The 143,175-nt window shown below is 41.7% G+C and overlaps 3 protein-coding genes across 6 annotated transcripts; 1 reads left to right on the forward strand and 2 right to left on the reverse strand.

The window, feature by feature from the left end:
- Positions 1-10,360: 10,360 nt before the first annotated feature.
- SNAP29 (synaptosome associated protein 29) lies at positions 10,361-17,656 on the reverse strand. Of its 2 annotated transcripts, none has more exons than XM_086623653.1 (5): positions 17,435-17,656; positions 15,695-15,891; positions 14,844-14,929; positions 13,834-13,917; positions 10,361-12,517 (listed from the first exon to the last, which is right to left on the reverse strand). In XM_086623653.1, the coding sequence occupies exons 1-5, from the start codon at positions 17,654-17,656 to the stop codon at positions 12,360-12,362; spliced, it is 747 nt and encodes a 248-aa protein (XP_086479779.1). In that variant the 3' UTR covers positions 10,361-12,359. The 2 variants fall into 2 exon arrangements, with proteins under 2 accessions (XP_086479779.1, XP_086479778.1); XM_086623652.1 differs by having other exon boundaries at positions 13,834-13,938.
- Positions 17,657-18,165: 509 nt separating this feature from the next.
- On the forward strand, positions 18,166-79,797 carry PI4KA (phosphatidylinositol 4-kinase alpha). Of its 3 annotated transcripts, none has more exons than XM_086623658.1 (55): positions 18,166-18,375; positions 20,739-20,855; positions 22,067-22,160; positions 22,828-22,916; positions 23,429-23,501; positions 23,771-24,030; positions 24,700-24,766; positions 26,538-26,686; positions 27,293-27,358; positions 28,207-28,303; positions 28,698-28,889; positions 29,789-29,889; positions 30,621-30,750; positions 31,823-31,955; positions 32,621-32,716; positions 33,434-33,617; positions 34,327-34,430; positions 34,794-34,977; positions 37,354-37,404; positions 49,712-49,820; positions 50,352-50,488; positions 51,411-51,544; positions 52,573-52,655; positions 52,931-53,001; positions 53,118-53,242; positions 53,683-53,764; positions 54,454-54,537; positions 54,903-54,992; positions 56,227-56,346; positions 57,921-58,013; positions 58,366-58,522; positions 58,794-58,921; positions 60,148-60,306; positions 60,553-60,704; positions 61,220-61,327; positions 62,045-62,172; positions 62,250-62,369; positions 63,028-63,107; positions 63,249-63,442; positions 64,183-64,273; positions 65,058-65,225; positions 65,779-65,832; positions 67,088-67,208; positions 67,513-67,642; positions 70,218-70,288; positions 71,111-71,183; positions 71,296-71,366; positions 71,965-72,074; positions 72,682-72,786; positions 73,246-73,371; positions 73,696-73,816; positions 74,502-74,661; positions 75,912-76,001; positions 76,563-76,646; positions 79,093-79,797. In XM_086623658.1, exons 1-55 carry the CDS (start codon positions 18,166-18,168, stop codon positions 79,142-79,144), a joined length of 6,378 nt encoding a protein of 2,125 aa, XP_086479784.1. In that variant the 3' UTR covers positions 79,145-79,797. The 3 variants fall into 3 exon arrangements, with proteins under 3 accessions (XP_086479784.1, XP_086479783.1, XP_086479785.1); XM_086623657.1 differs by having other exon boundaries at positions 34,794-34,962; XM_086623659.1 differs by lacking the exons at positions 18,166-18,375; positions 20,739-20,855; positions 22,067-22,160; ... (4 more) ...; positions 26,538-26,686; positions 27,293-27,358 and adding an exon at positions 27,887-27,926 and having other exon boundaries at positions 34,794-34,962.
- Positions 40,359-46,930, reverse strand: SERPIND1 (serpin family D member 1). The gene is made up of 4 exons (XM_009977707.2): positions 46,075-46,930; positions 42,037-42,310; positions 40,984-41,128; positions 40,359-40,569 (listed from the first exon to the last, which is right to left on the reverse strand). The coding sequence occupies exons 1-4, from the start codon at positions 46,928-46,930 to the stop codon at positions 40,378-40,380; spliced, it is 1,467 nt and encodes a 488-aa protein (XP_009976009.2). The 3' UTR covers positions 40,359-40,377.
- Positions 79,798-143,175: the final 63,378 nt, after the last annotated feature.

Here is a 143,175-nt window from a genome sequence, read left to right on the forward strand (position 1 = left end):
AGTCAAGAACTGACTCCTCTCATCGTCTCCCATCCAGAACTGAGTCTTTGTACATGTCCTGCAGTCATTCTCCATTTTAGTTCAAAATTCCATCAAATAATGTTCTTTTCTGTTGGAATTCAATGCTCCTTTTCCCATCTGTTCTTATTGAACGCATAACTCTGGGTCACGCAAAGCACGCTGAGGCTCTGGATGAGTTTCTTCTGTGGTTTTTGTAAGTTATTGCGCAAGCTCCTGAGAGCAGACTGGTAAAAAATGTAATGTTTTTGAAGAAATGATTCTAAATGTAAAGATTTTGTTGCAGAGTTGTATAATATGTAACTGTTCAATGTTTAAATTCCCGCTCGTTCTTTCTCTGGCAGGAGAAGGTCATTGTACACACTTAGCATTTAAAGGAAATCCTTTGTTATGGTGGATTTAACTCCTGACATGTTCTTGATAAAGGTCACTTTATGAATTTAGTTTGGCATGTGAAGCCCCATCCTGTATTCCCTGTGCATGGAAAGCTCTGCTGGAGATGATAGATTCTGATGGCATTTAATGTCAAAATGAACAGAAGTGTCTAGAGGCAGTAGCAGCGCAGGCTGGAGGTCTTCAGATCCCCTGCAGAGCTAATGCCATAAGGATACATAATTTACTTGTAACTTGCAAACAATATGCCTGTCTTTCCTCCCAGAAGCATTTCCATTTCAAGAAGCCGTTTCTGTCTGTGTGCAGTGCACCGACACTCGTGCTCTCTGTGCATTCGTACAGTCGTTTGGTTCTTCTCTGGACACTTGTGGTCTCGAGGGTTTGCAGCACAGATGCTGAATTACTCGCACAGCAATGTACGAGCTGAAATAGCAACTCCTCCAGCCTGGCCTTGTAAAAACAGAGGTCTGCTGGTCAGTGACGCAAAGCAGAACAAAGGGCACGGGAGTCAACGTCTGTCGTCAAAATCATGACGGATGGGTCAGGACTGCTTGCTACATCAACCTTTTTAGAAGCTGAATTCCCCCAGAGTGTTTTCTCTGGCAATTCATCCATCAAGTGGATGGAGGGTGAACGTGTTCTTTGAAAATATAAAAAGAAATGAGGTAGCTAATGTAAATCAAGTGTGCATCTATTGCTAATTTCACTAGTTCTGGAGTGACAGAGACCTAGCTTTGTAACATAAATACATCAAGTAAAATCTTGGTCTAAATGGTCTGAGTGGTTAAATGCCATTTAGGATAATAACTAGTAAATGTGCATAAATAGGATACAAGAATAAAAGGCTAGAAAGGACCTGGAGGCGTCTCCTGGTTATTACCTCTGTCCTACGACAAGACTGAATGAGCCAATGCTTTCTAATTGCAGATTAATAGGGTGATCTGGGAAATGTGGAATATATTGACTGTTGACTCTTAGGGCCCTTTAGCTATTTCCTTTGAAATAGACCCTTGACAGAGAAACCTTAGTGTTCATTTACTTAACATTGTTATATTGTCCAGGAAATAAGGCCAAGAAAAGCAGAGACCCCATTACATTTTAGAGTATAGTAGTAAACCATGCAGATGGTAAACAGACTTTTAATTTTTTATAGGGCCCTTACAATACATTTCCCCTTCTCTTAATCCTGGAAAGCAGCACTCTCTAAATTCATAAGCTATGAATTCCTGCCATCTCCAGAAGGAAACAAGTCTTTTATGACTATGCTTTCTCTGTTTGCCTGTTTCCTTTTCCCCACTGTAGTAAGTTTTCAGACAATTGGCCAAATTCAGCCATATGTGATGGAGAGGAACAAGCTCAAAGACGCCAGATTTCTGCACATTTCATTAAAACAGGCAGCCAGAGAGTGGAGAGAGAGACTTTTATTTCGAAGGAATGGCTGAAGTGGGAGTTTACTGGCAAATCTATGAAACAGTGAACCCAAATATGGAAAAAAATTTGACCAAGGTCTGCACCTTCTTCAGTTATTTTACTGTTTAGGAAATATTTTTATTCCCTTATGTCCAAATTCCTGCTTTTGTATGGATCTGTACCTTTATCTGCATTAACTTTAAAGACAGGTTCAGAAATTCCCTACTGAAAACACCATTATTTCCTGAACTATGTTCTCCCCTTCAAAACCAGGTTTTTATTAGACCATGTAATGGAATTCTGCGTGACACAAAGGCCTTGGCTTTTTTCTGTCAGCTTGTAGGATTTCAGGAAGCTAAAGGTAAAAGTCACCCTAATTTTCTTACTCTTGGCTTTCTCTGTCTTGAATTGTTTGTGGAACAGGTTTTAATGGAAGTTCTCTGCATTTCATTGTTCTTAATGACACATATTACCTGAATGTAACAGACTGGCTTTTCTGGAACTTCAGTCTTAACTAGAATTTTCAAGACACAAACACAACACAAAGACATTTCCCAGAGAGGTTCAACAACCACGTATGCTTGCTTTTAGATTTTTGAGAAAATAACAAGCAAGATGGCCGAGCTGGAGTAAAATGTAGGTAAGTACAGACTCAGTTGCTCAAGGTTGTCCTAATGAAACGTCTAAATTACCTTAAAAAAAATTCCTACCAGTACTAGCAGAAGCAATATATAAATACTTTTGCTACTCTGTCACTAGAAGGAATTTAGATGACACAATGATTAAGACAGCTGTGCCCCGTTATGCCAGTGCTTTCAGTGTAACTGATACTACTTGTATGAGGGATGCTAAATAAAGGGAGAAAGCCTCTGGTGCAGAGGCAGCCTTAACAAGCACCAGAGGGAATTTACAATCCTATCTTTTTAGAGTATAGTTAATCTTTTTAGAAATAGAAAGGTCTTCCTGAATTTAAAGAGCGTTTGGTACTTCCTGCTTTTCCAAAGGTCTGAGAGGTGCTCTGCAACACAAAAAAAAGACATCAATTTTTGGCAAACTGTGCTGTTCCAGATATGCAAAGTATCTTTAACAAATGCAAAAATAAAAGGGGGAAGCATACAAAGTGCTAGTTAAACCATTTATGTAGCATTTTGTGGTCATACTTCTTTGCAGATTTTTGGTCCCCTGCATGGAAAGAATGTGATCTAATGAAGTATTAATTTCAAAAAGAATGTGTGGAGGTCCAGTTATGCAGTAGCTTTTAGCTGACTCCCTCTTTCTACACCACGCAGTATTACGTCCAGGAAGCAAAGGAATGATTTCTAGTCCCAGTCTCAGAGTTCTCCCCTTCCGTCCTGGCTCTCCGCAAGTCATTTGCTCAGACTCAACTAGACCATGGCGTGGACATGTTTAAAATTCTGGATCAAGTAGAGCTCTGTAGCCAGAGCACATCAGAAGTGAGTCATCTTTGTGTGTTTCTATCCATTTTCATTTCATGAAGATTGAAACGTAACTGCATAATAAGCAGCTCTTCTTTTGTTTCTTTGGTTATGCAGGAAGAAGATAACTAAAGAATTGAAAGAAACAAGTTTAGTGTTAAGAAATAACCATTTTTTTGGGCCCTCCCAAAGATCCTTAAATATCTGCATGTTTCTCTTCTAGCTCAGAATGTGACTGAGACGGCACATGATGTGTTGCCTGATGTAAGAACTGTGCTCAGTTAATGCATATTGCCAAGTTTGTTCTGCAAACAGGAGCCTGATTGGCTCTGTCTGGGCTGTGACTGATCATACTCATTCATTCTTGTCATAAACGATGCAGTTGCATTTGGTGGCGATACCAAGATTCTGGTCAGCGATGGGCACGGTCCCTCTGGTTAGCCAGGCTTCCCGATTCGTGTCACTGCTGTGTCACCTCCTCAGCTGTTGGGTTACGGCGCAACAAGGCAGCGTTTCTTATACTGCTTATCTCAGATATCACTTCCTCTCTGTTCGTCTCCATTCATAGTTACATATGACATGCAGGATTATTTTCAGTTATATTTGGCTTGCATGTAATCCAACTTTCCAGCCCCTCTCGGTATTGTGTAAATACAACAGCAGGGAGAAGCAGCCTTTTGTCCCCTTTGCCAGGAGGATATGCTGAACATCAACATGGACATGTTCCTGAAGACCAAACTGTTTTCTGGAAGTCTGCTCACAGATTTTATAATCCATCTGTTTTCTGTAGAATGCAGTTATTTAAAGCCACAAAGTTCACTTCAGAGACACTGTACAGTAGCTGCTGTTTATGTTGATATTTCTGATGAGGCTCAATATTGTCTATATGCCATTATTTCTCAACACTGCCTTTAATTGCCTCTACCAAAGTTACATATTATCCCTCCCGGCTGTTCACACACAGATTTTTTTTTGTTACTTGGCAATCTTCCAGTCACTCCAACTACAGACATAGGTACTAAAACAGCAGAGTGGTTGATAAGAGTCAAAATAAAACTGCATCAGGTTATACTACATGGCCTACAGATGACTCAATAATTAACAGGGCATTCGAGAACGTCATGAGAAGTTCTCTTCCTTTCCTTAAGACTGTTCATTTTAAGGATTTGGGCAGGAACACAACAAGGTTTTAGAGGCTTAACAAATCTCTCTCCAAATGTTATCCAATATATTATTTATCACTACTCCAAGGAAGGGTAAGCCAGAATTAATGATTCTCTCAAATCCCAAATGAAAATTGTTCTTACAGGGCTTGGCTTCATAACCCTGACACTAGAGACACCTGGGGAAGCAGAGACATTCCTTGGAGACTCACGCAGATCATGAACACGGTCAGACTGACTCCACAGTACATCTACATGTGCCTAACTGCAAAGATATACGGAAGCTTAATAGTTTTAAAGTGACACTTGACATAAATACATGCCTATTTCTTAAGTAAGTATATTCTTGAATTAAGGCTCTAGCTTGTGCCTTCTAATGCACCCAAACCCCACTGACCTGTTGTTGCCCCTAGCAGCTAGTGTCCAGTGATACATGGCAACCAGCACTGTGCTGCTGTACCCCACGGTGAAGAGCTGCTTTGGTTGTGCTGGTCATCTTACCTCATTTGGGCACAGGTGAAGCCCTCAGGCTCCTGGCAGGCTGCCACTGTAAACCCAGCATAGCACATGTTAGCTTGAGTGGGGAATAAGGCCTCAATATTGCATGTCAAACATTGATTAGTAAAGCAGGCAATTGAAAAAAGTGTTTGTTTAGCTTACAGAGATTACGGAAAGGAAAACAGCTCCAGAAAGTCAAAGCTAGAAATGCTAGAGCAGTCAGGTACGTCAGATTCCTAAGAATGAGCTTCCTTTCCACCACCTTCAGCTGCAAGGATGATGCTCTGACTACACTGTCTCTCTCAGACACGGAGCTGGACAAGCAGTTGAAACACAGCTGAACAAAGAGCCATTCAAAAGGGTCGAGAGCAAGGATTCAGGCAATAAAATAAACACCTGGAGATGGAAAAAATTCTTCTCTATTTTCCCTCCCACATGTTTTGGAATCCTTGTGCCAGGAAATTATTAAATCACACAAATTTCAATAATGAATGCATTTCTTGGATGGCACATGAAATTGCTGAGGGATATGGCTAAGGAAAATAAAAACTAAGTCAGTGGTGATGAAAGATCAGATAGAGCAGCTAGACTACAATTTATACAGACTTTTATATGACACAAACGCGAGTTTGTAGCATGCTAGAGTTGTTCTGTGGCTTAATAAGGTTGGTGCATTGATAACAGGACCCTGACAAGATAAGAGTTTTCCCACCTGCGCTTTGCTTAATGTTGCAGTTCAGTTTTAGTTCATTAGATCTTGCTAAACATGTACCAAGAAAAACTAACACATCACTGAATTATTGCAACTATGTCATTTAGAAAAGAACACCCCCCTCTATCACAATACAGTATGTTTGATTAATATTTTCTTTCTGTCAGGCTCAGGCACAACTGAACACGGAGCATGCGGACGAGGGGCAGGAGGAGGCAGCCGACGCGCCGGGCATAGCAAAGCAGGCTGCTGCATTGTCACCGACCGCGCTTGTGTTGCTGTTCTGAGCACACGTGGTGAGGGGTAAGTGTAATCCCAAAGGCAGAGACTGAGGATTAGCACCCACAAATGCTGCTAGCTCCTCTCTATACTATATGACCATGTGCACCTTTGGGAATAAAAATAAATGCCAGAAATGTCAAACATTAGATGCAAAGACTGGGGTTGCACAGAAATTCTAAGAGAAATCTGGGGCTCAAATCTTAGGGCAAGCAAGTCAGATTTTACTACCTACATAATTTGAACTCATTTGGGACTGGCAAAATTAATACACTGATAAGAGCATATGGAAGAAAAGCTCTTCTGTTAGCTGTTTCATTCCCTTAGGATGGAGAGTGGGTGAATTTAAAGGATGAAGGAGCAAGGAAGAAATTGTGAAACACATAGGAAATGGTCACTGAGTCAAAGCAAACTGTTAGATTAATAACTTGATTGAATGTAGGGAGAAAAGTCAGGAATAAAAAAGCCTGGACTGTACCTATTTTACAAAATATGTAATGTCAGTAAGAAATTTTGTTGAGTTTTTGTTGGGTTTGTTTTTTTTTTTTTTTTGAGACCAAAGGCAAAAAAAAACCTGTATAATTTTTTCCAACAGCTCTAACATGCCTGTTCTTGAATTATAAGCTTTTTTTAGGCAATGTCTTGTATTTTCTAGGGCTATCAGCACCCGACAGACATTCCAAACTATAGTTTTCTTTGTATGCTGAAGGGTTAATACATACAGCATGGCCTGGTGGCACACTTCATACTCTTGCTGCCCTGGCTGACTCTGGAAGACTGAGACACACACTGGAGCTGGGCAAAGGTTTGTTCTTCCAATCGATAGAAATTCTCATGGCTCTTCAGAGTGCTGATGTGCAGGCAGAGCTCCCTGTTGGCAAACGACTGCTATCCATTAACAGAAAGAACAGATTAACAATCAATGTGTAGGAAAAAGAAGGATCATCTAGAACAAAGATGCCAAGGAGGTCTGTTGTTTTCCCCAAAAAATCCACAGCTAGAGCTCGAAGCCCATTTTCTAGAAGGTTCTGCCTTGCCAACGGCTAAGTCACAATCCACCTAGACTTTTTACATCTGAGGCAGAGCTCCAAAGTCACTGCCTGGCATTCAGGGATTTTCCTGATTTGGCAGTCTGTTTATTCTGGGGGCACCTCCCAGTTTTCTTTCAAGTGAGCCTTACTGAGCCTTCAGTGCTGGCGCCAATGCAGTTCTTCATATTTTCCCATTTCAGGATTACATAAAATATTTATTTGGAAGAAAACAAACCAACCAACCACCTACCAAAATGAAATGAAAATTGTAGAACTCCCTCATAAAACCAAACCTCTTTTCAGAAGCAGGGAAAAGGGAAAAACCATGGGGGTCCTGCATTCCAACGGCACCTCTCTGCCTGGTTTTACATACTTGCATGAGCAACTTCCTTTTACCTCCTCTTCTCCCTCATTTCCCAGAAAGGCAGAGGCTGTGCTGTAAGCAAAGTCCTGAGAAAACACAGAAAGTGTTGAAATGCCTGACCAACCATAAACAAACAGATTTGCATGAAATACTCTCTTCTAAGTCTCAAAAACTGATTCTCCATGCGAGCAGAGCAAGTTAATAATATTCCTAGCAGAAATCCAAGATCCACTGCCTTGCTCCATTCCCCACCATCTTCCACTAGCCTCTTTGCATTATTTCGCTTTTTCCATATGCAACAATAAGGTGCAAAGAGGGAAGAGCTCTCAGTTCCCATTTGTTGAGGAGCTCTTAGCACAAAGGCAGTAAAACAAAGTTATCTGAATTTTAAAATCCTGTCAACCTCTCTGGCATATTGACTTTCCCTTTTCAGAGCTTTTGTAATAGCAGTTCTGAATCTCTGCTTTACGGTATCAAACAAGATTAATTACAACAAAAAAAATTGTCAGAAGCCAAGTTCTTCCCTTCATATACAGACAAGAACCTAATTGAAGGTCAGGAGATTCTGAAGTTTTCTGCCATCACCAAATTTGGGACCACACAACAATATTACGTACCTGAAGTTTTCCAGATGGTTTTTTTTTGGCTTACTCCTGTTCTGCCCAACTCATTCATGCATACATCATTTGTGATATTCCTGATAATACCAAGCACTATGGCAAGATAACTTTTCAAGTAACAACTTGAATTATTTTATCACTACAAGTTAAAGTTTTGCAAAAATAAATGCCTATTTGCATTCCTCTTTCAGGATCAAAAAGAATATACTCAAGTAGAAATGTAGTACCCTCTTTTTATTCCCGGAAAACAAACCTCACCAGCTGCAAAATTACTTCTGTTCTGGCACAAACTTAACAGACTACATCCAGCATTTAAACAGTTCTTACTGTGGGAAAGAAGTGTCAATGAAATTGTAATCAAAGAATTATGGGAAATAAACACAAAACCTCTCCATTAACCATAAGCACCTTTATTGGCCGTCATACCATTCAACACTTATTTCATTTAATCTCCTAAATTGCTGAACTACGGTCCAGTTTAGCATTTAACTAAAAGACATTTCAATTTGACTTATATAAAAAATGTTATACCCGGGTGGCACAGAATTAAAGTACTATTAAAAAAAGGCATAGACACAAATAATCACCACCTGTGATTTTGAAAATTAAGCCCCATATATTTCAAAGTCGAAATTAACACATCTCCATATGATGTTACGCTTGTAAAAATGCCTACAAAAATCAGCTTGTTCAGAAGGCAGAGTGGTTGGAAAGTATTTTCTCTTTCACCATTTAACAAATGACATCACAGAGACCACTAGGCAGCAAAACATTTCAGAGAGATTTCACACATAAACCCCCAACACCATACAGTGTCCCAACGATCTCAGTAGGCCAACAGAGTTCAGCACAGCAATAAATCTTTGTAGTATAGACTAAAATTCAGCTACGCATCATTTGTTACAATTTTTAATTCAATTCTCAGGAAATTTAAAAATCAAATACGCTTAGGAATCTAGTAGTCAGATACTAGTTATTCCCACTTTTTTTTTTCTTGCTGTTTTTAGAATATGTCTTCTTATATCTATGTTAGGAAGGGTCTGCTACTTCCTGGTGTCTAACACCTCTTCAAAAATGTATTAGCACACTTTTTGAGAAGCAACAAAACCTCCTTTTATAAGGAAGTCTTAAATTTTTTTTTGTACTCTTCTTCTTACATTAATATTAAACTTCTACTCAAGCCAGCAAGAATAAAATTAACCAAAGCTATTTTGCTACAAGGACATCCATTCTTATGACAACATGAGTATTTAGGCAAAATTGTTTAACTTACCAAGCTAACACCTGAGTGTAAATTTAATTTCTTCTGAAAGTCCTATGCCCTACACGAAGTATGTTTTTCAATAGTATCTAAGAAGAAATAAAGCTATATCAGGAAATAGTAAGAAAAGCTACTGAAGTAAGTCCTTCATAGCACATGCAAAATGACATTTCCTGGAAAGGCAAAAATCATGTGATTTTCTTCCTTTAAATTTCCCCTTTCTGCAGGATAGAAAGTTATTCTAACGAGCAGAAAAAATACTACTCATCACCACTACGAAACAGTGTTGTCTCCTTATGTCAGTTAAACTTAAGTTCTTTATTGGCATAAAGCATCTTGTACGAAAGCTGAGAAAAGGAATTCAGTTTGTAGCAGAAATTAATTTATACCTTGTGCAATCTTTTTTCCCCACAAAAGAAATCCTCTGTGGGAAATAACCCTTTAAAACAAGGTCATTAAAAAAATCAAAACAATAAATAGAGGAGGAAAGCCTAAGCAAAGACATACATTACTGAGACTCTGAAAGAGGCTTTTAGAAGAGATGAGAATTTAGACCTCTGTGTAACTTCTAGGTTTCTAGTCTGCTTGGATCACAAGGTTCTCAAAGCAGAAAGAGATGTATTTTTTTATTCCCCTTCCCTGCCTTTGTTTTTAAAGGCATGAAATACATCCAGGATGCAGTAAACATTTTGTAAGGCTAATACAACCAAACAGTTGACCAAAAACTTGAGTTCGTTTTATAAAATAATTTAGGCTGAAAAAATGGAATAGCTTAGATCAGAAAGGCAATACACTTCACTCTTAAACCAACCAAAATTTTTGCTTGGATTCCAGCTCCACCTTTTTTATTACATATATATATATATATATATATATATCCTCCAGCTACATTTTCCCTCCGTTAACCGTAACTTAGTGGAAAAGGTCAGCCTACATCCTAGTTATCAAAGTCTTACTTTGGAAAAACATAGCTGTGAAGTAGTTGTATACAGGTGAAGGCAGATTTCACACTAAAAGGAGTGTTATTAATTACAGTGCAGTTCTTTTAGTATTCTCTTCTCTAGAGAAAATTTATAAATCCTTTCCAAGATGCAAATGTGTCTGTTAACTAATACTGGGATACAAAAAAGTACAATTCTTTTCACCCTTTTTATTCAAAGAAGAAAGTCAAATAAACTAAACAGGTATAATCAAAATTTCCTTCACTGAGGTACTTAACATTTTGAAAAGTAATGATTGCTATCATTTACTGAATAAATATATGAACTCTCTTGAGACATTAAATCATATAATTGATAATATTCTAAAAGAGTGAGAAAGAATTAATCATGGTGTACACCCAAAAAGTTAGATGATACATTGCTATTAATAAGGTTTTTCAAGTTTCCAAGTGAGCATAAACAACAAAGTGAAAATTAAAAAGCAATTAAAGGTACTCAGTAGCTCTTGAAGTTTTATGTCCCTGCAAATTGCACCATTTTCAGGGACTGAAATCAATGACATCAGTAACACAAGGTGAAACAGGCTCACCTTAAATCTAATTCACAACGCTACTTTGCTAGTAATCCCAGCAATAATTGTTTTTTCCGTATACTATACCCAAGAAGTGTAGCTTTTTTAGTGATGCATTTTTCTACAACTGAACTTTCAGGAGACACAGTAAAAGAAGAAAGGCTCAAGTTTTTAACAATTAACTTTAACAATTGGGTGCACTTTGTAGCAAGTGAGCTCAAGGTAACAAACCCCTAAAAAAGGAAAGAGGAGAGTGGGAATGCGATGTTCATGAAGGATATAAGCTTGATAGCCCTAAACACCAAGGTCTTCCTTCAATTCATGAGATAATGTGGCACCAGCTCAGGAAAGTAACTGTCTCTTCTTTGCCACTCATTGTCATTTGTGACAGGGAGCGCTGCAAGACTGACAGGTCCCTTGGCCTCTCCAAACCAAAATCACTTATTTGTTCTCAACACAGACAGCAAGTTCTCATTGTCATGTCTTCAGGCTGGAGCAGAACTGCAAGTATTTTGTTCTACAGTGCTATTTACAAAAGAATAAAACAAATCGGAAGGCCCAACTTGTACATGGAAGACTCAAAAACATTTTTGAGCTTTTCTTCATTTGCAGGAACTTTTCATACCTGCTAAGCCAACGCAGAAGTGTGAATCGTAGATGCACTTCTTAAAAACAGTCACCTTACCTAGGAAAACACAGCATTTGCTCAAGCTCTAATCACATTTGAAATAAATGTTGAAGAACAATCTCCTATGATCTGTGCAATATCAGACCAACTCTCCATTTCTAAAATGGAAGCTATTTTTCAAATAACCACCTAACTGAATAGGCTGAGAAAGAACAGAAAGTAAAAAACAGTGTCAATTTCTACAAAACAATCTTTAGGAAAACATACATTTAAGTCCTGATTTTGTTACCCAAACTTTTTGGGTCACTGTCAACCAACATTTCTTGCAGACCATAAGATACCATCAGAGATCTTTACTGAAAATACTGTAAAGGTGATAACATTTAGTGACCCAAACATAAAAACCACAGTTTGTGGGTCCACCATTTGGCAAAAGTCATCTTAGGAAAGGGAACATGCACAGGATATTATCATTACTGCATGACACTTGATATTTTTAACTCCCACTGAACAGTGCGTTCCTTAAGCCCCAGAAACACCAGAGGACAGTCACTTTGAGTTATTTTTACAGCTGGAAATCGGCATTTTTTCAGAATTTAAAATAGCTGTAGGTAAACAGAATTAGCAACACTTGTTCTGAACAAAGCAGCACATTCTGTTTCCTGCCCCCTCCCCAAAACAGAGGCAAAACGTAGTTACTTTTCTCATCACAGCTCCCAGGCCCTGGACACTGAAGCTTTGTCGATGGCAAATTCCTCCACGCGCGTGACGCACAGTTACACAGCTGAGCACGGTCTCCAGCACAAAAGCTTTTACCAACTGCTGAGAGATTTCACTCAACACAGACTTTTCCCATGTACATTCAGAAGAAACTTAAGGTATTATGCTGCACTTAAGATTATGCAATTTTAATGACAACAAAATCAATAACGTATCAGAAAGAAAAGAAACAGATCTTGTCCAAGATTTTTTTAAGATTGGTTAAGACATCCAAAGAAGTACTGACGCTGGACAAAAAAGTTGCCCAAAATCTTTTAAAGCTGTCGGACTTTTTTGTCAGTGCTTTTAATATTGACGTCCAGTGTCTCTACTTTTTTTGTTAGCCGATCCAGCATATCATCTTGCTCATCTATTTCTGTCTGCAGACCAAGAGCTAGGTTTTTCAGACGACTCAACCCAGAAGACATTTCATCTGTCAATGAAGATAGGGATCGTAAGGAATCAAAGTAGTACAAAGCATACTGTTTAGATGGGCACTATCGGGATTCCCTCTTCTCCAGAACCCTGGGTAGGAAAATGTTCGTTGAGACTGCTCACATCTGAGTGTTCTTCAATAGTGGAAACACGGATACTTTCACACTGCCACCGCATTACTCCTGAAAGTAATCACCTCCTCCTTTTTTCCTTTACAAGTTAACTAAAAATGCTTAAAACCAAATTGGATCTTTATAGTATAAAGACCCCTCTCTTGGGTCTCTATATTATTAAAATTACATACCCTGTAATGTTGACTTTTTTAAAAGCACACTTCATAGAAAATGGGGTACATCTTTTCTCAGCACAGTGTATACAATGCACTCACTATCTCCATCGCTTTTCTTTAAACTTCATGCAGAAATATAATCAATACTCTGAAGATTTAAGCAGTTAGTTATGTAACACAGATGAAAAATCCCATTTCCAGATTGTCTAATTTGGCTACAGGAGACTATTTTATTGCATGACTGATTGGTATAAGCACTTCTGAGGCTAGTAAGTTTTGCACAGCTTGGGAGTAGAACAAATACGCTTCCATTAACTCTTATGCTTGACTATTTCTCTTTGATCTACTCTTTTCTGCTTTCTTTCCAATCTCGTCTTTCTAGGTCAGCTAAACAGTGACACATGTAAACAAAGAGACACTTTGTGTATATGCTACAGAACAAAGGAAGAGAAAGTCAGCTGAATGTTTTTTAAAGTAATAAAAGAAATGCAGCAAATTCACAAATTAAATATTTAATGACTTTCAATTCTTCTATTTTCTGCAAAACATGTTTATTTCAAAAGCTGTGCACAGTTGTAAATTCTTTGGGTTCAAACTGCTGTACAATTTAATATCTGAGTTTAACTGTCAGGTGAGTTGAATGCATCTTTCCATGTAAGTTAAGCTTAAGAAAAAGAGGTAGTAAGTATCCACACTGGTATAATCTGGATGTCAATTTGAAGCAGTATTTCCTTATTAATATTACTAATCCCTGCTTAAGATTTTTTTTTTTTTAGTCTCTTTGCTCAGGGACTAAAATCTAAGTATTTATTTTTAAAGCACAAGCATGGTGTAGAAGAGTTCCTCCATGTATATAGTTTTGAAATGCAGAATACAAGCAAATGATTTTTTTAATTATCAAATTTCACATGTGAACTAAATGAACAAGTGTTTGTTGACAATATATTACTTAGTAATTTTCACTGGCTTAAGAACCAAAAATTGAAAATCATATTCCATCAAACAGCTTCAATTTTCTCACTCACCTAAATTGTTATCAATTTTCTGGTGGTAAGCTCGTAGGTGTTGGTTCTTCGGATAGGAATCCCTTTGCACTGAAGAAACTAGATCTTCTTTGCTGAAATCACTGTCTGTTAGGAGTATAAAATATAGAATATTATATAATAAAAAAAGCTAGCAAGAAGAAGTTTAGAGTTTTAGAAGGGCTATTTAAAATAAAAACACCCACACTTCAACAAAAGCAGGTAGGTTGGTAACTTCTACCAGTGGTTAGCGGTCCCCCCGGTCAAGCCACCAGAGAGTTTTCTGCTCTCTATTGGACAGACCTTTAACATTACGTGGAGTCGAATGGAGATTAATGTTACCAAAAAGCATTTCTTTACTTACAGAACTGCAACTATAAACACACCTTGCTGCCTTCTCACTAACTAAATAATGGAATCCCACTTTAAAAAGGAACAGTTACTTTGTACATAAAAGTCATCACAGAAGTCAAGGCATTGTGAGAACAGGGAACAAGACCAAACCCTGAACACTTTCTTGTGTGAATCAAGTAACGATTTCAGTATGAAGAGTTACAGTCCATGTTCAAAATAACATGGAAAACATATCTGAAAACTATGACAAACAATGATTAAAAAGAACCTCTGAACACACAAATTAACATTTTTGGCAAACATAGGACAACGCTGCCTGCACATTATGTGGATTCTTGGCTACAGTCTCCTCTGTGCAAATATAAGCACTAGATGCTTTTAAAGTCTTTAGTGGATATTGCATAAATCCCCCATAGGAAGGACTAAATAAAATCTGTATCCAAGTAAAAAATTTTCAGGTCTTCAGGATGGGTATAAAGAGTTTTAGGGGAAATAATTCCTTAGAATTCAAAGCCATGAAGGCTGGGATACAAACGTCCAGACATTAGGCAGCCATGCAAGTCAGCAGTCAGGCAGGCTGAAGGGTCTCTGCCTTCACCACTGCGCAAGTTTGCCCCACGTTGACAATGGACATGCTGTGTAAAATCAAGTTAACAAACCTGAATTATCTAGCTTCCTTAAATTTGGATGACTTTCCTGGTATTTTGACTCTTGTTCTTTACTGGACATCATTGCTTCTTTTAATCTGGTAGTAAAGAGAATAAAAAGAAAACATTCGTATGGACCACAGGCTTCATTCTGGATCCGTTAAATACGGACAGGTATCAAATTTATACAAAAGCAGCAAATCCGTTAGCCCTGATCCAACATGTGCCTTTAAAATGAACTATTAGCATTTGTCTTCAGTGAAAGCAGAACTGGTCACTTTAGTGCTGAAAATAGCATATGGAAACTTTGATATCAAAACTGAAACCATACCTTCCATCCCGGAGGCAACCTACTCCTTTCCTCTAGCGGAGGACAGAGAGGGAAGGGAAGGGAGAACTCAATCCATGCAGCATTACCAGGCTTTACATAAATTTCTCAGGTGAAGAGAGACAAGTACTGTAAGACACAGTACTTTCACAGCAATTAAGTTTTATTTACAGCACTTAAAAAAAAAGCTGGAGAAATACACATAATATTTAAGGGAAGCACATCAATGCTACACATCACAATTTCCTGATGAGACTGAAGTAAACGTGGTAATTCAGAAGACTCTAAAGACTTACTTATGTAATTTTGTGCAAGGGTTTGAATTAATTTCCCACAAATATGAAGTTATTCTCACCTCTACAAATACAAATAAAAGCAAAAACACTTTTCTCAGAGTTAAAGAAAAAAGGGAGCTAGACACCATCTCAGGAGTTTACATGACAGAATCAACAGACCTTTTAAGTTCTGATTTCTGGTGACATTTTGGAAATAACTGTGGGAGAGAAACCCCAAGTAAAATGTTTATTTTACTTACCTACTGTTGGCATAATACTCAGGAGTTCCATTCTGCTCTGGCTTGCTCTCTGGAGGTTTGGCTTTGAAGTAGCTTACCAAGCCCCCCCAAACACTCTTGATGCTGTTTATGTGCCTTTGACTAGTCTTTAAGTCCTGGTCCATTTTATCCACCATCTGTTCTGTGCGCTTCAGTGCCTCTCCTTGACGTACAAGCTCCTAACAGGAATTGACAGGAAAAGAGAAGCTAGTAAACCATGACAAACTGAAACATCAAACGTATTTAACAGACACTTTACAGAACAGAGTTCCTTCAACCATGTGGGTTATTTCTAAAGGTGTACAGCTTTTTCACTTTGCTCCTCTTCCTCCAGGGCATTTCAATCAAGAGTTGCTAGTCAGCCATAGCATTAACCAGCTATAAAATCCTCATCACTATGCAATGCCAGGTTCCTGACACCTACTACAAACAACATCCAGGAATTTTCTGTATTGGCCTTTTGTCAGGTTGACATTTATAGCTCTTCTTGATGGAACAAGCACTGCACCAGATGGGTGATGTAGTGAAAATGCAAAGGTTTATGGCAGGGAAATGAGCAAGCAGAACCATTTCTAGTTGTGAATGACACCTTCATTGAGAAGAGATACTATTTTCACATTCCTGGGATGTTCCTGATAATTTAGAATCTGAATAACCAAAGGAAAGAAACACAAAAAGAATATTTTTATACTGCAGGAATAATCTTTTAGCTAATACTAATAGTGCAAGATGCAGAAATTTTAATGTATACAATTGTATTATTTTCTCATTCAGCAGCACAAACACTATTCCAAAGTAATCCAAAGATTAATTCTAGCAGGAAAGTTGCCCACAGCTAACACTAGTGCAAAACAAAGAAGTTGTGTTCATACTGTTTCTAAACTTTGGGGAATTCTAGTTGAATATTCCCCCCCGCCCCCCTGAACAAAGCAGCAAACACATACAATTCGAGTTTGACCACAAGCCCTGTGCAAAGTCCAAATTCTTGATTCCTCATTTGTGCTTTTCTGGACAAACAAATCACGAGGCCACAGGTTTGCAGAAGTGCCGCTAAGAACCCTCTTCAGCACAAGCACCTATTGCAGACTGTGGATGCCCTCGGGTCAATTTAGGCAACCGCAATACTGACGCTCCAGGAAACATCCCATTAGCAGGTGACACAACGGACTAGACCTTTATGAGCGATGTCCCTGAGTATGAACTCTATTCCGAAGCAAGGCCAGAAGAATGAAGGAAGTGATTGATCGGGATGAAGTGAGCGCATCACCAACAACTAACAAGGCAGGCTCTTTAATCAAGAGAATTACTGAAAACTTTTTAGTCTGATAAAAATGGGCATAAACACCATAAATAATAATTGTTAAACGCAGCTGTAAACAAAACCGAGTCCTATTCTCAGTATTTTATAGACAGAAAGGCTCTAACTGGGATTTTTCCTCAAAAAACCTCCTCCCAGAAAAACGGTCTGCAGTAACAGAGGGGTATGTCGTCTCCGAAACACTAAACAACTCCAAAAAGAAATGTTTCGGGAGATTCGGGGAAAAAAAGCCGCCTCCCCTCCAGGAGATTTAGGCCGGACGCTCCTCCCGGGGGGCGGCAGGCGCAGGGCAGCCGCCGGTGCGGGCGGCCGGTACCCGGCAGCCGCCGCAGGGGGAGCGGGCTCCCTTCTCGGTTCGCCCCCCGCTCCGCCGAGCTGTGCTGCCCCGCGGGGCCGTGACCCACCTCGGAGGCCGCCACGCCGATCCGCTCGGACTCGTAGAGCAGCGAGAGGGAGCGGGCGGTGCTGTCGGCGGTGGCGGCGGAGCGGCGCAGCACCTCCTGTTGCAGGTACCGCTGCCGCTCGGCGCCGCCTGCCTCCCCGCTGCCCTTCGGCGGCCACGCCGCCGCCTCCTCCTCTTCCTCGTCCGCAGCGAAAGGGTTGTAGCTCCTTGGGAGGGCCGACATGGCGCCGCGAAGGAAGCGCCCGCGGTGAGCGCTTCAGGGAGATGGTGCGCTCAGTCCTCGCTCCTCACGGAGGCCGAGCCGAGCAGGGCAGGGTCGGGCCGGGCCCGCCCCGCTGCTCGCCGCCAACCCCCTCGCTTCAGGCCGCGCTCCGCTCCGCTCCCGTCCGTCCGCTCCTTCCGCCCACAGGCCGCCACCACTGCGCGCGCGCACCTCCCCCTGAGGCGGGGCGAGTGCGCGAGAGCGCCGCTAAGGAACCGGCGGCCGCTGGGAGGGGCCACCGCGGCGGGGGGGGCGGGGCGGAGCGGGCCGGGCGCGCCGATTGGTAGAGCCGGGCCGGGGGGCGGGCGGCGCGGCAGGGAGGGCGTGGCACCTGCGAGGGGCGGGGCGGGGAGCGCTGGAGCCGCTGCGGGCGCTGCCATCTCTGTGGTGTGATTGGCGTCCTGTGATCCCGTGGGGGGGGAGGGTTATCTCGCGAGAGGCGGCGAGGCGGGACGGCATTGCCTCGTAACATGGCGGCCGCGGCGGTTGCGGCAGCAGCGGCGGCTGCTGCGACGGCGGCCGCCGCTGCCGCGGCGACCACTACGGCGGCGGGCGCCGCTGCTCCCTGCGCGGGCGCGGGGCGGGGGAGCAGCGCGGGCACCGCGCGCGGCTTCTACTTCAACACGGTGCTGTCGCTGGCGCGCTCGCTGGCGGTGCAGAGCCCGGCGCCGCTGGAGAAGGTGAGGGGCGTCCCGCGCCGCCGCTTGCGTGAGGAGGGGCCTCGAGGGGCTGCGTCTGTGGGGACTGTGGGAGCGGTCGGAGGGGTCGGTTCGCGTGGAGACTGTGTCCGTGGGGACTCGGGGGGTGTCACGCGTGGGAGCTGCGTGTGTGGGGGGGCGTCACGCGAGCGGAGCCTGCGTGGGCACTGTGGGTGCCGCGGCGGGCGGCGTGGGGCCCTTTCCCGGGAGAGGGTTTGTGCTGCGCGGGTGCGGAGGGTGGCGGGTCGTGGCCGCGGATGGTTTGGGGGTGTCTGCGCCGCCTCGCGTGGCCCCGCCACGCATCTGGGACGCGGGGGGGGGGTTATGCCGTGGCCCCTCGGGAGGCCGGGCCTGGCGTGTCCGCCCGTGCCCGGGAGGATGCTGCCCTCGGGTGGGGGCTGCCCGGTGGCCGCGGGGGTGGGCTCCGGCGCGACAGCCGCGCCCGGGGGCCGGCGGGACGCTGGCGGGGCATTGTCACGGCGGGAGGTGTCGGCACAGCGGCCACGGCCGGCGTGTCCCTGGAATTTGTGGGACATGGTCTCGTAGGCGTAATTAGTCTGAGCCTAATTAGGGCTCGTTGCTTGGCGCGGCGTGTCTGGTTAAATCGGCAGCGGTGCGATGAGTTCAAGGTAAAAGCCGCCCGGTTGGGATAGACCCCTGCCGAACGTGGCACCGGACGGGGGTTGTGGGGTGGGCAGTTCCCCTCGCGGGTCCCACCGGGGCGCGGAGCCGCCGCCGCGGGCAGGAGGGTCGGGCGCGGTGGTGCTGGGGTTGGCTTCTCTGAGCGCGGAGCCATTGAACGTCTGAATCGCCCCGTGCAATACCGAAAGGTGACTGAATCGCTGAAAAGCACAGCTCTGTGCTGGTGGAAGGCACAGCGCCTGTTCTTGCCAGCCGCTGCAGGCTGCTGTTCTTAGTTCTTATTCTGCAAATCTACCACTGGTCTGACAGCCAGCTGTGAGTTTAAGCCGTGCTGCTGGTTCACTCATATCCAGGGCTGCTTTTTTTTTTTTTTTAAAGGTTGAGAGACTGCAGTAGGAGTTAAATGATATTAACAGTTCATATCTAGCTAAATTTCTTCACTCATGTCATTGCATATACTAACCTGATGTGGGACATGTGCATCAAGTTATTTTCCAAAGTTCATATTTCCTCTGCTGTATTTTACGTTGAGCAATTTTTGTTGTGTTACAAGTCTCGTAATTATGAAATCTGGCAGTTTAAGAACCAGAATGTTAAATTCCACTGAGCATCCAGTAAATTCTTCTAATCCTCTAGGGAAATAGCTTCCTGGTTTAGAAATTCCAAGGCAGAGAGTTTAAAGGGTTATCAATGTAGGAAATAACTCGGCATTCAAACATAGGTATTTATTATGTCAGATCTTTTTAGGTAGTATTTATTAATATCAAGGAGATTTATAAAAAGACAATATGTTTGTTGCAGTTTATCTTAAAAGTTCTGTAGGAAGACAAAGTATTTGGGAGATTTGATATATTTGTTAGATGTGTGTTTGCTAGGTATGGTAAGTAGTGAGAAAATAACTAGTTCTGGAAACTTAATATTTTATGTAAAAGGATTTGAACAAAAGTCATCCTGGGCTAGGTAACAGTTTATTGTTCAGCGGTGTATATGAAGGTGGCATTGGTGCAGCTGTAACCAAAGCTCCATCCACCCAGTTTCTATTCACAGGAATTGAGTGAACACATGCCTGCTGCCTATTTCTAGCACATCCAAAATGCCTGATGAATTAGTGGAAAGAAGGCTTTGTTGTACCAGGGATGCAAGAATGAGCTCTGTAAACTTGATCCTCTGAAAAGGTTCAGAAATTCTCGCCATGTGAAAACAAACAACTTGATCAGGTGTTGAAGAAAACTTTTAAATCAAACTGTGTTGTGGTAAAAATGTTTGACGCCTACTTGAGATTTTTCTGTCTTTTTCTAATTTCTGTCATTCATCACTCTTTCCTAGCCCTTAGATGCTCTTATTAAGATTAATGACTAAAGGAGGGTAATGTGGCCATCTGTCTTCCAGAAGATGGAAAGATTACTGTCCGCTTCAAACACAGGATGTCTAAATGAGTCTTGAAAACCACAGCCTGTCAGCTCATTTCTCTGCTGTGAAAGCATTTGCAGTTGTACTAGTGCTGCCCAGGCCCGTGCTCTAGGCTGCGGACATGACAGCTAGCTGTGCTCTGTAAAAGTGAAGCTGGGAGCTGTTTGCGTTGCTTTCCTGAGGTCTGCTGATGGATTTTTGAAAGACAGTTTTAAAAATGTTCTGTTTTTCTCTTGGATTGTTTTGACGCTTTTGGTGTTGTTCCGCTGTTCTTTCTGTCCACTATTTTTCAGGTGCAAAAACTGCTCTGTATGTGTCCAGTGGATTTCCATGGGATTTTCCAGTTAGATGAACGTCGCAGAGATGCTGTTATTGCTTTAGGAATCTTTCTAATTGAATCTGACCTTCAGGTACTTTTCCCCCTTAGGCTACCTCTATTTAACTTGAAAGATTTTGGATTAATTCAAATGTAGTCGTGCAGTGAGTGAAAAGCTGGTATTTCCTACCCATAAAAATGAATAAAAGATCAGAGATAACAGATGGATGCAGGCAGGGGAGCACAAGGAAGCAAGACAGTACTGATGAGTGTGAGAGACAGTAGTCATGGTGCTGCCACAGCCAAACTGCTGCCGTGATTTTCGGTCATCACAGCTTAAGGAGAGAAAGGAAGGACTATTCAGGAGAATTTGCTCAAACCATACGTGTCGCTGGGTGTTCTTCCCCTCATGCTTCTGAATGACACGTGTGTTCTAATATGCTCCTGCACATCAGGTTTGTAGTAGGCCTTTCCACGCCGGGCACTAGCCAGGATAAAAAGACAGACAGTGCCTATAGGCTGCATTGTATGGATGTCCCTTTTGTGTCTGCCAGCCTGTTTGTGACAAGCTGGTTCTCTTCCCTTCAGACTCTGGGTGTGGTGTTGTTTCATGCAGAAGAAAGGAAGGCCATACTGAGTCCTGGGTCTGCAGTCCTTAGACCTCACTTGACCTCATTTAGTGTTCTAGGGTTTGCATCAGGCCTGAATTTCTGGCTATTTAGTGTCTGTTTACTATGATACAGCTTGATGTTGGCCTTTTTGTGGTTTTTGTAGTATGAAATTTAAATAAGGCAGCTGTATTCATATTTCTTAGCATTTTTATGGTGTTTTCAAAGCCAGCAGTTAGTATTAATTAATCCAACTCTGTGAGGAAGGAAAGTGCTATCCTTTGGTTTGCAGATTGGGAAGCTGAAGTGTTAATGCAGATGTGTTAAGGGACTTGCATAAGGCCATGGGGTGGATCACGTGTGCTGAATTGGAACTGGCACTGAATTTCTAGCTGCCTTAAAATTTTTTGTGTCTTGCAGTAACCTAATAAATTGTTTGGAGACAATTACTGTTCTGGAACTTTTTTCTCCAACTTTTATGGGGAATGAACTGTTGCCTGGAATGAAAGGATTGAATTTATAGCACTGAATTGGTTTACTTTCATTTGCCTGTGTTAAAATCAGTTTTGCAATATTCAAGTGGAGAGATTGTGAGAAGCAAGTGTGGTTAATGTAGTCTTTCCAATCTCTGAAATATCTTGCAGTGGTGCAGTTCAGCTTTTCTTCTCCATTTTAAATAGAATATTTTTCTCTTTAGCACAAAGATACTGTGGTTCCTTACCTCCTCCGACTTCTGAAGGGACTTCCCAAAGTCCAATGGATAGAAGAAAGCAATGCACGGAAAAGCAGAGGTGATGTTCTAGTTTTTTGATCATTCTTACGGAATGCCAGCCAGCAAATAAAAATAGCAAATGTTATTCAGGACATGGAGCAAGGGGAGGTAATGGGTCCTGCTAAGTTCTTAGCTCCTGACTCAACAGCCTTTAATAGTGATTTTCTTCAGAAGAAAAGAGGAAGTTGAATAGCTCTCAGCTTTCTTATTGACTGCTTTGTGACAAATTGCTCTTTTCAAATAATTCTACGCTCAATATATTTTGTTACTAAATTGGAGAAGACTGTGTAGTCATCAGAGCAGGAGAGTGGAACCTGAGATTGTGCACTGCACCTTTACCTTTGATACTTAGTTGCTATTTAAACCAATTCATTTCTTGGTCCCTTAATATCTTTTAAAATGGATGTAAGAATACTTGTTCTCGAGATAGTAGAAAATTTAATATTTTTTCCATTACTTGAAAGCTTGAAACAATTTTAATTATCAAAACTATTATTTTAACATTTCATGCTGAAATTATGATGGTTAAAGTTTTGTATGTAATACTGTGTTTTTCTACAGTCTATCTCAGAACTGTGTGACATGGGAATCACTTACATCTTCTTACTTTGTTATTATTTACTCTTTCTGTGTTGATTCTGTCCAACAATGCTTAAGTGGCTTATTTTCTGTCTGTTACTTTGCAGGCTTGCTTCCAGTTGCAGAAAACTTCAGCTTCTGCTTGGTAACGCTGTTGTCAGATGTTGCTTACAGGGATGCATCTCTCAGAGAGCAGGTAGAGTTTATTTTAAGTTTGTGCTAATATAGTACCCAATCCTCCAGTGCTGCAATACTGACAAATGTCTAGAGAAGAGTACACGCAGCTGCTTGCTTTCTTGCAAAGAGACTGATTTCCGTAATGTGTTTACTGTTGCATTATTTCGCTTGTGTTAATTAATAGTCAAGTATCTAGAAGTTATCCATAAGTCTGCTGTTACTTCTAGGTGTCAAAGGATGTTAGTTGCTGAGCCCAGAGTTCTAGAATTCAAGTTTTGATACTGACATTAGGACTGCTGCAATTTTATTCTGCTAGTATGTACCAGCTAACTGCAGACTTACAAAAGAAGGTCTGTAAGCCGAGTGAGGACAATACACTTTTTTAGTCAACACAGCATTAAAAAAAAAAAATCTTATTTAAAGAGGTGCTTATGTTAATATTTGCAAGTTTCATTTGTTGTAGTGATCTAGTATAAGATCATGATCTCTTTACCAAAAGATATTTTTGTATATCTGTCTTGATTACTTTAGATTTTGGATGCGATTCTACAAGTAATGCAGTTCCTGTTGGGAATGTGCCAGACCCCGCAAATGCATGATAAAGGTACTATTAAAGTGGTTACTGTATTTGTAGCTCCTGCCCTCTGAACTTGTCTTACACTTTCTGATTATCAGGATCGCTCCTGAAAAGTGCCAGTTCTGTTTGTTGCTGACTGGTAAATATGGAAGCAGGAGAAATGTATTAATTTGGGGTACCTTCAGGGTTTTAACTCTACTCACACAAATAAGTCTTTGTAAGGCTGAAATGGTTTAGCACAGTGATGAAGTCCTATGTTACTTTTACTACACTTTAGATGTGTTTTTCTTTTCCAGAATATTTATGCAAGTATGCGGTACCCTGCCTGATAGGAATTTCTCGAGCCTTTGGTCGCTACAGCAATTCAGAGGAGGCTCTCCTTTCAAAGCTTTTTCCAAAAATTCCCCCGCATTCTCTGAGAGTTCCAGAAGAGCTTGAAGGAATTCGCCGACGATCCTTTAATGATTTCAGATCGATTCTTCCCAGTTCTCTTCTCACTGTTTGCCAAGAAGGAACGCTAAAGAGAAAGGCTAGCAGTGTATCTAGCATCTCACAGGTTTGTAGGACTTGCTCTGTGTTGGAGCCAGTGCTTAGATGATTTCGTGGGGTTGAGATAGCATTAAGCCTGGATGTGCACACAGTCTCTTAACACAGTATTTGACCAGATAGAGATCTTTATTTTGGTTCGGCAACTAAGTTTATTTTTGTACTTTTTGAGCTACAGAATGATCAGCAACTGTTAAACTAACATCTGTACTAATAAGTCTTCACGTGGAACAGTTGGCAAGTCCTATTCCTTCTGTTAATCTCATGAAAAAGCATTGTGGTGTATATCTGAGAATTTGGGAAGCTGTCATTTAATTGCTAAAGTTCTCAGAAGTGCTGAGGATACATGAGCTCTTACTGGTTTCGCTGGGAGCTGTGAGTGTTCATTGTCTTAAGGGGAGAATGGACTCAGATGCAGGTTTTGAAACCACAGATTGTTGTTAGCGTAGTTAGAGTACAGGAGCCTTGGTTCTGATCTCTTTCCTTTAGTAAAAAGCACTGAACTAGCTTTTAACTTCCCATTTTTGGTTGGAATTGAGCTGTTAGGCCCGGCAATACATAGTTCCTGTTATTTTTGCTTGAAGCTGTATTTTTAATAAAGTATATGGACCATTCTCTGGAAGATATTTTAATGTTTTATAAATAGTGTTAAAATTACTGCTTTTGCATGATGTTGCAGGTTAGTCCTGAACGTGGAATTCCCCCTCCCAGCTCTCCTGGAGGATCTGCAATTCATTACTTTGAAGGTAAATTATTTTGCCAAGGAACAGTGTGTGATTTGAGAGTTTTGTTGCTATTTATAGGAAATTGAAAACCAAAATCCTTTTGACCCGTTTTTCTGTCCTCTAGAATTCCTGTAGTAATTCTCTAGCACTTAACCTGGTAGGATTTTGAAAAATTTCAAGGTGTATATAGGAAGTTACTAGGTTTCCAGGCTCAGTTGTTTCTGACAGGCTTCTGAGGCACGTAGGATTTCCTGACTGCTACGCTGTGCCCAGTACTGAAGACCTTAGTTCAGCTAGGCGAAAAATATTTCAGGAGATTAGGCTGAGTAACTTTGAGGAACAGGAGGTGATATTGTGCTTCACTAGACAACTAAATTGTAGCTCTAGGGTCTGGGAGTTTGAAACCTTCGTGGCACGCTGTATCAATCTAAACCAACTGCTCCATTTGAAGTAAATGTGATACAAGTTGCATGTGAGACCCAGTAATTTGCTGAAGTGAGAAATAGTAAAGCAGACACTGAAGTTGAGTGCTCACTAACGTGCATTAATTACTGTATCATAAAATGCAAAAAAGTGAAAAATTTACAAGTTTACAAACTCTTAGCCGCTGGGTTTTGGTAGAGCTCTAGCTGTGAGGTCTGTGTCAAAGTAGGGCTTAAAAGAAAACTTTCATGAGTCAAGTTGAGAACTTGCTCCGCATCGAAGGTGTTTTGGTGTCTCTGGTTTTGTCTGGCCCTTTGAGGTTTTTAACAGTTTGGGCATTCTCTGTTTCTGAGTCATTCTCCTCTCCCCAGCCCTGGCTTCAATTAATTTCTTTCACATTACTGTTCTTTTTCCTTCATGTTACTATTTGTAGTGGCATCTGTCTTCCTCAGTCATACCATGGCATTGCAGAGTAATTCAAATATCACTCTTAAATTGCTGAGTAGGAAAAGACCTGTTTGTTGTCTGTCTGCCCTGTTGAACCAACCTATACTTCGTCAATTTTATGGTCTGAATTTAAAAAAAAAAAAAAGAAAATGGTGCAAGTTAGAGAGAGGCTATAGTAGTAGAACAAGAATAATCTTCATAAAACTATAGGTGGGTAGTGGACAACTTTGTAAGTTTTGGAATAATTTTAATTGTTTCTCTAGCAAAGTTATGATTATTGTAATCAGGATTTTATTTTCAGTACCAACTTCTACCAGATATTCCAGATATAGGCAGCTCTCATTATTTCCAATATAGTTTGTGATCATCTTATCTTCTGAAGAAGAGGAGTAATGGCCTTGTTTTTATTCTGGCCAAGGCTAATTGTTTAGAAAAAAGGACTGAAAACTTTGTTTTGTTGTTATTGTCAATAAATTGTGTTACTTGAAAGCCTGTTAAACTGTGCCGTGTGTTCATTTGATTTAATATCAGGAAAACCTTGCTGGATAGTTTTGACTTACCCTGTTCTTTGTACCTCTGTGCTTTTGAGCAAAATGGCATTTACAAATGTTTTCAGGTAAATGTACATCAGTAGTATGGGAAGATTTCTTGTCAGCGGTGTCTCTGACCTGAACACAAGTTATTGAAATTAATTCTTCCATTTTTATGTAAACATCTAATAAACAAATGTATTTTTCACCATAGTCTTCTGTCGTGATCTACCAGTAGGTTAGCTGAAATGTGTGTCGTGATAGCTTGCAAGTTAAAGACTGTACCTGTGTCAGAAATAACTCTTTAGTAGTAACTAAACGTTACTATTAGGCAGAGTTTATATATCCTCTCTTTCCCTAAACGTTTACTTCTATCATTTTTTTCTGATCAGGTTCATATCTTCCTGATGGGAGTGCACTGGATCCTGATTATTACTTCTCTACAATCAGCTCCAGCTTTTCGGTTTCCCCTCTCTTCAACGGCATTAGCAATAAAGAGTTTAACATCCCACTGGAAATGCTCCGCCAGCTGTTGAACATGGTGTGTCGTGGGTTCTTATGAAGGCTGCAGGGAGGTTGCATTCTTAGATATTCATGCTAGAAATAGATGCAGATTAAGTTTAAGCCTTCAGAATTTTAAAATAAGGTGTTTGTGTGTCAAGGTTTGTGTAATGTTTTTTTTTATGGCATTTAACATCATACTTCAGTAGTATTCCTAAAAAACTCCTGTATAAATTATGGAGAATTTGGAAAATCAAGCAAGTTAGTCAACTTCTTCCAGTATGGTTCTTGCAGACCACTCAATCTGAGGTAACTTACATACTGCTAGCTGCTCAAATAGAGGATTGTTTTCTGCGGCGAGACTGAGACCCTTTTCTAGAAGGCTTTGTTGCTGGGAATTCTTGCAAGTGCCAGAAACTACTGGCTTTGTCTGCTTCCTGCACGAGCTATTTTAGAACAGCACAGAGAGGCTCAAATATATTTGTTCTTTGTACAGCCAGAAATGCTTATAGGCTTAATTTCATCTGATGCTTTGCAGTCAAGGGACTTGTGTTTTCTGCGTATGGGCAAAATTGTATTGTCTTCCTCTCCAGTCATCAACAGGAAACATCCTTTTTTTTTTTAAAATTTTATTTTTCCTCTGTAGGTAAAACAAATTGTTGGGGATTCTCTGCTGAAGACATTAGATGCAGTTGTAGCTGAAGTTGCAGAGGTATGTTTTTAAATTCCTTTTCTAATTACTTAAATGCTTTATTTTTTTGTCTTAACAATTAAGTACTTGGAAAATTAGTCTTTCACTTTTGTAAAGCATGCCTTGCCTTTGCAAAGTGATACTAACTGTTCTTTCAGTGGTTTAAATCTAGCCTTGGACTGTGTAGAAATGGGGGAGTGAAAGAGGAATGTTGTTCACCAACAGGAGAAAATAGTTATTCTCTTAAAAAATGAACCATTTCTTACTTTGTCTGTTATCCTACTAAATTGCAGCATTGGTTGCCCAAAACTGGTTTGCCGTAGACTAAGGTCTTTGTTGCATATTGCAGTAACATTGTAATTTTTCATGTAGATAAAACCTGTTGGTTGTTTCCTTTATCTGGCTTGGAAATGACTCCTGTCCTTTAGGTGTCATTTCTACGAGTTTAGTAGTGTTACAGTGGGTGGACCTGTGCTTTCAGAGGTGGCATACTCGCTTCTGCAGGTCTCTGAGTCCTTGTTCTCCCCTTCCATGGGTGCCTGAGTGGAGAGAGCCTCAGTTTCTCTTTGCTGCCTCAGAAAGATGACAGGTTTGAATCCTCTTGTGTTGTGTTAACACCTCTGTTAGAGAGAACATAGATCTTCTCTTCAAATGGAAAGTGACTGAATCTTACTTCATGCACTGGACGGCTGTACTTTTCATAACAGGAGTGGGGGGGAGGCTGTAAGATTACTTCTGGTACCTGTTTTAAATGCTTGTTTACCTTGTGGAGGAAAACAATTATGTGGTTGGAATAAGAAGATTTATTTATCCGTAAAATGAAAAATACTTAATTTTGAATCTAGCAGGTTGCTTCTTTTCTCTTTCAGATGAGTGCTAGTACAGATCTCTATTATAAAACGTTCAGTGACCCTCTTTATCTTGCTCAATTTAAAATGCTGAGAGACACGTTATACTATATGAAAGGTATAGTGTTTGTATTTTTCTTTTAAATTTATCCTTCATTATGTTTAGGATCTGAAGCGTTGTCTGCATTGTATTGGGTGCTTGAACATTGGGGTCTGCATTTCCTGGGAAATCCATGTATGCTCTAAAATTTGTATTTTGAAATGCTTCCCTAAAAAAAGGTGCTATGGAAATAGGAAAAAAGTATTTTTAGCAGCACTAGAAGGATTAATAGATGATTTTCAATTATCTGCTTACTGGTGGACTTTGCTATGAAATTCATCTTTTAGGTAGGGGGATAAGCTTTACAAAATAACTTCGTTTATAATGTAGCAATGAATTTTATATATGGTGTCATTCTGATACATTGACTCCCATTCTTCTAGTATAATGCTATTTCCTTTTATTTCTTCAGACCTTCCCAACTCATTTGTGAAGGAAATCCATGATTTTGTGCTAGAGCAATTCAACAGCAGTCAATCAGAACTTCAGAAAATCCTTCATGATGTGGATCGACTGCACAATGAACTGAGTCCTTTAAAACTGCGCTGTCAGGCTAATGCTGCCTGTGTGGATCTCATGGTGTGGGCTGTGAAAGATGAGCAAGGTAAAAACTGCTCTTCAGTCTCTCTAATGTCTGTCTTTTTTCTTTCAGTTGTAGATACTGACAAGTTCTCTGAAAGTAGATGATGCTCAGAGAAATATAAAATAAATTTCCATGGAATACTCTTTACTGTTAGAATACAAGAGTAAAACTTCCATCAAAAAGTTGGCAAATTAGTAGGCTAGGTAGTTAGACATCTCTTCATAGAAATGGAAACAGAAGCATCTTATTGGCTGATTGACAAGGGATGATGTAATTGCTGCATTACATGCAGCTGATTATTTTCTATTTTATGTTTTTAATAATTGCTTTTAGTATCTCAAATGTTTCTCAGTCATTCTTTTAAAGAAAATGTTTTTTTTCTTCATTGCTAACAGAATTGGGAAGCTCTTTCTCATTTTTTTCAATTTTCTTTCTTGTTTAATTCTTACACATCCTCTGAATACATGAAGGGTTTTTTGCTTTGGACCTTGCAATACTTAATTTCTATCAAATGTGAAGTACACTCAAAATCAACTTCAAGCACTGTAATTCTTTAAATCATAGTGTTTGACAGGGCTGTTTCATGCAGATTATAATTTGCCAAAACTTTTTTTTCAGAAGAAGCACTAAATCTCTTTGAGAAATTGTAGTAGGAGTGTGAAGTGGATGTATTTTCTGTGTTGTTTTAGAAATTCCAGTAAGCATTGAATTGTATCTATTCTATTCTATTATATTGTATTGTATTATTATATTGTATTGTATTATTATATTATTATATCTGTTATATTATATCACTTGTGTTATATTATATCACTTGTGTTATATTATATCACTTGTGTTATATCACTTGTGTTATATTATATCACTTGTATTATATTATCTGATAAACATAAATTTTTCTGTTGGATTTCTTGTTTAAGGTGCGGAAAACCTGTGTATCAAGTTATCAGAGAAGCTGCAGTCAAAAACCTCAAGCAAAGTCATCATTGCTCACTTGCCACTGCTAATTTGCTGTTTGCAGGTCTGTCTTTACAGTATTTGACATTACTGTGTCAGTGAGTGAGAGTCTGGGGAGTTTTACAGGTTACTAGAAGAACACTTTTTATCTGCCATTTGTATTACTTTCCATCAATGTGTTCTGTGTTTGGATTCTAGAGATCTGTTGTGGAAACTAGAACTGCAGTAGACTAGCAATTTCAAAATTTTCTTAGCTCAGCTACTTCTTGAAGAATAATATTCAAGAGGTTTCTTTTTAACCGGTATTTAATTTCTGAAATATTTAGCTGCTTAGTCCATTAAAGAAACAGTTAAAATACTGGAACTGGCAGGTCACCGAGTTTTCAGACTAAGGCTTGGTTATTCCAATTTTTATGTTTTCTTGTTGGGCTCTTATTCATAGTCTTACAAGTGTGTTTTCCACCACATAGTAAATAATCAGGATTCTCTAAATGTTGGAACTTGTCCAGTAACTTTATTCTTAGAGAGTGCAGTTCATTCCGTGTAACTCCTGTGAAATTACCCAGGAAGAAAGCAGCAAGGCTTGACTGGCATCCAGCACTCTAGGATAACCTAAAAGAATTAGAGGCTTGAAATGTCTAAATCTTCTGCTAAAAATTGAATCTCTCAGAACTATAAATGGTTTGGTTTTGTTTAGTTTTTTTTGTATTGAGCTGAAATTGCAAGCTTACAAGTTGAAATAAAAATTGTGCTGTTATATTCTGAAGCTATATTGCTTTTTTTTTTGTTTTTTAGGGTCTAGGTCGTTTGTGTGAGAGGTTCCCTGTTGTGGTTCATTCTGTCAATCCATCCTTGAGAGACTTTCTTGTGATACCTTCCCCAGTGCTTGTGAAACTTTACAAGTATCATAGCCAGTATCATACAGGTACAGGAAAAAAGGCCATGTTCCAAAGGATATGCTAGTCATTGTTTTCCAACTTGTATGGCTTTTTTATGCTTTTGGATATTTTGTGGTGATACAGCTGTAGGGGGAAATGGAGATGCATTTGTGATTTTTTTTTTTTTATTTTTTTTTTTCTTGGAGGTAGAGAGGAGGAATGCAAATCAAATTCTGGTAAAAGCGTATCTAAGGGCAAGCAGTATATATAGGACTACATTTTATCCTAGCAGCGATATTGCTGCGCCTCTTCTACTGAAGCTAAGATAGTCTTATCTCAAGCACTTTTGTCTTGAGCGAGATCATTAACAGCTCTAGTGTGATACTGTAGTATTGAAGGTTGAATTATGTGTGTCAGCCTCCCGCACTCAAATCAGAGCAGTTTGCTTAGGGCTTTGTCTACGAGGGCCTTCAGAAGCCTCCAAGGACACACAGATTCTACAACCTGAGCCAATGCATAATTATCCTTATAGTGGAAAAAAAAAAAAAAATCACATACCCAGTTGGAACTTGCCTTGTTTCGAGTTATGGCTGTTGTGTCTCATCCTGCCACAAAGCCTGCTTCTGTCTTCTTGGTAACCTACTTCATGCTCTGGAAGGCAGCTGTTAGGTCTGTCCAAAGCTACCTCTTCCCCAGGCTGGACAAGGCTGCATTCCTTAGACTCTTCATACAAGTCCCGTGCTCCAGCCCCATGGCCATCTTGACTCAACTCATCTTTGAGTCTTTTTGTTGCTGTTTTTAAATTGTAATATCAAATTACAATTTCCAAAAAGAAAAAGTTCAATTTAAATCACTTGCTAATGCAAAAGTATTGTAATGCTAAAGCAGAACAGGTAAAATGAGAACTTATGGTGACTAAATTTAGGAATAGTTAAATGCACTAGTGTCTTGCATAGCTAGTGACAACACATGCACTTCCAAAGTTCTTCAGCTCAGCTCTCTGGGCGGTGAAGTAGGCTGTTTTACATGCACTCACCAGATACTGCTCTGCCTATGTGCTCTCATCTTGGGGGAAAAAGCTGTTTGAGATGGTGCTGATGTCTGTACTCTGTGTCTTAGTAGGTGGTAATGACATCAAGATTAGTGTAACCAATGAGCACTCAGAGTCCACTCTAAATGTAATGCCTGGCAAGAAAAGTCAACCATCCATGTATGAGCAGCTGCGTGACATTGCCATAGACAACATCTGCAGGTGAGAGAGAGACTGGGGCCGTGTTGGGACACGTGTTCTGTTTCCCCAGTGCAAAAGTATTGTGACCGTTAAGGAGGTGCTGCTCTGTGCTGCTACAAAGGCTTTTTGCCTTTTTTGATCATGACTTCGTTTTTCTTCAGACATCCCTTGCTTTTGTTTATGTCCTAGTTGTAAAATAATAATCCAGTCTCATTGTTTTGCTTCCCACGGGTGTAACTGATGCTAGTCACCGTTTCGATACTCAGTGGGGTTTTGTTTTCTGCCTGGATTATCACGTTGAGCAAGTCTCCTGTAACAGAAGGATTGTTACGCGCTCAGGTGTGGGCAGTGCAATGGTTATTGTTCCCTTCTAGACAGCTCCAGAGAGCTGGAGGGAAAACAAATAGTTGGTGACTGGAGGCAAGGGATTGAAGCAGTGGCTTTTGAATTTACGTTATTGCATATCCCCATCTGTATTGTTACTGGAGAAGGCAGCAGTGGAAACTCTGTTCGCTTTTTAAAATACATCTGCAGTGTTCCTAGGCAATCAGTTCGTATACTTCAGTGTAAACTTTCCTCCCTTGTACCTGGTGTGCATTTACAGTAGTGAAAAGTGAAATGTTTAATTCATGCGTTTTTTTTTCCTCTGGCAGTTCTAGCAGGTTTTCTGTTCGTTGTTATTCCAGGTGCTTGAAGGCTGGCTTGACCATAGATTCGGTGATTGTTGAGGCCTTTCTTGCCAGTTTGTCTAACCGTCTGTACATCTCTCAAGAGAGTGATAAGTGAGTTGTTAGTCATCAAACAATTTTTCCTTCACTAAATGAACCTGAAGCTTATTCTAAGTACAGGCAGCAGCATTTTAGAATTAAGTGTCTCTCAGATTAATGAGCTTGTATATGGGGTTGAGATCTTCCCATGCAAATTTTTGCAGAGCTGAGCCTTTGCTTTCATACTGAGCGGTATGGATTCATTTTTATCTGATTGAATCAGCAAATCTTGGAGTGTTAGCCAGTTTTGAGTCCTAGATTGAGTCGTTCTCTCTGTTGTATGCTTCAGCTATCTTTTGTGGCTTGACACAGCTTGTCACTTGTGGCATTTGACTTGCCTCATTTTTAAGAGGCTCACCAACCAAGAAACCTCCAAGGAGAGGTCTTATGGTAGCTGGTGTGACTGTCATATCTTAATGTTTTGCAGATCACTTTTACCTCTTTTTGCTGTTGTTTCTAGAACAGTTTGTTCATGGATTAGTGTGAATTTGTTGAATAGTTCGTTTGTGGGACTTGTTTTGGTTTTTTATTTTGAAAACCAACTTGAGCAAGTAGATCTCTAATGTTAATGTTGGGAGTAGATGGGTATATAGAGTGGCATTATCAAGGCTATTAGTAATGTTTAGTATATGAACTGTTTCTTACAGGAGATGTAACTGTGCTTGAACATCTTGATAACTGTTGAACAGTTACATGTATGGTTTGGGGTTTTTTTGTTTGTCTTTGTAACAGGGAAGCTCATTTGATTCCTGACCACACAATTCGGGCTCTAGGGCACATTGCAGTAGCACTGAGAGACACTCCAAAAATGATGGAGCCCATCCTACAGATCTTGCAGCAGAAGTTTTGCCAGCCACCTTCTCATCTTGATGTACTCATCGTTGATCAGCTGGGCTGCTTGGTCATCACTGGAAATGTAAGGAAAGAACTGGCCAAGAGGATGTCAATTCATGATCCCTTTCCTTTAGTTAAAAGGAAACATATTTTAGAAACTGCATTTGCAGAGGTTTTTTAAGGTTTTTCTTTTCTTCACCATAGCTGTGCTTGTACAATCCTCATGTCTCTGTGACATCAGAAAACAAAAGCTAATTAATAACGTGTAAGACGCTGTCCCTATAAAGAAGATTAGTCCCCCTAGAAAATACTAAAAGTTTTTTTTTTTTAAAAAAAAAGCAAACTCTAAAAAACCACCAAATTCAGTGTTTTCAAAAGTTATGAAGAAGTTTATAAACTTGGTCTATGTCCCGAATAGGTGCACGTTATCTTTTTTCACATCAGTAGTTAAATTTCAAAGTCTCGTAGGTCCATACATGGATTAATTGGAATGTAATTTGTGTCGCTGAGTGAGCAATTAATTGCCAGAACTCAGAAGCCTGAAAAAAAAGTTTTCCATCAGGAAGGTGGAGTTAAAGAACTTAATAAATTTTGTATAATTTGAGTAATTAGGAACACTAGTGAAAGCACTTCCACTGTGTGCTTTATGGAAGCTGAAACTGTTGCTCAGGTTACAACTAGATACCTGTCTGAAGAACTTTGTAATACTTGGTGTGTTTTACGGTGTTCTTCTTTAGAGAGATTGTATTCAATGAGCTCTACTTAGTGTTGTTTTGGGTTTTTTTTTACAGCAATATATTTACCAGGAGGTGTGGAATCTGTTTCAGCAAATCAGTGTTAAAGCAAGCTCAGTTGTTTACTCTGCCACAAAAGATTACAAGGATCATGGATACAGGTAACACTTCACTGTCTCTCTTAAATGTGTGAATACTCTGTTGAATATCCTTTATGCTACATCAGGGATTTTCACTTTTTCCCAGAATAAGTTTTATAATGAGGTTATAAATAATACTGTCCTCCAGAGGACAAAGTTTGCAATAGAAACGTCCTCCAGAGGCAAAGTTTACAATTAGTTTTTTACTTAAATAGTGATTGCATTCCAATTACCAGTAAAGTGATGTGCTACTATTCAGAAAAACAAAAACCTCTGAGTGAGTCAGTAGCCTTATTCCAAGAGTCACTATCAGCATTATGAAGAAAGCACTGAAAATATAAAACTTTGAGGAATTGCTTGTTCATTACTGTTCTTTCTTCTCAGACACTGTTCCTTAGCAGTCATCAATGCCCTAGCTAACATTGCTGCTAACATTCAAGGAGAGTACCTTGTGGATGAACTGCTGATGAACTTGCTGGAACTGTTTGTTCAACTTGGGCTAGAAGGAAAGAGAGCTAGTGAGAGAGCAAGTGAAAAAGGACCAGCACTGAAGGTCAGATATTCACTGGTTTTTAACTGTATGCAGCTGGGTATTTATACAGATGGCACTACTGAATATAGTCATCTCTGTGTCTTTTGAACCAAACCCATGCCCTTACACACACACACACACACACAGAAGAATCACGCTTCCTTAAACCTAAGGATGTGTTCTGATCGTGGAATATGAGTGCAGATCTGTAATGCCTTTCAAACACCTAACTAATCTGCCTGTAGTATCTGAGATAAAGCAGTGGTGTAGCTGTTATTCAGCTGAGTCTGATTTTGTGTGAGGCTGAGTAAACTCTCTGGAGTGTTCGGCTGTTAGAGGCAGAGCTGCAAAGAGAAATACAGAATTCTGACTACTGAACTCCTCTTAAAAATTCTTGAAGCGTCTTTAGATGTGACAGATTTCTCCTTCTAATTGTAGTGGTGTCGTAGGATCATAGGAAAGCTCAGGTTGGAAGGAACCTCAGGAAGTTGTCTAGTCCAGCCTCCAGCTTGAAGTAGCCAGTTTGTCTTCCTGATTAATCCTGAATTACTGCTATGAGTGGGTGCATCTTGATTTTTTTCCAAGATCCAAGTTGATGCAGGCCTGTCTGTTTAGGCTTATAATGGAAACAGTGCAGTGAAGTGAAAATTAGATATTTAATAGAAATCTCTGCTGATTTTTGGTGTGCTTTATTTAGAGAGCAAGTTTATTCAAAAAGCTTGCCTAAGAGGAGACTTGTCTCTTAGAGTGATATGTGGGGTAGGAATATTTTGCAGAAGAATAAATTTAAAAGGGAGTAAGAACATACCTAGAATCTGCTTTTCATGAAGTCTGTGGTGGAAAATCTCTCTCCATGACTTTCATAGGTTCTTTTAACCACAGGTAAGTGTGCTGAAATGGTGAAAAACAGATTATAAACATTGCTCTAAAGTGACACTTCTGAATTAGGTTCCACCCTCCTCCTCTCAGGGATGTTCTCCCACTATTTCAGTTTTGGAATCACTATGGGAAACAAACTGCTGCACTGACTTAAAGCTGCCTACAAACAGAAAAATATGGGATTGATTTAACATGGATTTGAGCTAGGAGGCAGTGTTTCTTTATTATGAAGATACTGATAGCAGTTTTTATTGGAACACTTTATTCATGGTAGAGTAGAAGTTATGAAACATATTCTGAAGACTGCGTTACTTCATTTTCAAGAAGAGTTGAAGTAGGTAAAACACTCCACATGCTGTGCTCCCAAACAAAAGCAAGGTTTTTCATTGATAGTCGTCAGATATTTTGCTTATGTTCTCTGCTTCTCAGCATACCCTTTCATGGACTTAAATTTGCTTGCTTATCGTTAAAATGCTTCAGTGCCTTGTTTTGTTCTAAACCAGATCTTTCAACCATGCAAAAGTGGCTCTGTGAGGGGAAGAAAAATAACTTCTTTTTTTCTTTTTCTTTTTTTTTTCTATTGCTGATAGTTAACACAAATGTCCTCTGAGTATGCCCAGAGATGGAAATCATTGCGTATTCTTTATCCTCAGTGCCATATATTATCACAAAGAGGCTGAGAATCCATTTTTACAACAAAAATGCTGGTAGAGCAGTGAGTTTTCTGCAGCTCTGCCTGTTAGCCAGAATCCAGGACATGATGCTGTCTCAGTTAGCTTGTATCTCTGACTCTGCAGCAGTTTGTCACAAGCAGAGGACTGTCCTGATGCTAGCAAAAAAAAAATACAGTGACTTTTTCTAGACATTACTACCCCTTAGAGTGACTTGAGTGGTGTTCTTTTGTTCCCTCCGAAAAACTTAAGGATCTGTCCTTCATTTTGCTTTATCTTGGACACTACAGGAAAGATAACTAAAATATGTTTTAGTTGGATTGTATCATTATTGTTTCATCTGAAGACTATTTGGTGTGCGCGCGCTCTCTCCCCGCAACCCTTTTTTTTTTTTAAATTGCTTCCTTTTAGTTTATTCCACTTCATGCAAAGCTGTACCCCATTAGCATGTCTGCCTTGCCTCCTCCCTGTGGGACCAGTGGTCTCTGTACCTGGTCTCTCCTTTTATAAGGAGGAAGCTGGAGAGTTGTCTCCCTCCCAGATCCAAGGTGGAGACTTCCAAATATAGAAGACCCTGTGTTGAAAGGGAAAAACATTCTTTCTATAAGGGACGTCCCAGCTTATGAGGAGCCACCTGAAAAGCTTTATTGAAAGGCTCCTGGTTGTCCTGATCCTTTGGATTTCTGAGGTGATCTCTTGGCCACCTCATGCCCATCTGTTTGCGAGATGCAGAGCTGTAATTGGCAGTGTATGTGTTTGTTTGCACAGACAGTGGGAAAGTTTCATGCTTGAATATGTCTTACAGCAGGTATTTTAGAAATGCTTTTGTAGATGTTTTGATAACTTCCTTTCTCTCTTCCAGGCCTCCAGTAGCGCAGGGAATCTGGGTGTGCTAATTCCTGTTATTGCTGTGGTGAGTATCCAGTGGTTGGGTTTTTGGAAACAGAATAATTTTTCAAATTATTGAAAATAAGAATTTTCATGGTCAAATGACTTGATTAACAACTAGTGCAGAAGTAAGCATCCAAGAGAAATATAATAGTATTGTAAAATAATAATTCTTGCTCTAAGGTGGAGGGAAACTGGTTAATAATGACATACCTCTTAAACATTTTAGGAAACATGCAAGGACACTGATGTCCGTTCCAGACTCGTTTATTTTGATGTATATCTGGTTTTGGTCTCAGATGGCAACTTTTTCTGGGGGAAAAAGATTTATTTTTTTTAACAAAGTATAACTACTAATTCATTCAAAAATTGGTGTGCAACTGTTCTAGATCTCTAACAGAAAATTTGATATGTCCCAGCTGGGTTTCCAAGTCAGTAGGACTAGTTGCCTAAATGCTGAATCTTCTACAAAAAATGTGTAAAAGATTCACAGACTAACTGAAACTTACTGGAGAACAAGAAAATATCGTGTGACTTTCTCCCCTCCTGACTCTGAATTCTTCTGTGGAATTCTTCCTGCACAGCTAGTGGGACAGAAGAGGAAAATGTATTACATACTTGCAGTAGGCATGCGTGCTGGTGACTTGCTCATACTGCACATCCATTAACGAGCAGAAAAAGTCATTCATTTCATACTCTGCCCTCACAGACGTTTTTACTGAAACTTTTCAAAGAGAAGAGCCTAGAATTAGCACTGGTTAAAGACAAAAGAATAATTCCTTTCCTTTCCTTCCTGTCTCCTCCACCAGTTTCCAACGTAAGCTCTTCCTGAACTCAGCAGCGATCACAAGGGCTGGACCCTAGCTTTACAGAAATGTGTTTATAAACGTCTTGGATCGTTGTTTTTCAATAGGTGCTTGTTTTTTTTTCATGAACTAGCTAGTCCTGTGCTGGGAGGTATGTTCTAGTGGGTAATATTTTTCAGCTGTCAGCAATGCCAGCACCAATTTGAGTGAAAGCAGTATCATGCCCTGCATATTGAGAGAAGATTAGTGTTTGTTAGAGACTTAATGTAAAAACTATGAAAGAGCTTTTCTGTTTCAAAGTTTTATTGATGATGTATTTGTTCTGAATAGCTGGTGATAACTGCATTTTTCTTAACCAATGTGACCTTTAAATAGAGTCAGTGCCAGAAGCTGAAGCAAGAGTTAATGGTTACATTATGGTTGTTGAAGCAAATATTTGACTTTCTTGCACAATGTATGAAGATCATGAGTTTTGAGCAGTAGCTGATTTGCTTTTCTGCTTGAGCTCTTTCTCTTGAATAATTCCTGTTACTTAGGTCTCAAAAAACCCAGATATTAGATGCTCCAGCTCATTTAATCATTTATAAACTAATTAAATCTGGGGCATGAATATTTCATCCTTGGAATATGCTTCTCTTTTTGAATATTCTTTTCTTTTTGAATGCAGATAAAATGTGTTTGTGAGTGGTAACGATTTCTGTTGTGAACCTTCAGTATTGAAAATTGTCCCCCCTCCCATGGTGGACTTATAAATAAGCACAATGTGAGACACAGAGAAACATCTGAGCTTCCTATTCAATATCAGCTCTTCATCATCCTTCCTCATCTAATACCAATATTTCACTGGCTGTCATGTTAAAAAGCTTTGTATATGGGGCAAATAAGTGTAGTAGATGCAAAATTACAAATGGCAGTATATGAAAGCAAAATAAAATCAGTAAGTTAAGATTGGAAAACACCTTTTTAAGAGAATTCCTAACCCTTAAAATAACTGTTGGTTTATAGCTTAATTTGCATACTTTAGCTGACATAAGACATTTTTAATATGAATATGTTTAGGTGGATGCAATATTTGATACAGAAAATAATAATAAAAATACCCTCACTGGATTGTGAGGCATCTTTTTTTAAGAGGTATGATGCAAAGGAAGGAATGCAAAGGTGAGTACATTCGTTGGCTTTAATAAATTGAACTTTGCAACTCTGTTCCTTGTACCAGGTAGGTAGTAATATGCTACAGAGTGCAGGTAGGTTTTCACTTTTTCAAACGTGAAACAGGCTTTTGTGCAGCATTCATGTTGTTTCCAGAATGATTCAGAATGTTTACAGTCTTAGTTTGACTGGAAAGGTTTTTTCCATTGAATCAAGTATAGAGTGTATTTGAATTGTTAACAGAAGTTGTGATTGCTATAAATAACACTTTTTTGTAGAGAAGATTAGGTGGCATTGAGCTGGTGAAAAGCGCATTTTGCTAGCTGCTTTCACTATACAAGGTATTCTGAGAATCTTCATGTAATTTACCTGGTTGGCCTAATTCTGATACTGCTTGTGCCGATGAAGATGAGAGAACTGTACTGAAACTGTACAAGTTAGGTTGGGGAAAAGTAGTGGATCCGTTAGTATTTCGTTCCTCCAAGACGTTTTTATCTCCTCTTACTTGGTGCACTGGTCCATAAGGTTCATGGTGTGTAAGTCTGCTGAGTGTTAAATAGTGCAAACAGAAGAAAGAATGTAAGCACTTACTCTTTTTCAAGGTAGATCATGTAAAATACCCAGGAGAGACTTAGACTTCTAAGACTGATCAGGTATTCAGGATTTTCATATTCCTATTTATTATAAATAGGCATCCTACCACAAATTTAGAGCTAAGCTTCAAGAATCCAGATAGTCTAAATATTTTATTGATTACATTTCATACACTGAAGTAGAACACAAAGTGTAAGTTACTTTGTGGTTTATTTTTTTAATACACTTGTATCGATACATGGCACTAACTGTTTTAAATTGCAGTCAAATTACCTACTGCTATGAGTCCATTCGTGTAAAGCTACCTGTGGATAATATATTTTCTTTTGATACCAGTGGCTTTTGTGTTAGCTAATATGACAATAACATTTCCTTTATGATACTGGTATATTAACGTGTGATTATACAGCCCATGTATAACACCATGTTGGAGGCCGTCTCTGCTTCTAAGACTTGGCTGGGTTGACAACTCTACCCATGAACAGGAGGCAACTGGTACGATGCTCGTAGATCAGAAACAAAAAGGGGCGGTCGACGATAAAGCGAATCTGAGTAGACAGAGGCATGAACCCAACGGTGGTTATTGCTCCAGCCTCCGTGCCTTCCTCGTTCACAGTTATTGTGCCTTGATGATTGAACTGTTTAATCAAACAAAAAAAAGGAAAACAAACAAAAAATAAATTGAGGATCTCATAAATATACTTGAAAGATGTGCTCACAGCCTTCCCCCCTCCACGTCCCACTCGTGGCTCCCTTGTGACACTCTGGCTGTTAACTCCTATGAGGCAGCCATCCTTTGGTTTTGGTTTGTGAATAAGCCTGTCCCTGACTGACCACGATGCTTTTAGTGCCTTTGACATCTGGTTAAACATACTCCTCATTATGTAAATAGACAAGGACATGCAGAGAAACCCACATCCCTCCTGTGTCCTCCAGGAAAGATGAGAAAAAATATTATTTTAGCTTATTGTGAATTATTTTTACTGTGTTGCCATGTTTTCAGGTGATAACAGTTTAAACAGAAAGGAAATGAAAAGGAGAGGAGTAAATACCCTGTCGATGGTGACTTTCTCATCCGATATACCAGAGTAGTCGCCTTTTTCGTTGAACAGTTCTTCTATTCCCATGGATCTCAGATAACCGATCAGGTTATAACTCTTCTCCAGCTTAAATTTAGGCAGAACCACTTCTCTTGTTCTAGTAAAAATAGAAACAAGAATGAAAAATCATTGAGGAGATACATATTTACATGACTCCTTTGATTTACATATCTGTTGTGGTTTGGTTTTTTGTTTTTCTTCAGCAAGGAGGATGCAGAAATATATAGGACTGATTATTTATTATAAATAAATATATTCTTATACTACTATTATAAATAATAAATCATTTATATTATTATACTACTTTTGATTTCAAAACTTGGGCAGCATTACTTTAAGCTATGTTTTAAAAAATTAATTTCCCTCCCAAAACTTTTAGTTTGCCAATTTAATATTTCACTTATTTGTGTTATTTCTGTGTGTAGGGCTTTGAGCGGTTCAGTACGTGGCTGGACATGCTTGTAATAAATGTTGAACCGTCAGATTTTCTGGAGTACTGAATTGGAGATTTGGCGCTTGTTGTGTACAGTAGGAACAGATCGGCTTCCTGAATAGCGCATCGCATCGGCTCTTCGTATCGTGTCTGAAGGCAGACACCACCTAGGCTGTCATCTTGCACAAGAGAGGCTATCTAAGTTTTTTCTCTCTTGAACTGTGATGTCCACTGTTGATTTCTGTGTGCCTTTACACAACATAGTGCTGGAATGGCTCTAGGCTGCTTTTGACATTATTCTGCACAAATAACCTGTTATTTTCATACTCCTGTTTTTCCTCCTCATTAATAAGAACTTTTTCTTTAAATCTGCAACACTAAGTACTTAATAGAGATAATTTTGTAACTGGTCCTGATTTTTGATTCAATAAATCCATCTTTTGGGTGTTTTTTGTTTAGGTTTAATTTTTTTAATCAAAATATCATGTTATCTTCTGTGCTCTTTACTTACCCTTGCCAATGTCACTCAGAAAATACGTTAAGACTTTAAACATGTACTTTTCAGCAGATACCTGTTCGTCATGCTCTTCTCCCATTTTTCCACCACTTGAGGTGCTATCTGCTTTTCTAGTGCTTTCATGCCAGAGAGTTTGTGTGGAAGCACAATCAGCATACTGATGTTCCCCACGAATGGGAGCTGGATCACACTGCAATCTAGCTCGGGGTCTGCAGCAGCTAGGAAGTTCCCTTTAGTCTGCATCATAGGAACCTTTATTGTTTGCTTCTCGTTCAGTCGGAAACTTCTCTTTGTTGTCATTTCCACTGGAAACTTATTCTCCCAAGTTCCTGTTAATACAATGCAGAAGACAGATAAAACCCCAAGGTCCTTGTTTAATAAAATATTCTCAGAATAACAGTTTACATTAAGTTTTAATTTATATGAATTGAGACTTACTGTAGAAGATTGTTGATCTCAATTAAGCCTGAATAAGAAGGCAAGTTTTAAAGTGACTTTAAATTTCCTGGCTTTCTTTCTAATTTAACGTTTGTCTGATTTGAATGTTCTGAATTACAAAAGCAGGTGAACACAAACTGGATTTGGAAGGGCTTGGTGTGTACTGTTTTTTTCTACAAGGTACCTAGAAATTACCAAGTTGAAACATGCAAAATATTTGACAGGGTTTGCACCTTGCAAAACAACTGGCACAGCTGTATTTTCTGGGAGAGCTGGTACTTGAAACCAGGCTGCTTGAGGCATCGGAAACGTCAAGCTAAGTAATGGCTGTTTTCATTTTGCATAAAAGATACTATGCTGAAGGCATTATCTTAACTTAGTCCGTTCAAGCCAGTTAACTTTCTGTGTTAAGACATCCTGAAGAATGTGGGTGTTAATTGCTTAGTTCTGTGACCCAGTTGGATGTGATTTCAGCACACCTACAACTGACAGCTTTATGCCCAAAGAATACAATTCCATGTATTTTGCAGCCCAGAAAGCTTTGCCGTCAGGGTTTGAATCTTTCTATTGGAAGATTCTTTGGATACCCCAAATATTTATCAACTGTATAAAAGAAGGTGCTTCTTTAAAGTGCGTTCCTATTGATGTCTTTTCAGAATCGAGGCTCTGGAAAAAATATTTTTTTCTTAACGGGTAGACAAAGCTAGAATTTTATAGTGGAAATAGTTACTGGTACTTCATGTTAAAACTCTGGATTTTAAGTCATCGTTGGCAAGCAAGTGCCTGGGGAGTGTGACTGTAACTGGGTGGAGAGACTACAAATTTAACCTTAACTGGTAACTTTTTTTTAAAAGGTTGCAAGTGATTCTGAGAAGCTTTATCTGACTTTGCCAAATTGACTATGAAGTAACAAAAAAAGCCTTAAATCCAGCCTTCATTCTAATAATTTCTTCATGTGTTGGGTCGATGGGGAGCAGTTTGAGAAGTGATCTGACAGTGGTTGATATTCTGAATGGAATGGGATATCAAATGGATTATGCTGTTCTCAACAAAATTGTCTCACTTCTCAGGAAACCCCAACAGCTGTTCTCAGGGAACAGAACTCAGAGGCGTAGGACTCTAGTTAGCTAAAGACACAAAGCTACTGTGGGTCAGGGGAGCTTCAGCAGCACTTTTGTCACTTCAGGAATGGGAAACAGTTAAAGAGAGGAGTTAGGGAACTTTTTTTTGAATTCACTTTTGCGGATGTGCTTGTCTTGGGGTAAAATACTGTTCTCCAGCAGGAGACGTGAGCTTCTCGAGTCAGCTGAAACTAGTTGGCCCTTAGACTTTTGTGACTTCATGTTTTGAATCTTTCCACCAAGATGTCTTTAGATCCATCTATGGTGGCAGAAGTTGTCTCCACTGGTTGACTTCTGTCTTACATTCATGGCTAGAATCTCATCAATGCAATTTTGGATCTGTCAAAATTTGTCAGTTATCAAAAGCTGCCATGATCTACCATGGTGAAAATAACCAGCTCCTACTTGATAGGAAGCTCATAAATGATTGTTCACACCTCTACAGAATGGAGAGTAGATCTCAGTTGGAGGTAGACTGGACAGCTACACGAGATAAAACTTGCTTCTTAGCAACGCGAATAGTGTCCAACAGTTCCTGATGGTATTCAGCCTAAAAGGAGCTTGAGACTTCAGGGTGTTTGTGTTTGGCAAGTGTCCGCTACGCAGCATCACTTTTACTGAGCATCTCTGTGCCTGAGAATGCTCATAGATTTCTGAGCTTTGAGGGCTTGATAGAGCTTGTCTGCAATGGTACAGACAGTGAAAATATTGTAAATAGAAAGATGTGGACAAAAATTAGCATATGTAGAAGGACTGGTGAGGAAACAAGGAAACCAGGAGCAGAATTTGCTTTTTAAAAGTTTCTGTTTCACTCCAAATGGGATTACCAGGAGACTGTCACTGTAAGTGGAAAGAATGGGAGACAGCAATATGGAATTGATCTTTTTGGTTTTGAGGGTTAGAAATTACAGCCTTCAGCAGACAGCACCAAGGCAATTCAGACTAACAGGACTCCAGGGGGACAAGAAAAAGCCGAAAGTCTTTTTGATCTTGATGACTTAAGAGTTTCAAAACTAAAGATATTTAATTTTTGGTGATTTTTTTTTTTATTATTTTGAGATAGCACAAGTATTTAATAATTTCAGAGTAAAACAAAAAGGCACTTTAAATTTGGTCAAATTGTGGGGAAAAAAAGTATCTGTTTCATTTTGCATAATGCTTTTTTTAGGATGGTCTAATGGACAGTAAAGCCATGTATTTAATATTATATTATATAATCATCAGAGGTGTACTTGAGGATACAAATAAGTTCATTTTGGATGATACTTCAGAATAGGGTATTACTTGGATCTTATGCCAATGACTGCTTCAGATCTTTTAAAGAGACAAGTGGCATTATTCAAGGAAGTAACGCCTTGCAAGTGAGTGGGAAAAGGTCCATTCCATAAACTTATGGGAATGGTGTTCCCATAAGTTCCTGTAATCAAATGCTGAGAAGGCAGGTGTGAGAGAGCCCTTGAGCGTTTGTTTCCTGGAAGCAGGGACATGATTAGGAGAAAGAAACTCCTTTATAAGTAATGGAAAGGAGTATGTGGTACTTCAAACATTGCTACCCTTTTGTGCTTTCCTTACCAGTGTTTTAACTCAACTTCATCTGATTTTCATCTTAAACAGTCAAGGACAGATTTCCTTTTGTTTCCTTCAGTTCCTGGTTCATTGGCACCTCCCGCCTCTTGCTCATTTAATACAATTTTAAAAGTTTGTTGAAAAATGAACAAGCTTTCAACCTGAGGCGGGTAACTAATTTTTAAAATCTCACCACAGACTCTTACTATAAATCCTTTTTTTCATTTTATTTGCATTTAAACTAAGAATATATTGTACAGTCTTTACTCCAAGCCTCCTTAACAGTTCAGCCTATAGTGATACATGTGGGAGCCCATATCAGCAGACAGCTCATGCTGAATAAACTGAGATATTCCAAGGTAGAGAATGTGTTTGGTTTTATCTGTAAAAGAATACTGTTTTGATTATTCTCTTCAGTCCCCTATCTGGGCTTGTTGACAAGGGCTATGCTCTGATCATATAAAAAAATTATGTAATTTAAGCTGAGATTCTTTATAGTCATGCCTCTGAATCCTGAATACTTCAGAAATGTTAAGTGTGTTCACTGAAATCAACCTGTACCATTTTAATGAAGCTGATAACTTGAAGGAGGACTGAATGTGACTAATAGCTTGCACCTGAATTAATACCTCACCATCTGAGACTCCTACAAAACTTATCTTTCTGAGGCTATTCTGCACTTGTGTGTTGGCTTTTAGTCTCGCTTTTAGACTATAAGGTTTTGGTTGTAGTGAGCATTTGCTATATTTGTAAAATACCCACTAACTTCAGGGCACGACTGGAACATTAGTGTGCTACAGAAACATGCAAAAATGGGCTAATAATAGAAATTCTTCTTAATGAGGGGGTTGACAGGCCTTTTTGAACTGTAGACTAGATTTAAGTTCAGTCTCGGATTTCTAATGAAGTATGCAATGAATTGAAAACTGAGAAAATCCATTGCTAAGATTGAAATAACAGATTCTTACCTTTAAAGTAAAGACAGTTAAGAATCATCATCAGTGTTGTTGGGTTTACGTTCACAAGAGCTTCCTTTATTAATCCTTTGGTCAGCTTCAAGATGCGTTCATTGGTTTTAGTTATGAAGTTGGGATCCGAAAAATCAGCTGGTTGGGCGTCAGCAAAGTAGTATGTTTTCATATTGTTTCTGAAGTCATTCAGAATAGAAAAGTCCTTCTGAATGTAAAGATCATTGACAGACCTCAGTGTATAACCAAAATTGCGCCTGAAGAGCCGATGAGTGAGTTTGCGGAAGAGATTGTGAACAGTCATGAGCTCGTATTTGGTGCTGGCGTTAATGAAGTCTTGAAAGCCAAGAACAGATAACGCTTCCTGATGAGTTTGACCCTTCAGACCCAGAGAAATCATAGCCATTGCAGTGGAAATGCCAACAGGAGCCATGAGAATGTTATCTGAAGAGTTGGCTTTGTCTGCCATGCTGCGGTAAAGGTTGAAGCCAAAGTTTGCATTCAGGATATTGAGGCGCTGGATTCTGGTTTTGCCTTGGAATAGCTCAAGAATATTTCCTTGCTGAATTTCAGAAACCATGTATGGGCCAGCATCAATAATGTCGCCATAGTCATCTTCACCCAGTATCTTGTCAAGATCTAGATAGTCCTCTTCCTCCTCCTCTTCAGGAATTAAGTCATTAGTGATAGTGTTTTCTCTGTGGAACTCTGGTGGTAAGTTTGGCATATCATAGGTCCCATTTTCATGTGGCTGTGCATCTTTAAGGCTTTCAAAATGCTCAGTGAAGTCCTTGACTCCACAAAATGTAGAGGTTATGACGAGAGCAAGGGTAAGCAAATGAAGTAGGAACTTCATTCTGACAAATCAAAACCTGGAAGACAACATAACACACTTGAGAGAGCACAGGGTAATTGAATTTTAGTTATCTGTTCCCTAATTTTAGGTCCACAATGAATTCTGTCACAACCGAAAGTCTATAATTACCTTATTCGACAGCATTTTTTTTTAGTGGAACAGAGCTTAATTAGATGGATGAATCTGTTTTTACTGGTAATCAGTTTTGCTTACATAATGCCTCCAGCCTGCCAAAGAATTGGTTGACCTCCTCCCGTGGAAGTCGTCATTATTGGCATATTTCAGCAGTAACAAACTTATTACCTAAAATATGTGGGACTCCTTATCTATAAACTTGTAACACTTAAATTGTGCACTTACTGCGTTACTAACGTGTGCTAAGAATGTGACGTGAACGTAAGTCGGAAGATTTGAGCTTGGTAGGAGGAGGGACTAGGCATCCACTAACGGAGCATACCAGAAGGCTGAGATGTGCTGAAGAATTTGAACAACAGATACTCTGTAGCTACGACAAAAAAAATGGGAGTTTTATGGGAGTATTTTTGGAAGAGCAAAGCTGAAATTCGATGTAATAAAGGAGATCTAGAGATTTAGCAGCAAACCGGGAAAATGATATGCATTTGCACTAAATACCATTAATGAGACTGCACTGTTAAAATAAAAATCTTACTGTGATGTTGATTAGAATGTTTTTTAAATTAGCAAATAGTCCAAAGAGCTGTTGAGTAGAAGCAGAATATATAGATACACATACCTGTACATCTGTAAATAAAACTGGTACTTGAAGAAAATATTTTCATACATGTTGTAGCAGGACTGAAGTAACTGAACTAACAGTTTAATTTTTGAAACTCTCCCCTGAACTAATTAGCCTGAAATCCTAAAAACATTTAAGATGATTATCCCATACGAAAAAATGAATTATTTAGCAACAAGGAAGGATCCACAGAAGGTGCTTTTTAAATGTTTTTTACACTGACTGAAGGACTCGAGTCAGTCTTTTTCTTATTGTTTCTTCATAAATCCCTGACTTTTTTTTTCCCCGCCCCTAGAAGTCAGGCCCATAGGACTGAGATAGTCTGTCCAATAAGCATTGATAAGTGTTTTCTGCTTTTGGCATAGAAGAATTTGCTGTCTGTAGTTTCCAACTTTACATTCTCATCTTCACTAACGTTCAGTTATTGCTTAGCTGCACTTACACAGGCAAAACATTCCCCCACTCTGCAATATATATGTCTTCATCAGATCTACCTAAAATAACAAGATGGAAATGAAGCTTACCTTTAAGCCACTATACAGAAAAGATGTGTTGAATAGCTCAAGTAAAGGGAATGGCAGGGTTTAAATCTGAACTTTGACGCTGATTTTTTTGTGTATCTCCCAAAGTAAACATTCTCTAAACCAAACACTGCTAAACTTACTTCGTCAGCCAAAATCCCTCCCTTGCCTAGTGATCTCTGCTGAATTGTATGTTGTTTGTTGAACTACTTTTATGGCTTTGCAGGTACTTGTTCACTTCTGAGGAAGATCTTTGAGCAAAAATTGGTGTGTATATAAAGTTTCAAAGTCAAGCATGCGCATAAACTTGACTGTTATTGACTAGTAAAAGCCGTGTGGCTGCTATTGTGCTGAAACAGGAGGGCATCTTACTGCAAATATGGTTGAGGCTGCTGTGGTTGTCATGGTCTGGCTTCTTGAGTCAGTGTTATATCGGTGCAAACATTTGCATTCCACGAGCAATTTTTTACCATAGTGCCATTCACTAGCTTAAACTCAGATTAATTTTACTATAATAGAGGGATTTATTTTATTTTATTTTTTTTTTTTTAATTAACAATCTACCTTATAATTTACAAATAAATCCAAAGTTTACTTTATATAAAGTTTCAGTGTAACACTGCTAGCTTTCATACCTTAAAGGAATTACTGTACAGTTAGATTCTAATCTAGCTTGAAGACATTTTCTCTAGCATTTTCTTAATATAAGTTTACAGGGACAATACGCAGTCATACTGAATAAAGCTTGCAGTTTAATGGACCATTTCTTTTACTTTCTAAACACTGCCTGTGCTTCTCACAGTTTTTAGGATAACACATGATGAGCTTTGTTATATATAAATTTGTCTAAAATTGTGTATTGTGTTGGCTGAGAATATAAACTGTGCTCCTCCAGTGGTAGCAGCTGTTTGTGCAAAAAGTATCAGAGAGTTTTAATAAATGTGTTGAAAATAATGCTCTTTTACTTGCTTGTTTAGATAGTAAATTCTCCAGAACTGATGTCATTGTGTGCGTGGGTGCAAACAATGAAAGATCCCCAATTGGTGCCTCAATGAATTTCCACAAAGCCAATAAACAATAGCAACCAGAAGTATGTTTGACTAATATTTATTTGGTTTTGAGTTCTTTTGCACTGAAGCAAAGCTGCATGGCATTGTCTTCAGCACACTTTAAAGGACTGTGTGGTCTCTTCCTCTCCTCAGTTAATTGTATACTAATAATATGTGTTCTCTTCAAAGGTTACTGTATCAGCATGGTATTATTCCTGTGTAAAACAAAGGAAATTCTTACTTCAGGCATCTCAAATGTTAGCATTTCAGATATTTTAACAATCTAATTTTCTTCAATACAGCAATAGCAATGTAATACTAGTTTTCATAGGTGTCAAAGAATATTACCTTTGTAAGTCGTAGTCAAGAAGGTACGTGAATTGATTCCTTAGTATGGAATTAAGTTATTGTAACTCTCACCATTTTCTGTTGTTTATTTTTATTTCTTTAATAGCTCACTAGACGCTTGCCACCCATCAAGGAGGCCAAGCCCAGGTTGCAAAAGCTGTTCCGTGACTTCTGGTTGTATTCAGTGCTGATGGGATTTGCTGTGGAAGGATCAGGTAGTGTAAATTTTGAGCTCACAGAGTTCCTGCTCACATTTAAACTCTTGATGAATCTGAGTGTAGCTGCAAACTGCTCACAGTATGCTGAAGAGAAATTAAAGACATCACAAAGCAAACAGCTTACATGACAGTTCTGTGGTAGGATTTCTTTACATCTTTGCTCTGTTTTTTTACAAGATTGAGCATAGTACAACTTGTTCTTGTACTTAGGGTTTTTTTTTCTAAGCTAACACAGCAGTTAGCCTTAGTTAAGTCTGAGTTTTCATAGCTAAGTTCCCAAAATGGAAGATCAGACACATGAGTACAATGGTAATCACACAGAAACTTCTTATCCATTGAGAAACTTGGAACTAGCTAAACGTGTTTGTTATGTTTGGAACACGGATCACTTGTGTTGAGTGTTTGTACTTAAGTCCATGAAAAATTGGCCCTAGGAAGTAGTGCAAAGCTTGAAAACGCTAGTTAACTTTGTGAATCTTAATATTATTATTCTTCCCCACCCCACCTTCCTCTATACTTGTGCTTCAGGTCTCTGGCCGGAAGAATGGTATGAAGGTGTATGTGAAATTGCCACCAAGTCTCCGTTACTCACATTTCCCAGCAAAGAACCACTTCGATCTGTTCTTCAGTACAATTCTGCCATGAAGAATGATACTGTGACTTCTGTAAGAATTAATTCCTGCTGTTATTTCCTTCCATAATGTCCCTCAGCGTTAAATGATATAGTCACTGTGATTTATTGAACTAGTGCAATACCCATTCAACCTGTCTTCTATTAGTGAAAAACAGCTTTTTTTACACTACTGTTATGACAGTGTACCTAAATGACTTTAGTTTTATTAAGTGTTTAGGGTGGTAGCTGCACTGATTTGATTAGACGTAGGAACCGAGTCTTTGTGGAGATGGAAGCCTTTTAATAGCTTTTCATCCATTTTGTGTCAGACAGACAAAACTCGCACTGTTTAAAAAACCAAAACAACAAACTTTGGAAGGAAACAACACATTCAGTCTTTCAAAGAAATGTTGAGTGAGATTTTTGCTTTTTATCCTCTGGCATGCTACTGGTACGCTTCTCTCTCCCTAGTGTTTGCAGGATAGATTTTACCTGAGGACTATTTATGGTAGCAGTGTAAAGTGGATTGAAGAGTTGCAGCTTATGAAATGGCTTTGGTTCCCAAATAATACAGAGATCTACCTCATGCCTAGATGTTTAGTTCTGTTACATCAAAGAATGGCACAACAGACCCATGAAGTTTAAGAAGCTGGGCTAGTTTGATGTTGTTCGAAGTTACATGCATTTAGTGTAGTAATGGAACTGTATTTCTTCATTGGTATAACTTCATGGAAACTAGCAGTTACTTCAGCAGGGACCTTGACTGCAGTATTTAATTCTGTTTAATTCTGTATTTGAAAAATCATGACTTACTGTGTCAGAGCAGGTTGGTCTTAGTCTGCAGACAGAGACATCCTGGCCTATTGTTTGCAAAGGTTGAAGAGTAAAAAGAATAATAGCTGAAAGCAGATGTTTTCAGAACAGAAACTAATGTAGTACTCCCACTACAGATAACTTTGTGTATTCATCTCTAGGCTGAATTAAATGAATTGCGGAGTACCATAATAAATCTCTTGGATCCTCCTCCAGAAGTGTCAGCGTTGATCAATAAGTTGGACTTCGCCATGTCTACCTATCTCCTTTCTGTTTACCGCCTAGAGTATATGAGGTATATATACTTTTTTACTGATGAATTTAAAAAAAAAAAAAAAAATTAACAACTTTGTATGTTCAAATCAGAGTTGCCAGACACTAGGATAAATGAGAATCAGTATTTTGAGTCACATTAACGCTCTTTTAGATTCCAAGACTGGGAATTCATCTGTGCAAAAATGCCTTTAGGGTAGATAAAAAGGATGGAATAATATAGTAGGGCCCCAAAAATGAGATCTCCTCTATGTAAGAACTAATAAAAGATGGACAAAGTTCTTTAAAGGAGTGTCTTGCAAGTGTTAATGTACCCTCTGCACAGAATCTTGTGCTTGCACCTCTGAAGGACAGAGTAGACACTTGCCTATTCTTTGAGATTAGTGTAATGCAGCAGCTGAGAAAATTTTTGCTAGTGTACTTTTTTCCTCTCAGTAGTGTGTATTGGGTTGTACTAATCAAACGTACTGAATTTCTAGACTACGTTTTTTCCTTTAAAAGTGTATTTATTACTGCTATTCAAAATGTGTAGCTGAAAGCTGAGGTGGCGGGCTAGCAGTGAGGAAAGTAGGAAGAAACTTCTCTGTCGCGTTTTTACTTTGACAATAACTGACGACAGGTGCAACCATTTCCAGAAACATCTTGGCTGTATTTTAGAAACAATTTTTTAATAAGTGATATTGCCATCATGTGCAAATTCAACAAATGCAAAGCCTGTAGAAGTGCCAAAGATCATACCGTGTTTATATATTTGTGGTGATTGTATGAGTGCATCCATCATCAGGTTGCCCAGTCCTGAGGTGTGAAAGTTACTGTCACGGTGACAAATTAGCATTTTATGATCTGAGCCCTGTTAGTTGAATGTAGAAACAAATAGCAATATCATGCTTACTGGTGACTTAAAATTACCATGAAATGAACAATTAACATGTGCGCGTGTTGTGTCCTGTGATGTTAAAGTACATAGACTTGTGCTGAAGATCTTTAAAAGAAAAGAAAAAAAAAACTTAACCAAAAACAACCCAACCCACAAAACTCTTCTTTTCCTAGGGTGTTGCGTTCCACTGACCAAGATCGCTTCCAAGTCATGTTTTGCTATTTTGAGGATAAAGCCATTCAAAAAGACAAATCTGGTAAGACTACCTGTCTAGCTTATCTTGTAACTTGAGATACTAGGAACTTACCTCCAGGCATGCAAAAGTAAAACAAATCAAGCAGCCATATAACAAAATTAATATGTTCACTAGATTGCTCTTGCTTTATTCTTGCCAAGAATGCTGGTTCTGTTTTGAAACAACTTGGTTCAGTGTTGGCTGAGTAAACATAAACACTTTTTAGCTGTTAAGCATGGTTTATAAAGCAAACCTAATTCTGATAATTGAACCTGTCACTTCTTTCACTTTCTCAGGCATGATGCAGTGTGTGATAGCTGTTGCTGATAAGGTGTTTGAAGCTTTCCTGACAATGATGGCTGATAAAGTAGGTTACATGGAAACGAAAATTTTAATTTGTATAAATGTTCTCATTTCAGTTCATGAAAGTGTGCTTGTCTTTATTCTTAAGAGCTTCATGCTTCTCTTTGGCATGCTTTTTAGCCTAAAACTAAGGAGAACGAGGAAGAGCTGGAGAGACATGCTCAGTTCTTGCTCGTGAATTTTAACCACATTCACAAGAGGATCAGGAGAGTTGCAGACAAATACTTGTCTGGTCTGGTAGACAAGTGAGTATAGATTTTATTTTCCTGTTCTCTTTTCACATTGACTGCTTAGTGATTACTTATGCAATTGATGGTAACTGTCAAGTGGATTTCTTGACTGGTACTTCTGCTGAAACATCTCCTTGAAAAATAACATTTAATAGTAATTTTAATCTGAGTTTTGAAACCCTTGCTTAAAATGTCTACGTCTGCTGTGTCTGCACCAAAGTGCCATGAAATAAATGCCGTCTCAGTTCCTATGAAATAGCTCTACTTAGCTTGCTCTTAGAGAGCTTTTGACTCTATGTTGAGCTAGGCTGTTGTAAGCTGTGGCAAGCTTTGTGACTTCCATTGAGTATGAGCTTACCTAGTGATGCTCTTTGAGCAGCTCCGTTTCTTGATACAGTAATTTCCTTCCTCAGCTCTCCATGGTTATTATGTTTCTGACTCCTGTCTTGCTCTAGATTTCCTCACTTGCTGTGGAGTGGAACTGTGCTGAAGACTATGCTAGATATTCTGCAGACACTGTCACTGTCGCTTAGTGCAGTAAGTTCCTATTTTTAGTAATGCTATTAGTGGAATAATATTTCCATATTTCTGTAGTAGAACTGAATTTATTTGGTACTTATTTGAGTTCTTAATTTGTTTTTGCTCTCATCACTGAGATTGATAAAAATCTTAATTTTAAGTTCTGTGAAGTAAGGAGTGCCTTTGCATCACTGTTCCATAGGTAGTAAAACTAATGCTAGAGAGTTGCTGTTAAAAGTGGTTCAGGAAGTCAAATTTAGTATCAAAAATAAAACACAGGATTACCCCTTATTGGTTTTAACTGTTGAACTGTCTCATTTGAAATAAACATTTGATGGTGGATTTTTGGTTTGTGTTTTTTTATGGATTATGTTTGTCGAATTGTATTCTTTCCATTCTGTGTATGTGTATCCTTATTCCTTGGATTTATTACATACTTGTATTTTTAACATAGAAATGTTTTATAGAGTTTTATTTTTGTACTAAATGTTGAGGAGGGGGCTTTGGATTGTTTAGAATTATTTATACTGAACCAAACTGGAATAAAACACGTTTCTTAGAGCTGTTCCAATTGACTTTGAGAGCAAGTATTAGCAAGAAGGCTTGGTAAATCAGACTTCTTGTTTGAGGAGAGTGCTACCTGTAGTGTTCAAGTTAAGTGATCATGAATTTTATCTTACTGAGAAATGGTAATTGTTTTTGTTTAGGACATTCACAAGGACCAACCATACTATGACATTCCTGATGCTCCATATAGGATAACTGTCCCTGACACGCATGAAGCCAGAGAGGTAGGTGGTCCTCCTTAATTTATCAACCCACCAAATAATGCCTGATATTTTTTATGCCAAGGAGATAAATTAGTGAGCTACTCTGAATTGTCCTTTTCGTAAAGATACTTCCCTAGATAAGGTTATTCTACTACAATATGACACTTGGTATTTATGTTTTTCTGAATCTTACGATTTTTTCTTGACTTGAAGCGTGACAGTTCTTTTCTTACTGAGGGTACCTTTAATTGTTACATAAAATTTTAACTGTATCATGTTGCTGAACCTGCCTTACTCCATATGGTAACTTATTACACCATTAAAACCAGTGCCTCTTGTGAAATGTCCTGTATTTTGCTGATTGTATCAATGCTTTCTAATTCTAGAGTATAGTCAAGGATTTTGCTGCACGCTGTGGAATGATTCTGCAAGAAGCAATGAAATGGGCTCCCTCAGTTACAAAATCTCATCTACAGGTAACGAGCCTGCTTCTGTGAAAGAATTTGATCTTTACAGATCTTCAGAATGAGAATTAGATTATGTGATGGTGTGATTGCTTCTTTTTCAGGCTATCCAAGCATCATTTTAATTTTTTCTGTTGCTCTAAGATTTCCTTTATGGCATTGGCAGAGAATAATTATAGAGTTTTTGATTTGGTGTGACTTTTGATGTAGTCCGAACCTGAGTATCTTGAAAACAACAGGTTTGTAAACAGTTGATAATCCTGGATTTACTTCAGAAGTCAGAATTTGATATAATGGAATCATCTGCCTAGTAAAGTTTATTTAATGCTGGTGCCTTAGCTGAAAATATCAGCTGGACTGAAATGTATGATTAAGATGTAAAATTTATTTGCTGTTTCCGTCATGAGAGGATGTTTTTTCTGTCTTTATGTGTTATTTTTTTCCTTTAAGTATGGAGAAACACTGCTAATAAATGAGCACTGTAAACTACTGCTAATTTGAGCCTGAGTTTAGTAAATGCTCACCTGGTGGCAGAGTTCAGTAAAAACCAATTACAAGACCGCAAGCAAAGATTGCAAAAGACTATTTATGATCTACTAAAAAAATAAATAAAATACCTTCTATGTAAACAAAAAGTATCACTATAATAAAATACAGGTCTCTGTTAATCCTTGGTGAGTAGTTGAAGAAACTACGTAGTCCAGGTTTTACTAGTATTCTGTCTAGAGGTGCCTAACTTAGTGCTGATAACAGGATTTCTGTGGAGGCTCAAGATCTTGAACTCTGCAACTCTACCTGCAGTTTTTATTTCCTTCCCTAAAACAACCTCAAGGGATTCTATCCTTCTGTAGAAGGATACTAATTATAATCCCTTCTTCCATGGAGTCCAAAGCAGTTCCTTTCATAAGGTTCTTTTTGTGAAAAGTGATTCTTTTTAAAGAAAACCTCAGTCATCAAGTATCTATCTTCATCACTTTATCCTTTTGTAAAATGGAACGAGTCTTACTCTTTGCATATTTAGGAGAACATTCAGAGTTTCTTATTGCCAGGGGAGCAATGCCTAAAATCGAGTAGAAACAGTCTATTTATTGTCAGGTATGTTCACAATCAAGTTTTCTGGTAGTTTGCAATGATGCAATGCTTGCTTGTGAGCTGCCTTGTTTTGAAAAACACAGTAGTTTTTGACAGAAACACCTTTTTTTGTTTTGTGATTTGGGTTTTTTTTGTTTTTTTTTTTTTTTGTCAGGAGTACCTTAGCAAACATCAGAACTGGGTATCGGGTTTGTCCCAGCACACAGGACTGGCTATGGCTACAGAAAGTGTTTTGCACTTCGCAGGCTACAACAGACAGAACACCACTCTGGGCGTGAGTATTGGGCACAATTCGTGTGTGTTTGTGCACCTGTACAGCTATCCTGTTAATTTTATAGAAGTCAGTGTAGCCACATAATACAGATTTTCTAAATCACCTTTGTCATAACACTTGAACGTTACACAGAAAAATACCTTATTTCTTTCCATCTCAAATCAAGGTGTCTTCCAATCGTGCTGTTCTGTAAAATACTGAAAAGTAAGTGCAAAACTGTATTATACAGTTTTATTATTTATTTTAAAATAGTAATTTTAAATAAAAATGAAATAATTTATACTGTTTTATTATTTATTTAAAATTAAACTGCTGTTTAAGAGTTTTCCATAGATGATTTTTAATGATTTGCAAGTATGATTTGAAATTATTTACTTTCTAGAATAGTAACATGGGCGAGTGTCGGGTGAAACCCATTTGATTGGAGATTTATGTAGGTTCACTCAAAAACATGCTTTTGCATCGAACATTTCATGCAGTTATATGCCGTTTTTTACAGTTCATTTTTTCTCATTTGTGGTTGTAATTTCTGATCTCCTGGAAAAACACCCAGTATAATCTGTTGTATCATCAGCCAGCTTGTTTTCCAGCAGCAGCTCCACGCCCACCTTTAGCAGGATTTCCTTCTGATTCACTGTTACAGTGGTTCTTCCAGACAGCACTAGTTGTAAATGTAAATGGGATAAAGAACTCCTAGACTCAGGAATACAGGCACATAGTTCCCTAAAGGGGCCACATGAAAAAACTTGATAGGATAAAAACTATGGTGGAAGAAACTAGAAACTTTACAACTGAAAAGGAAATAAGAGAAACAAGTTTCTCATTTTCTTAATATGTTAACAAGATTTGGTTTGATTAGGGCCCTCCTGCATGTCAACCAAGTGACAAAACGCTTTCAGAAAGCTTTCAGATTGCTAGCAGTTTGTTTTTCCTCCTGCTTTATTTCCATGGACTGGACATTGCTAATGCAAAGATGATAGTACACAAATTTTGTATCCAAGACATGTAATAAGAACATTTCTCCAAAGTTTATCCACTGCTGAACCAAGGTGCCATTAGCACTACTGAAGCAAAACCTTGCAGGAGTGTTGAATTTTTGATGGTTTTGCTGGCCTTGATTTTTAGTATCAAATCCTCAATATAAAAAATTCATTTGACAGTCTATTACAGTCTAAAGAATCAGTCTTTTTGTTTGTTTGTTCTTGAGGAGAAACCTCTGAGTCACAAATTCCTGAGTGCATGGAGAGGGCAGAACCAAGATCTCATCTACTCTTCTGTGTTCTTCCTTACTTGTTCATGAAAAGCAAACAGCAATCCCAGAGATTCTGCCCTTTTTTGTGCTTTTTTTGGTCTTTCAAAAAGTGTATACAAATACATATATATTTCAAAGTGTGTACATGTTCCTTATTTCATTTTTATCAGTCTGAGTACTGTTGTACCCAATAGTCAGGATACTGTTCTGTTTATTAGCATAAGGAAAACTAAACTTAAACCATATGTGAATGTATAAATAGAAAAAAAGACAAGGAGTCGGACATGAACAGTATAAACAGCTATATGTGTTCTGGTCATAGGCAACTCAGCTAACTGAAAGACCAACTTGTGTGAAGAAGGACTACTCCAACTTCATGGCTTCTCTTAACTTGCGCAACCGCTATGCCGGAGAGGTAAGTACAGGATTTCTCATGAGTGTGGAGTGTCCATGAGCTCTGGCATGGCTTTTCAGGGGATGATATCCCTTCCAACTGGCATTATTGTATGGTTCTGTGTTATTTTAAGCACAGATTCTAACGTTAAATTCCTTCAAGATGAAGGGTATAATTGTTGTAGGCTACTAAACAAATCGTTTTACTGTTGGCTTTGCAGAAGGTTCTTAGATTGCAGATAAAGCTACAGATTTAGCAAAGTAGTAACAAAAGATGTCTCTGTTTGTGGAGTTCCTTAATCAGCACGTGACCAATACCAAACTAGATTCCTGACAATACTGTTCTCTGTTGAAAAACTCATTATATTTTACAGGTTTCTGGAATGATTCAGTTCTCAAATGCTACAGGACGAACATCTGACCTGAATAAACTGATGGTCAAAGAACTGAATGATGCCCTTGAATCAGGCCACACTGAATTCTACACCCAGGCCATGTTTAAATTGACTGCGCTGCTAATAAGCAGCAAAGGTAATGAAAAAGAAATGGAGTTCTGCTTTCTGGCTGTGAATGCCAAAAGTAATGAACTACAAAACTATCCGTATACAAACCAATATGCATCAACTTGAAGCAGAACTGTTTTGAGTTGTTTCAATTAGATTTATATTGGGAAAAAGCCACCTTAAACTAGAAGCTATTTGTTAGGAATTGATTATTACATATCGTGCACATCAATTTCATGCTGATGTGAAAAGCATTTATTTATTCTGTTGGAGAAATCTGAGTGAATGTTTGTTTTCAGACTGTGATCCCCAGCTCCTTCATCATCTGTGTTGGGGACCCCTACGAATGTTCAATGAACATGGCATGGAAACAGCAATTGCTTGCTGGGAATGGCTGCTTGCTGCCAAGAATGGAATAGAAGTGCCGGTAGGAAGCTATTTAGCAACTCTTTCTCTGCCCCTACAAGGGGGGAAGAGAGAAAATGTTGAGAGATTCACAGCTATTGTGAATCTGTGTCAAGTAAGGATGTTAAATGCATTTTTAATCATTTTGGCCTGCCAGGAAATCTCTGTTCATGTATTTTGGGAAGTCTGATAACCCTCATGAAGTGGACTGTGGGAAACGGATCTTTCTCAGCAGCAGGAATGATACAGCAAAGGAAATCTGTTATGATCTCAGCTGTACAATTTACTTTGCTGCTGAGATGCCTCAGCAGCTCATGTATCAGGTTCTAAACTATCACAATTTACAGAATGGTGTTTTAAAACAAATAGAAATCCGTGTCCCTGCTCATCAGTCAGAGCCTCTGGTATCTGGCATTGCACCCTTGCATAAAAAATAGATTTGCAAGTGTCCTAATCTTGTAACAGGCTAGACCAGCTGTATTTTATGAGGTGGGAATGAATCTAGTAGTAATAAAGCAACTCAACATGGTGTAATGACAGCCCACATACAGCTGGGAAAGCTGCCTCTGGTAGTTGCTCGTTAGTGAGTACCAAGTGTTTCACTTGGAGATAATCATCAGTCTAAGTTTAGTCAGGTCAGTTTACACACACATTTCAGTGTTCAACTTCTTAAGCATCAGTTTCATGTTTTCTCTTAGGCTTCTGGGAGATTTCTTTGTATCTTGTTGAGGAGATCAGATAAGTACCCTTGGTTGCTGGGCCTCCTTTCTACCAGAGGATGCTGCTCCCTAGAGCAGGTTCAGCAAAAATGAATTATGTGCCGTCTTTATGTTGTGTGCTTCATCAGCTGTATGTGCTCGTGGGCCAAACTGTGTCCTCCAGTACGTGAGAACCTGGCATACGCTTGTCTCTGCTGTCCTGGTGTTGGGGGCAGTAACCTTTAGTAGAGCGAGAGGATGGATGGCACCAGCTGATCTAACAGTTCAGTCTCCTCAACAAAATACAGCACTTGTCTGCCCTTACTCTTTCTGTTAGTAGGCGAGCTTCTGGAAGAATCTTTCTTTCCTTCATAATTGAAGATGTGTTATTTCATGTGGGATGTATAGACCTGTCACTGCCTCTCCATTAACATTGCAGTGAATTTTAATTGATGTGTTAGATTCTTGTGTGCACTGTGGAGAAAGATTGTGCTTTCCATATAAGAAGATGCTCTTGAAACAAGGGACACTGTTATCTTCCATTTTGCAGTTCATGCGGGAAATGGCAGGAGCCTGGCAAATGACAGTGGAGCAGAAAGTTGGCCTGTTTTCTGCTGAGCAGAAAGAAGCAGATCCATTAGCAGCCTCGGAAGAGAGCCAGCCGAGGCCTTGTCCACCAGAAGTTACCCCACATTACATCTGGATAGAGGTGTGTATTTCTTCTGGAATGTCTCACCTGTGGAGGTGTTAGTGATGCTGTCGTTAAGCTACTCTGCACTACTTGTTCTTGTGATTTGGGAAAGGACTGGAGTTGTGGTGGTCAGTCTGCCTCAAAGCCAGGAGCCACACTCTTTTTAGATGAGCATAATAATTGAGGGAGAGAAAGGGGAAAAGACTGGGAGATTTTTGAGATGAAAAAAGGTCAAAGGAGCCATGGCATGTCTGTCTTTCTCAGTTTTTGGTGCAGAGATTTGAAATAGCCAAGTACTGCAGTTCTGACCAAATAGAGATCTTCTCCAGCCTGCTCCAGCGGTCTCTTTCATTGAACATTGGAGGGGCGAAAGGCAGTTTGAATCGGCATGTGGCAGCAATTGGACCCCGATTTAAGTGAGTAGTTTTGGGTTTTGCCTTGGTGGAAGAAATAAGGTTATAGGGAGGTGGGAGAAAAGAACTAAACACTAAATGTATAACTTGTCCTTGGCTTCAAGTGTGAAAATTCCTTTGCAAGCCTGCAGTGATGGAGAGTCGAAGCTCTGTTTCAAAGCAGAAGTAGCTAACTTCAGCTTGAAAGTCATTTTTTGGTGCTTCGGAAAACTTTATGGGATAATTTCATATAGTGAGTTGCCCACATCGTGGATGTTGTCAGTGTATCAGCTGGAGATAATTTTGCTCCATCAATTGTTTCCACTTTTTGTGACTTGAAAGCTTTCACTTCCTGTGGTTCAGTGGTCATAGCTTTAGGAACATACTGGTGATAATGTGAACAGTTTGCCAAAGATTTCTGAAACAGACAGCTTTCAGTTAATTGAGTGGAGTTACAGCTGTAGCTGTGGTTTGTATGGTGTTACATTGGTCACCGTTTTGGCAATGCCAAGATTTTCATTCTCTGTTTTGCTTATTAGGTTGCTGACTCTGGGGTTGTCTTTGCTGCATGCCGATGTAGTTCCAAATGCAACTATTCGAAACGTTTTGAGAGAAAAGATTTATTCAACTGCCTTTGATTATTTCAGGTACCTTTTTGTTTGCAACTACTCACTGAAAGTGTGTGTGTGATTTCCTGAACCTTCCGTAATACTTCAGAGTAGCAGCTTTCTCTTCTAGTGATTTAACTTCTTCCTTTCCTTTTTTAACCCATTTTAACAGAAACTTCTGTTTTCCTTGTGCTTTTGTGTAGTTTACAAACCATCTCAAAGAGATTTAGATATAAGTTCCAGTTTTTATGTGTGTTTTATAAAGTATTTTCTTCAGGAATGTTTCTCTTCTTTTCCTTTTTTCCCTATTTTGGAGTTTATTCCGTGCTCAAAACTGTATCTAAATTTATAAGAGTTAAAGAATTGCTGTTACAAAGTGTGTGGTTAAAATATAGTTTCACTGTTTTGAAAATACTCCCACACTGAATCTGATGATTTCAACATTTGACATGGACACAACAAAAAATAATATAATTGATAGGAATGTCTGAATGTGAGGAGATCAATCAGTCATAATATTAAATTTCAAATGAATCTAGATGCTGACAGGCTGCTGCCTTAATTTTCAGTTACGGTAGTAAGTTTGTACTCTGCAGTCAGACATCATAAAGCCATGAGGATAAAAGGTAGTGATGTGTAGCCTCATCCTTGTAGATTCCGGTCAGAATAAGAAATATGACTTGATTAGATTTGTGTGCGTTTGTTTTTTTTCTCCTAATACATTCAACTTCACATTATTTGTGTAATTTTTTCAAGTTGTCCCTCAAAGTTCCCTACACAAGGGGAAAAGAGACTTCGTGAGGATATCAGCATATTGATCAAGTTTTGGACAGCGATGTTCTCAGACAAGAAATACCTGACTGCCAGCCAGCTTGTGCCACCTGGTGAGTTCCTTTATGTAATGTTTCAGAAGTCTGTTGTTTCTTTGATTGGATTCTACCTCAGATCTGTGCTCTGTTAGATAATCAAGACACCAGGAGCAACCTGGATATCAACGTTGGATCTCGGCAACAGGCTACACAAGGATGGATAAATACTTACCCTTTGTCCAGTGGCATGTCAACCATATCTAAAAAATCAGGTATCTTTTTGATTGTAACCAGATAATTGCAGCAATTTTACAGGATATTTTATATGCAGGTGTTACCTGAAGTCAATATTTATCTTTAACATTGGACTCATGTTCTTCTGACAGGGTGTTTAATTACCAGTGCCAAACTCTGGGGAGGGGGCAGAAAAAGTCTCTCTGGTAGCAAGCAGCAAAGTTTTGAAATTACCTGGGATTTTTGATAGAACGTTCTATGCTGTAGCGCAGAAGAAATAAGACTAGAGGTCAAGATGTATTGAAATCCTGTAAGGAGATTCCTTACTTTGTGCAAACATGCCCCTTGTGCTTTTTTGGGGCAGCAGAGTGACATTAGATTGTGGGCTGTGTTTTTGTACAGTTGTGAACTGTGTGCTCTTTCTTTTTAGTAGGCCATCGTGTTTCTAAAGTGAATGCAATACTGCCTAAATTGATGTCCCTGTGGCCTGTTGTATGGTTGGCCCATATATTCAGAGAAAACTGTACGATGAGTAGCTGCAGCGCTGACTTTCTGAAGTCACTCTGATCCAAATTTACAAGTGTCCTGTGTTTATTCAGTTCTTAAGTGTTAATGTCGTGAGGTGTGGACAATTTGAAAGCACCATTTACCATACTGAACAAAAGCCACTGAGAACTTTTTTATCATTTTCTCAAGGAATGTCTAAGAAGACTAACAGAGGTACGCAGCTACACAAGTACTACATGAAGCGAAGAACATTACTGCTGTCATTGCTGGTGGGTCATCAGAAGAATGGGGAAACTGCGTGAATTTCTAAGACTCTGTTGTTGTTGCGGGATACATAAACTAAGTATGAAATTGGGAGTGTTTTTTTCTTCTTCCAGAAACCCTTTTTTTTTTTTTTTCATTTCCCTCAGGCTACTGAGATTGAACGCTTAATCACATGGTACAATCCACTGTCTTCCCCTGAGCTAGAGTTGGATCAAACTGGAGAGAGCAGTGTAGCAAACTGGAGGTCTAAGTATATCAGTCTTAGTGAGAAGCAATGGAAGGATAATGTAAATCTGGCTTGGAGCATTTCTCCTCATCTTGCTGTGCAGCTGCCTACCAGGTGAGATATTTCAAAAGAAGGAACTTACGTAATTCCTCCTGCCTTAGAAGTTGAGTGAGCTTACCCTGTAAGTACTGATGGCACTTGCTCCTCATTATAGCACCCTTATATAGTTTTGCAGCTGGTTGAGACCTTTGAAATGAAAAGGACTGGATCACTTAATATACTCATTTGGCTCAGGCTCTAATGGAGTCCAGCTTCCTTTCCTGCCACTCGTTCATCACTAAAGTTAGGTGGTGTTTTGTTCAGAAGAAATCATGTTTGGTTTTCAATAGCCTTTAACCTATTAGCAGGCATAGCATTTAAACAGTGCTAAAAGTATCCCTGAATGAAGTCTTCTAGCTGTATGTTGGCTTGCACTTTAATAGGTATTATAGGAGAATTAGCATAGTTGGCTCTGGAAGGGAAAGGAAATTCTTTCCCCCTTACAACAGTGATAGTTTTTGCCAAGTAGAGTTCTGCACACTGGTTTCTGTAGAATCCCAGACAGTATATGTCAGCCAAAAATCCAATAGTGGGCTAAAATACTAGTGGTTTATACAAAAGCATTGGCTGAGGACCAGTTGTTCCTGAATCCTCTTTTGACAGCATATTGGTCCCTCAGTGTGCATTATTTCATAGTTGGACTATTTGTTTATTAAACATATACTTTTCTGCCTTTTGCTGTCCTTGTCTTCACATAAATAGAAGAGGCTGTCAAAATTTTCTGATAATGTTATTGTATTCCTGGTTATACTTAGATTTAAGAACACTGAAGCTATTGGAACAGAAGTGACCCGTCTGGTTCGGTTGGATCCAGGAGCTGTTAGTGATGTTCCAGAAGCAATAAAGGTACTTGTGAATATTTATACTGTTACAGGGCCCTACTATGCCCATTTCATTTAGATATATTGGCAAATAGAGTCTTAACACAGCATATGTTCTAGGAGAGAATGACTGAACAGCTGTGGAAATAGGGTGCAGAGGCAAGAATCACAGTAGTAAGACTAGGTTAGCTAATGGTACATCTTACACCTGGGTATATTCTCACCATAAACAAAATGTCTCAATACTCACCACTTGCAGTACAGCCACTGTTTCTGTTTCTTTTGCAAAATATGTAAAAAGACCACTGGACTGAGTCATGGTGAGTGCTGCTGCTGACATTATTTCAAGCTTAACCCGTTCTGTGTGTCAAGAGGCCAAGCCTCTTGAAGTGGAGGAGACTCATGCTGGTGCATGTGAAGCACTCTAGTTATGTGAGAGAGTCTTGTCAGAACAGCGTTCTGTACATCACCTGTAAAATAGATGACAGGAAAACTGAGCCTTCTTTGGCTCTTACAAAAGGACTTACCATTCTTCTTTCTCCCTCTGCTAGAACTCCGTATTGTACTTTTAATAACGTGACTTCACTAACTTCATCTGGTGATCTGGGAGGTGAGGCAATTCCAATAGTTAGGTTTCCATGGAAAAAAAAATACTTTAGATAAAATAGCTGCGATTTTGTAAAATAAAATGTACCATGTTTCCCTTCCTCTGCTCTAGGAAGCTAGATTATAGCATTACTGGCTGATGTGTACTACCTAGACATTGTTGGGTGCTATAAACTCCTAACGTGTCTGACCTGCTTTTTCAGTACCTGGTTACCTGGCACACAATTGATGCTGACGCACCTGAGCTCAGCCATGTTCTGTGTTGGGCACCAACAGATCCACCAACTGGCCTTTCCTATTTTTCAAGCATGTATCCACCTCATCCTCTAACAGCTCAGTATGGGGTTAAAGTCCTGCGATCTTTCCCTCCGGTAAGATGAGTTCCAAGAGAGTCTTAACACTCCAGGTAAAGTTATGGCCGTGGTCTTTGTGGTCACAGGCTTCATTTTCAATACCATGGAGAGACATGTATGCTAAATGGGAACACTGCATTGCAGAATGTGAATAGATTGGGATGAAAAGTTGCAGTTGATTGTCCCACGTAATACTGACTTGTGTGCTTGCAGCTTTTTTTGTCGTAAAACACAGTAAGCTGAATTCTTCAGACTGCTCTTCTCAAATTATTCCTTTCAAATCTTCTCTGTGGAAAGATGTTTCTTCTAAAGCACCAGAAGGCTGGATTTTTAATGCTTGTCAGACTTGTATTAGCACTGTAAAAAAACATTATTAATGATATTTTTGAAGGGAGTAACTGAACAGAAAAATACTTTGATTTGAGGAGGTGGCATACATATAGTTTAAAATAAAGAGGCAGTGGTGTTTTGTTCATCACCTAACTGAAGGGAGCGTTTCTCTGTGCGTGTGACCTGAGTTCTGACTGCTAAAACAATAACAATAAAACCCCTGCCATCTTTTCTCTTTCAGGATGCCATTTTATTCTACATTCCACAGATTGTGCAGGCACTTCGATATGACAAGGTGAGGATATGAAACAGCTGCATATGAACAAAAGAGATTTTTAAAGCAGCTTTTAGACTTAGCCTTTGTCTGATTCGAAGTTTTAAGCTTAAACTAATGCTGCTTATTATTGTCCTGTATCTAATACATAGAAGAAAAAATACTGTCTATAGAGGCTGGCTTGCTTTGGATACACCTCTTTTATGAACAGGTAAACTTGAGAAAGCAGAGGCTATGTAGCTTATCTGTCAGGAAAGAGATTTTGTTACAGGAAATCCCAGATGAAGACTGTGTCTGAATAAAGCTTTTGAAAGTCTGCATGAGACAAGCTAGTAATGAAATTAAATCACTCTCCTTAATAATTTTGCTGCAGAGTTAACCAGAGAAGACATCTAGGGTTGTCTTGTGCTCCATCATGTATATGAAATTGGATCTTAGCTTCATCTTGCAGAAGCCAGAAGTAAAGCTTGATGGTCAAGTTCAGAGTTCATTAGTGTGAGATCATTGTTAATCTGCCCACAGGTATTTGAACTCTGGTCAGTGCATTATTTTCAGGTGAAGACATCCCCAGCCGGTAGTGTAGGTGACTGTATGTAGTTATTCTTTGAAAACTTTGTATGGACAAGTATCTTCTGCAATACAGAGCATCAACATCAGACGTCTTGTCTGTTAGTATTGGTCAAACATAGAAACATCTACAGACTACAGAAGTAGTTGCAAGTAGAGCAAAGGGAATGCAGGTTCTGGAAGGAGTAGGGTTTCTGTCTACGATTCAACTTCTTTTGTAAGTTCATTCTTCCTTTCTAGAATTTCTGTGGAACTGTGCCAGCACATGCAGTTCTTGCCACCAAAATGTGCGGTCCATATGACACGCTCTAGATTTCTGGTATTACAGGAGCATTTAGTGATGCCAAGCAAGACCAATGTCCCTATTGCACTGTGCTTTGTACGCATGCTAGAAGATGCCCTAAGCTCAAAGAGATTTGAAATGTAAGTAGAATAGATGGAAAACGGTACAGAAGTGGGAAGAAGTTTGTTTAGAGTAACAGAACAGGTCAGTAATAAAGCTGAAAACAGTTTAGGTCGATTCACTACCTGTTAAAATATGCTGTCATCCTTCAAAGGCCTTTTCAGCAAGGTGAATGAGAGTGCAGAGGTCTTCTTTCCATCCATTAAATATTTTTGGAGTTTGAAGAATAGCTCTTAGAAGCAGTAATATAGAGTCTGCTAGAGCTGTAACGATCTTTGATCCTGACTGGACTGGATGTGGTTGCAGATGGGTTACGTTAGAGAATACATCCTCTGGGCAGCTGCCAAATCCCAGCTCTTGGCTCACCAGTTCATCTGGAACATGAAAACTAATATCTACCTAGACGAAGAAGGACACCAAAAAGATCGTGAGTGCTTTAAAATATAATCTAGCTTGACTCCTTTCCTTGTCTCAGTTCAGACTGTATCTCCTTCCTGCTTCTCTCCTGGCAGGAGGAATCCCTTTAGCTAGGAACTTCTCTTTCATTTGTAGAGGTAGGGCCCGTTCTGTAGAAGTGTTCTACCTGAGAGAGTGTGTCAAAAGAGATGTGGCAATGTTTTGCATCAGTACCTTTTTTTGAATATTATCCAAAGGTGGTTATTTCCATCCCCTGTATCGTTTAGCATTCCGAAATAAGCTTCTGACACAGATGATTCCTTTCTGACATGCAGCTGACATTGGGGAACTTCTGGAGCAGCTAGTAGAGGAGATAACTGGCTCATTGTCTGGCCCAGCCAAGGAGTTCTACCAACGGGAATTTGATTTCTTTAATAAAATCACCAATGTTTCAGCCATTATCAAGTAAGTATTGTATTTCAGAAATTTTGCTCTTTTGAGGCTCACTGTTATGTTATTTACCAAAGTCCTGATTTAAGAGGCTAAGTTGCTTTTAGGTGTATTGGGACAGTGTTTTCAGGAAAAAATAATTAATTACTTACATGATAAGAAATGGATTTTTTTCTTTTATATAACTTAAAAGCTGTAGTATGATGCAAAGGTGCATTTTATTTTGACTTTTAGGGATTACTCATATCTGACCTGATTTCAGTACTTGTGCTTTGAGCTAGCAGTCTGTCTGAAACAGGTATAAACTTTTTACTTGGGAAGCAGATGATTCTAAACTTGAACTTTAGTTTTTAATCTGTTTTTATCAAATATGTTGTGGTTGGTAATAGTGGAATGAGGCTCCATAGAAAAATGCAGATATAGGAATGGAATTGGTAAAACAATCAGTGCTCTTGTCCTAGTTGAAATCCCATCAGTCTAGTTGTCACCTACATCATTAACTTGGCTTTTTGGATATGCTGCCAATGTTCTCCTGAACAGTAAGAGCAGCTTATTGTCCAGGGAAAACAGTAATTCTCTGTTTAGATCTACCGGATTGAGTGCCATTTTTTTGGCATATTTTAACTTGTTATCAACATTTCATGTGGAGTTTAAAAACAAACCAACCAAAACAAACCATCACAAAACCAAAAAACCTTAAGAATAGGTAAATTATTTACTTTCTGCCAAAACTCCATGAAATTGTCTGTTCTTCTTCTCAAAGAGATTTCATGTGCAGTGTAATACAAAGACGATTGTTCTTTTTGCTTATGATGTAAATTGTTTTCCTTCATTCCTAAACTGTGGTTATGGAGAAGGATTTGATGTCATAAACGTTGGATTGTTGATCTCTTGAAACTGAAAGTCCTGCTTATAGAGAGATTCTCGCTGTTGACTGTAAAGGCTGCAGTAAGATCAGTAATTTAACTTTTACAAAGCTTGCCAGTGGATGGCAGCAGCTCAGCACACAAGCTCGAAGTCTTTAAGTGTGGTTTTATTGCATATTTTTACAGCATTCTCTGGTGTATGAAAGTATTTGAAAGTTATATAAAATGTGCTTCCTGGAACATACCTCCTTTAAAATGAAGCTTTGCAAACCACCAGTGTAAGGGCATCAGGCTAAAGGGCACTTACATCACAGGCAACAATCCAATATTGGGTGCCTTCTGTGTGCATGTTAAGATGTTTTCGCCCAGTAGGATGAGTTAAAAAGGGGAGTTAGAATCTGAATGTCTTGATATTTAGAATGAAATCAATCCACTGTTTGTTAGTATGAAGTCATAATTAAGCAACTGATAATAATTGTGCTTTGCAAGCATTGCATTTTGCACCCCAGCCTTAAAATGAATCTATTTTTTGTGCATCTCGTATAATGATAGAATGGTTTGGATTGGAAGGGACCTTAAAGATCATCTAGTTCCAACCTCCTTACCTTGGGCAGGGACACCTTCCCCTAGATCAGGTCACTCAAAGCCTCATCCAACCTGGCCTTGAACACTTCCAGGGATGGGGCATCCACAGCTTCTCTGGGCAACCTTTTCTAGTGCTTCACCACCCTCTGAGTGAAGAATTTCTTCCTTAGATCTTATCTAAATCTCCCCTCTTTCAGTTTAAAGCCATTGCCCCTTGTGCTATGACTACACGCCCCTGTGAAGGGCCCCTCTCCAGCTTTCTTGTAGTCCCTTTAGGTACTGGAAGATCTCCCCGCAGCCTTCTCTTCTCCAGGCTGAACAGCCCCAAATCTCTCAGCCGGTCTTCATAGCAGAGGTGCTTCAGCCCTCTGATCTCCAGTGTAAAGACAACATAGAGGAGATGCTGTTTGCTTTGTAGATGGCCTAAATGAATAAATGTATCCTCTGTGATGATTTCAGTATCTTAAGCGTTACGTTGCTGCTTCAATAACCTGTACTGCTTAAAACTAGAGCATAAGTAATACCTGTCAGTTGCATGCTGCTACACCAGGTGAGCATGCAGTTGTGTGACTGACTTCAGTAGATGGCCAACACAAGTGCCTGTGCAAATTGGGTAACTGTACGTACTAATTGTTAACCATGTAACAAATTATCCAGTTGACACCTGCGGTTGTGCTAAGTATGTGAACAAATTATGCGTGTAATTGCAGAGGCATTTTGCTGGATTGTCCTTTTCCAGTTAGCAATGTTCTTATTCTAGAATAAGTTCCACAAGGGAAAATTATGTTTGTATAACTAGCAATGCTTACAAAGGTATAATTATACTCAAATTTCTGTGTAAGGAAGAGCCTTCATATATTTCGTTCACATCTCTTATGCTGCTTGGGTTTGTCAACAACCTATATGTCAAATCCATGTTAAATCTCCAAAGGAAAGACTATAACCTTCATTAAGATAGAAAATACTCTGGTGAAGTATCGAGCCTGTAAGTTCTCTAGAAGTGGTGCAATAAGAGATCTTTGTCATTACAGGAAGAAACATTTTTAGTGAAGCTTGTATAAGTTTGAAACAAATTTGAGGCTAGTACCTAGAGTAATATATCATATGGAGAAAAATAAAATAAAATTTTATCTTTCTAGGCCATTCCCTAAGGGAGATGAAAGAAAAAAGGCTTGTTTGAGTGCTCTATCTGAGGTGAAAGTGCAGCCTGGTAAGAAGTGATTTAATCCTATAATAATATAGTGGACTTTTGCATTCAACATGAGTACTGTATTTTCTGCAAGCAAATCTTGAAATTTCTGCAAGTGGCAGCTCTCAGTTTTGGTGTTGGTGGCCGTTCTCTGTTACAGTTGGATTGTTCCTCTCTTGAGACAATTCAAATATTTTTACCCACCTGATAATTTCTATATTTGCTATATCTATATGTTGCATCAAAACTTGCCCAAGAGCAAGTTAGATAACACACATCATGGATGAAAGTAGAAATACATATCTGAAGTGGGAAGATAAATAAGCTTTTTTTCTTTGGACCACCATCTTTTTTCAAAAAGATGAAGTGCTTTTGAGAAGCTATGTTATCTCAAGAATGAAGCATGTCCAGTTCCTTTCATTCTCCTTTTTCTTCCATCAGGCATTCCCTTGAAACACCATTGTCTGAAGGTCCTTACAAATCTTGAACATATGTTTTCCCAGTCTGAATCCTCTCTTTAAAATGGAGTTTGATGAAAACTTTTCCTGATCTCTCTCTAGCAGGTCTCAATTCTCCAACCACGTGTTGTTTGCTAAGGGCCCTCCGTAGTGCACTGGGACGTAGTGCCGCATCTTATTGGGGACTGTTGTAAGAGAAGTCCTGTCTGTACGTTTCTGTGGTACAGATTCTGCAGTATTAGTTCAGAACTGTATTCTATCTCTAACATTTTATTTAATTCAAAACTATGTACTGAAGTTACAGACGTTAACATCAGCTGTTCTCCAGCTCACGTTGTCACACTAGCCAGTAGATTTGTTCTCAGCTGTTTGCTCCATTTTGCAGGCTGTTACTTGCCCAGCAATCCTGAAGCTATTGTTCTGGACATTGATTACAAATCAGGAACTCCTATGCAGAGGTACCATGTTCTTGTTATATTCTACCATTAAGTTAATTCATGATATTTAGGTGTTTTTCTAGAATTTCTCGTTTGGCTAACTTGCACTCATTGTCCTCTTTGTTTTTATTAGTGCAGCAAAAGCGCCCTACCTGGCCAAATTTAAAGTGAAACGGTGTGGAGTTAGTGAGCTTGAAAAAGAAGGTTAGTAACTGCATCTTAATCATTGACACCGGTAATTAAGAGTCAGCAATTCCTTTAAAATTGCCTGGTTTTGGTGACCTGTACTGCTCCAGTAAAATTATTTCCATGTTGAACTTCATTTGCAATGGTTCGGCTAAGAAATGAAACTGGGTTATAGAAAGAGAGAATAAAATTCTGAAAACTTAAATCCATTTTTTTCAGGTTTTTTAAGTCCCAGGAAGCAAGCCGCATTAAGTATCTTCAAGAAATTTTAACTGTTACTTTAGACTAACATGTAAACAGATTGCCTTTCCCTGTTTTTCAGACTGTAGCAAACTCCAAGTTTTGGCAGTTTTTTCTCCTAATTAATTTTGTGGGACGCTCTAGCTGACTAGCTTAATGCAATTCAGGCATTTATCAGATAAATCACGATCGCTATTATGATTTTCCAGGTCCAGTAGGCAAAGGGAACTATCTTACGGTATCTGCGTTGCAAGGCAGAAATCTCTGTAGTGTACCTGCAGTGAAATGTTGTGGGTTTGAGTGCAGAGGGCTTGTTGTGATAGAAAGTTACTAATTAAAGTCTGTTTCTGGGTTTTGCCTTGTGCTCTTCTTGCAGGTCTGCGTTGTCGTTCTGACTCCATAGATGAAAGTGCAGAAGAAGGGGTGGACAGTAAGAAAATCTGTTGGCAGGCAGCTATCTTTAAAGTGGGCGATGACTGCAGACAGGTACAAAGCTCTCGGGCTTTGCAGTTATACAAGACTGATTTGTAGGTGACAATATATAAGAAGAAAATAATTTTAGTATAGAAATACTTTTCTTTGGAATTTTGAGAATCTCCACTAGTTATGGACTGAGGGAGAGATCTGTGTTGTACCTCTACAGAAATTCTGGTTTGGAAACACAGGCCATTTTTTCAAGACAGTTCACCATGACTTAAAGTTCTTTTTCAGAGTTTATTTTTCAGTTGAACTGTTGGTAACATAGCAGTAGTTTCTGAGATGACATCTTGTACATTGATTGTCTTTGATTAAAAGGGAATGCTAGCTATTATCCTTGGAGTTACTAGTAGCCGTCTTATCAAAGAGAGATGGCAAAATTTGTTCTTCGTAGGTCAGCAGTTAAATCTTCAGTATTGCTTGCTACCCACTTAAGTAGCATTTATCTTTTCCCTTTTTGATCTCTCCCAGAGCCACAGTGCATGCACAAGCACACATCTGCAGACCTGCTGGGGTAACTTAATGTTCACTTCAGAGTTCTTCAGAGCATTTTTGTAATCTGACTTACAATTTGTAACCCCTGTAATGCCTGTGCAATCTTTTTCTTGTATAACAGGACATGTTAGCTTTACAAATCATCGATCTCTTCAAGAACATATTTCAGCTGGTAGGCCTGGATCTTTTTGTGTTTCCATACAGAGTGGTGGCCACGGCTCCTGGGGTAAGTGGGCAATTAACCGTACTAGAAAATAGTTCCTAATTAAAAAATACTTTCTTGTCCAGCACATAATTATTCCATACTGCAAGGAAATACTGCCCACATCACTTTTGCCGAATATTTGGAGTACCAGTGACAAAAAAGAGTCTTTCCTTTCCTGCTTCCTGCTTTTCTAAAGCTTTTGGCTCTGAAATTTTGCTGCCTGTGGTTATTAACATTTGTTGTTTGATTTTTTGGGACTACATTGTGCGAGTCAGTGGAAAGTCACAGAGCTTGTCTTATGTTGCACAAAAATCCTAAAAAATTGGATATACTTTTTTTCTGAATAAACTAAAAATTCTGTATTCAGTGATCTATAGGCTTCCTCACATTTCCCAGGGGACCTGTATGACTGCCAAGAGCCATGAACAAAATGTATGTTGGGAGCGTGCTTTACAGCCCTCTTCTCTTCTTCCCCTTCAGTGCGGTGTTATTGAATGCATTCCTGACTGCACGTCCCGTGACCAGCTGGGCAGGCAGACAGACTTTGGGATGTATGATTACTTTACAAGGCAATACGGAGATGAGTCTACCCTTGCATTCCAGAAGGTAAAATATCGATTGGCAAGCACAGCAAAATCTCAACTGAGAAACATTCTAGCTAGAAGAAATAATGACCAAGAATTGGATAATGACTACCATAATGCTGTATCTGGTTTCTGATGTTGATAATCCATTTTTGGCTATGAGAGAGTTAGCTAAAGAAGTTATTGCAGCTGTAGATGTATGGAGAATATCATTGAACATTGCTTCAAACTAATCATGAATGGAAAAAAATGAAAAAAACTTTGTTCAGCTGTCTCTGCTTCTAGGATGGAGAGTTATTAAATTCTCGATGTTCTTCTGGTTTGTTTTAACTTCTCGTTTGTACAGGCCCGCTATAATTTCATCCGCAGTATGGCTGCATATAGCCTTCTTCTGTTTCTGCTCCAGATTAAAGACAGGCATAATGGCAACATCATGCTGGACAAAAAGGGACACATCATTCATATTGGTCAGTCATATCCACATTCAAATTTCAGTAGTTACCTTTTTCTCTGCTCTAAAGTATTGCTCATGGAAGACAGTAAGCTGTTTCCCTTTCGAGATCAATCTATATACTGATTTCACAGTTTGTAATTATAGATGAGATTTTTTTTCCTGCCTGTTCAGTATTGTTTGTATATTTCTGTTGGCTGCTTCTGTGTAAATTTAGCTTTGCTAAATTTTACGAGCTTCAGGAAAGAATATACACACATATGTATGGATTATGCGTGTATACGTACTTATGCATGCATACATATATGTGCATGTCTGTATATTTATGTATTAAGTATATAAATATACCTTTGGGTTCCTTTCATCATTGTATGAGTATGAATCAAATTTGACAAGTAAATTTATATAATTATGTGAGGCTGTAACCTCTGCTTTAGCTTTGCTTTTCTGGAACTGCACAGATGTTTCAGCAAGGAGTTTTTATTTGATGCCATCGTTCTTAAGTCTAGTCTAATGTCATGGTGATGATTCTTTTGCTGGTGTTCTTACACATCACCAAAGCTTTTTTCCAGTTGGAGTTGAAGTGTTGGTAGAAAAAGTGATTAGTAAGATGTGAAATCCACCTCTCCTTTCTTCTGTAAGCTTTGACAGCACACAGTTAATCAACAAAGTTTATGAGGCACCTTATTTTTTGTGCACAGATTTTGGATTCATGTTTGAAAGCTCACCTGGTGGAAATCTGGGCTGGGAGCCTGACATTAAGCTGACTGATGAGATGGTGATGATAATGGGAGGAAAAATGGAGGCAACTCCGTTCAAATGGTTTATGGAGATGTGTGTCAGAGGCTATCTGGCAGTCAGGTAAGGTGTTCTTAACTGCTCAAAAGTGGAAGTGCTTGCATGCCTAAAACCAGATAAGAAGATAAATAATAATAAACATTTATCTATAAGGGGCCTGAGCCTGTCAGACTGTTCTGGTACATCTTGCAGACTTTGAAACAACTTAATCCTGCAATTTTACAGCCTAACTTTGTGGGTTTTTTTTCTATTCTTCTGTTATATTTGAAAATTTTATATGTTATACTCAATTTAGAAATGCGTTGTTACACACATTCCCTCACACGATTTAGTATGCTGTTAAAACCTTGCAGTAAGAAACCACAGGAGAATGAAAACCCTTCTTATTTTCCTAAATAGGACAATCACATGAATCACCGTTTTGCCTAGAGTTAATTAGGTAGGAGATGTGAAAAAGTGCTACAATTTTCTGTTATAAAGTATGCAGGGGTTTTGGTAGTTCAGCTCTTCAGCTGTGATTGGCAGCCAGTCACTGTGATGATTTGCAGCTTTACTTTGTGCCCTACTGAGCAAACAGGGTTTGCTTTAACACATGGGAGCACTAATAAATCTATATGAAGAGAATGTTGCATGTGGGTAGGAGGAGGACAGTACAGTATAGTCTAGATAAAAGCTTATTCTATCATGAGTATAAAGTATTATTGATGTTATCTTACAGAATCAGAGTTTCTTCAGCTAGTAGCCCCAGAAGGGGCTGTCTTGGAGTCAAGACCAATTTGGTTCTTTGAGGGGGAGCAGTCTGGAGAAAGTTTTGTGTCAAGGCAAAAATGTCACCCAAGTAGTAGAGCAATAGCTTGGTAGGTAATAAATGGCTTAAGTGGGAGGAGGGGAAGGAGAAGGGAAGCTGGGCTGATGTAGCAAAGAATTATATGGAATAATTAAGAATTAGAAGATAATCTTTTACTGTGGTATTGCTGGTTTCAACCTTTTGTACTGTTCTGATGCACTGATTCACCTTTCTGATGCCAAAGAAATGTTGTTTACTAAAGCATTGCTTTGTATAATCCTCCTTGAGACTGTTCATCTTGCAGTATTCTGACTATCTGGTATTCCAACATAAAGGAGTGAAATTTAAAGTGACAGATTGCAAGCAATGGTGTGATTCCACCAGCAAATGTAAGAGGATTATATGTGTTGATTTAATTACAGAAAAAGGTGTGATCCAGCTCATTGAACTGCTCAGCTTGTCTGCTTTACCTCCTAAGGCTGCAGAAGTTTGAGTGCTGTAACCTGTTTGTCCTCTTTTTCTCTAGGCCTTACATGGATGCTGTAGTCTCACTGGTTACGTTAATGTTGGATACAGGGCTGCCCTGTTTCCGAGGGCAGACAATCAAGCTGTTGAAGTAAGTCAGCATACGTATGAACTGGAAGATGTTTGTATGTTCTTCACAGAATGTATACTGTCACAACTTGTGCAGTGAGTATAGGTGTCATGCTACTCAAATTAAATGCCTTAATGTTGTAAAAATGGTAGAATATCTCAGAAAGTAGGAATTCCAGAGGCCTTTTCATAGAATTAAGTTCAAGCTGTTCAAGGACTGTGCAAGATTATCTTTAAATTCTTAGGACTAGCAAAATAGGGAAAGATGTGCTTTAATTGAAAGGTAATGTGTTGCAGAGTCTGATGTCCTCTGAAATAGTGTTGGACTCTGAAGACCAGAGTCCAACTCTGTTCCTAGAGTTACCACTAGACTAATGAAAAGTCCACAGCCTCTGTCTCCACTATAAGACTACTGGCAAGTGCTTATTAAAACATTACATAATTTGTACAAGGTAGTCGCACAAGAAGTAGGTACTTGAAGGAAGTGAAATCAACACTAAGCTTGGGCAAAGGCAGATTTGTATCACGCTCAAAGGAAACCTCGCTAACTGTACTCTTGCTTTTTGTGATTTTCTGCGTATAGACACAGGTTCAGCCCCAACATGACTGAACGGGAGGCTGCAACTTTCATCATCAAGATCATCCAGAATTGTTTCCTCAGCAACAGGTTTGGCATCTATGCATGTCTTGTACTTATGGCTAAAGGAAGGTCATCAAGCTTTGACCACAGCTAAAAAGTCGAGTTTTGTCAGTCAGATACCAAACATTTTTGAGTTGTTGATAATGCAGGATAGCAGCTTTGCTTCTGAACATGCTGCATCTCCTGCCTTTTACACTGGGAAGGAAGGCCTAAGCCCAGGCTGGTCAAATAGCAAGGCTGGCTAGGCTAAAGATTTTCTGTCAGAGTGAATCTTTGGCCCAAGTTAAGTATTTTGTCTCCTATGTTAGCGCATGACCAACGGTACTATGAGGGTTATATGTCTAATTGTGATATCCCCTTTCATATGGGGTAGAGTCACCTCTACAAATAAAGAGATAAATAGTAAAGAATGATATTGAATGGCAACAGGAACAGCATGCCTTCTAGTCAGAATGAAGAGAGATTGATCTTGAAGCTTGTTCCCTTTTATTTTGTAAGAAGGTTTCTTAAAAAACAGTATACATGGTCCATTGGCCTGAGTCAGAAAGAAGCTGAAAGAGGACTACAGTGACTTTTAAAAATCTTTTTTATAATTGCTTGTAGGCGTTAAGTTGCCTGAATATCCTCCTGAAATTCAGAGCTGCTGTTCTGTGCAAAAGTGTGTTTGACTCTTTTCTAGAAATGAGTTCTAATGTTTCTACTAATTTTTTCTTCATGACTTGATACTACATTAACATATTAATCATTTTGCTAGACCGTATGTTACTTATTGTATGATATTGGCTAGGGAAAGTGCCTCAAGTAGAGAACACTGGCAGTGTGGTTTTTGAATGTATTTGTAGTTGGACTGTGTTTATTCATCATCTACTATTCAGTATACTGAATGGAATAATCAGTCCTATCAGATAACTAGCAATTTAAAAATCAACTGAATCACTAGCTAGCCTATCGACTGTAGGTTTTCTTCCTTCAAGTAGACAAATAGTTTGGTATCTTGTGCAAAAGGAAGGAAAGGAAAGGACATGAATGTTATTCAACTAATGAATGTTAGTTCAACAAGGCCAAGTGCAAGATCCTGCAGATGGGTTGAGGCAATCCCACGCATGGATACAGGCTGGGTGGAGAATGGATGGAGAGCCGCTCTGAGGAGAAGGACTTTGGGGATGTTGGTTGATGAGAAGCTCAAATGAGCCGGCAATGTGCGCTTGCAGCCCATAAATCCAACCGTATCCTGGGCTACATCCAAAGCAGCGTGGCCAGCAGGTCGAGGGAGGTGATTCTCCCCCTCTACTCTGCTCTCGTGAGACCCCACCTGGAATACTGTGTTCAGCTCTGGAGTCCCCAACATCAGAAGGACATGGAGCTGCTGGAGCGAGTCCAGAGGAAGGGTGTCAAAGATGATGTGAGGGCTGGAGCACCTCTGCTATGAGGACAGGCTGAGAGAGTTGGGGCTGTTCAGCCTGGAGAAGAGGAGGCTCCAGGGAGACCTTGTAGCAGCCTTCCAGTACCTAAAGGGGCTACAAGAAAGCTGGAGAGGGACTTTTTGCAAGGGTGTGTAGCGATAGGACAAGGGGGAATGGCTTTAAACTGAAAGGGGAGATTTAGATTAGATGTAAGGAAGAAATTCTTTACTCTGAGGGTGATGAGGCGTGTTTTATTATTATTATGGGTAATACAGACTTTGTGCGATATATTGGAGACTCTAATTTCCATGTGGGCTCAGCTTGAGGCCAGTGAGGCTCACTGGGTCAGATACAGCCCTGCTAGAACTGAATTGGATTTTCTAGTGCCCACTGGTGCATCTGCTCAGACCTTAGATTAATATTGGTGGTTACAAAGGCAGCCCCACTGCTGTGCGAGTGCCCAGAGCCAGCTTAGTTCTGACAAGCTTGAGCTTCTCTGCCTGGGACATGGTCAGTCTGTGACCTGACTAAGCTCTGCCCATGGATAGTTGAAGGCTTAGGTTGGTTTGTTCAGTCACTAATCAGAGATGCTGCTATTAATGCTGTTATTTCCCCTGCACTTTTATCTTCATTATTAGCATTCTCTTTAATTAAGACTACTTTTATTTCCACATAATCCTGTCCTCATGCAGCCCTGATGATCTTGTTTTTTTCATTACACATTTTCTTCTCCTGAAACAAACTGCCAATGCAATGTTGAGGTCCTTCTGGCTAATCCGAACACAGGATCCAAGCTGCTTGTTACTGTTGCCACACTGAGAAGCATGGAAATACTGTTTGTTTGGGGTTTTTTTTACCTAGTTTAAACAAGAGCAGGATGTTGCCTGCTCTTCATAACAGTAACTGCGCCTTCACAATGCCTTCAAAGCATGTAGTGCTAGCTTTGATTAGCAGCTAATTTCCTTCTCCCATGTTGTGTTTCGGTGGGATCTTGATGTTTGTTCCTGTGACAATGGGTGCCGTGTTTTTTTAAACTTTCACTTACCTCTGGCTTTGCTTTTCTTTTCTAGGAGCAGGACATACGACATGATCCAGTACTACCAGAATGACATCCCGTACTGAGAGATACTAGAGATTCACTGCTGAAGTGAAGCATGCAACCCTGTGCCCTCGCTCCAAACTTGTAATAAATAGGAGATGGTCGATCACACCTTGCTATCTTCCATCTTTTGTGTATGTGTGTACATGTGGGTACATGTTTCCTCGATGTTGCAACAATCAATCTTATTCATTCCTTTCTCTTTACCAGGTTAATATATATTTCTACTTTTCCCTGGATTTTTGGAGTTGGACTGCAATCACAATAAAAATTGTACCATGATTATGAATGTGTGAAAGAGGTGGAGCTTGTGGAGTTTGGTAATTTTTCATGCAATGCAAGGATTTTATAATACCCTTAAAAAGTTAAAAAAAAAACCCCAACCTTTCCTGCACAATCCCACAAATTGCCATGGAATGGAAGGGTATGGATTTCTCTTTGGAAGCAGAATTGGTAACTTGTCTGATTTTACTGTAGAAAAAGCCTGATAATCATCCAAGGTGGTGATGTCTGTGTAGCTGTGTTCATACTTTGCACTGTACATGGTCCCTGCTACGTGGTCAGTAATTCATATGTACATTAAGAATGTATTTTTTCCTTTTGTGTGGTTTAAGAAAAGAGACTCTACTGAAGATATATTTAATCTATAAAATATAATAAAAGACCTTAGACTTTGTGTCTGTCGCAAGTCTTTTGCCGTGCGCTGAGTTTTAGCTTACTCACTTCATCATTCTGCACCTTTCTGTACTCTTCATTGTATTGTGACCTTTTTTTCTCATGGAGAAATCAGATTTCTTCTTCAGCTGCTTCTTCATCTTAAATGACACTTTTTTATTCACAAAAGAAACGTTTTGTGCAAGACACGTGTACTGAGGAGCTGAAACACCGGACCGTGGTAAAGCTCCTCCTGTGCTTATGCCGAGCGCTGCCCTGGGCTGGCTGAGAGTCCAGCGCCGGGCCACGAAGATGATGAAGGGAGTGGAGCATCTCCCTTGTGAGGAAAGGCTGAGGGAGCTGGGTCTCTTCAGCTTGGAGAGGAGGAGACTGAGGGGGGACCTCATTAATGTTTATAAATATGTAAAGGGTGACTGCCCTGAGGATGGAGCCAGGCTCTTCTCAGTGGCGTCCAATGACAGGACATGGGGAAATGGATATAAGCTGGAACATAGGAGGTTCCGCTTAAACATGAGGAAGAACTTCTTCCCGGTAAGGGTAACAGAACACTGGAACAGGCTGCCCAGAGAGGTTGTGGAGTCTCCTTCTCTGGAGATGTTCAAAACCCACCTGGACTGATCTGATCCAGGTGGTCCTGCTCCGGCAGGAGGATTGGACTCAATGATCCTTTGAGGTCCCTTCCAATCCCTGACATTCTGGGATTCTGTGATCTCCTTGCTCCTTCTCCATGCCCGTCATCCCAGAGCGCGCTCCTGAGCGGGCACAGACGCAGCTCTGGGGGCCCTTCCCGGGTGTCCGGCGCTGCCCGCCCCGGGACGGGGCGCGCGGGCGGCGGGGCCCCGCGGCGCGGTGCTGCCTCGCGGCGTCCGCGCGCCCGGGCAGGGCTGCGCGAGCTGCGGCCGGCGCGGCGATCGGCAGCACCTGGGGGCCCGCGCGGGGCGGGCACGCGCCCCGAGGAGCCTCGGCGCTGAGGAGAAGCCGCGCGCCGAGGGGCTGCAGCCCGAGGGGAGCCCAGCCCCGCCGCGCTAAAGCGCCGGTCCAGCCCCGCGAAGATGGCGCGACCCGAGGAAGCCCCAGCCTGGAGGAGCGCTGAACGCCCGCGGGGCGGAGGGGCGGTGGTGGAGACCCGGCCCTGGGGCGGGGCCGCGCCGGGAGGTGAGTCCAGCCCTGAGGAGGCTGCGCGCCGGGCGGGTGGGCGTGTGGCGGGGAGCGCCCGGGCCCGCGGGCAGGTGGTTGCGGTTCGCACGAGGACCCTGGCCCCGACGGCAGCCGTGGCCCCAGCGGCTGGGTGCTGGGCTGCAGCTGCCCGGGCCAGGCTCCTGGGTACCCGGGAGCTGGGCTGTGCTGGCGGGCTGAGCCGTGAGGGGATGGAGTGCTGGAGATGTGGCTGCACCCACGTCTTCCCCTTGGTGGGGTGCCCTTTTGAGCACCTCTGTGTCAGCACTTACATCTCCCAGGGTGAGTTTCCGCTTTGCTGCGGGAACTCCCAGCGTGTCTCCTTGGCCCGGGGCAGCTGGAGCTGCTTAGGGAGCAGACGGCCTAAAGCTGGGCTGGCTGAGGGGGTCCCTGCCGGAGGAGGCAGCCGAGGTGGTGGCAGGGAGACGTGCTGCTGGGCTCACAGCTCAGGGAAGCAGGGGCAGGAGAGGGGGCAGCCTGGGCAGGGTGCTTTGGCTTTGCCTTCACCTGTGAGGTGGGGTCTTTGTGGTGCAATGGAGGGCCTGGCCCTTTCCTAGTGTGGAAGAGTTGCAGCCTGCCTATTTCATTCAAAAATGGCTCAGGCTTTTGCCCCGGGTCTTGAAATGGGTCTTGTGCTGCTGTTGGTTGCCTGTGCAGTGGGTGGCTCACAGCAAAGTGGGCTCTGAGCCCTTTTTCTTTAGCAAAATGGTAAGGTGCCACTCGCTTTCTGAGTATGTTTGGACGTTCACCAGGGAGAAGTAGTGTGCTTTAATTATTGATTTAATTCAGCTTTATTATATGAGCAACTGGGATGTGGAATAATTTTCATGTTCTGTGCCTGTGGTTAGTTGTACCTAATCAGACTCTACGAAAAAGAGCTGATTGACACTACAAACGTGTTATATTTCCTCACACCTTTCCTGTAACGGGGAGCGGGCGGAGTGATGAGATGTGAAGGTTCCTTATCTTCTCAGGGGAGGTGGTGAAGAGTTCTAATATTTTGCTAATTCAAATTAACGCTTATGTGCAGGTATTTTCCTCTCCTGCACCTCAAAATAAATGTACTGTGTAAAATGAAAAACCAAATGAGTGTCTCAAGCAGCCTTATGATGAGATCAGCTAAGACCTAGCATAAATGGAGATGGCATCAGAAATTGCTCTCTTGAACAAGTGTGGGATAAATGAATGCTATTAGGTGTAAACTTCCAAGCAGACACTTGTAGTAGCATTATTAGAAATATCTGGGGCTAGAAGTGACTGTCAGCTGGTGAACAGTAATATTAGGAACAATAAATGGAGCTCTACTAGTGCTGGACTTCAAAAAGTCACTCACTCTCAGCTGCAAATCTCAACCCACACAGTGATTTCTGTGTGTTTTAGCATGGGATGTGTAGAATTTGATAGAGTGCAGTTAAAGCCGTCCGGCGGGGTTTGTATCAAGAAGTGAATGAGTTTGAGTGCTCTTCACAGCGCTTGCTTGTTTAAGGTACTTCAGTCCGGCTGTCTGGAGACCTGACATGGTCTTAGTTTCTTCTGTCAAGTTTGTCCAAAGAAATGAAAGCAGCTGGAGCCACTTGCATGTAACGATCAACTGGAGTTATCGCAAGAACAAGCTGGTTTGCAGTACAGTCTTAAAAAGTATAAGACAACTGCATTTGAGATATCTTGGTTGTATAATTTCTTTTGCTATGAAGCTTGTGGAAATGTTGTGGATGTGTTAAAACTCCATGCTGGTAGGAATGATGAGCTCTTGTGATTTCTTTTCTCACTGTGGTTTCTGGAGACGGTGTGCACCGAAGCTCACCTGCTGACATCTGCAGATTTCATTTTCACAAGTCAACTGTGCCTCTTTCCCCTCCTCTCAGGGTTTCTGCCCACAGCACAGAGGTGGGAGAAAGCTCCCCTATAATCAAGCATCCATTGACATATAGAGGGGATTAGGCAGTTTACATTTAATTATGCAAGGCAGTACCCTAAAAATGATTCTTCCTAAATGGAATGTGTTCTGAATCTTCTTCCAGGGAGACTGAGGAGATGAGAACACTAAGATGCTCCAGAATATTGCAAGCACTTTGAAGATACTGAATTAATGCAGTTGGAGATGGCATGGACTTATTTCACCTTCATCTTCCCACCGGAGAAGGATATGTCCTTTACGCAAGGAGGCTGGCACAACTTTCAGAAGTCACTCAGGTAATTAAGAACAGATAGAATTAAGACTTACATGAAGATATTCTGAAGCTTTTTGTCCCTGAAACTTATGCTAGAATGTCTCCTGATGCCCTGGGAGAAAAGTGGCATCAAAAAGAGGGGATGAAACTGCTCTTTTTTATAAAAAAAAAAAAAAAAAAAGAAAAAAAGTTTTATGTAAGAAAAGATGCTCCTATGGTTTCTCCACTCTCAGAAATTGTAGGTCATGGTGAGAGACAGACTTCCCTGGCCGTCCCCACTGCAGTTCTTTCTGTGTTGGCCGTGCATATAAAGAACCCTTAAGAAAGGAGCAAAATTTATAGTGATTCATTTGCATCTGATGGACCCAGGGTTCAGCGCTACTGGTAACTTGATCAGCACTATTCAAATGCTAATCTCATTATGTGTGTTAGAGACTGAAGCGCAGCAATCCACCTCTGTTAGCGCCATGTGCCTGTGTGATGTTCTGGCTGGTAGGCAGGGTCGCGGTGCCCCCTGCGGATACCCAGCACATGCTGCGCAGCATCAGGGTTGGTATGGGCAGAGAATGGGAACGCGGTGCAGGAGCCAAGGCAATGGGCAAGCATGGGAAGAGCAGCTAGTGTCCTCTTTGGAAAATGCTGGGGAGAGGGGAAGGGATTGTAGACAACAGAACAGTTTACATTAGACTTTTTTTCTTTTCACTGTAAATATGCTCATCCTTTCCCCTTGCTTCTGCATTAACACTATCAAAAAAAAAAAAAAAAGGTGGTAAACAAATGGATTTGTCCCAAGTGTAGGTACAGCTTAAAAGCATGATCAATAGTTGTTTGACCTTATGAAAAATGTTGTGTCTGTGCTGTTTGGTGTTAAGACATGGCATTTTTGCTTGTTCCCTGCAATAAGGACTAAAATCTGCCAGGCAGCATGTGGTGCATTCAAAGACCGCGTGCAAGGGGCTGTTTCTAGGTAAAGGCTTTCTGACAGAACCTTGCTGCTGAAAGCACCTTGAAATAATGTTTTGGAGGTGCTACTGCAGTTTCCAGGCCTGGTGTGAAGGAAGCCTACCCCAGGCTGTTACCCACAGTATGTCAGTGGTGGGTGGATTGGTTTGAGGTTTTTTTTGTGGCTTATGTAAGGATTCTACATTTGGGGGGTCACAGGACTTATAATCCCAAAGAAGCAAGATTTGTAAGGTGACACAGTGTATTTATTAGGTAAGCTACTTAGGTGGCAGAAGCAGATGAGCTCTGATAACGTGCAGTCCTGGCATCAGCTGGCTTGTTAAATAGCACAACCTCCTCAAAAAGGCTGGTTTTCTGATGGGCCGTCGCAGCTGCAGCAGCCCTGTTACTAGAGCTTTGTCGTTCTGGGCGCTGCCTCTCCACGGCATGGTTAGCCATGGTGCTTGCTGTAGCAGTAACAAACTGCGAAGAACACACTTATGTTAAGGTTTGTGAACATTCTGCGTGGCTCTGCTGCCTGCCTGGGGAGAGCAGAACAGGGAGGACGAAGGCTGTATGTGTGCATCTTCATATGCACACATGCAAACTGTTTCCTTGCTGAGAACTTCACGTGACTCTTTGGAGCACAGACCTTGTAGCTTTGCAGTACCCGACCTCATTGCACAGAAAATCCTGTACGTGTTGCAAAGCTGTTTCTTGTGCAGGACAGAGCTGTGCCTGTGTGGTAGCTGATTGTGTGCGAGTGAGTGATCTAATAGAGCTACTGATGGGTGTCGTGCTTAAAAGAACTTTATTAACCCAGGTAAGTAACAAATCACAGCAACGTGTTATGTTCTGGCATTGAGAGTCAGAAACTTGAACCTTAGTGTCAGGCCTGGCTGCCTGTGCCAGCTTGAGCAGAAAGAGTTTCGGTAAGGGTGGGGTAAAGATTCTTGGAGCGGTGAGGATAACCAACTGACTAAACAATTTTGCCAAATACTGGAGGTTGTCAGTTAGAAGAACCTTCTAGAATATCTGATCTCTTACCACCTAGATAGGAACTGTTCCTGTGCAGTTTTCAGGGGCCCACTGACCCCCAAATTGATTCTTGGCTCCAGGTCTTGGGCTAAGGCAGGATGAAAGTCGACTTTCCTGTTTCCTTTGGAGACAAGAGTTACTCTTCACTCAGATGACTTGGGCCAGGTGGAATTGAAGGGTAAAGCTGCTTCCCATGCCTGCAAAGGAGGGATCCCAGCAGCGCAAGGAGCATCTGCTGCCTTTTCTGCCCTGGATCCCAGATGAGAAGAACTGGGCAAGAGCTTTGTGAGGTGTGGGAGGTGAGCTGACCTAGAGTTGCCCTAGAAAACAGACCTGAAAAGGAGTTGTCAGTGCTGCCCTGGCAGGTGGCAGTGCTTTGCAAACCTGCTGCCTTTAGAGCTCAGGCCTCAGCTCCAGCACGGGACCTCTGAGCTGCGTGTGAAACCGTCGGTCCTTAACCGAGATCCCGCTCAGTTTTTCGGCCTCGACTGCAGCCTCGCAGCCCTGTGGGCCGAGCGGCAGAGGGCACTCTGAAACCAGCGATGGTGCCTGGGCTACACGGACCTGGAGACCGAGGAGAAACAAATCTGCCTTTCCTGTAAGGCGAGCAAGTCTGGCAGGGAAAACCTTGCCGTGACCTTTAGTTGTGACATATCTGTCACGGCAGACACTGAGCGGTAGAGCTAGTGAGTACCTGAATATCAGATATGAAATTGCTCAAGAGCCTGGCAGTTTGTATCCCAGCATATTCTGCTGGGGGGGGGAGGGGGGGGGGGTGACCTTCCAAGGGACATAAAGGAAAAACGTTTTGCTGACTCTGCACTGTTGTCTCAGGTGAAGCCTTTAATATATAGGTCTCCTCTGGTATAGCAAGCATGCAGAAATCCCTAGTGAATTTACTAAAAAAAGAGGTTTGTTGTGGACAGTGCAGTTGTTCTCCTTGTTATTATCACGGTGTTGAATGAGCGGCAGCTACATTCAGCCCCAGAGGTGGCTACATTTCTGTGGTTCTGCACTTGTACACTTTCGGAAAGCTGCTTTGGGGTGAAAGGTGCTCTATATGCAGGCTCTGATGTAAGTTGTTCATTGTTTTAAGGTTCATGAGTACTTACTAAAAATAAAAACTCCTCATGTAATAGTTTAACATTCACTCTTACCTTTGAGCAATTCGCCTTGGGCATCACCATTGCAGTAGACATAAAAGCCAGATGGCACTGTGAAGTCTTTAAGCCTCACAGAATAAGCAGAACATAGGTGGTAGGATGGGGGAAGAAAACAGGTCCAAGAGATGAAAACACTTGGAATCGGTGCAGCTATAAAGAGCTCATTCATTATGAATAATTCCTGTGGTCATTTTGAGTCCAGGCAAGTAGTAGTTAATAGCCTTCCCCATGCTGTCTGTGCGAAAGGTGGGATCAGGTGTTTGGCATCCTCCGCCATGAAGACAGCCTTGGTCTGTGCTGTTTCCAGGCTCAAAGAGCACTGTCTAGGTGTGGATCCCAGCAGAAACCTGGGCTCTGGAAAGTGCTTTCCCCCTTACCTGACGTGTAAACTGGGATTTGAATTTCAATGTTTCAGCATCAAGCCTGGCCTTTAGGCTGCAACCCCAGACAATAAAGAAAGACGCAAGTCCAGCTACAGCTGTGGTTGTATCACAGATCAGAGCTCAGAGGGGCAAACAAATATACAGTAATTTCAAGCTCCTTAACTTGCAGACAGGATGACTGGATCAGAGGGAGGGATTAAGCTCTAGGTAAGAAGACAAACTTGCCAAGGAAACACCTGAGCTGGATCTGTGATGAAACCTCAGAAAGACCTCAGGAACCTGAAAACCCAGTTGGTTTCCAGGACAATACTGAAATTATTGGGTTTTTTTTCCTGCCTCTCTGCTGACACTGTGATCCTTCTTCCAATTTGAAGAGAATTTTCTTTCCTTTGAGATGTAGCTCTTATCAGCTTGTGGGACAAGTGACTCAGTGCAGTGCCTGAGGCCGTGGGAACAGGGCTGATGGTAACTGAGTTCTCGCCCATCAGCTGAGCCTGGAAAACCAATCATTATTGTGTTCCTGCTTTGTCTCAGCTGAAAGGTAAAACTTCTAAGCGTAAATCTCACCGAAGGTTCCTTAAAACTGGAGCAGGCCGAAGAGCAGGCACACCAGTTCCTAGCTTCGCCAAGGAGCAGGAATTCATGTTGCCATAACACTGTCACATAGGACATATGGTGGGCTGAATCCCTTTAGAAATGCTTGAAGTGAGATGTCGGGAGCTTGATTTGCAAAAGGTGTGCTCTGAATTTGGGAGCTGCTTTCACTGCTCAATTCCTAGTGAGCTTGAACTGAAGAGGATGTAAATTGGGAATTCAAAATCGGCTGCCACTTTTTGAGAACCGAGCATATCTGTGTGCCCGTGCAAGGGAGCTCTCAAAGCACAAACTGAAATTGGAGTCCTTTCTCCTCTATTGTCTATTACTAGGATTTTTTAGCATTATGGGTAACAGTATAGGTAAAAGTGACATTTCAGCAGATGCAACTTTTACGCTGAGAATTACTCTCGAATTTAAAACTTTTTTACAACTGACCCTGCTGCCGATTGCTATCCCTCAAAGTTACTGTGGTTTGCCCTTTTCCCAGGAGGTTGTCTACTAATTGTGTGGAAGTGATAGGAAAGCAAAGCTTGCCCTTCAGTTTTAGGGACCGTTTGCAAAAAGCTCTCCTAGCAAATGGCTTTTGCTGAAATGGTGGGGCTGTTCTGCCTCTCAATGTTGATGCACTTTGAGAGAAAGTTATTCGTTGGACCTAGAACCTACACTTGCCCTACACACTGAGGGGATGTTTGGGAAGTGGAGGTGGGTACCATATGTGTGCCCATACAAGCTGTCACCACTAGATGACACCATGACTCTGACAACAAGGTCCAAATGAACCCTAAAACCAAGGGCATTTTGCCTGTTTTGAAGGGTTTCTACAAACCCAGAACTCGGGCTGGATTTGCAAACCTTTCAGTGAACCGGGGTCAAGTTTCCTCCAAATGCAGGCTGAGGTTTGAGCAGAATGGGCACAGTTCCAGGTGACAGGATGGGATTTATGATTTGGGGTGGAAACCATCTGAACGTTTGACTTGCAACCAGGCTGATCTTGGCTGTGGTTACGCTCAGAGGGCCTGTGTGTATTTGAAACAAAACCTTAGTCCAAGGTTCACGGAGTATGAGCCTGCCTTAGCCAAAACCAGAAGGGGTTTGCACGACCCTGCTGTGAACTGCTGTAAGAAGGTTTCACGTGACTTCATTGCTCACCCGAGGTGTGTCCAGGCGCAAACCCAAAAGCAGTATCCAGACCTGGTCAGCGGTAGCCCTGCTTCCCTTCCGTTGTCACGGTGGGTGGTAGGTAACTGAACACTTGACGGGGAGTCAGCGAGCACACCTTGCCAGGTTGCCACCGTGCCCAGCTTAACAGCTCACTGCATAATGGTGGGTTAGCCTTGTCTCCAGGAGCACTTTGCTTTCTGACCCATTGACCGACTCATTACCCACTAGCAGAAGGTATCTGATTCTCCTCGAGTGTCTTTCTGGGCTCTCACTCTTTAAGTTGCACAGGGTCTAGCAGGTACAACTCTGCAACTGTTCATTAAGCAGTGGCCGTTGCTTGCTACTTCTTTCTCTTTTTTGGAAGAGGAAATGCTTAGTTATTCCCTAGCCCGAAAAAGCATCTTTCTTCTGTGATTACTGTGTGTACACCTACTCAAGTCACCCTTCCATCGCTTTTTTTGTTCCTTTCAGTTACACTCGGGGATGTTCACATGAAGCATGTTAATAAGCCAACCTGCATGTCTTCAACTTTTGCAAAGGGTAAATCTGTATCCCAAAGCTCGGCAACTATCTTGTAATTATGATGCTCCAAAGATAGATTGAGGGAATTGATAATCTAAGAGATGTTTGTACAATGCTCTGTCACCTCCTTTGAAATTCATGTCTTTCTGCTACCACCTCAGCAACAATCTTCACATGCAAACTGGTTAAGTATCTTGTAGCAAGGACTCAGCACAGAGAGAGGGCATGCACCTAAGGAGCACGCTGTGTGTAAGCTACCCTCAAAGCCTGCTATCCTTGTGTCCCATGCTAGTTGTGGCCTAGAGGGATCTCAGCAGTTTGAGAGGTCTTTTTGGTAACACCATGACTCCCAATAGTGCTTGGAGATTTGGATTTTATTTTGGCAAACTCGTAGTGCATGGGAGTTTCTGGAGTTACTGACATCACACATTGATACTGTCATAGATGCTCAGATGGTGAGCTAAAACAAGCTAGCTGTGTTCATATTGTCATCTTACGCTAATTTGTTGTTATATGTGTAGAAAACTCTTGCAAAATAACATTCATAAAAGCTTCATTACTGTTGTAAGATTAAGCATCACAGAAAACCCCAGTACAAATGTTTTGGTTTAGTTTGTTTTTGTAGACAAAATAGTGGAGTGTTTACTCTGAATCATCCCAAAGCTTTGTACTGGTTGGAATATGTTTTTGTGGAGGTCAGCTTTTATGTAAGGCTGGAATTTATATTTCTGGTGCTTGACAATACTGTATCTTTTGCTATATTCGCTGACGCAGTCAGAGAATTCTAAAGGATTATAGCCCATCACGGAGCAGCAGGATCACTATTCCTATTTTTAATTAACATCTAAATTAATTTATCAGTATACGGTGTTTGAGTCTGGAGCTCTCCAGAAAACTGATGGCCTTTTTGAAATATAGGTGCGCTTGTTACCTTGCAAGGCTGCAACACTGCAGCTAATTTTAATGAGACATTGAATATTCTTATTCACAGTTTAGATACTTCATTCTTCTGGCCCTTCATATGATCAGGCATTGTTTGGTGGGAGGAGCAGGACTCCAGGCAGGAGAAATAAGAGGCAAACTCTTTTCTTTTTATACTGTGATAGTTAAGCCCAACGTACTCTCACAACTGTGTAAAACTGACACCAGGACAGATCAGGGGAGGCGACAGAAATGGGCAGGTAACAGAAGTAATTAAAATGGTTACTCATGGGCTAGAATGCCAATTGTAGTATGGATGTATTGTGTGTATCAGCTCATTCCTGTTCAAGTCTGGAAAAGCAGGAGTGGTGTTAAGGTGTGTTCTCTGGATTATCAGAAGGGGAAGAAAGTAGAGCTCAGTCAGTCTTGTGTGATACTTCTCCTGGCAAAGTGTCAGGTAACTTTCATCCCTGATAAGCCTTCCAAAATTCACTGTAATTTTTTTTTTTTTTTATCAAAAGCCTTTGTTGCTTAAAGAAAATTACTACTTTCTGAGCACTGTGTCCTACTGCAGAGATTTCTTGCTGTCTTCAAAGACATAAGATTCAGCTATATCTAGCACTGAGCACTATGTTTTCTAAACTTACGCTGCTGTTAACGTTTTCCTGAAGTCCTGTGTGAGCTTATGGTGTTCCAAAGGGCACAACTTCTTTCCTTTGCCTGCGAAGTACCTCTGGAGCAGATGTGTGAGGGAGCTGAGTAGAGATGCCACAAGCCCCTTCCAGGGATCTGTGCAGCTCTGACTGCTCCAGAATTAATGGTCTCTGTGCGTGTTGAGACCATTCCGTAGGTGTTCCTTCTAACTCTTAACCTTTCTTTCTCCACTGCCATATACAGAGTATGGACGGGGAAAAGAATAATTTCTGTACCTCCTAGGCGTGACCCCACCCCTGATCTGCCAGGCTTACAGTATTTGAGGTAGCTTTCCCCAGGGATGGAGGACAGGCAGCTCTAGCAGATACTGGAGTGAGGAAACTTCAAACCTCTGTGCTGGGAGCACTGTACACCTTGAACTATGAAAAACCTTATGCAGGAGACAGCAATGATGTTACTGAAACATCGTCAGTGCTTGTAAATGTGCATTTTTGATTTATTCTGTGCCTGACTTTTACTTAGGAGCCTGGATACCTTCTGAAAAACCAGCTCTCCTGCAGAATGACTGGGAGGCTGAATGGAACTGTTTCACAGGATGAAGTGTCACTGCAGCAAGCCCCTTTGGTGCAGATTCCAATAATGCTTGTAGCTTTCTGTTTGGCTGGGGGTAGGAAATCTCTTGCCTGAGAACTGATACTCTACAAGTCAGTGCTTGCAGTCTGCTCACATTCTGCATGCTGATGTGATAGAGAAGCGACCCAGGAAGCTGATGGAGAGTTAGAGAGCTGTTGTAGTGTGGAGAAGGGGGGAGACACTTGTGAGAGTCACTGTGATCGTCCTTCTGTTCTGCTGCCTGTGCCTGATTATTTGTTCCCACATCTACACACCGGATAGCGAAGTGGATAACAGCTTGGCCTTGTGCTGGGTTCTCCAGCTAAAATCAAGAGTTAGTGTCGTCTATGCTAGCCAAATTTCACTGGTGCAGTTTTAAAACCATGCCACATCCACTCTCCAGTCAGCTTCTGCAAAGTTAGCTTCCCGCATGGATGAGAGTCCCCACAGGTGGCTCATGCAGATGACCTAAGTGGCGTGAGTGGTACACAGAGCTACTAAAACAAGAAGCTGTTCTCAACTGTGTCACTTGATGGGCTGCATTACGTTGGGGAGAGAGGTCAGCAAAACAGCCAGGGTCTGTTTGCCTGTCTGTAACACAGTGTGATAGGAAAAGCCTCATGTTGAAATTGCTCTGTGACCCCTGGACTGGAAGTGCCAAAGCTTGGCATTTCATCAGAAGAACTGCTCCTAGCATTGCTCCTGCTCATTGGGCCTGCTGAGACCCAAGTGGGGATGGATTTTCATCTTCTCTTTTACAGCTAGGAAAACAGAGGCCTAAGCAGACTTGAGTCAATGCTGCAGACTCCCATGTGCCCTGCTCTAGCCCAGGAGCTGCTGGTGCCCATCACAGAGAGATTTCAAAGCTAGAGAACTTAAGCAGGGCACTGAAGCTCTCCCTAAAGGTGAAGCAAAAGACTGGAGGGCCGTTCAGTGGGTTCTTAACCAGTAAGTTGGCAGTAGATCAGGGCAGTGTCAGACAGACAACAGACTCCTTGCTTCTTTAGGAGATGAGAGTGTAACTGCAGGGAGTGAAGAAGTAGGCACAGCTTCTTACTTGAAGTCCTGCTGGTAGAAAAGGAGCTCCAGCAAAGTCTGTTGCTCTCCCATTTGTTTTTTCTTTCTGTCTCTCATTCTTCCATCTCCCTGTCTGGCCATTTGTGCTGCCTGCCTGTTTGTTTGTTGGCTGAGTGCCTGCTGAATTATTTACCAGCCTGACTGAATTAAGCAGCAGAAAAAGCAGGCGAGTGAATCCCACCTGAGACTCTTCTGGGTGTGGAGAAGTGGGTATGTGTATGGGGGTGTTGATACATAGTGCTTAATTAAATGTACCAGCCCATTTCAGGCAAAACCGTGTGGGAGTAGGACCTCCTCTATTGCCATGAGACATGAAGAAAGCTGAGTGTATGGCTGACGCACCAGCTCAGGTGGCAGCGTGTCCCGTCTCCAAGCTGAGTGGGGGTCCTGCCGCTGGGAGTTGCCTTCAGCCCTTGCGAGTGTCATGTCACCATGCTGGGATGCGGCAGGGCTGTCAGGCGGCCATTCCCCTCCACCACATCAGTTGTGTTGTTTGTGATGGTTGTTGTGTTATGTGGGGTTAATCGGGTTAATGAGTGCATTGTACATTATTAGAGGCTGAATTGGCAATTATGCTAATTATTGTGTCTCCCAAAGTGCCACGGTTACTGAGGATGTTTAAAAAGACAGGGGTTGTTGTACCACACACTAAATCAGAGCTGAGTATCTGGATACCAAAGGACCTCTCTTTACCTAAGGTGGTGCACTGGATATTTGATGTAAGGAAATGTCTCCTGGTTGACGTATCCCTCCCAGAATGTCCAAGCTTAGCACGCGGTCCTTAGCTCATGCAATTCCTCTACTGTCTTTGCGTCTCTCAGCTATGAAGTCTTACAGATGGGGAAGATGAGGCACAGATCATTCTGTTACATATCTGGTCTGGTTACTCTCTCACTAGAGCATGCGTGCTCCAGTATGGTTGCTTTCTCCAAGCCAGTGCTCCCTACTCTGTGATGGACACAGCCTTGTGACTCTGGAATGTGCCCTCATCACAGATCTTCAAAGTGTAGCAGTTGGTTCAAATGCCAGAAATCCTCCCAAGACTCTGTTCTCCTTCCCGTCATGAAAAGCAGCAATCTTCCCACAGGTCAGGGTACAGAAGCAGATTCTGATTTGTAGATATGCCAGTTTGGGCTGTTCTCTAGGTTGCATCACTTTGTCATGTGATTGTTTGTTACTGTCATGCTGCTGTAGTAATGCCATCCTGGCTCTTCCTACTGTGTAGGTGTCCCATTAAAGATAACCCAGGGATGCCTTTGGGCCCTAAAATTAGCTGTGGAACATTGTTTCTGGGTACTGAGCAGTTGCAAAGTATAAAGCAGTATGGGGTTTCAGAAGGGTTATCTTCCCTGCTGCCATGGGCTCACATGCAATGCTCTTCAAGGCTACTGCTGGCTTCAGCGAGAGCAGAACTGAGGCTAAGAACTGGGGAATGTCACAGTGCGCTCCGAGTCATCCTTAATGCTGCTCCGAAAGGTGCCTCTTCAAAGCAGTATAGTGCCACTGTGTAGGCTGCACAGCCTGTCCAAAAGGCTCGTTAGGTATCTGGTGGTTAACCTGTGCTGGGCTCCATGCTGGTTGCAATGTCTCCAGTTACTCCTTAGGCGTAGCCAGGTTCATACAGTGTAACTATAAACTAGAGATGAGCTCAGACAGCAGAATTCATGACGTTTGAGGCCTAAACAAGGAATTGATGCATGTTTACAATCTATAGACTGTTTTTCTCGTGTTATCTTTTCCCTGAAAGAGTTTTCATCTCACCCAGTTTAGCAGGGGAAGCCATTTGTCCCCTAAGTGACTTGAGAACTTGGGAGTGCTTTAATTGCATGTGGACAGTATGGAGCATCGTTGTCTCAGGCCAGCTGACCGAGAACCAATCCCTGTCAGCCCTTTCTTCTACAGAGGGATATATGAGAGACTTAACCCCCACAGTCAGCCTGCTTGCACTGCTGTCTCCCAGACTTCTGACTTCGTAAGGCATCTCTTCCCTTCCAGAATGTGGCATGTCAGACGGCAACCAACACAGACTAGTCCTTGCTGTCCATAGCATGAATACCATCTCCAGAAGGTGGATGAAGAGGGAGCTGGAAATGGCAAGACGTGAGAAAAGCCCTATGCGATCAAAGGCACACTCGTCATGAATTTATCATGAGCTAACTCTGTGGGACTCTTGCTACATAAATCAACTGACAACTCACCATGTAAAAGATCATATACAACAATTCACCATTTCCTTCCCATTTCTGATATATACCTCTTTCTGAAATTCACTGTACAATTGGTGTGAACGTGCCCACGCACACTGCTCTCAAGGTAATGGATTTTGCTTGAATAACCTATGCGAGTACTGTCATGTTTTGCATCAACAGTAAGTGATTTCATATTGCATAAGGCAAGGAGTTTAAAAGAGCTGATGACCCTTTCTGGCTTTATTCCAGATGGGGGTCATGTATCTGGGTTACTGCCCAACCTTCTCCAATAAGTTAATTCCCACTCTTAGAATTGTAATGGCTGCTTTGAGCTGTGGTCCCTTCCATAATGATTACTTACAGAAAAGAAAAAGTGCTTTTTCACAGGACTCTAGAATTCCTTTCATGCCTTGCCAGCATTTTGTGCAGGTGCCTACACTTTGCACTTGTTGTGAAAACTGAGACATCGGGTCCGAAACTGCTGCTGGCATGAGCACACTTGTCACTATCTAAGGCTCTGCAGCAACATTTGAGTCAACTAGTTCTATCCTGTCCTTGTGTCTACAACTAATTTAATGTGTTTCTTGAACAAGAAAACTGAACTGTCTTGGATCATCAGCAAATGGTGTCTAGCTAAATTTCAGCAAAGCACTTTATAAGGTATCTCATGGCAATATTATACTCCCAGAGAAAACAGGGATTAGCACGTGGCTTGTACAGTAGGAGATGGGCTAGTGATGGGAGACTGCACAGGAAGGAAAGTCGTAAGGGTGGAATTCTGCCAGCACAAGGTTGATGTATTTACGAATGTTAATCTGCTACATATGTACAGATTCACTGGACAACATTAGGATTCTGCAGAAGCATCTGTTGATACAAACGTATCAGAGGAGCTGAGAGCTCCTCTTCCTTTGCCTTTGTACCCATTGAATGGTTCTTCCCTGCTCCAGTCTCTGCAAGAGGAAATGACCCTTCCTGCTGCTGCCGTCCCTTGCTGTGTTTCAGAGAGATTTACTGCTCTCTGTTCACTGACCACTTGGGAGCTGATGTAAAAGCAAATACTTAAGGGATGTGTATGTCAGCAAAACTTGTTCTTCTTCATTTCTCAAGTTAGACTGGGGATGGGCTTTGTCAAAAGAAGGATTCTAAGTCTGGATCTGTCTTCCTTGGGTGAGGTCAGAATTTCCTCCTAAGTCTGCTCCTGTCCGCATGTCTGAGCTTGGAAGGAGAAGGGGATGGGGATAGTCCTCCCTAGTGTGCCAAAGGAGAGAGAACGTTCCTGGCTGATACCAATACCAATGTCAAAGGAAGATCTTTCTGTGGAGTGTATAACCAAGCAGATAGCTGTTCATGAGTATCAGGCTCATCCTTTCTCAGACTTGTAATATTCAGTGCAGCTGCCACTGCTGTACAACAGCAAAGGAAAGGTCATTTTTTCCCACTTGGCAGGAAGATGATGGAAGAGATGCGCCTGGGGGAGCAGGTACTTGGATGGAATGATTGAGGGAGTCTCAGATAGTACAAGGGAGAGACTCAGAGATGACAAAGGAAAAGAGATCATATGCAACTGGAAGAGAGGAAGGAAGGAACGTATCTAGAATAAAATGGAAACAAGGGGTGGAGTACTATGGGAGGATAAAGACAGGGACTTACCTTGGCACAAGTCTAGAGAGGATGTTTTTCTTCCCTTTTTCTTTCCCAACTTCTATCCTTTGTCATCTTTCCCACACAGATATCTTAATCAGCTTCCTCCATGGCATGTCAGTCCAGCATGCATTCTGCACTGGTCAGCTCTCAGTGACTGGTCATTCTGTGCTGTTTCTTTTTGTTGAGATGCTCTTCTCTCTTTTCCATTTTCCCGTGTGGGAATTTGATGCCACAAACAAACCTTCAGAGCCGTCCTGCCGGCAGGAGGTGATGTGTTAACAGGGAAAAGTGAGGGGAGCCGTCCGTGCCTAGCACTTGGGAGCCCTTTCCTCTCCCGCTCACGGATGTTTGCTAAAGAGGTGTTTTGGTTTAACTGTAGCTTATTGGATTATGTGATTATGGCATTTGAATTCTTTATTAGATCTTTTCTATCTTGGTCCCTGGGGTTGAGAGGGACTTGTTTTCTGACCTTTGATGTGTTTGAAAAGTCAGGCTATTTGTATCACTGCTCCTTTGCTTTGATTCTTTGACTCCTCCTCTGGGGAGCATTCTGATGTGCAGAGCTCAGCTTTGTGTGTGTCTGCTGCATGGGATGTCTTTGTGGTTTATTTCTGTACCAGGCACAAATCACCCCTCCTGCTCCCTTCTTTGCAAGTTGACATGAAAGCACGCTATTGCGGACCAGTTCTTTTGGAAAACTTGAGTTTGCTGAAAGCCGTTCAGAAAATTCAGTATTTTATGAGAGACTCAGTACCTTTGCTTGGAGGGGATGGGTGGCATTGCAGCAACACTTCAATTTCCCCTCAGCCCCTTTCTCCTGTGTCTAGAAAAAAACTTTTTGTTATAATTCACAAAAGAATATTCTGCATGTTCTGCTGTATCTGCTCTTTCCTGATGACTTTGACTGAGGTTCTGGGAGAGGAGGGCTCCTAACCCCATAGTAGGGTGCCACAAAGCAGCACCCTGTGAGCGGAATATCAGAGAAGGGAAATTTGCTTAGCCTGCAGGAAAAGGTCAGGCCCAGTCCAGTAAACCCTGCCAAGAAGGGTCAGTGTGGTGAACCAACTTACGCTTCATCTGTCACCTGTCAGTGCTGAGTGCGATACACTTAATGGCACGGCAGTGGAAAGGACAAAGGGGATTTCTGATGGGCCAAGTGAGGTAAGCCGTAATTAACTAGAACGCTGAAGGAAAAACTCCATCTTGGAGCTGCTGAGTTTCTCCTGTGAGATGAGATGTTTTCACACAACCTCCTAACACACAACACTACCTCTCCTGTATGCCCCTATACCAGTCCACAGTTGCATCCTCCACGGTGTGTCATATTGGAAATGTGCTCAAATAAAAGGATGGCTGAACCGTTGCGGACATAGATAATGAATGCCGTACGAAGATCTGTGAGGCTGAGCGTTCCTGCTGGTGCAGAGCACAGGCTCAGTCTGAGGTGTTGACTGAAGGAGCAGAGAGGAGTCTTCCATGCTTATGTTAATTCTGGAATTAATCTCCCCCACCCAGTATGAGCGCAAGAGGGGCTCATTGACCCTGAGGAGGACAGTGCTGTTGTTAATGGTCACCCCAGCAACAAGAAACAAGGGGTTCCTCCTGCTGCCCTGTCGGATGAGCTAACGCCTGTATCTGTAGCGGCGGGTTTGTGTATAACCTCTCCTGCATGAATGGTTACTGCCGCATTCCTGCTTTCCCAGCACTGGGAACTTGACGTGCTTTCTCCTTTTGTTCCCGAGTAGTTTCCAGCCAGTACCATGTCCCTGTATAATGTACTTGCATGTACTCCGTGGCACAGATCGCTTCAATGTCAAAGCACATGCTAGTTGGAAGCAAGCAATTTGGTGTCCTCTTTTTGTTCCAAGGCATAGTTTGGAAATAGCTTTGCAAGGGTTGCCAGTGCCCAAGCAGTGATTTGGTTCCCACATCCTGCTCATCACATGAGAGCTGTTCTTGTTTTGCGTGGCGACAACTGGCAGAGCAGACTGTGAACGCTGAGCCTGTGTTCCACCTCACCCCCAATACTTGCAGCTTAAGTGGACCTGACCTGTTTTTAAAGGAAACTTTTCAAGTGTCATTAACAACAAAGTCATAGTGGCAGCCTCTGATGCAGCTGGAAAACATCTGCAAACACTTGGAACAGGTAACAGTTTGATGAGGGCAGAGTTGTATCAGACTGCACACGCTCTTGGGGATTAAAAGCCATAGCTGGTGGGGTTAGCATGACTTCTGTTTTGGCTTGGAAACACATTATATTGAGGAAATATTGGTAAATCATGGCCGCTCCTTGCCTCTGGGGAGTGTCGGGATGTAGGATACCAAACGGAAAGATAATTTACCTGACAAACAGAGCTCTATTCTTTATGGAATTTTCTTCTTGAATTTTCTCATTATTCAAAAGTTGTTGGATTTCTGTGCCATTTTGAAGGGTGGGGAAAGAGCTTTTTGGGTTGTCATAGGCTGTCGTTTAAACAGCTGCCAGCGCTCGGTAACTGTGGTCAGAGTTTGTGGTGAAATGACTAATGTTTTACATTCCCGAACCCTGAAAATAGTTGTGGTGCAGATTGTGCTGGGATTAGTGTTGTTGTTCTGTGTCTGTAAAGACTTAGGCAAGTGGCTTTCTGCTGATGCAGGCAATCATGGAAAGCATCTTTGAAGCTTCATTATTCACAGAAATTATGGCAAGAGCACAGCAATGATGAAAAGAGTGATTGCCACAATTAAATAAATATCCGTGATGTTTCTTTTGCTACATTCGCTCTGAGGCGTGTACGTATGGTCAGGATGTCGTGGTTCTTACGTTCCTGCTATTTTGGCTTGAGATCTGTGTGGTGATAGGGAGACTCTAAGGTGTGAGTACCACACCGTGTTGTGAATATAGCAAAAAGACCATGTTGTGTTCTGTCAGAATTACCATTGTCTTAACGAGTTTTTTTTATTAATTGCTTTAGTTGAATGCCAGGTGAAGTAATTTTGGAGATCTAGATATTTTTCTGATCATTATGGAGGCATTAAACAACACTGCAGTTGCCCCATACATTATGCTATTATTTTTGATGTCAGGCAAGCCACAGGTCATCTTTATTCTCCTCTCCTAAAAAGGCACACTTCTCACTTGAAGCAGGCACACTCTGAGCATGGAGGAGCACCTCCTAAACACAAAATAAGAAAGCAGAGCTTCAGTGTTCCAGGTATCACTCATGATGTCCTCTGGACCTGTGTGGTGCTGTTTGGCAGAGCAGTCCAAACTACTACTAGGTAAGGTGTCTACTAGAAAGACTCTGGTTTTATGAGCCTTGCATTTTAATTTTATCAGATAACCTTTGTGCAGAGTAAATAACGTCAGAAGAGCTTGTTGGAAAGACCATGGCAGAAGTTCTATATCTGTACATTAACCTACAAAGTGGAGACACTGCTACTGAGACAGGGTTTATCAAGAAGTCTTTTCAGGGTTCCAAACAGTAAGAGAGGGTTTCGGGTTTTAAGCTTAGTTAAAGGGGAGAATTCAGTTTAAATATTTTCTTCCAGTTTCAAATCTGATTTAAGACTATTTAAGAGAACAGCAAATATTCTTCCTCTTCCTCATCATCTCCTTTTTTGAATTTACTATATGTACCTGGTAACACTTGAAGTAACTGTATTGTATCTCACTATCTCAATTGTTATGGACTAATCCATGAGAATGCTTGTCTGAGACATCCAATTGACCGAAATTTAAGCATTCTTGGGAGTGGAGCAAGGAGGCGTGTGTCTACCAGCAAAACAGGAATATCAGGCGACAAAACTCTGAGTGTCTGTACTCTGTATCTGCATAAATTATATGGGTAAGGAGTAGGGTTCTTTGTCAAAAGCACTGGGACAGCCTCTAGGCTGTATAAAATTATGCCGATAGGAGGCCATATTAACAAATGGAGATGTTAATTCATTAACATTGTTCTCTTCCCCTAAAGAAAACACCTGCATCACAGTAGATTAGAGGAAAACATTGTCTTTCAGATTCAGCTGTGCTAGTAAAAGGTGTTGCCAACTGAAGTTACTCTCTGCACTGATCGTCGGAAGAGCTCTAGGCAAAGTTGAGTGTCTGTCTCAAACAGTTTCAGTCGTTGGCCACAGCAAACCTGTTGGCTCTGCCTGAAGAAAATTAGGGAGCACTCATGAGAAGAGTTCCTTTGGCAAATCGGTGGAAACACAATCTCTGTAAGGGCAGAAGAGGTGGGAGGAGTAAGCGAGCAGCTGGGAGGTAAGCACTGGTTCTGAGTGATGATGACTGGCTGTGTCCTTCAACACCTTTGTACCACTGGAGTGACAGCAGAAAACTGTCTGCATGTAGACGCATCTTTTGTTATTGCTTACAATGGAAAAGTTTCAGCAAATTTTAGATGACTTCTTTGCCTGTCGTAAGGAAGCACGCTAGGGTAGGTACTGCTTTTATGTAACTTTTAAGGTGCCTGCCCAAGGTTATGTGGAGTCAGTGGCAGTGACAGACCTTGAAACAGAACATAGCCAAAAAGCCAGGATTCCTATCTTCACTAACTATTAGATGGTACTTCCTCCAGATGTTTCAATAAGGGGTGCTGTAACAAGTTCTTGACACTGCCGTTGCAATTCCTCATTTCCAAAGGGCTGCCTTCCTTTATGTTTTTAATATCATTGCTTTGAAGCACCACAGCTAGAAGTGACAGGGCCAGAAATAATAACAACAATGACAATCTGCATAGCACAACAGGCATTTTACCAGCATGTAGGAAGACAAAGGTCTGCCTGTGTTTTGTATTAGCACACTGAAAATGTCATATTGAGTCTATCTGGAATGCATAGGTGGGAACCTTAACCCCTCATATGCTGAGAAGAAAATTGTATGCAGGCCTAAGAATGAATAAAAGGGCACATGAGCTTCATTCCTTTGGCTGTGGGAGGTCTTTCTGGACCATATGCTTTGACAGCCTTGTTCAAGCTTATGTATTTAATACATATGTGACACCAGAGTAGTTAATTTACAAGTATTTTTCCAGTTTCTTAAGTCATATTTGATTATTCCTTACTGTAGACCACAAAAGACAGAGGAAAGGCAAAAGCTAAACCAAATCTTAAAATTCCTTTTTCCTCTGCAAATTCCATCCTTATTTCTGCCATGGCCCGCATTCAAAACCTGAACAATAAAACATACAGCTGTGACATAGGGGAATTGTCCAAAAAGGACGATGTCTGAAGGTTTATGATTAGGTTTTATATTCCCTCTGTCTACAGAGCAGCACTTCCTGAATGTTTCTGTGGTGGGAAAAGCATCCCAGCCATTTCCCCTTGTGGATGATGGTGTAATTAGAGCTGTAAAGAAAGAACCCATGACACTAAAAGGCTATAAGTGCTGCAGATTTAGGACAACAGGTTTCTATGGAAACTGAAGTGAAAGTAGGACCTTAAATGGGTGAATAACAATAATATAGAGTTCTCAGTTTGGATCAGTCTGTAAGTTGCACTAAAATACAGCCTCCCTTTCTGGCAGATATTTGCATAAGCTTTTCCATGGTGCTCTCAATGAAACCTTGCCCTCCAACTCTTAATTTCTGTACAGAAACATTCTTTCCTTAAGAATGAGGAGTTGCCAGTGGATGGCATACACCCATTTATAGATGTTACCAAAATAATTTGAGCTTAATATGGAACATAATAAGTTATGGCATCAATTGTCATCACTAGCACTACTGCGTTGAGTCCTTGGTAGTAGCTGAAAATTTTCCTGCATCAGATGGAACATGAAGCCTTCTTGTATTCTGGCCCAGTGATGGGGCAATGCCAGTGACACCTTTGCAATACCCCTGTGTAATTCACTGCATGCTGTACTTGCCAGTTCTTTATAGCTAATTGTCTCCTGAAATTCTGCTGGAATGCTTTGCAGTCTGAGACTAGTTCTCATGTCTGCAGTGGAAGATCCTTTCTTTCACCTCTCCAGTTTCTGAGGAAATTGGGAACAGTCTGTTACTGGCAGGAAACCTTTCCAGGATTCTCAGTAGAATATGGTATCTTGCATTGGCTGTGCCATACTTTAAACGACACCTGAAAATGCCACTGCTAGATTTGCTCCAGGAAAGAACAGAAGAGGACTTGGCATTCTTTGCACTGTGATTATTTTCTTGTTGAACATTTAACAACAGTGGAATAAATGAAACTGCAGTGAGGGCAAGACTGACTACTAGTGACAGAAATACCCCCGTGTTCCTGTTTGCTTCTGTAGAAAGAGCCACGCAGTAATAAATATACTAACTCAGGAGTATTTAGGAGAAAACTATTGTAGATTACAGACGTCTCTGCAACTAACCTGTATAGGGTAAATATATAGAAATATGTGTGTGGAATTATTAGTAAAATCAGTGGCAACCAAACTGGGACACATCTGTGCAGTAATTGACCCTAAGAGCTTATCATCCCCCTGGCACTCTGAATGGTTCACCTTCTCTACAGCCTGAAACATGAATTAATTTTGCAAGCATTGGGCTAAAAGTCAGATAAGCTGCAATTTAACTCTTTGCAAACCATCTCAGAAGAAGAGCCAGCCTCATAACATGCTGGGTCTCTCTTCCTGCGTGCATTGCTGCAAAACCTCTGTTCCAAATGGGAACCACTTAAATCAGTCTGTTGCCAATCACTGAGTCTGAGTCAAGATCCTAGTTTATGGGAGTGGGATATACAGCAACACCGTGTGTCCAAATGCCAATGATTTCTGATCTGAAACTTGTGTCCTACCATTTGAGTTTTAGTGAAATAATACAGGCTTCCCTGACTCTCCAGCTTTACGTTGCCATAAATGAGAGAGAAACCGCTTCTCCGTGTGTGTGTGTCTAGAATCTCTCATTGCCTGGCAAGCCAGGCAGATTCATAATTCCGGCTGCTCTGCTTGTGCAGGCTTGGGGCATCATCCAGATGCTGACGCGCTGGCTCCAGACAGCCTCCCCACAGAATAAATGCTGTTTAATTCTTGATCTGATTGGCAGCCCTGGGAATTCAATTCAAGTCCCTGGGGAGAGGCAGGAGAGCATTTCTTTTCTCTGTGGCTATTGTCATGAAAATGAATAAATCCTTCTCCCTCCCCCCCATCCTCAGGTTGTCACTGCCCTGGATTAGTTTTGTCTCTGTTTTTTGTATTCTGTCCCAAGCCGCTTCTTGAGGAGGCGACTGCCTAATTCTCTGTTCGAGTTCAAAGCAAAGCCAAGCAACCTGGTAGGTGTGAATCCAGGAAGGGAAGACAAGGGACTGGGCTAAAGTCTCTCCAGCCTGATGGCTCTGTGAATGCCTGTTGCCCTGATGATGGTGCCTGGGTAAAGAGCCAGGCTCATCGGGGCCAATGGGAGCAAGGCCGATCACACTGCCCATTTCCTTCAGCACATTTCATCATCATTCTCTTCTTCTTAAGATATTACTTGATGATTTGCTCGTGAATGTACCCATTCTTCTAGGCAAAGTTATTCAAGGCTGAGCTGGGGCCTAGCATGCTCCCCGTGTTTGCCTCCTATTCATCTGCGTGACATCTAACATGGGATGTTAGCTCCTGGCACTCACCAGTGAGGAGAACAAGCCCCCACGCCACAGCGTGGCTTAGGTCAGGCACAAATGAATCGGAGGTGAAGAGCAGCTGAGACCCAGCGCAGGGGCTGGGCTGCAGCACTCCGCACTCACGGAGTGCCTTGGGGATGCTGCGCTGCCGACCGGTCCCCAGCCTGCAGTGTCGGAGCAGAGACCGCAGGGACCAGCCCTGACGTGCCTCTCTGAGGAAACCCTGGCTGGCCTTTGTTTCAGCAGAGCGTTTGAGCATAGTTAAACTTCATGTTCACGGAAAAGCTTGTAGGGGAAAAATGGAAAAATAGATTTTTGCACTGAATTTTTATTCACTGAAACCTTCCACTGTCTCTCTTCCCTTTTGAAGGGAAAAGTGAAAATAGAAGTTTATTTTTTTGGGGGAAAAAACTTTTTTGTTTTGAAAATGCTTTTTTTTTAAAAGATCTGGTTTATGGTTAGTGAAATAAAATATTTCAATGGAAATTAAAAATTCCCCCAGAATTTTCTTTAGAAAAGCAATGAATATTTCTCAGCTAGCTTTGTTTATATGTTTAAAATTACTTACATGCTTAAGCATCTTGCTGAACCAGAACTTTAAAAGACAAACCTCTGCTTATCTTAGCTACAATACTCATTTTAACTTAGGTAGGGGACATTAACTATAATAGTTATATGCTCTCTCTTTTATCTCATAATTATAAGTCTTTAAAAACCTTTTTTTAAAAAAAAGTGTATGTATATTATTATATAGATCGAGGTATTACCTTTAAATGTCATGCATTTGCATAAAATTTACATATAAATGCTAATCAGAGCCATCAGGAAGAGAAACAATTTCACTAAGCTCCTTGCTCTGCATTAGGACTCCAATGTCAGAGGCAGGGCTGAAAATACAGATGTTGACAGCAGCTGTATTCCCCAAATCCTTACACAATTGCAAAATTGGCTCATGTTTCTGTCCATCATCGTTCCGTCAGGCTGACTAGGAGCGCTGACACGCACGTTGCTGTTGCTGCACTGTGGTGTTAACACCTTGTTGAGCTGAATGAGAAACTTGCACCTCTTTTTAAGGCAATTGATTTAGGGATTTATGATCTGTGGGCTGGAGGCTCCCGGAGGCTCTTCTGAGAGTGCCGAAGGAAAGTGAGCCTGTTGTCAGTGTGCTTGGATTTGCTATACAAAGCCGAGGACAGCCACTGGGAAATTTTTAGGATCTGCAACCTGGAAAAGGTTGATAACTGTTGATTTAGGCTGTCAGCAGTCTCAGCAGCCAGAGCTGCTGCTGGTTAAGATCTGGACATTTCCGCTCCAGCCTTCACTTGGGTTTCTGGGACTGTTCTTAGTCATTTTACGTTCACGAAAGCACTGTAAAACCAGAAAGTGTTTAGGGAGAAGTGATTATTCTTAGAAACATGAGGCAGTTTCCACACAAGAAGAGAGATTATTTAGGTTGGAAAGGGGGGTAATAATGGAGAGTTATTCTAGAAGAACATGAAATGACAAGTAGAATGATGATGGTAAGGAACTCCTCTTTCTGCATTTTACAGTAGAAGAGGAAGGAGATGTTGGATGACTTTGAAAGGCAACACTTTGAAAACAGCTAAAGGAAATGTTCTGTCACATGCTGCAGAACATTTTGCCAAAAGGGAGCGCTGGGCCAGGAGTTCAGCAGGATCCAGAGAACTAAACAGGAGAGTTTTCCAGGGTAGAAGAAACAGGGTGGACGTCTAACTCCCTGTGGAGATTATCTGAACACTGCATTTGGGAGCTTGAGAAGACTCCTCATTGTCTCTAAATGCTGAGAACATCAACAGTTGAATTAGAAGGGATAAAGCGAAATAAAATGGTAAAGCTACAAGAACCCTGTATGTCAAGGCATAAATCTCTGACTTGTGCCCACTGGGAAGGAGCTTTCTGTCTGGGCAGATTGTTCTGTAATTTGCCTGCTGTGAAGCTCCCCATGTTTGCATCTTTGCAAGGGATTGTTTAACAAAACCGGAAAGCAAGCAAAAAAAAATTCCAATTTATGAAGCACTGAAATCCCAGAGTGCATGAAATCCCGAGCTGCTGAACAGAATTTCAGTCACTCCGAAGCAGGGCAGAGGCGCTGCTGTTCACACGGGTGGAGCTGTGCTGGGCTGGCTGCCTGCCTGCGGCCGGCCCACCTGGCACTCGCCTGTGTTGGATTTGGAATGGGAAGGAAAGCTGAGCATGCTCGAAGGGGAAATTATTTTGAACTTCTTTGAATGTTGATGTTAATTTGTCATGTTTTGTGATAAATACTTGAGTATCTGGAAGCTTTTCTTCTCCAGTAGTCAGTGCAACAGATCTGCAGCACTGGCCCAGAGCAACATTTCCCAGCACCTGACTATCTTACAGAAGGATTTCTTTCAAAGCACAGGCCTCTGGCATACAAGCTAAATGAGCATATTCTCATTTAGGAAGTAGTGGATTTATGATGAGCAAGGGCTAAAAAGGAGACAGTTACAATAGAGATGCTGTAGCCAAGTAGTATCAGTGTTTAGGTACAGCACCTGCATCTGTAGATAAATAGTGATGCTGTGATAGTGTTGTTGTGGCCATCTGTGGAACATGAGAATGGCACATATGCAGGCAAACACACGGAAGGAAACCATGCTATTTCCTTTGAGACCTGCCTTTGTGCTGTTTTAAGATGGCATCGTTTTCTGATAGTGATAGTGGCAAGCTTGCTGTGGTCTATAAACCTTTAACTCAGCAGTGGTCTGAGATGGAAAAAGCCCACCTACCTGTATAAAAGTCATCCCCTTGCATCTTGCTTTCAGTCTGAATACTAGAAAAGCGGGGCTTTTTCACTCAAATTAATACGTAAATGCAAGCTGTATCCAGTTGTGAGACATCTGAGGCAATTTTAGTGTCAGTCTTTGGGATTATGATTTACACTATGTATGCCTTTTTGACCGTGGCGTAGAATCGCTTTAAAGTATGTTCTGATTGAACATGTGCTGCTGCCATCTTTGTACCGGTACGGGCACAGTCAGAATCCAAAGGCATCTAGAATAGTGCTTAATGTCTTTATTAGATTGTACTTTTTTTGTTGTTGTTGTTCTTTTATGGCTTTGATTTACAATTTTTTCCCTCTGAGCCATACTGAATTTTTTTTTTTTATAAATTATTTTTTGTGAAAAAAATAAAAAAGCATTATCTTTCACAATCTATAGTCATTGTGGAAAAAAATAAAGTATTTTGGTACAGATGAGACCTATCTACATTCAAGGAACATTTCAGAAAGCTCAGTACATAACACTACTAGAAAGGGACGCAAGAGATAGAAGAATGCGTTCCACAACTTCCATCCATATTCGCAGATCTGATTCTGCAGCTGTGGGTACCAGTTTAATCCAGAACGACCCTGCTTGTTCAGCCGGGGAGAAGTGAGCATACAGTCATGCTTGTATCTTAGGTGAGAAGGGCAGAATTGGGCCCAGTGAATGTTGAGAGTCAGGCAGAATAAAGCTCGTGGTATATTGCAGGAGGTGTCTGGAGTTTGAGGTTTCTGTTGACGTGTACAGCTGGTTTGTGCAATATACTGCAGAGGTTCTGTGCATGTTCTGTTGCTATAGGGTACAGTGCATGCCTTGGATATAAGCATTAATTGTTTTTACTGCTCAGTATTTGATCGTTACACTAATTTGCTAGATGCAGAGCCGTTGCTGCAGATTACACTGATGGCATCTGAACAGATTACTAGGACCTGTGGTTTGCTGCAGGGCAGCAACCCATGTGATAGAGATTAGGGGTCAAATTCTGCTCCCCTGTATACTGTTGTAAATATCAATAATTCAATTGGTTTTATCAAAGTAACTCTGGATTTAAACTGGTGTGATTAAGGGCATCTGACCTCATTGCTTTGATATGCTTGTTAATACATACAATACTGTATAGCAGCAGTCCTTGAAATGGGTAAGAAAGGAATCGATAGAAGCGATTCCAACACGTTGCTGAGATTTTTGAAGGAGTCTAAATAACTGTAATGTCAGCCTTTCATTAACTTCAGTGGTCCCATGTTTAAGTGTCTGAAAATCTCAGCGATACAGTGTAAAATGGAAATGATATTACAATACAGGTTTATGCAACATCCTCCAAAGAGAATGCCCTCATTTCAGACCGAGCTGTGAGGAAGAGCGGCGCGCTGCAGGCTGTTGCAGAGACAGCATGATGCACAAGATATATAACGCTGGTTGTACAAGACGAACAGGCAAGTGAATGCAAGGAACGAGAAGGGTTGCTCATAGATTTAGCACTTGATGTTCACGGAATGTTAGGGATTGGAAGGGACCTCAAAGGATCATCTAGTCCAATCCCCAAAGCTTGTAACAAAACTTCCCTGAGCTGTAGGGGGAGGAGAGTCAGACCCTGCTGTTGTACCAGTAGAGCACGGCAGTCTGGTACGTGTTGCAGAGAGAATAGTGCATCGAAACGCGGATTACATCGGTTTGCTGCCGTCAGGGAATCTCCGGTGCTGTGTGCTCTGTAACAGAGATGTCACTTAGCCTCCCTGCTTTCACAAATAAGTGTAGCTATTTTAATACTACTCTTGTAAAATTCACAGCTGCTAAAACAGCTCTGAGTGGCAGGGGTGAGCCAGCTTCACCAGTACCCACCCTGGCAGGCTGCAGGATTTTGATGCTTGTTCCACTCAGGAAGAGCAGCAATTCTGTTCTTACACCTCCCGCCTGACCTTGTGGTTCCCTTACGGAGCAAATGTTGTGGGGAGGCTCATGGCAGGGCTGTGGGACAGACAGATTTCTCCTGCCTGTGCAAGGGAAAGCAACCTTTGCCCACTGTTGCCCTGCAGCTCTGCTACTTGCTTTGCCTACCTGAGTGGAAGGAGCCAGAGACTGGTGCCTCTCTTGGCCTTGGAAGTGGGCACCATCCTGGCAGTGCGGGTGGCTGCGTGGGAAGCTGGGGCTCATGCAGGAAAGAGCATAGGTGACCAGCTGTCAAAACAACAGTGACAGACCTGATAATTGATACTTATTTTTCCCTGGTGCTTCATACAGGAGACGACTTACTCTCTTTTCCCATTTGCTAGAGGCATTCATTGACACACAGGAGAAAAGACTGCAGGCAAGCAGTGACAGTACAGTCTTATCCTTGTGCTCTGCAGGGCAAAATGTGGATAAGGTAGTGGCAGCGTGGTGCCCTGGTGAAACCCTGAGCTGGAACACAGGAGGCTGCTCTTTCCCAGCCCTGTTTCTGGTCTGTTCTATTGCCTTTAGCTCCTCAACTGCATGCCTTGTTCCCCACCTGTCTGTGGAAATCTCAAGATTTCAGAGCCAAGGACTGTAGCATGACAGGGTGACATCTAACAAGGTAGGCAGGACTTTAGTCTTTGGCTGGAGTTTTTAAGCCAAGTGCAAATGTGATCAGTGTTTGGTGCCTTGTCTGGTTTGTTTTAAAACACCATAGCCTGTCTGAGTATGAGTCCAAATCTCTTGCAGTGCCAAGCGTTGCAGCAGGTGGTTCTCTAATGTGGCTGTAGGTGTTGTCATACAAACAATGAACTGGTCACATGAACGAACACTGCAGAAAGGGTCCCTTCTCTCTTGGGGTACAGAGAAACATGGTAAATGCTTAGAAAGCAGAGTGTTCTCATATTATTCATTGCCTTGTCTGTTTTTCTGTCTCCTTCTTCTGTTCCACCCACCTGTTGTGCCTGTCATTAACTGAGAGTATAACCAGTTCAGAGCAGTTGTTGCTTAAATAAAAGTAGGCATAAACATTCATAGAATTTCTAGCATAATAGACAACACATTACTACTTTTATAGATGATATTAGCTAACAGAAACCACACAAATAAACTTTTACTCTTTCTTCTCATCTCTGCATGATCTGTGAATTTGGACTGTGCTCTGCTTAAAAATTATAAATGGAGAGATTACAGGATCCATCCTCTCTGGCCTGTGTTCCAGTGAAAGTGATGGTGTCACAGCCTTGTGGTAACTTAGACTGAAGGATCTTTTATTAATGGTTGATGCACCAGTAGTAGAGAGTTGAACACGTGGCTGAATTTGCCTCACTGACTTTTCATCTTTTTGGTCTGAAAACTGATTGTGTTTACACTCTTATTTCTGGAAGACAGCTACATGGTGCCCTATGCTGTTGATTTTAATTAGCTGTCTGAGTAGAAGCAGCCTCCAAAGGAAGTGTTGAGGCTGTAACTTCACTGAGAGGAAATTGTTGTGTTGTGCACTGGCAGTGATTAGTGTGCCAAGGCTGATGTAGCTTACAGATCTGAGAAGTTTCTGTTACCAGTTGCCTCATTCATGAAAAGAAAATCCCATTCATCTTTCTTGTACTCGGTTCTACCCTCTGTACGTTAGAGGGATTTAACCCACAGTATTCAGAGTAGGAATTTTGAAGCAGTTGGACTCATTTACTTCCTTGACTGTCCCATCGTATCTCCCTGACTAGCAGCTGTGTATGACCTAGTAGGACTGCTAGCCCTCAGTGCATTTTCTGCCCTCAAGAGCTAGACTCTGTAATAGACCAAGGAGGTTAGAAGATCTGTGTGAGTGTTCACAGAATCACAGAATGTTAGGGATTGGAAGGGACCTCAAAGGATCATCTAGTCCAATTCCCCTGCTGGAGCAGGACCACCTAAATGGATTTATCCAGCTTTGACATAGCCAGAATCACTGCTTCTCAGCTCTGTCATTATTCCTATAACAATTAATTGTTTGATTTGCAATTGCTGTTGTATTGTTGTTGTAGACACTGTATAAACATAGAAAAAATCATGGCCTCTGCCCTAAAGCTCTTGCAGTCTTGAGTACACAGTGAGAGACAGCAGACTGATGCAATGAACATGTGTTACCACACAATTAAAAGTAGAAAGCAACAGCTGGGTTTTAGCCTCAGGTCCTGATGATTGTCAGGTGCTGCTCTTGTGGTTAAATTCGAGTTTGCCTTCTCCGGGATGCAATGGAGCAGGCTTGCTTGTGCATCATTTATGCATGTGTATATGCTTTGCTTTGTGTTTAAACAATCTAAAACATTGTTTTAGTGCACAGCTTGAATATGACAAGAAGCCTGAGGTAGCTGTTGGGGATACTATCCTGTGCCAGGTGGAGCTGAACGGCTGCTGACTGAAGCCACTGATGGATAGTTGATGTTTTTTGTTGCCCTGTCTCAGTTTCTTTGCAGAATCTGGTATGAGTTATCAAAATACCATCCCTATGATATCTCTGACTTCCTCTGTCAGCTTCCCCTGGTTACTCTGACCAACACAGTTTAGTTCATAGAGAGGTTGGAGATAGTACATTGACTGTGGACATATGTAAGTATTCACGCTGAAATAGTCAATAGCTACCATGAAGGCTGATTTTGATTCTGGGAGATGGCTAGCTAAGCAGTAAATCCAGAAACATAATCTAGACAATTAGTCACACTGGACAGATAATGAACTTCAACAAAGAACACTCAAAGTCAACAGTTGCAGCAAGTTGTTAGCAAACATTCCAGATAAGTAAGGTATTCCAGGGAGTATCGTGAGTATTCTGGTGTGTAGTATGTTTGCATAAACCATCAGATAAGGCTGTGTTACACTGTTAAAACAATGATTGGAAGTATCTATTTCTAAGGATTTTTTGAAATAGTTTGACTTTGGCTTGGCTTGAAATTTTAATAATTTAATTGTGGTTAGGCAATATGACTTTTTGCTGGTATGTTTGCAGTGGTAAAAAGTCCTAGTACAAAGGCAAGTATCGTGATATATATGTTATTAGTAGGCTGTATTCCAAGCCAGGCAGGAGGAGGTAAGGACACTGAGCTCAGGAGGAGCCAGGAGGGATTGCCTTGCAGAGAGGCAAGATTCAGCCATCAGCTGCTTCCAGTGAGCAGCTGCTTGGTTCCTGCCTCTGGGCTCTGACTTCCTGCAGCTGATGGTGGTGTTTTGCTTCTGTGTGAAACAGCAGCCCCTGCGAGGTCCTTCCAGGCATTTAGCATGCAGCTGTTCAACTGAAAAGACAAGGGGAGGGGCAGGACAGTGGTCTTGTGAAGGAGGAATAAAGAAGGGTAACATGTTTCTACATATCACTGCGCTCAGGGCAGTGCTGCAAGAGGTGGCTGTCCCATTTTCCCTATAGGAAGAGCAAAATCTGCATAGAATGCCTTTCAGACAAGGTCTGCCTGGCTGGGGAGGTTTGTAGGTGTCGCGGTGTAACAAAGCAGTGCAGCTTTGTAGTGCAGACGGAGCCCCGAGCAAAGCTCCAGACAGGAGCAGTTGTGTTCCTGTTTGACACTGTGTGGCTTGCTTTTAGAGATGTGGAGAACCACACACTGTATGGGCATTTGCTTCCTTCATAAAACCTGATGTGCACTACGTGACACCAATGAACAGGGTTAATCTTTTCTGGGAGGTAGCTCTGTGTGTCAGTACCTCAAGGCATTGAAATCTGATGAGAAGTTGCTCTGATGCTTCGCTGTTAGTGCTGGAGCCTGATAGGTAACAGTTTTATACAACTGGCCTCTTATTTTCATGCCTTCTTGAAAAATCATAGAATCATAGAATCGTTAGGGCTGGAAGGGACCTTCAAAGGTCATCTAGTCCAACCCCCCTGCAAGGAACAGGGATATCTCCAACTAGATCAGGTTGCTCAGGGCCTTGTCCAACCTGGCCTTGAACGTCTCCAGGGATGGAGCATCCACCACCTCTCTGGGCAACCTGTTCCAGTGTTCTACAACTCTTATGGTTTCCTTTCCCTTTCTCACTTTGTTTCATTGCTGGCCATAACATGACCTCTTCAAATGCATCATCCTGTGTTGCCATCCAGTCTTTTCGGCTGTTGTTGGTTTCAACAGACTTTGCAGAAGAGGTTGTTTACATCACTGATGTTTGTGGGGTCTGACTTGTCTTCATCCATTTGTAACTAGTAACTGTGATAAATTTAAGTTCTGTGCAAGTAAGCATATAGAATCCTATCATCTTTGGAGTAAGTGTTCTTACTCCTTGGTTTTGGGAGAACATCAGCAAGAAACAGGTTTCTTTTGGGGCATGATTTAACAGACAAAAGAAACAAGCCATACCACCCATCTCTGATTTAATTCAGCCACAAGAGCTGTTGTTTGGAGTTGGAAACAATTACAAAAGTAGTTTTCTTCCAACATTAGAGATCTTTACTGACACACCAGCCTTTTTGTCTTATCAGAACTTTTTTTGTCGTCTTACTGCTTTCATGTTATTTTCTTAAGTCCTCTTTGCTGACACTAAACTTTTTGATATATTCTGCTTTTGAAGTACTAGTTGTTATTGCCTGTTTTGTTTCGGCTTCTCTGCTGCTGTTTTTTTTCTTATTGATGGCTTTGCAGTTTGCTATGCACTTGCTTTTAATGAACCTTCTCTCTTTCTGAAGCTCCTTCAGAAATGATGCCTTATATGCTGGGAGATTACACGTAGTGAGGAATCCTTGCCTGTTCAGGTATCTCTTTCTTCATGGGGCAGGTTTGTGGCTGGGCTTTGCAGGAATGCCATGAATAAGGAGATGGTTGGGAATCTTGGATTTCTGTGCTGCAGTTGCAGGCCTTGTGGGGAAGCCATGGCAGGTAAGTACCACAGCAAAGGAGTATGTGTGAAAGCAGTCAGTAAGCTTTTTTTTCTGTTCTGAGTTGCATGTAACTCTATGTTTAATTGAAATCAGCGCAGTAGCTAGTGTACTTATACATGGCATGGGAAAGATGGCTGAATTGGGACCGTGATTTTTACAGCAATGGGCTTGAAAAAAGCAACACTGAACTAAGCAACTCCTGTACAAATGGGCTTTTCAGGTGAGGCTGTGCAAGATAGACCTTGCTTCTCAGAAAACCTAATTAGTCCAGGCAGAATGCCATATTAACACAGCTGTATTGCTTCTAGTTCCTCACTAGTGCTGAGCAAGCTTATCTGGAATTGTGTGCCTGGCTCTGTGGCAGAGATTCATCCTCCTCCCTTCCCACTGCTTTGGTTACTTCTCAGTTTGGGAAAGAGCTGAAATGAGTGTGGCTCTTCCTGTACTAACACAGGTTGCTGGGACATCAGTACTGCCCTGTATTGCTGATCCACCCCTCTTTGTGAGCCTGGTGAGAATGATGGGTGTCAGCAGAGCCTTGAGCCTGCTGAATTTGGGAGTGCTGCTGCTTAGATTCTAAGGAAGGAGTACAAAGTGCTGCTTCTACGTGCGGATAAAAAGTAGCAGGGGTAATTAGATTTCTTTCTCCTTGCTTTTCATGGCAGCACAAATAGCGTTCATTTTTAAAAGACGACACTTTGAATCTGGAGCACATACCTCATCAGTTTGCTAGGAAGTTGAGACTTGGGGTCTGAAAACTTGGGTGGAGCCTTAAGAAACACTCTAGCAAATAAATGGTTAACCAATAAGGCAGAGCATAGAAATAGGATGGAGCAGTGTAATTATCATGGGATAAGCAAATGATTAGAGTGTTATGATGCTCAAAGTATAGCCCTAGAGTCAGGCGCTTAATTATTAATATTATTATTCATGGATGGGTCTTTATGATGTGGGAAATGAATATTTCTGGCACTGGAAGGAGATGTAAGACACCAGTTTAATATGCCAAGCAGGGCTTATGAGAGCGTGGTGTGCTTCATATAAATTAAATCTACCCGTTAGCCACGTGCTCTCCACTGGGGATGGAGTCTTCATCCACTTGCTTCCTAAAGCTGATCATACAATGTGAAATTAAAAAAAAAATAAAACCTCCTTTTAATATTTTTTCAGGCAAATCAAAATGTTCAAAATGGAGGAGAAAGATAGATGGAAGAAGATATGGGTGAAGGCTCTGGGTTCAGAGGAGGCAGGGCTGAGAGCCTGGTCTTGGTGATGAGCCCAGGTCTGTTTTTCAAGAGGCACTGTCTGTATTCTCCTTTCATTTAGGTCCCTCAAAACCTCACAAATCCACAGCATGCGTATGTTTAGCAGCACATGTCGGAGCAGACACCAAACGGCACTGTCGCAGCTCTTGTGCTAACATAAGCATCAGCTGCAGCGTCCCCAAGGCCAGGCATGCTCATCTGTGGATTATAACTGTTGTCAAATGGGATGTTTTGGGGTGTGTTCATTTCATTCCTCTACCAAACTCCTTCGTAGCAAAGGCTTGTTTGTCTGGGACGTATCTGTGGACCAGTTCGGAGGCCACCATGTAAAGGGCTGGGTTAGTCCTTATTTGTACGACAGTACAGACTTGATTCAAATGGGCATCCCAAGCACATCCAGGAAAAACAGCAAATGAGATCGCTGTAGTGAAATAAAGGGATAAGACTGTTTCACTTGGCCTGCAGTCACGGAGGGCCCACATCAGCCTTTGCACTCTAGCTTGTGAGCTGCTCTCTCTTGAGCAGAGGTGGACAATATGAGTAAACAAACATGCTGCTTAGGCATTAGCTGTCCTTAGAGCAAAGGAGATGTCTCTGTGTGGATAAGGGTGCTAGGTAAATTGTCTTTAGGCAATTAGTACATAATTTAGCAGAGGGAGAAGCGGTGTGTAAAGTGTTCCAGGGAATGGAGGCTGCATGCACACCAAGCGTGCTGCTGTGCTTCTAAATGAGTGACGCCTGTTTTCTTCCCTGTGGGTATCTGGCTTTTTGGCAGTGTGGCTGTTGAAACTGCGTTCATCTTTCACTCCAGTCCTAAAACAATGTGCTCTTGCAAAGTGCCTGTGTGTGGTGGGGCAGGCAAGCAGTGGGAGAGATGCCTTTCCTCCTCCTTCTTTCCCTCTCTCTCTTTTATTTTTTTTGCTTTATTACAATCCTGCTTTTTTGATCTTGCTTCCTGCAATATTATGAGGACTGCAATGGATTGCTATGGCAACTGGCCAACCAGGCCTGCATACTAAATGGAGACACCTCCATGAGGGCTCACAGAAGGAGATAAAAGTGTAAACGATGCAAACAAACAGAACAAACTCTCAACAACAGCAGTAGCACCACTTGGATGCATTACCCTATGGGATAGGGGAACATAAAGAGTGAAGCCCAGTATTCCTGGCAGCCTCAGGGCCTGAACTTTTTGTCTGGTATCAGCAGGATAGAAGCATCACAGTCTTCTGCTCCCCCTCCCTCTGCAGCCTTCCCACAAGCAGATATCTAGCAGACATGTTGGTCTGTTAATATAGGTGGACTGATAATTTGCGGGGAGTTGGGGGGATGGCTGTGTGAAATCGGGGATGCAAATGCTCAATTATTGCAGCTTGACATTGATGAATGGAGAGGGGAAGGGGGGGCTGCATGGCTGGGTTCCTCCTCTGGGTACCTCTGACTGGTCTGAGCTGCACCCCTGCCCCTGTGTCGGTGGCTCTGGGGAGTGCTGGGCAGGAGCAGGGAGCATAACAGAAGAAAAATGCCTGTCTGGCATGGGGCAGGGACAGCTGACAATAGGGTAGGTCGTCTCTGTTTAATGAAACAAGGCAGGGATGTTGATTCCTAAATGTCTGGTGGAGGAGGCAAGGAGGTGGGGAGGGTATATGTTTTTCCTCCAGCATACTTGGCTTTATGTCCACCTTCATCTGTCTGCCGTATTGAGTGCCCCTCCAGTCCCCCAGCCACAAGCCCATATGGCAATTGCCCCTCCCCACAACTGGAAGGAGCCAGCCTTTTTGACAGAGAAGGTGGGGGGAAGTGTGTGGTGGGAGGGAGGGGGAGGTTGGTGCTGCTGTTGGGGCCAGATGGCCCTTAAGGGCCTCCAGCAGCCTGGGGTGGCTCATTGTGCACTGCTCTCTGGCTCAGACCTTTTCGGTTCCTTTATCTCTGCTTTTCTCCTCCCAGCTCCATGGGCAGTATCTGGTGTAACAGAGACCACTTCAACCTGGCGCTGCCATGAAAAATTCCTGGGCACTTTCATCCTGCTGGACTGTGGGATGAACTGGGTGAGCAGGTGCCCCCAGGCCAAGGGAAGTGGAGAGGATTTGGACCTGTGCTGCAGTAGGGCAGCTTGCCTGAGTGTGCCTGCGGCCCAGGAAGGCATGCTGGGTACAGAGGAGTTGAGCAGATGTGCATATCTAGCTCTAGTGCCAGGCTGAGGCCTCTTAGAGCTTGGCACAGAGAGTAAGACAGCTAGTGCTTTGGTCCCTCTCTTCTTCCAAATTGCTCCATGAGCCTTTCCCAGCTTGCCTGTCTTTACTGTCTGTGCTTTACAGAGAGAAAACTCTCACTTGTTTTCCATGGGTTACATTGGTGCCCAGGTGGTGAGAATTTTGCCCTTCACTCAGAAGGAAAGCTACCATGTGTTAAAACGTGTTTTTACAGGCAGGGCAAAGCACTTACCCAGTCACCTGGCAGCTTCTTGAAATCAGGTGCAGAGATGCCAACTTGATAAAGAAGCAAGGCTCCACAGAGCAGAACAGGTGACAGCGATTGCTAGAGAAAGGCAGATCTGCTCTTCCATAAAACATAGCTCTCTCTGGAAAATGCTGAGCCCTGCTGAAAGACAGTGTGCAATGAACAAAATGCATTCAGTGGTACTTTCACCCAGTGTTAATGCTTTGGAGCTCTGCACAGAAGACGAAGCAATGTTGTTGTTTCGGGGCTCCGACTCTGGCAGTAGTATTCGCGGGTGCTTACCGAACTGACAGCCAGCAGAGGGGCCGTGCTGTCCTGCAGAGCACTGCTGTGACAGTGACAGGGCCAGCACGTTTATGGCGTGATTCCGCACACTGTGCTCCGTACCTCTCAGCCTCCCCTTACAGTACGACTTCGTTGCAGAATTAATGGCTTTTTTTTGTTTGTTTTAGCATCCTCCTTGGCCTGTTCTAGATAGCCACACTGCAAAACTGCAGGTGATCTGACTGCTGCTTTATTCACTGTTAGCCACACTGTGAAGTTGTCTGGCTTCACATCCCATAGCTCTCTGCTGCGGTAAGATGAACCGCTCTTGAATACATTTTCCAATGAGTTTGTCCTGTTGTGTATGAAAGTGTTGGAGACCTATCAGTACTTGAGCAATCCAGTGGACTTGAGTTACCAAAATGAGAACACTGGTATTATGTGCCCTCCTGGGCTCCACAGCAACATGTCGCTAAAGTCATGTGCACGGAGCGAGGAAATCTCATCCCACTGCTATATGCACGACATTAACAGACTTGTTAAATCTGAGAGGCTGAGCAAAAGGTGAGCACTGCTGATGCTTTGCTCTGCTCCCTGCAGCTAGGGCATAGCTCACACGTTTTCATTGTATGCCTGTGGCCTCCCTCCTGCTCTGTGGTCTGTACCCCAAATGGTTGTCACCATGGTCCTCCCACCATCGTGTAACCAGATACTCCTTCACATGTCAGTGAAGGAGAGGCTTCAAAGGTTTACAGAAACGGTTCCTAATGCATTGGTGGAGTGGCAGCTAGAGGCTAAAGCAGGCGATGGAGTCAGCCTCCTGTCCGTTTTGATGGCGGTGTTGGTAGTACTAAGGTAGCAGGAAGCATCTCAAGTGCTGTGATTGGTGACAACTACATAAATATATAACTAGAGTTTCTGTTTATAAAGTGTGTTGAAGAGGGCAGAGTCTTAACAAGTGTTCCCTGTTAACCTTGCTGCTGTACACCAGCCCCTTTCAGCTTGTGTGAAAAATACTAGATTCGTCTCTGAATCTCTGCAGAGGCTGGGGAATGCTGATCTCAAGGCGTGAGTCTGAGGAGTTCTGCAAGAGCCAGGCCTTGAATGTGGACATCGTGTTCCTGTGAAATTCTGCATCCTTCCAGAAGTGGGCTTTAACTCTGTGGCCCTTCCACAAAATATTTTCAGTTGATTTTCCTTTGCCAGTTTCAAAATGTTGTTATTCCATTCGTGGGACTGTACCAGGCGCCCTGTGGTTTGTAATTAAACATGCTCAAAATTCTTGTGCTTTCATTTTTGACCAAAGACCCTAGGCTGGCTGGCACAAAGGGATAAAGTTTGCTGATTTTGGTGTAGGAGGCCCTGAGTTCAGATTTGCTTCCCTTTCTCAGCACTTTTCTCTTTCTAATGAAAACAATAAAAAGAAGAGAGATGTGATCAGAAAACACTTGACAAGTACAAAAATATTGGAAATGGGATGTTTGCTGCAAAAATGGGATGAAGTTAGAACATTAGAACAGGCTGAGCCTTGAAATGGGCCAAGTTAAATAAGCAGCAAGTCATGATAACTTGGCCCTTTTTTTTTCTTAAATTCATACACCCACATATGGGATCTCAAAAGGGTGAGCCAACGTAACCCTAATTGTATCTTATTTATCTTGGCTGTTTAAAGAGCTCGCCATGCTGTAACTTGGCCCCTTTCACAGTGATTGCATCTTTATACAGTTGACCTTTTCATCCCCCTCCATTTTTTTTGTATGTGCTACAAGTTTTCATGTCAGATATAATTATCTGAACCCCCGTAGGCTGTAAGGATAAGGTTTCAGCCATTTTTGGCAATGGGGTTCTTTCCCAGGGCTGCAGATGGGTTAGGTGAACCAGATGTACTCAGATAAGTTTGTTGCAATTTCTCTCTGGTTTTTGGGTTGTGCTTCAAAGGATGGCCTCTGCGCTTAGGGGTTAGTTGCCGTATAAATTGTAACTTATATTTTCACTGTTGTGATGAGTGCATTTTTCATTTCGTAGAAGCCTGGCTTAAACTATTATGTTCTTGTAGGTTCCCTTCTAGAACTTGGGGTGTGAGAGTTGCGTGTGTTTTGCTGGTATGTAAGTGCTTGGACTAAGGTTGAAAAATAAAATATTAAAATATGTTTGGGAATCGGAGGCAACCCTGTTGCCACTGTACTGTATCACCTGCAGCAAGCTCTGTGTGAGGGGCTGCTCTGTAATGGCACCGGATTTACCTGAGACATAAAGACGCTGCCCGGGAGTCAGAGCTGTGTGTGTCCCACTGCACAGGTGGCCTTCTGCTGCTTTCCCCTGATGCCTCCACCGCCACCCAGCCACTCCTGCAGCTGCATCTTAGTCTGATTCTTACCGATTACTGGTGGGCTGGAAAGTAGACAGATTGGTGAGCTGGCTCATTAATTCTGTTTTATTATTATTGTTTATACTGACGACTACAAAGATCTGTCTGAAGTCAGGCTGCCCCTTTCACTGGGCACTAGAAATGTGCACAGGCAGGACGCTTTCTACTTTGATTTGGTTCCTGTCTTAGTAGACAAGGGTAGGGAAGGACACGGCATGACCCTGATTTTGCGGAGGGGAAACAAGGGGAAATGGCAAGTAAGGGATTTGGCCAAGGTTGTGCAGAGACTCTGGCTGAGCCAGGAAGGATTGTTAGCTTTCCCCAACCCCTGTGCAGGGCCTGTATCGCAAGGCATCCTTGGGTCTTGCTGAAGCTTTTGCTTTAAAATTTTCTCCATCTTAGTATTTCCATGCTGAGTTACAACCTCTTTTCTTCCCATCTCTTACTGTCTCATGGCATGTCCCTGGACTCAGTGCTATGATACCAATATTTGCTAGGAATAGCATCATTCTGGAGGCAGAGTACGAAATGTGTTTCAACTGAGCCTTGTTCAGCTGCACCACTTGTAAGGGGTGGAAAGGAAACGCAAAGAGCTCACTGACTTCTTTGTGTCAGTGAGGTGGAGGATTTTTTCCTCCTCTCTACAGATGCCACTCAGGAGCACCTCCCGACGTCAGTTAGAGCCCCGTTCCCTGACCGAGCCATGGGCCACGCGCTGAACTCTGCTGAGCCCCAGCTGCGCTGACTGAAGGCCGTCAGAGCCCATAGTGCTCAGACCCCTCAGGAATTGGCTCCAATTTTTTTTTTTAGTTTCATGTTTTTGTCTGTTTGGGAGGTGACCAGTGGCACTTAATGTGGGTCAAGCCTGGCAAACTGATCTCCATGGCAACCCTTAATGAATGCCATTGGCTCAGTGGTTCCATCCCTGCATCTCATTAAATTTCAATGACTTTCATGGGGCTCGGACATGTAATTAATATCAAACACATGGTATTCAGCAGGATAAGGTTTAACAGCAGGCAATGTGTGCAGGAGCAGGAGAGTGACTTGGGGGGGAATGTTTGGGCTCTGTCCCCAAAACCCACAGGAACAGACAGCCTGTTAAAAGAAGCTAAAGGCAGAGCCTGGTGGTCGACAGGCTCTTTAGCTCTGTTTTCTTTGGTGGAGATTGGGAAGCAGTTCTGTGGTCGGGGCTGATGCCAGCGTGTTAAGGAGTAGTTCTTAGTTGCTTTGTGACCAGTGGCCATCTTGCTGAAGGCAATGTAGTCCCATTTTAGGAAATGGGGTTGTGTGTGCTGGCTAAAGGAAACTCCTGAAAGGCCAGGGAGACAACTTCAGTTGCATTTATTTTCATTGTGTACAAGTACAGCCTCTGTGGCACATAGCAAACTCTCTGCATCCCTGGCATAGCAGTGGCACAGAACAGCTTCCAGAGCCTTCACAAGAAACCGTTGTGGACAGAGAAAAAATCTTGTGCTTATCATTAGGTTGAGTGAATCGTGAGACTCTCTTCAAAAGCAAGCAAAAGAAACTCAGGCTGGAGATGCAGCAGCAGGAGCAGCACCTCAATGTCAGCACAGAGACCACCTGAGCTTCTTACCATCCAGCTGCACAGCAGGGCCAGCGAAGGCTCTTTCTCTAGGGGAAGGGACAGATGCCAAAATACAGGGGGTAGTGGTGAGGAGTGATTTTTGGTTTTTGCTAAAACAAATTTGAATTTCCTGGGGTTTGCTTGCCTCTAGTGAAGATCTCAGTCATTTCAGCTGTATTAAAATCTTTCAACATCTTATCTCCCAGGGATTAATGTTATCAGACACAAAATGAAACAAAAAGGTGGGGGGAAATGGAGGAAATAACTTCTGCTAATTACTAATATGCAAAATGAGTAATGAGATGAAGAAATAATGTGCTATCAGATACAATCCTGGGGTTTTTAAAACGAATTATTTCATCTTCAGCTGCATTGCTGCTATTCCCCAGGGAATAATATACAATTCCCACAAGGATATGAGGGTATAATTCAGTGGCAGCTCTGGTGAAGTTATATTCAGTTTAATGAACGTCGGTGGGAAGCTAAGATTGAATTATTGCCTGAGTGCTCTGTCAGGTTGCCTCATGTTGTTATGCAGGATATAAAGAAAATTATTATTGACAATACTAAGGAGATTCATTTTGTCTGAGTGAAGGAGGCAAAGGAGGTGTATTGAATATGTGACGTAGTGGGAGAAGGTTAATCATGACTGTAATGTGGGATGGGGAGATCGATCATGCGTGGATCACAGGGATGGATATTTAATGTGTATGTGACACGGCAGAGGAAGTTTTACTGGCTAGGATGCGTGGAAGGGACAGAGTTGGAGGCAATAACAATGACTTACTGCGTGAATAGTAAATAACAGTGTGGGGAGGACAGTATTCATGGTTCCGTGTGCCCACTACAAGGTGCAGCAGTGGAAGGAGACTGAAGGGGACTTCCAGCAGAGTTCGGCTAAATTCAAGGCATCTCTGCGTCTGCAAAGAAAACCCAGACCTCTGCAAGCTTGCAAATGGCAGTCAGCCATCTACCCAGGTGCTGCTCGTCCTCTCTTGCCATTAGGTGGCAGCACATTGATGTGCAAAACGTGCTCTTGGACAGTTCCAGAGCCCTTTTACTCCAGGAGTCCCAACGGCATCTCCAAAGGTTTGTGAGTTCGGACTCGCATCACCTGTTCGCACCAAGAAATACTGTGCCCACGTTCCCGATGGGGGCTCAGAGCGGTTACGACACGGTGCTGCAAGTGAGGTGTGGTAGAATTAGAACCTAAGCTCAGTTTCTGTAGGTCCCAAATTTTGTCTTTATTTTCTGCCTGTGTTATAGCTGGAGGCTCCAATCACGTGCTCTGGGAGGTGTGCTCACTGCTTGCTGGGAGACCAGCTCAGAGCCTGGGAAGAGTGACACTGGGACGCAGTGACGTGTCGGATGAAGGATGACAAAGGTTCTCAGGGTATCCTTGTGCTGTACAGGCAGATGAACCTTGGAAGCTTTTAGTATAAAGCTGGAGGGCAAAGAGGAGGATGATGCATAGTTTTCTGAACTGGCCTTGCACTTGCTGTGGATGCCGTATCCCACACTGCAATAGGCTTGCTGGCCCACAACTCTGATTGCATGTGGCATGAGAGAGTACTCTTGTTTGGTTGTCTCTTCGGCAGTGAACAAATGATGCTTAGACTCACGTAATGTGTCTCGTTTGCTAGCCTTCTGCCTGCTTCTCCTTCTCTAAATGCTTTTACTGTTCTATTTCTTTCTTCCCTTTCTTTCCTTTTCCCAACCCACTGTGCTGCTTACAGAAACAGAGACAAATTGAGCTGGAAGGGAACTCAAAAAGGAATCAAAACTATTCTTCTGACTCAGGGCAGGCTTAGCTTTCCTGGAGCCACTCCTGGGAGATGTCCAGGCTGTTCTTAGAGCTCTCTAGAGACAGAGATTCTGCAGCCTCCCAGACAGTCCAGTCCTATTGCTTCATTATTGCTTACCGTAGGAAATGGCTTCTTGGTGTCTTACCTGGACTGCCCTTTGTTTGCTTTACATTCGTTTTTATTACATCCACCATGGAGTTGGAGAATAGATTGTGTTCTCCCATTGCCACATCCTTTTCTGTGTTTGAGCAGTTCTGTCATATTTCTCTGTAGGGTTTTCTTCTTCCTCAAGAGTATAGACTGAACAACCTTAATTCCTTCAATTTTTGCTTAAGCTCTCATCATTCTCACTGCTCTCTTCTGGGCTCATGAGTAGAGGTTGGATATCAGAATTTTGGTTAGCTAAGCTACATTTGCATAAGAACTTAGCTAGCCTCCCTGGCTCGACAGGCAGTAGTAGACTGACAGTCCCCTTATGTCTAGATATTTTCATGGACAGTCTTGACTCGAAGCAGAAAAGAGAGATGTGTGAAAAATGTAGAGTAATTATGTGCAAAACTGTGCAGAATTAGCAAAACCAGCTTTTGCTAAAACCAGACTTGAGTATCTTTGAGATCTCCGTATTTGTCATATTTAGTTGACATTAGCCAATTAGTTACAGCTAATAAATAATATGTAGTGTATGGTATTGTAATAAATATTAATAAATCACACAATTATTAATGGAAAGACTTGCACAAATGTACTTACACATAGAGCAGGATTGTGTAAGACTTGTTTTCTCAGGAAACCAGCCGATAAGTGGTTTGGAAAGAAGGATCTAAACATTTCAAACTTCCAAGAAATGTTTGTTTAAAAATAGACATTAGAAATGCTTTTTTAAAAATATTATCAAATATCTTTCTTATCTTGCCCATTTCTACACAGGAAATGCATGATTTATTTTTCAGGATTCCAGGTCACAGAATTCTAACCAAGATGCTCAGAAGGTAGAGGTGATTGATTTGAGGGGTTTGTTTGATTCATCAAACTTTCCATATTGAAAAATGAGGCCTCCTGTTTTGAGTGCCATTAGGGTAAAGGGATGTTGGCACCTGGAGCACTGGGTGAGGCCCATCTTCAGTATGGAATAGAGTCTGTACTTATTAGGAGGAAACGAACATATTGAAATCCACTGCAAACTGTTATAAGCAAAGCAGCTGGTGGTCTTGTTTCAGCAAATTCCATTAGCTTGCAAAATAGAAGGAGATCTGTCCAAAAATCCTTTTCACGTTTTTTCTTGCCATCCACAAACAACTTCAAAAGCGAATTAAATTCAGTCTCCTTGGACCTGTCCACCACATTTCATTTTCATATTTCCTTGGAAAAAAATCCTACGAGAAAATATGGAGATGATTGCTTCATTTTCTCCACCTGTCACTCATAGTGTTTGATCTGCCTGTTCAAAGTGCAGTCAGTTGCAGTCAGCATGTTTCCATTACAGATGGGAGGAGTGCACGGTCTAGACCATCTAGAACTTTGCCAGTGGTGGGATTCAGTGCAACATGGAACTTTCTGTTAGTTTCCATCTGCTGAGATGAGAAGACCAATAGGCAGAGAAATAAATAAATAGACAGAAGCAAATTCTCTAGTGGCCAAAACAGAAGATATTCTCATAAATTGTAGAATACTTTGAATTAGAGGAAACTATTGAAAGTTATCTTGTCCAATCTTCTGCTCAGATTCCTCATCAAACGTGTTTGAATTTTGATATCCTAGACCTCACTGCCACATTCCTACACTGTTGGGTTTTTTTTGTCATTTACCAAAGTCCCATGGGTAGCTTTCTTCTAAGTACAGTTCTGCTTAGAGCATCTTATATTCTTGATATTTCTCTTTATTACAAATAGCAAGAGACAGTTCTCAAATGCAAAATTTGGATCTACCTTCAGAATCATAATCACAAGAACAGTCCGTGCTAAAATGAAGCTGAAGTTGAGACTATCTATCAGTAACTTAAGAGTAAAACATTGCAATATGTATCATTCCAGATAGGTACCCAGGGAATTCAGAATTGAGATAAAACTAAAGGAATCCAAATAAAGGAAGGAACGGAAAAACCTACCTTGTAGAGATACAGATTTCTTACTCTCAAAAAGATGTCGTAGTGCTTGTGGTGAAAATTATACAGGTATTAAGGTACACTAGATTTTACAAGCTAGAGTTAATTCTTCTTTTTTTTACTAGGAGCATTTGGAACATGCTGATGATAGAGACAGGTATCACATTTCTTAATGGACTTCATTATTAGTTTTTCTTTTTGAGCCAAATAGTAGAGTATGTTTGTAAATTCACCAGTAATTCCTACTGTAAAATCAGAATTAAAAGTTTTTATTCTAAGAAGATACTAAACTTTTTCCTATGAAACAAAGATGTTTGGGGTTTAGGAAAGCCCAGTTAACAATGACTCTGCTCTGAACTTGTGTACCTGGCACAGGGCTGGAGTGAGTGGCTATGGATTGATTTATGGAGAGAAAAGCAAAGCGTGTAACAAGATTTGTTTTGCAAGTGTGGTGATCACAGACCCGATGAGAACCTGGCAGTACCTTACTCGTAACTGAGAATAGGCACAGAGTGATCACACTTTAATTTTTAACCTTTTTTCTTTATGGCAAAATATGAGTCACAGGCAGGACATGCCCCTAGTGTTCCAGTACTGAGTTGGCTCATATGAGACTTTTTCTTACCCTATTCCTGTCTCCAGCTAAAGTCTTGCATATCTATTTATGTTCGATCAAAGTTAGATAGTTAGTTATGTCCTATCAAATGAAGATTGTTCCAGAAAGCAGACTTTTGATTTTTCCTTTGTTTTTGGGGGTCAGGGAAGAGGAGATCTGCAGAGGTGCTACTTCAAAGCTTTCCAGCATAGAAAACAGTTGCTGCATCGCTCCAGATACCATTTTGACTACTGCAAGAGAAAGGTGCTTGCTGAAATCTGTTGCTGCCTGCTGGACGCCAGATAAATGCCAGCAAAGACAGATAAATTAGAAATGCAACAACTGCATTCCCTGGCCAAAGGCTGCTATAGTAAATATGCAGAAGCAGTGAGCTTGGGGACTGAAAAGGGGAACCATAATGGGAAGATGCAACCTGTAAAGGTCCATTACCCTTCCTTCTAGCCTCAGGTTGGCAGTGAATGAGATTTTAATTCTCCCATGGTTACTCGTTACCGCATTGTTGTGCCTAGCACATCCTCTGTCAGGGAGCAGCACTTGTTCACCATTTTCCTGGAGCATCAGTGGAGGCAAACTCTGTACCTCAAACCCACCTGTCCTAAATCTCATGCTTGGCACCCAGGCCAATTTTTTGTGAGAGGGAACTACCCACTTTGGTCTGGTAGAAAATCAAGCAGGGCAGCACAGTCTTAGGCACTGAAGGATGGGGAGAGAACTAGATACTATGAAGCTGAGGGAGGAAGAGACTTCCTTCAGCCAGAGCCCTCTGAGCACGAGATGGGCATTGGCACCCTCTGAGCCACGCTTGCAGCAGGGAGACTGTGTAGAGCCCCTAGTCAGGTGTCTCTGCTGCTGCCCTGGGCATGGCAGTTCCCTTGTTTCCCATTCAGAGGCCCAGAATTGCTAAGGGCTTGGCATGGATGGGGACTTGTGGGCATTGAAACCACTCAGGATGTTTGATTCCCAGCTTCTGCTTACAGCTTTCTGCCAGGGACTCCAGCTGAGCTTCTGGCGGCATGGAATGAAAAGCTAGAAGCCCAAGGTTTCCCAAGGCTCCTGCCCAGTAACTCTTCTGGCAAATGAAGCTTTGTCACTGAAATGCAGTTCCAACCCCATGTCTGGAAAGATGGCAAGGCCCTTTGGCCATGTGCGATCTCTCTCTCTCTCTCATATTATCCAGTCAGCGTGTTTGGGAGCTCTATGCATTAAATAGATTTATGAGTTTAATAATTATTAGTCAAAGATTTACAGTGCCCTGCTGCTGTTTCTGTGACTCTGCCTTCCCAGGGGGTTAAGAAAGTGAAAATCCTTCATCAAGGGAAAGGAAAAAATTAGAAACTTTAAATCTTCCATCGTTTGGAATATACATTGTAGAGAGAATAAACACACATTCTGTGAATGTCACTGTGCTAGGTGAGTGTGTGTAAATGTCTTGGAGCTGCACATTACACATGTTCAGGGAACGTGTAAAGGTCTGGATGTGTTTATCCCCTCCCTCTTTGCTTTACAAGAGACATTTAGACAAGTTAGGGGGCATAACCAGAGGAAGCGTCACAGCTGTTCTGCCACTGTTCTGTTGTGCAGTGACGATTTCGTAGAAAGAAGCTGCCCTCATTTATCAAGAAAAAGGAGTGGGGTTTACCAATAAGAAGATGCAGCTACTTCTAATACAGCCTCACTGTTTTGTGTAATCTTCAAAGCTGTCTCTTGGTCTGTGCTCATATCATCTCCAAAGTTGGCTTGTGCCAGAGCAAGTTCCACTGTGTGAACTGGCCGTTTTAGTCCCCTTTTCGTGTAGAGTGATGATAGTCACTATAAAAGCAGAAGGAAACACAAGAGGAGGATTTGAGAACTGAAATGATTATACGTGAAGCTTATTAACGTATTCCTACCTGAATTTTGTGCAAAACCAATGTAGATTCATTAGATAATAATACTAGAGGCATGAGGAGTTTGAAATGCAACTTACAGAAACTGAATTTAAATGACCCATTTTGAAACGAGAGTTAGATCTGGAAAGGAAAAGAAAACCACTTTGGATGACATAGTTATTTACAATAGTGAAAGCATTAATGAATTTTGTGTTAATCCCGATTACCTACAAAAATTAGATGTTGCACAACAGAACTTACGGAGAAGTAGCATGAAACTGGAAAGTGTGGTGCTTCTGGGAAAAGTTTAGGCAAAATGTATACCGTGAAAGATGAGAATTATACAGTAAAGAATTATGTTTCCAGAGTTTCCTGAGGCCTTGGCATTTCCAAGGTCCCAGAAGGATGACAGCCATGGAGGAAGCACCAAAGTTCCTGCCATAAAACAAGTCCTGAAATCACAGAAATGACGGGGTTCTACAGAAAATGTTGTAAGTGAAAGAACAAGGGCGTATCTCTCATCTGATAAAAGGAGGTCCTCGTTATGCAGAACACAAAGAAGTGCACTTCAGTTTGGAGCTAACGCTGATGAGGACAAGAGCTGCATAGTGAAATGGCAGAGCTCTGGGAGGACAGCAAGCTTTGTCATTTGAACATTGAACTCTGGGCACCTACTCACCCTGGCTCTGCAGCCTCCATCAGCCCACAAGAAGTCTCTGTCTTCTTCCCACCCCTGACCTGAGCAGTTCCAGTGGCCTTGGTAGGAAGAATTGAGCTGTCTGACCTGGTTTGCACTCCTAGGCGTGCAGACTGTGGTCTTGCTACCAGGTTCATATGACATTAAGGGGCCCATGGAGTACAGCTTTCTCTTGAAATTTGGCAGCACAGAGAGGTAGGTAATATTTGAGCAAAGTTGTGAAGAGTTTGCCAAAACGCCCTCAGGGTTTTAGCAGATGGCACCTTTTGAAGGACTCAGCTGCATTTTTTGCTTGTGATTGAATTTTAAGAAACCCTGTGGAAAAATCTGTTCGTAATTGGCCTTGCAACCTTAGGTTGCTAATTCAGATCCGATCAGCGTGGTCAAGACAGACTCCCAAGCTTTAGTTCATGGACAGCTGTCTGGAGGAGCAGAGATATGCAGGGGATCAAATACCGCATGCTTCAAGAGCAGTAATGTAGCATCTCCACCACCTTTTCCTGCATTAGCAGCTTCTGGTCTGGCATGAACGAGTGCGAGGAGTGGCCGGTGTCTGGGCTCAGGCTGGAAGCTGCAGGGGCAGGGCTGGCCCAGCCTGAGCACCAACACGCAAAGAAATGCCACCATTAGAGCAATCCCCGCTCCTGGTGTAGATGAAAAACCCTCCTCCATGGACACTGCAATCTGCTGAGTTCTCTGTGTCCAGGAGGGTGTTTAGCAGGCTGCGTACAACGGTTTCACGTGGTGCAAGGGGTGTGCAGAGCTGGGGCTTTGTACGCGCTGGTTACAGACGGAAGCTGCTCTCGTGTCTGGACGGAGAATCTGGAGGGCTGTTTCTGCACTTGGAGTAACCTGCAATCTGCCTTCAGCCGGTTTGCTTTTCTACTGCCGTCGTGGCAATGGAGTCTCTCACTCAGAGAACCAACTCCAAGCAAGTTGGTGCTACTTTACTCCCAGCACATGACATATTCTGTGCATAATTACAGAGAGTGACAAGCTTTCCCACGCTGCCAGCCTCTTGCTTGTATCCATAGGGGTATATGGGATTGGAAAGTTGCTTTCTCTCCTTCACCAGTGTTGGCAAGTGCCAAGTGCCCTGTTCCCATGTGAGCTGAACCCCTTCTTGTATGTGTTACTTTTTAACACCCTTAAGGAGTAAAACATCACACTGTGGGGGGTGCTCTGGCCTGAAAGGGCCATTTGCTAAGCTAGGTTGGCAATCCCAAAAAGAACAAGAGTGAGAAAAGGACAAATGGAGAAGAGAGGTTTTCTCTTAATGGGAGGGGTGGGGGGTGTGTGTGTGGCACTGAAGGTGCACGTGTGCGCTAACGTGCTTGAAGGTCTTCATTGCATCTGTTTGAATATTTATATTTATTGTTCTGGAGCTAAATGTTTGTTTTCTCCTGTTACTGTTAGCTTGCTTTCTGTGCATGCTTCATGACATTAAACATGCTTGTTGATGTAAGTAGTACATAGATACTTCTATCTAGCCACAGCCTTCAAGGAATATATGAAAACCTAGAACTTCTTGGTATCCTATGTATGAAATGCTGGCTTCGGTCACTTTTTTCCCTCTCCCTCCCCTCTCTAAAGAAGAAATGTTTTGATTTCCTTACCCCTTCTCATTAGTGCTTGTTGGCCAAAAGTGTCTCAGCCCTCTGTGGCTGTAACCTGTCCTACTCATAGCAGAAGCGTTTAGGAGAGTGGAGAGGCAGATGAATCGTTTTCTTATTGTAGCACCCAGAGTGCTGCAGTCTGTGTCCCTGCCCTGGCTCCCAAATGAGTAGTGGACAGACTGATTCTGATTTCCAAAAGCCCCCTATTCCTCAAAACACTGGGAGCAAAGGAGAGGACATGCTTTCCCAGCACAGAGTTACCTAGGAAAAGCAGATTTTTTTGAGTCAGCGTCTTTTTATACCCTTTTTCACTTCAGCCCAGAGGCCAGGCACTCAGTTCCTTGGTGACCCAAGGGTGGCTTGGATCAGCCCCTCTCAGTGACAGTCACCCAAGTGCTTGTCTTCTCATACCTTTAGAACAGAAGGCTGGAGTCGTGTTTCTTCAGATGTGGCTGGAGGATGACCAGGATTGTGTGTAGTTCTGGCTTAGCTGTCTGTGATGTGTATAGGATCTGATCTCAATAAGACCTGGATTGAAAACTTGGCTGTGTTGAAGTCAGTGGCATTGTTTAATTTGAGTTACTTCATTACTTAAACCCATCTCTGGCAAATGCTGAAGATTTATAGTTGTCTTTTCAGCATATTCTTCTTGCATTTGCAACATACTTGTATTAGGACTACTGTTTTATTATCATCCTTCTATAGTCAGTACAATTGTTTTACTTTTAAGATAATAAAAAGCTATGATTCGATGTTTTAAAATGTATTCAATTAAAACGGGAGAGTTGCATTACAGGCATGATGTCAAGATATGCTTAAAAGCACTTGGCTGCTTTTATACATTTCTGCAGGTGAAATGCAACTTCATTCTTTCAGTCCCAGATAGGAACGTGTAAGGAATACAAGGACAAACAACAACATGTCCTCATAAGAAGGGAGCTCTGTAGTATTTTTTTCAGCAGGCTGTGCTGACTTGAGAACAAGGCAGTTGCTGTTTGTGCAGAAAGATCATTCATAGAAGTGCAAAGGCACAACGCATGACAAAGGAGGGGAACAGTGATAAACCGTCTGTGCCACTTAGGTGCTGCTGAATGAGATTTCACATCCTCGGCTTGTCTGACAACCTGGGATCTCTGGCACTTGCCATTTACAGCACCATCTTGTATGGTGACCTGGTGACTCAATGCTGGAAAAGAGCACTCGGAGGATTAAAAAGGTCTTTCTTGGCGGCTTCTACCTTTCTTTGATAGCTTTGCATAGAAAAATGTAGCTATACCTGAAGAGGATTAGCCTGCTATGTATCTGCATGGGTTATTATTCTATCACTCTAGATACAGAATTACATGCCAGCAGTTTACTGAATTCGTCTGTCGGGCAGTTGTGACAGTGTTAAAAAGTAGGTCATTTGAATGCATTGCTGATAACGGTAATGGATTCACACATCAGCTGGCTGCTCCACACACATGTAACCCCTGCCCAATGTCACCTCCAGAGTGGTTCACTCCCACGCAGTGTAATGTGCCACTTTGCTAATGCACATATGCATACTTTGCATTTCAAACTAAGGAGAGTTGAGAGCTTAGAAAATGCTAGTAATAGCTATTCCTTACAAAAAACAATCTCAGATCTGGGCTCTGTCACCAGTAGTTTGGGAAGGCCACATGGCTGGAATATATGAAGTGGTGTCGGGATTAGAACTTGCTTAAAAAGTTACGTGTTGCAGAGAGGCTGTTTTAAAAAAAAAAAAAAAAAAATTAAATTAAAACACCCTCTTGCTGTCTTTCCTGAGTACACGCACCAGCAGATGCATTTGCAGTGATGTCTGTGGGCTGCTCAGTCTGTGCAGTGTCCTGTGGAGCATTCTTCCTGCTTCCCTGGCTGTGCTGCAGCGTGCACTGGGAAAATGGAGTGTGGGGCTGACACTGACCCAGCGCCACGGCCACCATCTGTGGGATGCTCAGTACCCAGCGGGTGCAGACTCTATAATCAACAGCTCTGCATCGCTCTGCATGAGTAGTCGTTTCTTCCTACTTTCAGGAAAGCTTGAAACTAACTTCTGGAGGGTGAAATCTTAAATACTATATATGCTTCCTCCTACTGTCCCCTGAACAGCCTAAAGCAATGGCAACAACTGGGAGCAACCAGGAGCCCTGGGTTACATCTGCATATCCTGCTGTAGCTGTACTTGAGCCACAGGAAGCAGCAATAAGCCTCTTGGAGCCCCAGGCCAGCGGCTGGGTTAAGGAGCAACTGCAAATGTAGTTATGGTAGCAGAGCAGAAGGGCAGTGGCAGACCTTGTGCTAGGGAATTAGCATCATCATTTGGCCACTGCGTGTGGAACAAGAGGTGTCACCAGAGGCTAACAGAGACATTTCTAGCCACTGTAACCATCCAGGCCTTAGTTCCCATGAAGAGGATAGTTCACTTGTGAAGCAAAATCCATAACCTCTACTTGACCTTACCTAAGAGAGCCACAATAATTCTGTGCTTGCTATCCAGAATGAAATTAACTATGGAAACATTGCAGAAATTGTTTGCTTTTAAACTGGAAGAAGCAAAACAAAGCAAAAGCAAGTCTAATCTCTTCTTAGAACCCACTCGTTCATGTAAAACATCAAGGCTGGGGTAGGTGTATCTCGAAGTGCAAGTTAAGAAAGCCCAAGAAGCAAGCGAAGAACCTGCTGAAATATATGGTAGAGGCACAAAACGCTGAGTTAACTATTTGCTAATTGACTGGGCCATGAAAAGAAGAGGGCATTACTCAAACTGTAGAGTGTGTCTTTCAGTAGTAGTGCTGGACAGTACAAAATCTTGCTTGATAGGTGAAAGTAGTCTGGTTAAGGTCACACACAGCCTTTGCCTTATCACTAGTTCTGCTACAATCAAGAATCATGTGTGTCTCTTTGCTACTTGAAAATATGTTATTGTTGGATTCACTTTCTTTTTGTATAAAGATTCAGGAATTGCTGATGAGACCAAAACCTGCAGCTTTAGAGAGAATGTATCTGAAGAGTCAGCAGTGATGTGCTACCGCAGGCTGTTTCTGTGCATGCCTGCAGTAGGAGGTTGGCTTTCCTAGTGCAGCATAACACAGCGAGTTGATGGAAAGCTGAGCGTGATGCAGGCCTGGCTAATTGGAGCACTCCTGGGAGGATGTGAATTGCAGAGTTTCCATAATGAGTAGAGAGAAAAGATAGTTTACATCCCCTAATGTAACAGCGTCAGGACAAGATTAATAGCAGAACCACAGCAGTGGTGTCCATCAGACGCTTCATCATTAAAGGGACTGAGTTTCACTAATGGTATTTTGCTGGTGGTGGGTGCTGTGAGTCGGTAGGCAAAATCTCTTCCCTGAGTCTACCCCAACTTCCTTATCACCAAAGCCCAAGCTTATAATGGACACATGAACACAGAGATTTTTTTGTTATGAGATGCCATTAAACTGTGGTTCAGCTTCCAAACTACACTGGAAATGAGTCACCTGAATGCACGATTGTCCATGGATCTTTTATTCTGTTGCCGCTTTGTACAGGGTCATCTCAGGAAAGCTAATGAAGAGTCATTAATTTGAGGTTAGAAAGATGGACTGGATATGTGTAAACATGCCATTTTCTTTTGTGTTTTGAGTTCACTATGCACTCCGACCAGGTTCTTGGTGATATTAAGCTGTGTCTCAGCCTCCAGAATGCTTGTGCATACAACTCGGGCAGTACAAATTTGGAAAACAGTGACCTTTGTTGGCAATTGTTGCCCTGGGATGGGATGGCAAGGAGTGTTACAAATCAGCATGCACACATCAGACTTGACTGCAAGGCCTTTGCTCTGAGAATGATTGTAGGATTAGAAACCAAAAGAGGTCATTTGCCATCATTTCAGATATTTATTAGTATACAAGCTGTGGTGGTGTTTACAACCAGGGAGGAAAAAGACCTTTGAGTCCCCACTGCTCTAGGTAAAATATCTGCCTTTTTCCTGCTTTTTTTGGGGAAAATTGCAGTCAGCTATTTCTTATGATCTGTGCTAGCAAAAAGGCTGTGTGTTTTTCAGATATCCTGTTTGCAGGAGGTGCCTTTTTCACACAAATACAGCTTGGGTTAACACTGGATAAGTGTCTCTAATCCCTGTGCATGATAGATAAAACCTAATACCATACTGGTGAAGTGAAAGTTTTAGTGCCAATTTAGATCAGTTTTGTATGTAAATCTGTACCCCCTTCCTAGACAGATTTGTGTCTGTTGGCATGCGCACCCTCAGCTCTTGCAAGACCTGGTGTTGACTGCCTGGATTCAAGACCCTTGTTGGTGCCAGAACTACTCTACCATTTCCAGTGTTTGTTATGGTGATAGCTCTGACAAACTTGGAGGTGACATTTTGCTCTGTCCTGTTATAGAGGCTTGACGTACTCTAACCTTGGCTTGGAATGAAGCAGAAGGTGAATCTAAAATGCAGTAACTGTTTCTGAAAAAATCCCTGTAAATACTCTGTCATCACTGGGAGAGAGTGCTCTGGCAGTTCTGTGTTCTAGCTGGTAACTGAGAGGGGAAACTTTTGAAGCCAAAATTACAAAAAGCCCTGCGTCTGGCATAAACCATGTACACACAGTCATCTGAAGAATTTTTTTGTGCAGTTAACATGATTATGCACCTATGGATCAAAGAAACTGGGAGTCTGGGGGTGCTCTGGGCACACAAACCTCTTTCCTTGTGGCAGTCCCTGTGCGCATCCAAAGATGGTCATTTAACCACCTGCCTGGCCTGCTCTTCTGAGTTTGTTTCCTACTGCGATTGCTTGGGTCATCTTGGTGTGCTTGTAAACAGAGGAGGTTTCCTTCTCTCTCTCTCTCTTTTTTTTTTTTCCTCCCCCGAATAGAGTTAACCACAACTCAATATTTGTATCATTCAAGCTCAATTAAAAGCACACACAAAAAAGTTCAGGAATAGTCTGCTTCTAATGAAGAGGCATACTTTCATAACAGCCAATGTTCAAAGATACTTTTAACAACGAGAGCAAAGGATTTACGATGTAAGTATTTTAGTCATTAGAAAATTGGAATTGTTTCTTTGGAGAAAACAAACAGGCTTTGGGCTCTTCCTAAGAGCAGTATGAACTCAGCGGCTGGCAGCTAGTTAGCCCCCCTGCAGTATGAATTAATGATAAAACTGCTTTCGTTCAGAAGGGAATTTTATTGGGCAGGATGCCGGGTACCAACACAATGAGGTCTCCAGGCGCCCCTCCCTCTAGGGGTCTTCAATTACACTTCGTAATGAGCACTGTTTCATTAGTGAGGAAAGCAAAAGTCGGCACTAATTAAAATTAAATTAGGACACACTCAAGTTGTGTCACACAGTGTGCTGAGATATTAATAAAAAAGAAGCTGCCTCGAACAAGCATGGACCAAAGGGTCAAGTGATAACAATTAAAATATTGGATGTGATGTCAATGCTGAATTTTTAACACTCCAGTTTTGGCTTTGTGTATGGAAAGATGATGTCTGGACTGGTTTCTGTAAGTTGGAAGAGGCATTGCATCTACATCTGTCAACATAATGTCTGACAGAACATTTTCCTAAAGCTTGCGTACTTGCCAGAGTATTTCACAAGGACGCATGCATGCGCACATGTGCTTGCAATCTGGTGTTCATGCACGCTGTTGAGCTGACGTGTGAAAATAAGATGTACATTTCACGTGAAAACTCTGCATAAACTCCTGCTGACATGCAAAAGGTGTCTTGGTTGAGCACTCGTGTAGCGAAGCAGCACATCTGCATGGTTACATATGTATACCGTGAGATGAGCACATATTTTTCTATGCATATATTTCACATGAAGGCGGTATCTTCGAAGAGCAACTGAATTCCAGTCCCAGCTCTTGGCTCCCTTCCTGGGAGCACTAATACTTCATTCACTTTAATACTCGTGTAATGCTCTTGACATTTTGTAGATGAGCTGCCCTTAGGTCTAGAATATTGCTGAGCTTCCTCTCTGGTTCACGTTTTGAATTTTCCAGCTTTTACTTCTTTTGCCGTGCTCTGCCTCGAGACCTTCTGCTCTTGCTCCTTGTCACCCACCGGCTGTGCAGCGCAGTGCCAGGCACCCACGCTGCTCGTGCTCTGAGCCAGGGCAGGTCTGGCAGAGCGCAGTCGCTCCGGCTCCAGCTCTCCAGCTGCATCAGTCTAAGCCTGTAGCTAATTGTTCAGGCTAGTCGCTGTAAGCATTTTTGAGGAAAAGTTACTGCCTGATTTAACTGTGCTGTTTAATTAAGTTGGTTCCAAAGGCATTTACCAAATTATTAAAATATATTTGACCTTCAAAATGGATTAAATAGACATGATGTTCAGCGAGGCAAATTACAGTGAACATCTGTACATTTTGTGTTTAAATATACACACATGGAGCTTGCTGGGCTGGTGAATGGATATGGAATATTCAGCACATACAGATTGTAATCTGGAAAAGAATTTGTTCTTCTCAGTGAATATATTCTTGCACATTAGTAAAATTGTGGCCAAGGCACTTCACGCAGTGTGCATCTGTTTGCCTGTGTAATAATTATTAATGCTTGCCATGGTACAGGAGTAGGTCATGCATGAGACTTGGGTGGAAAACTGAGCAGAAATAGCATCCTGGAGTTAAATAAGAATCCTTGGAAGTTCAGGCACCCGACCACCAGCGCACTCAAATCCCCATGTCCATATAAATGTATTTCAAAGAATGGAGTAGGCATCATCACTGGACCATCCATCTTTTTGTGCCTATGTCCTCTTTCCTAAGTGTTAAGACAGTTGGTTCCTTTAAGCTTGCTGCTTGCTTAAATACCTGCTGTCCTTTCTGGGTGTTTCCTATTGTGGCAGCTACAAACAAAGCTCTCTGTCCTGTGAGACTGTCCCTGTTTATCTGGGGGAAAACTGGCAAATATTTAAGGCCCAGCCCTGAAAGCCGACTGCTTACATTTCCTTAATATGTATTTACAAGGCAGATCATGAAGCCTGTAAATATGTGTTATAATAAAAACATCCCTAATGTGTAACTGAATGCTCTGCCATAACCGTTCCACACGGGCTGTTACTCGCTTGTGAGGGCTGTAACCTGCGTTGCAATAATTTCCTACTGTCTGGCTTGACAAAGCCCCTGACTTGCCTCGGTCGTTTGTTTACAATTCGACAAATGCTGTACTCTTTTAGCACAGTCAAAACATGCATTTGTGGATCTTGTGGGGTTTTTGTTTCTTCTCTGGTTGTATTTGATTATAATGATAAACATTTATACTGTGCTTTTCATCCAGGAGGCAGAGATAAAGCTCAGATAAAGTGTGTGTGAGTTCCCCACTGATATCGAAGTCTCACAGAGGTGGAGCACAGCATCTGCTGAATACTGCACACAGACCAGTTTAAAGAGTTTTAAGAGATGCTTGAAATCCCATGTCCTGCCCAGAAAATCTGAGCTAACAATCCAGAGGTGTTGAAAGTGAGTGCTAAATCTGCTAAGCAGAGCATTGATCACCTAGGGAAAGATGCAAAGGGAAAAAGGAATCGAGCAGATCACCAGAAAGCACCTTGGTTTTCCTAGATGCCTCTATACGTATGAGACCGAATTCTGATTAGCTTTGAGGTAGGACAGTCTGTGAGGCTAATGGTTTTGCTCAGTGCTTCAAACTATTATTTAGCTCTTTTTAAAATTTGTGCACGCTTAGTGTCAAGTACCAACCCCAGTTCCACCCCACTGAGTCCCAGGCTGCAGACAATGCGCATTATAAAGTAAAGATCGACAATCCGAAGCTAAAGCAGTTACCAACAAGAAGCCACAGAGACCTCAGTGTGGTTGGTCACCTTAAAGGAAGCGAACTTGGAAGGTCTCAGACTTCCACGTCCCAAAACCTGTGAGAGACCAGGCCAGTACAGGCGATTTTGGGAGAGATCCCCAGAGAGGAGCCCAGCAGTCCCAGGCAGATCCATCCCATGAAGATGGCAGCACATGGCTGAGAGCGGCTGCTCGATTATGTGCAGCATGCAGTGGATGGCTGGAGATTTCTGCCTCTAGATATGACAGTCCAGCACTAAAGCTATAAAAGAAAAGAAAGGATCAGGGGGAAAAAAAAAGAGTGTGCTCTTCCTAAATACATTTCCAGTCAATATTCCTCCCCATCGTTTTACTATGCTCAGGGAAGGTACAAGGAGGCTCACTGTGAGTAAGGCAGTGCACCAACATGCACGCACGGCGCTGTTGTACCGACAGGACTTGTACAGGCATTTTCTTGCTAGTTTCTCTTGCCTTTTGCTTAATTTACTGGGGATTGCAAAGGAACACGCTTCTGTGTTTGCTTATATTGAATCGTTGGATGATACAGATCTTTGCTACCGAAGACTGCCTGGTCCCATTCAGGAGCAGAGCAGTTTCTTTTTGTTGTACAAACGTACTTCCTTTGCCTGCTGCAGCCCTTTCTTAATGGTGAATGGAGAGCGGGTGTGTGTGTGTCTGTGTGTGTGAGCGAGCTTTACAAATCCCCTTATACACACCCCTTTGGCAACCTCTTTTATGAAATTTTTATTAGTATGTTCAGCAATGTGCATGTCCTCAGGAATAACAAACAGCACAGAGAGAATATATAGCCACTCAAATGGTCCAGGGGCTTCAGAAGGGAGGTGAACAATGCTACTTTAAATATTGCAGGATGGTTTACAACCCTGAGGGAGGAGGTGTGGGGGAGGAGAGGGGAAGAGCAGATGGGCACAGTGTCCATTTAAGGTGGTCTGGCACAATTATTGGTCAGCAACAATGTGATTTATATTTGGAGGCTCCTGGTTTTCTCCTGAGTTTGCATATATGTCTGTCCCTGAAAACGTTACCTTGATTTTCAGCTAAGCTGTGCCATAGTTATTAGGTTTAAAGATTGAAAAAACATTTCAGAGATTGTTTTCTTTAGACCAGATTGATGCCTGACGTGACTGACGTGCCCTGTGTTAGGGGGCTGACATGGCGAGTAATGCTGACCGTCTCAGCCACAGTAAGCCAGTCTCAAATCATAAGGAGATGTGTGCCTGTCACGGGGATCTACTGAGCTCAGAACCTCTGGTAGGACCTGAGAAACCTTCAGAAACATCACTGGCCGTTATGCCAGACACCAGATTGGCTCCAGGCTGTGCAACACGGGGAATGAAAAAAGGAACTTTCAAACAGCATAGAATCCTTACAATTGATTCAAGGCCTCAGTGTCAGAGTAATCTGTAACAGAGAGCCTCGTACTGCCAGGTTCTTCCTATGTGCAGTTTCCAGCCCCGTCAGCGGGAGTTGAGGATGCTCTTGCATCAGGGTTGGAGCTGGGGAGGTTATGCCGATTCTGGCAGCCTTGGCTTGGAAAGGAATCACCAAACCGTGCGGTTTGTATATCCACAAATCGTGTTTGTGTGTTCCTTGCTCCTTTTTGATTGCAGGAGCTCTGAGGCTGGTGGGCACAGAGCTGTTGGTTTCCATGAGAGAAAAGGGACCTAGTACCTACAGAAGTGGAAGTATCTGTCTGCAGTTAGGTCTTGGTTTATCTGCTAGTTAAATTTTGCTCAAAAGGATTGTATTTATGTTTGCCAGTTCTCCTCCCCAAGTGACCCATTAAGTCATGTTAATCCCTCCACGCCAGTCTGTTGTTCTACTAAAATCCATGTCTTCCTGTAACTTACTACTTACAATCAGCCCATGCACCTGTGTTTCCATCTGAGGTGGAAGACATTTAGCCTGGTGGTCAGCAAATGGAGTTTATAGACCAGCCATAGATAGGTCATCTTGTCTTCAGTTTTCACTCACTGTGTGATCCCCTGAGAGGTCTCTGACTTGCCTCAGTTTCCCCATCTGCAAAATCATTTGTCACATTGCAAGGCTTAATGCAGTAAGGTCATTGAGGGAGCTGATACACAAAGGCTAAGAAGGAGCATTTGTACTCACATGAACCTTGATATTGATAACAAAATTAGCCTTGTTGCCCTGGTTTACAACCAACAGGAGTATCGGACTCCATAATAAACTAAAACCGCCAGTGTAAGAGTTCTGATTTGTCTGTTTGCACTAGGATTGTTCTGTTAACCGGCATGGCAGCATGATGTATTATCACGTAAGAGCATTAGAGGTGAACTGTTTTCTCAACTACAGGGTCTTCAGGCATGTCTTTTGTGTATGGAGAGGCAGGCAATGATCCTTTGATGGATATGGAAGGACCAGTATTTGTATTTCTTTAAGTGTGAGATGATAATACACTATCAAATATTTAGCTCTTCGTGATGTTACAAGAATAATATGAAAGGAACATGATATCATGCTGAACAGAGACTGAGAACTCTTTTAGGCAGGAACCATCACTTTTTATAATGTATGTACTGTATCTAGTGGGATAAGCAGTGTGTCCCTGAGATTATTAAGCACTCCATCAGGAAAATGTTGTTATTGTCACCACAGACTCGCCTGTGTGATGAGATTTGCAAAGAACGGTCTGATATTTTATGGATATACATGCAAAATATTCAACAGTTGGCTGGCTGCAGCTTGGAAACCCAATTTCATCCTTACGCATGGACTTGCTTGAGCCGTTTTAGGGTCCTGAGGCCTGTGGCAGGAAGGGCTGTATGGCAGCCTGACTCAGTTTTCCGATGGCTGGAGCATACAGACAATTAATCCAATGGAGCTTAAGGATGCGGCCAGGCATGTACAGTATCCAGCCACTAGAGTAGTCAAAAGGGGTGTGACCCAACAGGAGGCTGGAAAACCGCCTGACACACTTGGCAAGTGATGTAATGCTCCATTCTCAGGAGGAAATTCTTTACTGAACCCCTCTAGCAATGAACTTTTGGCCTGAAGCTGGAGTTTGGATTGCACAAGCTCAATAAATGTGTAATTATAAATACCAGAGACACACCAAGCCGCCCCCCCATACAAGTAGGACCTGTTTCAGGAGTCGGGAAGCAGCAAACATCGAGGCAGTGAACCCATTGCAGGAGCCAGCTGCTCTGAAGGAGAGCAGCCTCTGCTCAGGGTGTGGGCCCTGCAGGAGATGGCTTCTGCCCAAGAAAGTGTCATCAGTCATCCTGGGCATCGTGGCAGCCAATCAAGCCAGCAAAACCATCAAACTTTCAGCCGCCTCCTCAAGTCGTGCTGCTTTGAATTGGCAGCTTGACAAGTGTGTGGTAATTCTGCTTTTACCTTAAGTCATTGCCTAATTCAGAGTTTGTTTGCAGCTTTGCCATTTAGGAGCCAGAGCTCGATGGGAAGCCCACGGCTATCGGGCTTTCTCTGATGTGGGAGATAGTATCATGCAGAGGGGGAGAATCTCAGCTTTCATAAAACATCAGTCTCCAATCTTTTCTTTTTTTTTTTCTCTCTTCTTAAATTACTGACTGCAATGTAATGCAGAGATACCAGAACCACTTTGATGGTAGAAATCTACCTGCAGCAGCTTGAAGCTCAACACTGGTAGACCTACCCTCTCTTCTCACTCCAAAGGAAGGATGCAGAATTCGTGATCCAATGACACTTGCACACCTGTAATACAGTGCTTTGAGTGGTGGCAGAAAGTAATGGGAGGGTCACCCAGACATGAATGCTTACTAGGTGATTTCAGGGCAAACCGTGTTTATGATATTCCAGGTTAAATGCATATATGTGCCCATCAGTTCCAAAATGAACACTCTGATTTTCAGTCTTGTGACTTGAACTATGTGTTCACATGTGAACTATGTTCACATCAGCTGTGTTTCACACACATCTGTGCTGAATGGGGTGAGGCAGAGATGGATGAAAGTTGTTTACATCTTCATTTCAACTATGACAGTGTGAGGTGGTAGAGTCATTGCTCTTGAAAAGTTGGAGATGTTGGTTTTGTGGAGTTGACTAAAACCACGTTAACTGTAGCTCTGCCTGCATGTAAGGCATCTGCACAAACCTCTGCTAGTTTGCATGATGGCTTGCTGAGCCTTTCATGTACAGGGTGGATCCAGCACTGAAATAAGCAAATGAAAAGGTTGTTGAACAAAGGGTTAGGAGTGGAACTGAGAAATGGCATATTCAGTCCTTTCTGTAGGCAGGAAGACCTGTCCAGCCTGCTCACTGCAATTATTAGATTACCAGAAGAACTCAACACCATTCTGAAATGTACAACTGCAAACATTAGAATTGACTGTCATTGAACAAAATCAGGCAGAGGCAAAAGCCAAAAGTTGTTACTCTTACGTTAGGTTGGAGAGTGGAAAAAAATAATCCTAATCCTAAAGCATTCGGAGCAATCACCCCAAAGCCATGATGCACTGTGCAGCAACACTGTGTTTGGAAAGCATTATGATAAAGCAGAGGGTGTGTGCACATGTGCAGGCTTTTTAGGGTTAGCAAATGGAAATGTCTTCTTTTCATTTCTACCTGAATATGGATTTATCTTCCTGCTTTAACATACCTACCATATGGCTGTTTCAAGACTATACAACCAGTGGTGGTTATGAAGCACTGTAGTAATGACTGTCAGCCAGGGCACACAAGCGATGATCTAGGTGTGAGCAGCTTTATTCATGGCTCTGTAAACTTTCTCACCATGGTTGCTAAAGCTCCAAAGGTCATTAGAAGAGGTTGTGGAATAGTCTGAATGTTCCTCCGCAGAACACGGCAGATTATAGTGCAGCTACAACGCTTTTCGGTGTTACAGAAGGAACAGCAGCCTAGTTCTATTTCAGAGGTCTACTTAGCATCTTCTTCAGAGGCATACCTATTAAACAAATGCGACCAAATAATTTGTCACTGAACACGTGCAGTTTGCTTATTTTATTCATTCTATATAGGAAAAAGAAATCAAACATTTTGGTGACCATTTTAAGCACGTTGTTTTATAACCCTCCCAACGTTTTTTCCCTTCAAATTCTGTAAAGAGATTCCCTTTGACAGTCTTTTCTCTTTTTCTCTTTGAAGACTACTGGTCGTATAACCTTCTGTTACTTTTTTTCTGCCCGTGGACTTCAATTTGTTTTGGAACTTTCTGCAATTGTGAAATTTGAAATTAAGCTAAGATTTTTATATATGTGAAATTGGTTGCCTTAGGTGTGGCTGAGTAGAAGAATGTGAAAGTGTCATGTACACAGTTCTGCATAATATTTGTTTCAGCTGTAGTCATATTATGGTGTTATAATATCAAGGTAGATTACGGTTTATTACGGTGTATTATTGCTGTTAGTAAACAATGCTATCCGGTGTAACTGTTATATCAATATGACTGTTTCAAGGATCTACCAATGTTTGTACTAGAAAACTAGATTTCAAGGGTTTATTATTCATCCATTATATATTGCCTGAAGGTGGAATTTAATATAGTATGTAC

Source organism: Tauraco erythrolophus, chromosome 19, assembly GCF_009769465.1.
Source record: "Tauraco erythrolophus isolate bTauEry1 chromosome 19, bTauEry1.pri, whole genome shotgun sequence".
Lineage (NCBI taxonomy): Eukaryota > Metazoa > Chordata > Aves > Musophagiformes > Musophagidae > Tauraco > Tauraco erythrolophus.

Bases quoted from the DNA above. Each gene is read 5' to 3' on its own strand.
- SNAP29 (XM_086623652.1), bottom strand. From the start codon at position 17,656: ATGTCGGCCCTCCCAAGGAGCTACAACCCTTTCGCTGCGGACGAGGAA. The intron at 14,930-15,694 runs GTAAGTAAAATA...CTTTACTACCAG, and splicing joins GAGTATTATGCCAACAGTAG to ATTAAAAGAAGCAATGATGT. The intron at 13,939-14,843 runs GTTTGTTAACTT...TACTCCTAACAG, and splicing joins AAGGAAGCTAGATAATTCAG to ACAGTGATTTCAGCAAAGAA.
- PI4KA (XM_086623658.1), top strand. From the start codon at position 18,166: ATGGCGGCCGCGGCGGTTGCGGCAGCAGCGGCGGCTGCTGCGACGGCG. The intron at 54,993-56,226 runs GTAACGAGCCTG...TTTTTTTGTCAG, and splicing joins TTACAAAATCTCATCTACAG to GAGTACCTTAGCAAACATCA. The intron at 58,014-58,365 runs GTAAGTACAGGA...TATATTTTACAG, and splicing joins GCAACCGCTATGCCGGAGAG to GTTTCTGGAATGATTCAGTT.
- SERPIND1 (XM_009977707.2), bottom strand. From the start codon at position 46,930: ATGAAGTTCCTACTTCATTTGCTTACCCTTGCTCTCGTCATAACCTCT. The intron at 42,311-46,074 runs GTAAGAATCTGT...TTGTATTAACAG, and splicing joins TAACTGTCTTTACTTTAAAG to GAACTTGGGAGAATAAGTTT. The intron at 41,129-42,036 runs GTATCTGCTGAA...TATTTTTACTAG, and splicing joins GAGAAGAGCATGACGAACAG to AACAAGAGAAGTGGTTCTGC.